General features: G+C 34.5%; 1 protein-coding gene across 1 annotated transcript; it reads right to left on the bottom strand.

Annotated features, from left to right (window-relative positions):
* Nucleotides 1-39,400: 39,400 nt before the first annotated feature.
* SFXN1 (sideroflexin 1) lies at nt 39,401-81,749 on the bottom strand. The gene is made up of 12 exons (XM_074292111.1): nt 81,608-81,749; nt 65,945-66,021; nt 65,086-65,253; nt 64,350-64,520; nt 63,508-63,606; nt 54,224-54,299; nt 52,744-52,829; nt 51,768-51,895; nt 47,674-47,723; nt 41,871-41,920; nt 41,475-41,522; nt 39,401-40,319 (listed from the first exon to the last, which is right to left on the bottom strand). The coding sequence occupies exons 3-12, from the start codon at nt 65,247-65,249 to the stop codon at nt 40,223-40,225; spliced, it is 969 nt and encodes a 322-aa protein (XP_074148212.1). The 5' UTR covers nt 65,250-65,253; nt 65,945-66,021; nt 81,608-81,749; the 3' UTR covers nt 39,401-40,222.
* Between the last annotated feature and the right edge of the window lie 62,430 nt (nt 81,750-144,179).

Raw genomic sequence — 144,179 nt, 5'->3', positions numbered from 1 at the left:
TTTGTATGTGATTTGGAGTTTTCTTGGCAAAGATCCTGAAATGGTTTGCCATTTCCTTCTCCAGCTTATTTTATAGATGAGGAAACTGAGGCAAACAGTGACTTGTCTAGGGTCACACAACTAGGGTGTGTCTGATTTGAATTGGATTTGATTTTAGGAAGAGGAGTCTTGTGGTTCCAGGCCATTCCAGGTTCCAGTATTCTATGGATTGCACCATCTAGCTGAGCATATTAGCTTTCATTCTATTGGGCTCCAGGGAAAACTAGGAGTAAAAGGAAGTTGCAAAGAGATTAATTTAGACTTGGTGTTATGGTATGCTGATAAATGATTTAACAATCAGCTCTCAAAAATTAATATTCCCACAATGTACTTTTAAATTTTACCTGATTTTTTACAACTTTAGATTCACCACTAATTCTAGAAAACTGATAATAATAAATCAAGACTTGATTTATACTATTTACCATTTTCCAAGCCATAAATGCTCATTCTGACAATTTTACAATCAACTCTTCTTACCCTGAACAGCTTGTTTGCTCCAGCATGTCCCTGGCTTGATGTCAGGATAAAATTATGTAGAACTGTCTAGAATTATAATCTAGAATATTATAAGATGTGTCTTAAGGGATGGTGGGTTCTTCCTCCTTGGTTGTCTTCAAAAGAGGTTAGACCATAAATTCTCCAGTATGTCATAGGAAGGATTCCTTTCATGTATGGTATAGACTACATGATTGGGCAAATATCTTTTTCAGCTCTCAAATTCTGTGATTTGGGGTGAAAGGGAAATCCCTTATATATCTGATCTCCCATTTTTTCCCCTGAGAAGTAATTCAGAAATGATCAGAAGTTTCAAAGAGCACCTTAAAGACCAAAAGGTTTCCTTGCCTTCCCAAAATATTTACCCTGGAGTTTTGTCTTTTAAGTTCTGATATAAATTCAATATACTACCCATGCAAAAGAACTACAGAGATCCCTGAGGCTGGAATCCCTTGGGAAGAGGATTGAAAATTTGATCTTATCTATTCTGGATTACTTGTCATTTTTATCCTACAGGGAATCTTCATGTGACTTTTAACTTTTTTGAGGGGAGGGAGCTGTTGAATGAATGAATAAAGAAGCTTTTATAAAGTAATTACTACTGTGCTAAGTGTTAAGGATGCGAATCCAAAAGAGAAATTTTCTACACTCATGGAGTTTATACTAATAGATATGCTCTCCTATGTTTTAGAAAGCAATGGCGCTATAAGACCTAAAGTGTAGGGGCAATTGGTAGGGGAGTAGGGACATGGACACAAGGCTAGTACTTGGGAAAGTGAGTATTTGCCCTACAAGGAATGAACTGCATGATATGAGGAAAGTTATAACCTCTCTGGCTTTGCTCTCATCATATGTAATATGAGGGAGGAGGAGAGAGAATTAGAATCATAATGTAGCAGGAGAAGCCTGATATGAACTCAAAGATTTTACTATCATCTCTGTTGATTCTGTGTGTATATATGTATGTATGTATGCATATAGCTATATATATCTCTTAGTCTTAGGCAAATCACCCCTACCCTATGAACTCTATTTCCTTAGTAGAAGGAGTCCTGGGTGGGAAATGAAGTTTGGACGTTATCTCTGATGATTCCTGCATTAGTTGGACAGATCTTATCAATGGACTCCATTTCCCTAGCACTGAAAAGGGAAATGGGGTTGGACTCTAAAGCCCTTTTCAGTAAACATTTTTTCTGAGTTCTCAGTCCATTTTACCTCTGATAAAAATGTACTTTCTATATTCTTTCTCTAAAATCCCAGTCATATGTGAAATTTAAGATCCAAATTTATTCTTTGATTCCTTGGAAAGTGAGTACTTCAAAAATGTATCGCCCTTCTACAATACCCTTCTAGCCCAGGATACACCCAACCTATTTTGATTATCATCACAGACTGGAGATTTAAAATCTATCCTTCCGTACCATCCCTAAACCTTCAACTTCTTGTTTGGGTTTTGAAATCAACATTATGATTGTTTCTGTGAATGGCTGATCATCTTTTTTACTCTGAGGCTCCTCTCAGAGTTTGTGCCTAGGTTTCTGCTCTTTCTGTTGGCCACCATTTTGGGCTCACTCATACTCATTCATAAGAGTCCCATATATGTCCCTATCCTCCTCTACCTCAATTATTCATTGAGCCCTTTGCAACCTTGTTCTATTGATAATAAATTTCCTGTCACATTGTAGATCTATAAAACTATATTCTACCAGAGAAAATATTTTGTTTCTACTTTGAATTCAATTTTTTGTATACATGTTATTCTCCCCCAATGGAACATCTTTAAGGCAAAAGACTAATTTTTTTTTTGCATTAGTATTTTTGTCTTTGTATACTTACTACCTAGCACAATGTTTGGCACATAATAGGTGTTTAATAAATGTTTACAAAATGAAAGTAAAATCAGATGAAATCTTTCCTAGGAAGCGTTCATTGATTAATGAGTTTCCATAGTGACTTTTCCCTATCTCTTAAGAATTCAGACTTCCATTCTATCAGGTTGTCTTAGAATTATTCGATTAAAACAACACCACCAACAGCAGTTGATACTTATAATTTAATATATAATGGCAAAGATACTGAATTAAGAATCCAAGACCTCTCCTTTAATATCCATTGTGAACTGAAAATAGTGGGGGAGGGAGGAGACTGGGAGATTCTTGAAGGTATAGGTAAAGTGGACAGGGGGAAGGTGGAGAGAAAAGATAAGGTAAAATGGATAGGATAAAAAGAAAGGCTGAGAAAGAAAATATTGATAAAAATAAATGGGAGGGAAATTAACAAATAGTAATTATAACTTTGAATATGAAATGGATGTTTATAGCAGCTCCCTTTGCAGTGGCAAAGAGTTAGAAATGGTAGGATCCTCATCAGTTGGGTAATGGCTGAAAAGGTTTGGCATATGGTTGTGATAAAGTACTACTGTGCTATAAAAATGATGAGCTCTATGATCTTAGAAACACATGGAAAGGCTTGCACAAAATGATGAAGAATGAAATGAGAAGAACCAAGAGAACATTGTATATACAATAATAGTAATATTGTTTTAAGCATGACTTTGGGTGATCAAGTCATTTTTATTAACTATAAAGAATATATGAAGAAGAATGCTATCTGTATCAAAAGAAAGAACTGATAAGTAGAAGTATATATAGAATAATTTTGCATATATATATATGTTTATATCTAATGGTAGCCATCTCAAGGGGGGGAGGGAAGAAAAAAGCTAAAAAAGAAATTTACATGACAACTTTGTTGTTTATTTGAAGTAAATATCAGGCTGTACATGGCAAATTTTCAATTTCATGTGCTATCATCTTTTTCTATTGTATTTTGCTATGGAAATGCTTGTTTTATTCCATGAATTGAAAATAAAATAATTTTTAAAAAGATCCAGCTTGAGGCAGCTAGGTAGCATAGTAGATAGAGTACCAGTCTTGAAGTCAGGAGGACCTGAGTTCAGATCTGAACTCAGACACTTAATCTAGCTGTGTGACCCTAACTTAAACCCAATAGTCTTAGCAAGCAAACAAACAAACAAAAAAGTCCAGCTTTCTATTTCTTAGTTATGTGGTCTTAGGTGAATTATATATTCTTAGTGAATATGTCACTATCCTCATTAGAATAATGATTCTGCTACTTATCTCATCAAATTTTTGTGAAGATCCAATGAGATTACATATATATATATATATATATATATATATATATATATATATATATATATATAAAATCTCCTTTTGTAGAATAGCATATGAGTGTGAATTGCTATCCTTTTAAAATATTTTTATTCTTTTTTAAATAGTATTTTATTTTTCCAAATACATATAAAGATAGTTTTTAGCATTCATCTTTGTAAAATTTCGTGTTCCAAATTTTTCTCTCTCCTCTTATCTCTTCCCTTTCCAAGACAGAAAGCAATCCGATAAAGATTAAGTATGTGCAATTCTTCTAAAAACATTTCCAAACTTATGCAAGAAAAAGCAAAGCAAAAGGGGGAAAAACATGAGAACGAAAAATAACAAGCAATCAAAAAAAAAAGTGAAAACATTATGCTTCAATCCAAATTAATTCTCTATAATTCTATCTCTGGACTCGGATGGTATTTTCTATCTCAAGACTATTTGAATTGCCTTGAATCACCTCATTGTTGAAAAGAGCCAAATCCAAAATCATCACATAATCTTGTTACTGTGTGTGCAATATTTTCTTTAATCTGCTCATTTCACTTAGCATCACTTCAAGTAAATCTTTGCAGACTTTTCTAAAATCAGCTCACTCATCATCTCTTATAAAACAATAACATTCCATTACACTCATATCTACTCAATTTCCAGTTCCTTGCCACACAAAAAGGGCTGCTACAAACATTTTTGCATATGTGGGTCTTTTCCCCTTTTTTTTTGATCTCTTTGGGATACAGGCCCAGAAAAGACACTTCTGAATCAAAAGATATACATAGTTTGATAGCCCTTTGGGCATAGTTCCAAATTGCTCACAACTTCACCAACAATGCAATGCAATTTCCCCTCATCCTCTGCAACACATTTTTTTCCCTATCATTTTAGCAATCTGAAAGGTATGAAATGCTACTTCAGAGCTGTCTCAATTTTCATTTTTCTAATCAATAGTGATTTAGATGATTTTTGACAATTTTATTTTTAAGGAATTGTTTTCTTTAGTCAATTTCTGTGTTTCTTCTTCCAAACTGTTGGCTTTTTCCCTCAAACTTTCATACTTTTGCATAATTCTTATTTCTTTCCCCCATTTTCCTTTTATTTCTCTTTTAAGATCTTTTTGAACTTTTCTAAGAGAACCTTTTGAGCTTGAGACCAGATTATAGCCTTTGAGGCTTCACGCATTTGCTGTTCTCTTTGGGTTTATATTCTTTCATAGTAACTTTCTATGGTCACTGTTCTTTTTGCTTTTTTGTTCATTTTTAAAAGTTGAGGTCTGTTTCTAGGGCATAGGAGAAATTGTCTCAAGCTTCTTTTGGAAGGGAACAGTTGCTTCTCATTGACTACACTAGGTCTCATGGTTCTATACACTTTCCCACTGCACTGGGTGGGCCTCGCCAACTCCTACCTGTTATGCTAGACTTTGAGGGCTCACAATTTTCCTTCCCTGGTTGTGTTGGAGGTCTCACAGATGGTTTGCTGATCCACTAACTTTCTGAACCAGGACAGAATAGTCATGGCTGCTGTACTTTGGCTAGGAGACTCTTACTAGTTTCCTTAAGCTGTGCCTCCCCATTCTGGGCCTCTCCATGCATATGTTGGGTCTTGTTCCCCCTGCCTAATTGAGAAATGTTTCCTGAAGTCCTTCCAAGATATCTTAAACTGGAAAATTTTACACTCTGAATGTTGATGAATTGTGTCACTCCAAAATCCATTCAGAGGCTTGATCTAATGTTGATTCTGAGGGAAGCTGGGGAGAGCTCACACAATATCCTATTTACTCATCACCATCTTGGCTCTGCCTATTGTGAATTACCATTCTTTTGAATGTGCTTTAAGATTCACAAAGTCCTTTACAAGTGTTAAGAAGAACATTTGTATTTTTTTAAAAGAACCTTTTTTTCCTAAAGTAAAGCAAGAGGTCATTAAAAAAGTGTACAATTTCCCTAAGGCAATTTAACCCACTCTGCTCGTGTTCAATTCTAGGCTTAATTAATGTGATGAAGCCAGAGTTACCCATAAGAGGAATTAGCTTTACCTAAAAGGTGACTAACCTAACTTCAACACCTGATTGGCTCTTATTTCTCTTAACACTGCTTTTTTGATCACTTAAAGGAATTATAATCCCATTCATGTGGAGTCAGGGACCCTCTGACCTGATGGATATTTGATTCACCATACCTGCTCTACATTCCCATATGAAGATGAGGGGGCTGTGTGTATAAATGCTAAACGCCACTTTATTCTTGTTGCATGTCCTTGTGCAAATCTTTCATTTTAACATATGCAAAGGGAAAAGATAATTGAAAATAATTATTTAATAAAACAGTTTGTTCTATGAAGGAAAACTATTTTTAACAATTAACTAATATAAGCACAGTAGCGTATAATTTCTATATTTTTCAGTTCGTTGTGTGATTGTAAAAATATCTATTTTAAAATATCCTTAGCAAAAAGCCTACCTGTCCCCTTCTCATACCACTAATAAGGGTACCCTTGATGTTTGTTTATATTCTCATAAAAATTTTGTACAAAAGAGAAGGGAGGCATATGACTTGATTATTATTGATAACTTTGATTGCCTTTTGGGGGGGACATAGTAATGTCCAAGATTTTTTCTATATTCACCCTGAATTCCTATATAGAAATGAAGGGGCTGTATCTATAGAAGCTGTGTTACTATGTCCTTATTATATATTCTTGCTGCATTTTGGCAAAAAACAGAAAGAAAGTTGAATGACTTATTCATTTCATCCCCAAATTGAATCTGAACTAATAAAGTACTGCTGTTAGATAGGATCTGTCTAAGATACATATATTGATAGACAAACTCCATAGAGTGTACATCACTCCTCTTTGAGATATCTTGAGAATAAATACCTCAGTACCTTAGAAATTGTATCCCCTCCACGATATAACCATTAGATTTACTTTTCTAGTCTACTTGCTGTATTCAACATTGTTTTCTTTACTGCCATTTTTTTTCTTTTACCTGGCACATTAGAGACTTGTTACATCACTGTCTAAGTGTAGTCATTTTAGTGTAAAAAATATTTCATTGTAAATTTTTGCTCATATCCCATATTTCATGTTTGTTTTTTTACTATGTTTTCAACCATATATGCCCTTGGAACAGTGCTGATTAGTTGGATCTCTTGACAAGCTTTTTTTAAACTTACTTTTCCTTCAATTGCTTCTGGCTATTTTATGACATAGTATTACACAAAATCTTATATCGCCTACTTTGAAAAATTATACAAATTAATTTATATTCTAAACTGATATTGTTCTCAGCTGCTATACCTCTTTGTCTGGCAAGGTGGTCAAGAATTTCCTGACTGTAGCACTTTTTAGATTCTTCTTCAATATTTATTATGACAACTGATTGACATGGGTTAAACTTCTTTAACAAAAGAGGCTGATAGCATAGAGGATGGAGAAATGATTTTAGATTCCTAAAGACTTTGGTTCAAGTGTCATTTCTGACGCAGACTAATTTGTGTAACCTGCAAATCATTTACTCTTGCATAACTTCCAGGCAATTCAATAATACTTCAAGTTAGAGAAGGTATCAATCTGCATTGATGGATAAAATTTATCATTGGTTGCTCACTCTTATGATATATTCATGGGACTGTTTCTTTTTTAACTTCTTGAGATTGTAATAATATGTGTTAATGAATGTTTCATTTCCATTTCCCATTTATTAGGCATCATAAAACTTTAACACTAGAAGACCAGGCAACTCTCTGTTTCTGTCTCTGTCTGTTTCTCTATCTCTGTCTCTGCTTCTTTCTCTCTCTTTCTCTTTCTCTTTCTCTTTCTCTTTATGTATATGTACATATATATATAGTGTATGTATATATATATATATATATATACACATACATAGTTTTACTTTGAAATAAAAATTTTTATCATATTAGCTCCATTTTCATTGCCTTATGATAAAAAAAGCACTATCAATCAACACTGCTTAATCCTTCGAGGTATTTGATCTAACCTTTAGAAGTATCTAAATTAAATTCTGGTCCTTCTAATCTTTTTTTTTAATTTTTATTTTATTTTATAATTATAACTTTTTTTTTTTGACAGTACATATGCATGGGTAATTTTTTACAACATTATCCCTTGTACTTCCTTCTGTTCAGATTTTTTCCCTTCCTCCCCCAACCCCCTCCCCCAGATGGCAGGCAGTCTTATACATGTTAAATATATTACAATATATTCTAGATACAATATATGTGTGTAGAACCGAATTTCTTGTTGCACAGGAAGAATTGGATTCAGAAGGTAAAAATAACAGTTTACACTCATTTCCCAGTGTTCCTTTTCTGGATGTAGCTGATTCTGTCCATCATTGATCAATTGGAATTGGATTAGCTCTTCTCTATGTTGAAGATATCCACTTCCATCAGAATACATCCTCGTACAGTATCATTGTTGAAGTGTATAATGATCTTCTGGTTCTGCTCGTTTCACTTAGCATCAGTTGATGTAAGTCTCTCCAAGCCTCTCTGTATTCCTCCTGTTGGTCATTTCTTACAGAACAATAATATTCCATAACATTCATATACCATAATTTACCCAACCATTCTCCAATTGATGGACATCCATTCATCTTCCAGCTTCTAGCCACTATGAAAAGGGCTGCCACAAACATTTTGGCACATACAGGTCCCTTTCCCTTCTTTAGTATTTCCTTGGGATATAAGCCCAGTAGTAGTATGGCTGGGTCAAAGGGTATGCACATTTTCATAACTTTTGGGGCATAATTCCAGAGTGCTCTCCAGAATGGTTGGATTCTTTCAGAAATCCACCAACAATGCATCAGTGTCCCAGTTTTCCCACAGCCATTCCAACATTCATCATTATTTGTTCCTGTCATCTTAGCCAATCTGACAGGTGTGTAGTGGTATCTAAGAGTTGTCTTAATTTGCATTTATCTGATCAATAGTGATTTGGAACACTCTTTCATATGAGTGGAAATAGTTTTAATTTCATCATCTGAAAATTGTCTGTTCATATCCTCTGACCATTTATCAATTGGAGAATGGCTTGATTTCTTATAAATTAAAGTCAATTCTCTGTATATTTTGGAGATGAGGCCTTTATCAGAACCTTTAACTGTAAAAATGTTTTCCCAATTTATTACTTCCCTTCTAATCTTGTTTGCATTAGTTTTGCTTGTGCAGAAACTTTTTAATTTGGTGTAATCAAAATTTTCTATTTTGTGATCAATAATGGTCTCTAGTTCTCCCTTGGACACAAACAACTTCCTCCTCCACAAGTCTGAGAGGTAAACCATCCTATGTTCCTCCAATTTATTTATGATTTCGTTCTTTATGCCTAAATCTTGGACCCATTTTGATCTTATCTTAGTATGTGGTGTTAAATGTGGGTCCATGCCTAGTTTCTGCCATACTAATTTCCAGTTTTCCCAGCAGTTTTTGTCAAATAATGAATTCTTATCCCAAAAGTTGGGATCTTTGGGTTTGTCAAACACTAGATTGCTATTTTTATTCACTATCTTGCCCTGTGAACCTAACCTATGCTACTGATCAACTAGTCTATTTCTTAGCCAATACCAAATGGTTTTGGTGACTGTTGCTTTATAATACAGTTCTAGATCAGTACAGCTAGACCACCTTCACTTAATTTTTTTTCATTACTTCCCTTGAAATTCTCGACCTTTTGTTGTTCCATATGAATTCTGTTGTTATTTTTTCTAGGTTATTAAAATAGTTTCTTGGGAGTCTGATTGGTATAGCACTAAATAAATAGATTAGTTTAGGGAGTATTGTCATCTTAATTATATTCGCTCAGCCTATCCAAGAGCACTGAATGTCTTTCCAATTATTTAAATCTGACTTTATTTTTGTGGCAAGTGTTTTTTAATTTTGCTCATATAATTCCTGACTCTCATTTGGTGGATATATTCCCAAATATTTTATACTATCAACAATTATTTTGAATGGAATTTCTCTTTGTATCTCTTGCTGTTGGATTGTATTGGTAATGTATAAAAATGCTGAGGATTTATGTGGATTTATTTTGTATCCTGCGACTTTGCTAAAATTCTGAATTATTTCTAATAGCTTTTTAGCAGAGTCTTTGGGGTTCTCTAAGTATACTATCATCTCATCTGCGAAAAGTGATAATTTGATTTCCTCATTTCCTACTCTAATTCCTTGAATCTCTTTCTCGGCTCTTATTGCCGAGGCTAGAATTTCTAGTCCTATATTGAAAAGTAATGGTGATAGTGGGCAACCTTGTTTCACTCCTGATCTTATAGGGAAAGGTTCTAGTTTATCACCATTACATATGATGTTTACTGAAGGTTTTAAATATATGCTCATTATTTTAAGGAATAGTCCATTTATTCCTATACTCTCAAGCGTTTTTAGTAGGAATGGATGTTGGATTTTATCAAATGGTTTTTCTGCATCTATTGAGATGATCATATGGTTTTTATTAATGGCCCTTCTAATCTTAATTAGGTCATGCCAGAATAGTTTTAATTATATGCCAAATTTTGTTCATTTGTATTCTTTTTTTTTTCTAGTTTTGTTTCAATTTTTATCTTGTTGTAACAACTTTGCTGTCTGATTGTACATAGATGGTTGATTTGGGAAAGAGTTCTACATTAGCAATAAGCTCTTTCCTCTACATAAAATACAATCTATCTCTTGTTCAGTTCTAAGACCTACCAATTCTTCTTGACAAAAAAATATTTATAAGTAGCTATGAGGCTACTCTGCAGCCTACAAGACTTTTTCCTTCTTTGTTTCTTACTTCTAAATTTTATTTTCCAATTTCATCTTCTCCTATAGAAAAGAAAAAGCTTTGCAATGTACTCATCAAATAGCAAAATAGATGTTGATTTAATTTCAAGGGTTTTACTGAGTTCTGCATAGAATTTCCTACCTCTTCATCCTCTATAACAGATGTTGGCACATAAGGTGCAATCATTTTCATGGTGCTATTTTTGTAAATGCTTATCATGAGTACTGCAATGTAAGATGACTGAATATCCCATAAAGAAATGTTTCCTGATGTCTCTGGATGCATGTTAAAAACCAACTCCTTTGTTTTACTCTCCAAGGACAACTGGTGATTATCCTTCCATTTAACTGAAGCTTGCTGTTGTCTTCTGATTTCTTTTATAGCAAGAATTTTAAGATCAGTTCAATCTTTTTCCTACAGCAGCATCCCATATGTTGGTCACTGGGCAAGTATCTCACATTTAGGGAAACAATAGCTAAATCAATATTTATGGATTCTCTTTTTTTAAAAACCTCTCTGTGATTAACTTCTACCTCCCTCCTACCCATTTTTGCTACTGTGGTAACATGACAGCAGAATTTCTGAGGGATATGCTATATATTTTTTTGTTTCATTGATTGCCATGGCCAAGGAATTAACTTCAAGTTTCCAGCCACTCTCTGGTAATAAAACCCTCCATACTGAGGAAACCTGGACCTCTCAGAGCAGGCACTCTGTTTCAGAGATCACATCTGAAGTGCTTCCAGTATGGTAGAACCTGATAGAGTTTTCATTTAGCTGGCATAGCCTTTAAGAATTCAAGGCTGCCTTTAGAGCACAATAAGCCATTGAGGGAGAGCGCCATAAAAATGTTTATAATCACAATAATATAAAAAATCTGATATTTAGATTCTGCTTTGAATTTATAAATTGCTTTGTGTATATTTTTTCTGAATCTCACATCAACCTAGTGTGTAGGTAATGTGAATATTATTATCTATATAAAAGCTCAGAGGTCAAAACACTAACACAGGGAGCAAACTATACAAGTAGCAAATGTTTAAGCTGGAATTGAATCTAGAACTTTGTTCTGAGATCAGTGTCTTTCTGTTATATTATATTTCTTTTCTAAGTATATTTTCTGCTCCTTTCTTCTTAACTCTCAGGTATCAGCACAGTGTTAGGCACAATGTAAGCACTTAACAGTTGCTTCTTGCTATAAAAATCACCTTCACAGATGGAATACTGACATTGGCAACTAAAGTCTTTCCTCAGGATTTTGGAGAATGTCATGATCTCTTTTGATTATTTTCTGTGACAGCCTATACTGTGTCAATTTCTAATGAATGCAATCATGCGGAATAAATAGTATTTGTCCTGAACAGATTACCTAAACATTAGAAAATAGAATTCTTTCATTCTTTCATAGATTACAAAATCTTTGAGGTAGAAGTGATCTCAGGTACCATATAATCCAACTAGCCTGGGAACCAGAATTCCATCAGTCACATCTCTGAGAATCGATCATCATTCCTGTCCTTGAAGGTTTCCAGTGAAGATCTAGAGGCAATACATATATTCTTTGGATACTTGCAATAACTAGAACAACCATTATTACAAACTTTTAAAATATACAAATCTACCCTCCAGATAAACTATATTGTACATCAAATAATCTTCCAAGGCACCTAAAAAAATCATGTACCATTAATGATATTGAGACCCCTGCCCTCCCAATTCCTAGTACCATAAAAAGGATTGTTCCCATTTGTTGCTTCTTATTCTTCATTTACTGATTCACTTACTGTCCCAAGGAGAAGCAAATACTGCTATTGAATCATATAATCATAATTCATGATTCATTTCAAATGCTATCTCTTCTATGAAGTTTTTTATGATTCCTCTATCCCTTATCCTCTTCTGTTATTTTGTTTATACTTATTCTATAAGTATAAATGCTTTGAATAGTATTGCTTTTTGTCCTTGTTTCTATTCTCTTTATAGATTGCAAGTTTCTTAATAGAAGAGATAAAAGATAGCACCATCCTCCTGAGCTTGAAAGAAGAAAACATGGAATTCAATTCTACTATGTGTCTGAAAGGCATGGGCAAGTCACAACCTTTCCAGGCCTGGTTGTTTGCTTATAAAAAGAGATTATTTCAAATGCTTGCCCTTTGAATCTATTTAGAGTTTATTTGAAGATAAAATGAGATAATTGAAGAAAAATCTTCTGTATCTGTAAATTTTTATATATTTATTCAACATGATAATAGGCATAATAACAAAAAATCTTTTTTCCTTTCTTGAAAAGGTAATTTAAGTAGCTTTTCACAAAATTTTTAGCAGTTTGCTTTTTTTTTTTTTTTTTTTTTTGATTTGCAAATAACTTTTGACCATTCTTTTGTTGGGCAATATGTATTATACTTGTACGTTTAATTCATATGTTTTATAGCTTAGCTATATGCAGTCTTTCTTGATTTTCCTAGCTACTATTTATTGTCTCCTTTATAAAACCCCTCCAAAAGCCAAAGAAAAACATTTTTTTAAATTTATTTTATATTTACTAATATATGCACACAATTCTTCTTCTAGAATGTAAGCTCCTTGAGGGAAGGAAGCATTTGATTTTTACCTTTGTGTTCCCAGGTCCAAGTGTTGTAAAATGATTTTGTGGTCCCCTGATCTTAGGGGCACGTCTGTTAAAGACAGTGATCCTAAATCTGCCTCAGGAAACTCCCATGCCCAAATATGTCTGATTCTGAATATATCAATCCTCAGTCAGATAGCTTCTGGCTTCAAGATAGTCTCACAGATCAAACTCCAGGAAAATAGCGAATAGAGCACTCTTCAGTTCATTGCTGACTGTCAGACAGATAATCTGTTAATCAATGAATCAAATTTTGGAGATCACTCTTCTGGGCTATATAATTATCTTGTCATGATAGAAAGCTGGATAAAGGGAACTCCTCTCTCAGAACTTTACAAATTTCTTTTGGAATTTAGTCTGCTTGTAATAGCATTACAATTACAATAAACTTTGCCCCTTGACATGAAATAGATTCCAGCCTGCAAATTCTTTTGAAATACCTTGCAACAGGATACCAGTCTGTGGCCCTAAACTTTTGAGGACCTCAGCATCTGATGGCTTAGCATGGGGAGAGTCTGGCCTCCCCTGCTTGATTCCCTCCTTGTCAAGATAAGCTCCCCATTTTTTGCAGTCTTATAGTAGGATACCCCAAGCCACTGGAAGAAGGTTTGTCTGGGTTGTCATGAGCCACTCTCAGCAAGTTTTCCTTGACTGGGGATGCCCAAACTCAGAAATTCTTGGAATTTCTGGCAAAATTCCTTTTCCCTTCTCTGGGATGCCAGAGAAGATAGAAGTGCTATAGGACAGCTTTTGGCAAAATTTTATGGCTTTTGGCACAGATGAGGCAGTCCTCTTTCATGTTATTTTGTTTATGTCTGCATCTCTGTGCAAAATGTCTGGGTCATGTTTGTTCTATGACCTGGAACAATTTAAAACACAACCAGAAAAAAGAAGCCAAACAAACAAATAAAAAAACCCTCTATGTTGCAGTTAGAATGCTGGGAATTTTCTTAAAAAGCCTATATTTTTCTGTACATTTCAGCTCTGGCCAAGTTGGGGACTACCAAAAAAAAAAGCTCATTAAAATTAAAATAACATCTTAGAAAATTCTCAAAGTTTTGAGAGCAATGATTAAGAAGTTTGGCAATTAGTCATTTTAAGATTACAAGAAAAATTCCTGAAACATTAGGCATAATTCCAGGAATTTACCCCATCCTAGAAGAAAAGAAAAAGAAGAAATAATCCAGGTAAAGAGCAACTTTTTGCTAACCTTTCCTTGATTCCTATCTTGTCCAGAGTCCCCTTCTACTTCTTTGGGAAAGCACCCCAGAAGGTATTAAGGGACCTTCTCTACTCCACTCCCTGGAGTGTATCTCAGTTGTGGGGATTGCTAACAGTAGCCCAAGTCCCTGTTTGCTAATATAAGATCATATTAAAACTCAAGTTCTGCCTCACCTGTAGAATAAGGGGAAACAGCCCATGCATACTCCACACAACCTTGCCCAAACATCAACCCAGCTTGGGAATGGGGATAGAGTGGGAGTAATGCTCAATGATCAACATCCCCTGAGCCCTGGCACCCGAAACTACCATCAAAGGGATATCCTGGCAATAGTCACTCCAGCTTTCAAAAGGTTCTGTCCAGGATATGCCTAAGAAGAATTCAGGTACCCCCTGAAACACCCAGCATGGCAGTGTGAGGTGAGAAAGCCCCTCAGCTTCTGCATTTGGTAAGACCACCATTCTCTGTTTCAATTATGGATATATATTAACTATGCAATTTATAACAAATTGTTTTATTTCTGCCCAATTTTCTAATTTGTAAAGAGAAATAATGTTGTTGTTAAGACCACATGATTGCTAAAGTACTTAACTATATGAATGTTAATTGCTTTATTGGATATAATTGCTTCATATTTGATAACTGTATGTTTTTTGAAGATGTGATCAACCAATAAATGAGTTCCAAAGTAATTTGGAAATTTGTCTGGGATAAGATAGTAAAAGCAATTTTAAAGGAGCTCTAATTAAAGCCTACTAAAGGGATATGTAAATTGAAATCTATTTGCACTGAACTTTAGGAAAATAGAAAAGAAGTTTGCCACTACTTTAAAAACTCTAGTTATCTAGAGTCATGCTTCTGAGGGCCCTGTCAGACACTGACGCCTTTTCCTGGCTCACAAAAGAGAAATGATTTGTGTAAATTGGAAAATAACCAAATTGAAATTCAGTCTAGAACATTTAATCAGAATTTAGGGAATCTCATTAACTAAAGTTAAATCAATTTTAAAATCTGTTCTATCTCAGTTTTAAGAATTGTCTTGTTTTCTCCCTGAAATAATAGTGAAACTTATTTAAGGGATTAGAAACTATAGCTAAGACTATTTGGCTATTACTCAAGAAAAATTCTAAAGTTGTTAACTAAGTTATTTGAAGTTATTGTCATCTTGCTGAATCTAAAATTGGTAATTACTCTGTTTGGAACAAGAGGGATGAGATGAAAGCCTTATCAGTTCACCTCCAAGTATGAGGTGTGAACTCTTTCCACCTTCACAGAATAGGAGAGGTATGAAACAACACAGCCCACAAAAACACTAATAATAGTTGTGGTGGGAATCATTGGATTCCCTAACATATAAAAAAACTGTTGCAGGACTTCAAAAACTTGTGGGGATCATTGGATTTCCTGACACGTGAAGCAATGGACAATAGATTGGTTTTGGACTATGTGTGACTGATGTTTATATACTGTCCTTCTAGGACTTCTGGAAATCTTTTACAAGACCATGTTGATTTATATTGTTTATTATATCACTATTTGCATGTACAATTCAGGTTTGTTACACCTCATTGAGCCAGCACTGACTGTGGGGAGAGTCATCACTAATAGCCTGTGCGTTATTGCTATGTGCTTGTGTAATACCTCCCATGCTGATGGGTTTGTGCATACTTGTCTCTAATAAGGCCCTTCAGCCAAGAAACCTGCTAGCAATCCCCACTTCCCTTTAGTGCTTTTCATCTCCCTTCCTGAGATGTCAGGGAGGGTGTGATTATCTCCATTTTAGTGCTTTCATCTCCCTTCCTGGGAATGGGGGGGGTGATCACCTCTTTTTCGGTGTTTTCACCTCTATTCCTGAGAAGTCAGGGAGAGTGTGATCACTTCCTTTAGGGGGTTCTCATCTCCCTGAGAAGTCAGGGATGGTGTGACCACCTGTGTTATAAAACAAAAGAAAGCAGGAGACTTAGAGTTTCTGTGGTAAAGGGCTAGAATTGAGCAGATGCACTTAACTGAGATAACTTAGCACTTAAGGCTAATTACCAATTGGACAATTCTCTATTAACATATGCTTGGAAAATGACCCTCCCCAACTATTCTGTGCTGGCTTGATCAGTAGGTGTGGGCAAAGAAGGAAAAGAGAGAGATGAGAGGTTGGAGTAGGAGAAGCAGGATCATTTTTGGGTGGTGGAGAGAAAGGAAGGAGGTGTGTAAATTCCTAAATCTAATAATCCCCTGAGAGGGACCCCAAAAGACCAAGAATAAAGACTTTTGCTTATCCTGACTCCTGCTGAGTCTAAGATATCCAGGATACTAATGTGGGCATAACATCTCTGTCAACTCCCCTTAATTTATAAGCTTGCCAGTTTTCTTGAAAACATCTTGGTAAACAAGATCATCAGCCTTGAGAACTGAGTCTATTTAGGATTTATAATTTTTTTATTTTTTATTTTTTTATTTTTTTTTTAATTTTTTTTGCTGAGGCAGTTGGGGTTAAGTGACTTGCCCAGGGTCACACAGCTAGGAAGCATTAAGTGTCTGAGGCCAGATTTGAACTTGGATCCTCCTGACTTCAGGGCTGGTGCTCAGATTTATAATTTCTAAACAAGGAATGTGTTTACTAAGAATATATAAACTTGAATAATGATTGATCCTTTGCATCAGAATAAGTTTAAACACATAAAACATGTTAAACAAAATTTCATGTATGTAAGTCTTGGTAAACTTTTAAAATAATATATCTAGCCCTAAGCAGTGATTGGTAGAATTTGCTGTTAATCTCTTGGGATCATAAATGACATTCTTTTGAGTTCTGAATTTAATTTCCTGATCATTGTCAGTAGCCTCCATTTTAAGAGAAATGCCACAAATTACTCAGAGAATGTTTTCCTGAAATGTATAGATGGATGACTTATCTGAGCAAAAACGGAGAGAATACAATCTTAGCCTCTGCTTAAGGTAGGATCCTTCTGGCTCAGTTTCCCAGTTCTGTTTCTTTGTTTTCCACCTGATTTTTTCTGAGTCTGGCTAATTATTACTGCATGACTGCATTATATGCTGTTAAAAAGATTTAGGGATGCTTTATCCTGTCATGTATGAGCTTTCAGGCTGACCCCTGAAGGACCTGTTTTGATGCTATTATAATCATGTCCCTGTTTTTTCCTCTTATAGCAAATTTTATAATCAGAGCAAATGGTCAGTAGAAGGCATGAGCCCTATACAAGTATACAGAAGACAAAATGATTCTCTGCTCTAGATCTTAAAGATACTTTCCATTCTGCATCATTGAGCTCTGGTACTTCTTTGTTTTAGTAAGTGAGTCTTTCAGGACCTACAATTATACGGAGGATTGAAGAAATGGGAGACAATCTTCATCAGCATTTGCAAAACTCCGTAAAAAAAAATTTCATATTTTTCCTTGGCACTCGATGAAAGCAATGATGTTTGTGATTCTGAACAACTTCTAATTTTTATTCGTGGGACGAATGATTATTTTGAAGTCATAGAAGAGCTTGCTGCACTGCAGAGCATCAAAGGAACAACTACAGGAGAGGATATCTATAAAAAGGTTTGCCAAACTATGAATGGTTTGGAGCTGGACTGGGCTAACCTAGCAGCATGACAACTGATGATGCCCCTAGCATTGTGAGGTCTAAGAAAGGAGTAATTGCTCACATTAATCAAGAGATGGACAAACATAACCATTATCATCCAATAGCCATATACTGCCTCATCCACCAACAAGTGCTGTGTAGTAAATCACTGAAGTGGGACTCTGTTATGAAAATTGTGGTATCTTGTGTTAACTTAATTAGAGCTGATGCAATAAATCACAGACAATTTCAGGAATTTCTGTCTGAGCTAAATGTTGAGTATGAAGATGTTCTATATCACACAGAAGTCCATTGGCTGAGTCGAGGGAGAGTTTCTATGACTACTTCCACAGATTACAACTTTTCTGCTTTGAAAAAACAAAGAAATACCAGAGCTCAATGATGCAGAATGGAAATGGCACCTTGACTTTCTGACAGATGTAACAGAGCTACTCAACAATTTCAATATGCAACTTCAAGGAAAGGGGAAAAACATCTGTGATATGCAATCACATGTCAAAGCATTTGAAGTAAAATTAGGCCTCCTCATCAAACAAGTGAAAGAGGAAAACTTCTGCCATCTTCCCACAACTCAAAATCTGTTAGCAGAAAAAACACTGATTGCATTCCCAAACAAAATGTGTTGATTAATTGGAAAAATTGCAAAAGGAGTTCCAATTTAGATTTAAAGAGCTTCATCTTCATGAATAGGACATACAGCTTTTCCGTAACCCATTTTCTACTGACATTGAAAATGTGGATACAATTTACCAAGTGGAACTGGCTGAACTGCAGAATTGTGACTCTCTGAAAGACTCATTCAAGTCAAGCAGCCTTCATAATTTCTATGCTTATCTCCCCTCTGAGACATATCCTCATCTCAGGAACCTGCACTCAAAATGGCAACCATCTTTGGCAACACTTAAGTCTGTGAACAGACTTTTTCTAGAATGAAACATTTGAAATCTCCAACCAGATCAAGACTAATGGATGCACACTTGCATTACTTGCCACTTGTGGAACCAGACATTGACCATCTCATTAGTCAAAAGCAGGCCCATAATTCCCATTGAAATACTGGTAAGTTTGTTGATTTAACTTTACTTTATTTTAAATATTGTATTTGTTCCTGTTTTGTTTCTTCACCTCAAAATAAAATATATGCAGCATGCATAGGAATCTGTTCATAGTTTTTGTTTTTACTATAGTCCGGCCCTCCAGCAGTCTAAGGGACAGTGAACTGGACCCCTATTTAAAAAGTTTGAGGATCACTGGGTTAGATGACATATTGATCTGCAGCCCCACCCAAGAGGCTTCTCTGACTGCAGCCATACAAACCCTTAACTTCCAGCCCTCCCCTCCTACCTCCCTCCAAAATAGGGATATGAAGTTTCTTTGTTTAAATTTTTATCAGTCTGATTAAGATCCTGAAAGCTAAACTAATTTCTTACCCAGGCCATATCTAAAACCTTACTCTGTATGGTGATGAAAGGTAGGGACAGGCCCTGGAGACCTTGACTCAGGCCCTGGAATTTTATTCCAGACTTCTTTCTTACTTCTCAAAGAAACTTGGTATCTCTGGGGTGACCCTCCTGACTTAGAGCTAGCTGACACAGCTCTTCTAATTGAGGAAGCCTCTAAGCTCACCCTAGTCCAACCATTGGAGTTTCTAACTCCTTCCCCACTGGTTCAAAGCATTTTTGCCCTCATAAGAGTGTTAGAATTTGGGAAAGGAATGAGAGTGAACATCTATACTGACTCCAATTACGCCTTTCATGTTTTGCATGCTCATGGGGTTATGTGAAAAGAAAGAGCACCTTTGATAGCAAAAAGTTCTCCTACTAAACATGCAAGGGGAACAAGCTTGCAGATTCAGTTGCCCATGCTGCTACCCATTCGACCCTGATTATGGCAACTTTAATTCCCCAGCTTCCTGACTCTTATAGCTTCATGTAGCTCCTCTTCATGTAGCTCCTTTTAGAAGAAAGGTGGCATATTCTTTCTCTTTATGAGTAGTTTCAAACACCATCAGGTTAGCTTCTAATCCCAGAACCAAGTCAGTGGGAACTTCTTTTTGTTGAGCGTGCCATCAGCATCCTTAAGGCAGCCCACATATGCAACCTGATGCATTATTTTCAAAGGCCTTATTCCCAAATGTCACCATCCCCACCCTGGATTTCATCCCATTTGTACTAGCTACCTCCCTAGGGGAATAATTTTAACTTGACTATCCCCTGTTTTCTTGCCAGAAAGAGTCTTTTACCCACATAATAATAGGATATCCATTTCAAAATTATTCTGGCAAACTCACTCATAATGCTTCTACACTACCTTCCTTGAAGCTTCTTCATAATCTCCTGAGAACTAACATTCTGATTAATATAATGTCATATAATGATAATCATCCTTGAGGATAACTAACTAAGAAGCTACTACAGCATTTAATCCCAAGTACCATCTTTGCATGTAAGAGATATGCTTTTTTTTTGTAAAATGGGTGTCCATTCTAATTTGATGTTTCTGAGGGACCTATTATGGTACATGCACCACAGGTCATCTGAGTGTCTTTTCATTGTGTATAATGCCACTGCTCCAGACATTACTCCCCCTCTTTCAAGGAGACAAAAGCAGGGATTTGGGGGAAAACATTCTTTGGTATTTATCCGGGGGAAAACTATTTGGATGAGAGGCATCCATGATAGCTTCATCTCCCCCCCTCCCACCCTAGACTTCCTCTAAGTGGGGTTCCTGGCTATTGTCACTATTAACTCCACTTTTAATTATTTTTTGGCTTATATTTGGCCCATTCACTTTTAACCTACTTGTGAGAGTTATTTCCTCCAGGTTCTAAGCTATGAATTTCAACTATTTGTTCACCCTGAATACAATTGGCTAACTTATTCTGACACCCAGCACTCCTTTGAATGCTGTTGCTGCCATCTTGCCTCCTCTTCCTGGTATGGATCCCACTAGGGATAGCTCTAAGCCCCTTATCAGCAAGCAGCTCCAGAAGATGAGACCTTTGTCCCTTAGTCCCAAATGAATTGGGGGCACAAACTGCTTGAGAGGGGGAAATGATATTATATGATCCTGTGATTCCCTGATCTTAGCGGGGACTTCTGTTAAGACAGTAATAATTAATAAATCTTCTGGCTTTGGAATTTCCCTCAGGAAACCCCCATGCCCAAGTCTGTCTGATTCTGTATAGACCACTCCTCAGTCAGATAGCTTCTGGCCTCAGGATAGTCCCACAGATCAAACTCTTGAGACAATAGTGAATAGACCTCTCCTCAGTTCATTGCTGACTCTTAGATAGATAATCTGTTGGTCAGTGATAACCAACTTGTGGAGACCACTCCTTTGGGCCATGGAATTAACATGTAGATGATAGAAATCTGGATAAAGGGGATTCCTCTCTCTTAAGACTTTGCTAATTTTTTTTTTTGGAATGCTCATAATGGCATTACAATTACAATGAATTTTGTCCCTTGACTAGGAAATGGATTCAAGCCTGCAAATTATTTTGAGACCCCTTGTAACACCAGTCTGTGACCCCAAACTTTTGGGGTCTCCTTCCCAATGTCAACACAAGCACAATACCTGGCACACTTTGTAAATGTTTATTTAGTATTTATAGATCATAGACCTTGAAGGCACATCAAAAAAAATCTACTCCAATCTGTACATATTATACATGAGGAAAATGAGGCTCAGAGTTATTTAATGATTTATGCAAGGTTACATATGCAGTAAGGATCAAATGTGAGATTTGAACCTAGGTCATCTCTGTCTCCTTATAGATGACAATTCTTTACAAGAAATATGTATTTGCTTCATTTCCTGAGTACTTTGTCTTTTTATGAGAGTTCCTTCATATAAAAACAGTAACAACAACAATAGACGATATTTATATAGTGTTCTAAGATTTGCAAAGTACCTTACACAGTTAACTGATGATTAAGTGGTAGTCTATTAACCTTTTATTTCCCATGAGCAATCTTTGGAAGCTCCCAAATGAAAAGAGGTAAAATAAAAACATCAAGATGGCTATGACCACTTATGGAGCCAAAGAAAGTAAGAAAAAAAATGAAGATTGAGGAATAAATGTATAATTATTCCACAGGAGGTGGGTGGTGATGGAGGTAAAAAACAAAAACAAAAACAAAAAAGCTATGAGAGATAGTTGTGATCCCAATCCTTTTGTATTTTTTCATGAAGAAAAATTAATGAACAATTTCCACACCAAATCATTTGAAACACAAATAAGGGCATAATTTTTCTTGTTTGTTTGTTTTGACTGGATCTATGACTTCATTATTATATGAAATGCCTGCTAAGAAACTTCCTCCAAAATGCTAATAGAAGCTGTCTTCCCCCCCCCACACACATACCTCCCTTTTTTTTCTCTCCAATTTATAATCAGAGAGATGGGGCATTGAGTACTTATGTAACTTGCCCAGATATCACAATAATTGTTATCAGGGATAGGTCTAGATAAAACTAATCTTCCTGATACAAAGACCAGCTTTATACTCTGCTATCTACCTCTTTAATGCCAAGAAGAAATAAATGTTTTAGATAATCTCAAACAGGGAAGAAGTTTGTTTGTTTCTTGTTTTGTTTTGATTAGTCCCTTTATGAAAGATTTCAGACATAGATTTTAGATTTCTCTAAAGTAAAGGAATTAAATATTTCTTTGGGCTCAGAATGAGAAGGGACTGCATGAAATCTTAAGATCTTTAGTTATAGAATTATATAAGCAAATGGCTCTTAGTACTGAGAGAACTTAGCACTCTGTCTCTATCTCTTTGTTTTTCTTTGACTCCCTCTCTTTTCCCTCTCTTTCCTCTTTTTCTCTCCCTCTCCTCTTTCCCTCTATCTCTTTCTCTTTCTATCTCTTTCTCTCTCTCTCCCACTCTCCCTCCCTCTCTTTTTCTCCCTTTTCCTCCCCCCCTCCCTCTCCCTCTGTCTCCCTACCCCCACCTCTCCTTTCTTTTTGTGGCCTTTGTGATATTTCATACTGCAATGACTTATCTTTATAAAGTCACTAAAAATTCCCTTTTATTTAGAATGGGAAGTAGCTTTTCTGTTATTCCAAACTGTCATGTACTTTCTCAATTCTCATTTCCCCTCAGAATAGAAATATATTTGACATATACAGCCTGGGAGTTTGAACACACCTTGATAGCAATGAAGATTGCAAAAAGAGGCTATTGCAAATTTCAGTTTCCATTCTTGTGTTGATTTAAAACTGAAACACCAAGAAGCGGAAAGAGACCTGTATGTGCCAAAATGTTTGTGGCAGATCTTTTTGTTGTAGCTAGAAACTGGAAGATGAATAGATGTCCATCAGTTGGAGAATGGTTGGGTAAATTATTTTTATACATTACCAACACAATCCAAGAGCAAGAGATACAAAGAGAAATTCCATTCAAAATAATTGTTGATAGTATAAAATATTTGGGAATATATCTACCAAAGGAAAGTCAGGAATTATATGAGCAAAATAATAAAACACTTGCCACAAAAATAAAGTCAGATTTAAATAATTGGAAAGACATTCAGTGCTCTTGGATAGGCCAAGTGAATATAATTGAGATGACAATACTCCCTAAACTAATCTATTTATTTAGTGCTATACCAATCAGACTCCCAAGAAACTATTTTAATGACCTAGAAAAAATAACAACAGAATTCATATGGAACAACAAAAGGTCGAGAATTTCAAGGGAAGTAATGAAAAAAAACATAAATGAAGATGATCTAGCTGTACCTGATCTAGAACTATATTATAAAGCAACAGTCACCAAAACCATTTGGTATTGGCTAAGAAACAGACTAGTTGATCAGTGGAATAGGTTAGGTTCACAGGGCAAGATAGTGAAGAAAAATAGCAAAACTATTGTTTGACAAACCCAAAGATCCCAACTTTTGGGATAAGAATTCATTATTTGACAAAAACTGCTGGGAAAACTGGAAATTAGTATGGCAGAAACTAGGCATGGATCCACATTTAATAACACATACTAAGATAAGATCAAAATGGGTCCAAGATTTAGGCATAAAGAACGAGATCATAAATAAATTAGAGGAACATAGGATAGTTACCTCTCAGACTTGTGGAGGAGGAAGGAATTTGTGTCCAAAGGAGAAGTAGAGACCATCATTGATCACAAAATAGAAAATTTTGATTACACCAAATTAAAAAGTTTTTGCACAAACAAAACTAATGCAAATAAGATTAGAAGGGAAGTAACAAATTGGGAAAACATTTTTACAGTTAAAGGTTCTGATAAAATATACAGAGAATTGACTTTAATTTATAAGAAATCAAGCCATTCTCCAATTGATAAATGGTCAGAGGATATGAACAGACAATTTTCAGATGATGAAATTAAAACTATATCCACTCATATGAAAGAGTGTTCCAAATCACTATTGATCAGAGAAATGCAAATTAAGACAACTCTGAGATACCACTACACACCTGTCAGATTGGCTAAAATGATAGGAAAAGATAATGGTGAATGTTGGAGGGAATGTGGGAAAACTGGGACATTGATACATTGTTGGTGGAGTTGTGAAAGAATCCAACCATTCTGGAGAGCAATCTGGAATTATGCCCAAAAATTTATCAAAATGTGCATACCCTTTGACCCAGCAGTGCTACTACTGGGCTTATATCCCAAGAAAATACTAAAAAAGGGAAAGGGACCTGTATGTGCCAAAATGTTTGTGGCAGCCATTTTTGTAGTTGCTAGAAACTGGAAAATGAATGGATGTCCATCAATTGGAGAATGGTTGGATAAATTATGGTATATGAATGTTATGGAATATTATTGTTCTGTAAGAAATGACCAACAGGAGGAATACAGAGAGGCTTGGAGAGACTTACATCAATTGATGCTGAGTGAAACGAGCAGAACTAGGAGATCTTTATATACTTCAACAATGATACTGTATGAGGATGTATTCTGATGGAAGTGGATATCTTCAACATAGAGAAGAGTTAATCCAATTCCAATTGATCAATGATGGACAGAATCAGCTACATCCAGAAAAGGAACACTGTGAAATGAGTGTAAACTGTGAGCATTTTGTTTGTTTGTTTTTCTTCCCAGATTACCTTCCGAATACAATTCTTCCTTTGCAATAACAACAACAAAATTTGGTTCTGCACATATATTTTGTACCTAGGATATACTATAAGATATTTAATATGTATGGGATTCCTGCCATCTAGGGGAGGGGATAGAAAGAAGGAGGGGAAAAACTCAGAACAGAAGGGAGTACAAGGGATAATGTTGTAAAAAAAAATTACTTATGCATATGTATTGTCAAAAATGTTATAATTATAAAATTAATAAAAAAAAATAAAATGGTTGTACCACTTCACAGTTCCACCAACAATGTGTTAGTGTGCCTATCTTTCTACAATCCCTTCAACAATGACTATTGGCATTTTTTTATTTCTCATATTTTTAGTTATTTGGAACGTTTCTTTCATTTGATTGTGAATATATTGCAGTTCTTTTGAGAACTGTTTCTTTGTATCCTTTAACCTTTTACTTTTTGGGGATGTCTAGCTATATCTATCTTGGATGCTGAACCTTTATCAGAGAAATTTTATGCAAAGAAATTTGATGCTTTGCACATTTGGTCACTTCCCTTCTTATCCTGTATACGTTAATATTGTCTGTGGAGAAACTTCAGTTTCAAATAAACAAAGTTATTTATTTTATCTTTTGCAATTGCTTCTATCTCGTTTGGTCAAGAATATATTTCCTATACATAACTGTGAGATGCAAATATTCTGTTTCTCTTCTAATTGTTTTATAGCATAAACTAAATTATTAAAATTGTGTATCTATAATTTATTGTGGAGTGTGACATAAGATATTGATCTAAACCTATTTTCAGCTAGACCACTTTTCAGTTTTCTCAACAGTTCTTAAAATAAGATTTTTTCCCCTAGCTTATTTATGCTTTACATTTCATCAAACATTGGATTCTTGAATTTTATTGTTTCTAATTAGTTTGTTCCACTAATAGATCTTTCTGTTCCTGAACCAATACCAGTGAGAGCTTTGATGACTGATGCTTTACAATATGAGTCTTGAAAGTGCTATTTCACCTTTATCCTTACTTCTTTTCACCATTTCTTTGATATTTTAGATATTTTGCTTTTCTTACATGATTTTTGTCATCATTTTGTCATCTAAAAATTTGATAATTATACTATGTCTTTATCCAAATAGTTTATTAAAATATGAGAAAACACAAGTAGAAGCACAGATCTGTGGGATACTCCACTAGAGACTGCCTTCCAAGTTGATATGTATTTAATTTAATTTTTTTTATTTTTCCAAAAACATGCAAAGATAGTTTTCAACCTTTGCAAAACTTCATGTTCCAAATTTTTCTCCCTCTCTTCTGCTCCTCCTCCCTTTCCAAGACAGCAAGCAATCCAATATAAGTTAAACATGTGCAATTCTTCTAAACATATTTCTGATATAGAACTTAATGACAATGTTTTGGTAGTTTTAAAGACTATAAAGCAAAGTCTATTTTGATCATCCAACTAGTTCAAATTAATTTAATTGTACTATAGTATTAACATTTATAATAATGATGCCAATAATTTTATAGCATATGAAGGTTTACAAATCACTTTATATATCTACTGTCTCACTTTGTCCTGAAATAACTCTGTGAGGAAAGTACTATCATTAGCGCCAGTTTAAGTAACTTGTCATATATTAAGTGTCTAAGGAAGTACTTGAACTCAGTTTTTCCTGATTTTAAGACTATTTTGAGGAAATGTTTTCAGGAACTGTTTTCAGACAATGCTATCTAAAATATCACTTTACTGATCAATTCAAGCTATTAGCATCTTTGAATTTTTTCCATGAGATTAACAGGACAGACCTTAAGTGTTTACCTAACATCTAGATAAACTATAACATTCTCCTTATCTATTAGTTTAGCAAGCTTGTCAAAAAAAGATGAAATAAAGGTTAGTCTGGCATAACCAGTCAGTCCTTAATGAAGCCTTAGCAGGTGTGATTACCATTGCCCTTTCTAGATGTTCATTAGCTATTTCATTAATAGATATTTGCAAGGAATCAAAGTCAGGCTTTGTAATCAAGACTTTTCAGAACCTTTGCTTTTTTTCTTTTTAAAAAAATAATATAACGTTTGCTCTCTTTCGTTACTATGGTAACGCTCCTATACACCATGATTTTTTCAAGGATTGCTCACAGGAGTTTAATGATCACATTTACTAACTCTTTTTTTATTATAACTTTTTATTGGCAGTATATATGCATGGGTAATTTTTTACAACATTATCCCTTGCACTCATTTCTGTTCAGACTTTTCCCTTGCCTCCCTCTACCTCTTCCCTGGATGGCAGGCAGTCTTATACATGTTAAATATGCTACAATATATCCTAGATACAATAAGTGTGTGCAGAACCATACAGTTCTCTTGTTGTACAAGAAGAATTGAATTCAGAAGGTAAAAATAACCTGGGAAGGAAAACAAAAATGCAAATAGTCTACATTCATTTCCCAGTGTTCTTTCTCTAGGTATAGCTGATTCTGTCCATCATTAATCAATTGGAATTGAATTAGGTCTTCTCTATGTCAAATATATCCACTTCCATCAGAATACATTTTCATACAGTATTGTTGTTGAAGTTTATAATGATCTCCTGGTTCTGCACATTTCACTCAGTATCAGTTCATGTAAGTCTCTTCAGGCCATTCTGTATTCATCCTGCTGGTCATTTTTACTGAACAATAATATATCATAACATTCATATGCCACAATTTATACAACAATTCTCTAATTGATGGGCACCCATTCAATTTCCATTGATTAGCCACTAGGACTGCCACAAATATTTTGGCACATATAGATCCCATTCCATTCTTTAATATCTCTTTGGAAAGGTTTATACTAGCTTTAATAAGCTATGTTCTAAGTTCATTTTCAGCTCTGAAAGATTAACAGACAAAACCAGACATTGTGTTCTAGAAACAAGATCTTTCTTTCTTTCTTTCTTTCTTTCTTTCTTTCTCTTTCTTTCTTTCTTTCTTTCTTTCTTTCTTTCTTTCTTTCTTTCTTTCTTTCTTTCTTTCTTTCTTTCTTTCTTTCTTCCTTCCTTCCTTCCTTCCTTCCTTCCTTCCTTCCTTCCTTCCTTCCTTCCTTCCTTCCTTCCTTCCTTCCTTCCTTCCTTCCTTCCTTCCTTCCTTCCTTCCTTCCTTCCTTCCTTCCTTCCTTCCTTCCTTCCTTCCTTCCTTCCTTCCTTCCTTCCTTTCTTTCTTTGTAAATCAAATAGGTATTATTTACCAGGTATACACATGAGTAATTTTACAACACTGACAATTGCCAAACATTTTGTTCTAATTTCCCCCCTTAACTTAACCCCAAGATGGCAGTTGAACAATGCATGTTAAACATGTTAAAGTATAAACTAAATACAATATATGTATACATGTTCAAACAGTTGTTTTGCTGTACAAAAAGAATCAGATTTTGAAATACTGTACAATTAGCTTATGAAGGAAATCCAAAATGCAGGTGGACAAAATTAGAGGGATTGGCAATTCTATGTAGTGGTTCATAGTCATCTCCCAGAGTTCTTTTGCTGGGTGTAGCTGGTTCAGTTCATTACTGCTCTGCTAGAACTGATTTGGTTCATCTCATTGTTGAAAATGGCCACATCCATCAGAATTGATCATCATATAGTATTGCTGTTGAAGTGTATAATGATCTTCTGGTCCTGCTCAATCAGTTTCAGTTCATGTAAGTCTCTCAGGCCTTTCTGAAATCATCCTGTTGGTCATTTCTTACAGAACAATGATATTCCATAATATTCAAGTGCCACAATTTATTCAGCCAATCTCCAATTGATGGGCATCCACGTAGTTTCCAGATTCTGGCCACCACAAAGAGGCCTGCCACAAACATTCTTGCACATGCAGGTCCCTTTCCCTTCTTTAAGATCTCTTTGGGATATAAGCCCAGTAGTAACACTGCTGGGTCAGAGGGTATGCACAGTTTGATAACTTTTTGAGCATAGTTCCAAATCGTTCTCCAGAATGGCTGGATGTATTCACATTCCCACCAACAATGTATCAGTGGCCCTGCTTTCCCACATCCCCCCCCCCGCCCCCAACATTCTGCTGTTATCTTTCCCTGTCATTCTAGCCACTCTGGCAGGTGTGTAGTGGTGTCTCAGAGTTGTCTTAATTTGCATTTCTCTGAATAAAAATGACTTGGAGCATCTTTTCATATGGCTAGAAATAGTTTCAATTTCATCAGCTGAAAATTGTCTGTTCATATCCTTTGACCCCCATTTATCAATTGGAGAATGGCTTGGTTTCTTATAAATTAGATTCAATTCTCTATATATTTTGGAAATGAGGCCTTTATCAGAGACTTTGACTGTTAAATGTTTTCCCAGTTTATTGTTTCCCATCTTATCTTGTCTGCATTAGTTTTTTTGTACAAAAAACTTTTCAGTTGGATATAATCAAAGTTTTGTACTTTGTGATCAATAATGATCTCCAGTTCTTCTTTGGTATTTTCTTTCTTTTAAAAGCTCAAGGAGCATTGAGTTTCCACTCAATTTTAAGGAGAGAGGGAATAGAGATTAAAGAATAGGAAGTGTCTAAGTGTGGGTGCTATAGTCAGTAATTGACAGAGGCAGTCACTATTGAGTCAGACGGCTTAAGGGTCAGCTGGGGATGAGCAGATCAAGGGTTATAGGTGAGTTTTCTTCTGGCTTTGCATGAGAGCCTGTTGAAACGCTGCTTTCGATGTCGTATTAAGGAGGCAAATCTTTGGTTCAGGTTCTGGAAGACCATCTCTTTGTAATCTGACTTCCTATTCTCAGAATCTTGCAGTGTCAGAGAATGATATGTCTTTATCCTGCCTGAGAAGTGCCTGCTGTAGTCTACTGGGGGAATCAGGGAATTACCCTGATGGATTAATTGAAAAGGAATTCCACTTGAGAGGTCCATCTGGCCCTGGATATCTGAGAGAGTTTTTTCATGATAGATGATTTCTGGCTGCTCTTCCATGATGATAATCTCAGGACTCTGATTCTGAGGGGTCTATCTGGTCCTGGACATCTGAGAGAATTTTTTCATGATAGATGATTTCTGGCTGCTCTTCCATGATGATAATCTTAGGACTCCCTGATTCCAAGATGTCTATCTGGCCCTGAACATCTGAGAGAGTTTCTTCACTATACATTTCTGGCTGCTCTTCTAAAATGATAATCTCAGGACTTCTTGATTCTGAGAGGTCTAGCTGGCCCTCGACATAGGAGAGAGTTTCTTCATGATAGATGATTTCTGGCTGCTCTTCCATGATGATAATCTTAGGACTCCCTGATTCCAAGATGTCTATCTGGCCCTGAACATCTGAGAGAGTTTCTTCACTATAGATTTCTGGCTGCTCTTCCAAGATGATAATCTCAGGACTTCTTGATTCTGAGAGGTCTAGCTGGCCCTCGACATAGGAGAGAGTTTCTTCATGTTGGATGATTTCTGGCTGTTCTTCCATGATGATAATCTTAGGACTCCTGGATTCCGAGATGTCTAGCTGGCCCTGGACATCTGAGAGAGTTTCTTCCTGATAGGTGATTTCTGGCTGCTCTTCCAAGATGATAATCTCAGGACTTCTTGATTCTGAGAGGTCTAGCTGTCCCTTGACATAGGAGAGAGTTTTTTCATGATAGATTATTTCTGGCTGCTCTTCCATGATGATAATCTCAGGACTCTCTGATTCTGAGATGTCTATCTGGTACTGGACATCTGAGAGAGTTTCTTCATGATAGATGATTTCTGGCTGCTCTTCCATGATGATAATCTTAGGACTCCCTGATTCTGAGATGTCTATCTGGTGCTGGACATCTGAGAGTGTTTCTTTCTGATAGATGATTCCTGGCTGCTCTTCCAAGATGATAATCTCAGAACTTCTTGATTCTGAGAGGTCTAGCTGGCCCTCGACATAGGAGAGAGTTTCTTCATGATAGATGATTTCTGGCTGCTCTTCCATGATGATATTCTCAGGATTCCTTATATTTGTGGGTTCAGCCACCTCCTTTTGCAATGGAATCAGAGTGAAGGACTTCTAGAGTCACAGGCAACTCCAAGGACCTTCTTAGTTTAGTTCTGATCCAGTTGCCTGTGTTGGTCCTTTTATACAGAGCTTTAGGGTGTGAAGCCTCAGCTGGGAGGTGTGAATCCTCAGTTTCTGAGTTCTCACCTTGCTGCTGCTGTGGTTATTGTTAAGTTCTTGTATACAAAGCTTTAGGGTGTGAAGCCTCAGCTGGGAGGTGTGAATCTTCAGTTTCTGAGTTCCCACCTTGCTGCTGCTGTGGTTATTGTTAAGTTCTTGTATACAAAGCTTTAGGGTGTGAAGTCTCAGCTGGGAGGTGTGAATCCTCAGTTTCTGAGTTCCCACCTTGCTGCTACTGTGGTTATTGTTAAGTCCTTTCATTAAAAGCTACATTTGGGATTTTCTTAGCAGAGAAACTGGAGGGTGCTGCCATTTCCTTTTTCAGTTCCTTTTACAGATTTATTATTTTCGTTTGATGAATAGTGTTGAATTCTACAGAATTTAAAGGTTTTAATTATTCTTTTTTAAAAAAAATAGTTTTTATTTACCAGGTATATGCATGGGTAATTTTACAACATTGACAATTACCAAACATTTTGTTCTAATTCCCCTCCTTATCCCCTCAGATAGCAGGTTGAACAATGCATGCTAAACATGTTAAAGTATAAATTAAATACAATATATGTATACATGTCCAAACAGTTGTTTTGCTGTACAAAAAGAATCAGATTTTGAAATACTGTACAATTAGCTTATGAAGGAAATCCAAAATGCAGGTGGACAAAATTAGAGGGATTGGCAATTCTATGTAGTGGTTCATAGTCATCTCCCAGAGTTCTTTTGCTGGGTGTAGCTGGTTCAGTTCATTACTGCTCTGCTAGAACTGATTTGGTTCATCTCATTGTTGAAAATGGCCACATCCATCAGAATTGATCATCATATAGTATTGCTGTTGAAGTGTATAATGATCTTCTGGTCCTGCTCAATCAGTTTCAGTTCATGTAAGTCTCTCAGGCCTTTCTGAAATCATCCTGTTGGTCATTTCTTACAGAACAATGATATTCCATAATATTCAAGTGCCACAATTTATTCAGCCAATCTCCAATTGATGGGCATCCACGTAGTTTCCAGATTCTGGCCACCACAAAGAGGCCTGCCACAAACATTCTTGCACATACAGGTCCCTTTCCCTTCTTTAAGATCTCTTTGGGATATAAGCCCAGTAATAACACTGCTGGGTCAGAGGATATGCAGTTTGATAACTTTTTGAGCATAGTTCTCCAGAATGGCTGGATGTATTCACAATCCCACCAACAATGTATCAGTGGCCCTGCCATCTGTGGGAAGGGGTGGAGGGAAGGAGGGAAAAGTTGGAACAAAAGCTTTTGAAATTATCAATGATGAAAAATTACCTATGCATATATCTTGTAAATAAAAAGGTATAATAAAAATTTTTTTTAAAAAAGTAAGGTTGATAAAAGTAAGGTTTAAAGAAGGCATCTAGATTAGGGGGGGAAGATTTATAGCCAAAATAGAGTAGGTATAGCCTAAGAACTGTGAGATAAAAGAATAGAAGTATCAAATCATTTGATTCTCATGACAATATCATTGACCTTTTGTCCCAGTGCCTTAAGATCTTTGTCTCTTCAATTTTGAATCTTAGTCTCTGAGTAGGAATGACCCTCTGAGGTCATCTAGCTTGACCTATACACTCTATGAAATGATCATCCAGCCTTTACTTGAAATTTCTAAAAAAAAAAAAAAAATTTATGTCCTTTAAGCAATACCACCAAGGGAAAGGTCCTCAAAGGAATGACTGTATTTACAACATTCTTTTTTTTTTTTTTTTTGCATTGTATAGAATTGATAGAATTGTGCAAAGAATTGATAACAAAACGGGTATTGATTGAAGAATAACTGTCAACTGTTTGATGGAATTGCTTTGGTCAAGTTACATATGATTGAAATGAATTCAAAGTACACTCAATTTGTCATCAGAACCCTGGGCTCAAATTCTACCTAGTTGCTTTCTGTGGAAACTCATTCTCTCCAGTCCTGTTTACTTCTCAGCAAATTGATGAGAATAGATTCAATGAAGCCCAATTCTGTTTCTAGAACTTGAGCAAATCACTTTCCTCAGAGCACAGAAGGATTTAACATTGAAAGGACTTTACAAATTATGTAATCTAATCTCATTTTAAAAATGAGTAAACTGAAGTTCAAGGAGTGGTAGGCCTTGGAATCATTCCCAAGACCTCTGACTCAGTATCTCAGAGTGCAAACTCAACTTTTTAAAAAATCATTTTTTAAAACATAAGAAACAGCAAAATCAAAACAAATGCTTTCTCTTCTAATTGGCTACAGTACAAATATTTTGCAATGACAATTTTACAAAATGTGAAATGTAGGAGAGTAAAAAAGTTTTCATTTTTAAGACTCCTCAGAGATACATGGGATTAAAAACATTCTCGTCCCTAAGGGACTTCTGCTTTTAACAAAACATAGGGTCAGAAAAATTGATATAGGCAATGTAGGTGACATATAAGTGATTGTGTAAATATAGTATATGGGGAGTTCTTCATAGATAAGGACAACTCTGTATATGTATGTATGTGTATATATATTTCCCATCCCCAATCCTTTCCCCCCTTTCCAGCCATACTGTTAAATGGTGTTATTTAGGGTTATAGTAAATTTCAGTATAAAATTCTCTTGGTAAACATGCCAAAGTTTTTCTCAAACCAGAAGTGGAAATACAGGCATTATCTACAGTAGGATACCAATGTGACAGGAGCCATGGCAACTGTTGGAAGGAGAGCTTTGCCACCAAAAGCTGTTTGCTCACACTTTCCTTCACTGTTCAAACCACTTAGATAGCAAGGTATAGTGCATAGGCTTCGGTTTCAGTTCTGGCACTTCCATTTATCAATTAAGTTATATTAAGTTCCATTTCCTCTCAAAATCATAGTCTCCTTTATCTATTAAATGCTAAGAAATGAAAATAATTTAAGTACATGCAAAACACTGTTAAACACTGGAGATATTAAGGAAATTAAGATAGTTTCTGCTCTGAAGGAACTCCCTTTCTAATGGGAGGGATATAACATACATAGATTTTGTTTGAATGTCAGATGGAAATGTTTCATGGGTCTTAGGGTGCTGCAGCAAATCAGATGGTAGTCTCTTTAATATTGTTTCTACAGATATAATCATTTCAGTTTCTAATATGAAATCATCTGATAGTTCCAAAGAGTGTGAGCTCTTTCCCAGGTATTTAGGATGACTTGTCTAGGGTTGACTCCAGAGGGTACTGCCATACTAGGATTCTTGGGCTTACCCAACTTGGTAGCAATAGGTTATGGTGGATACTTGAACTTCCTGTAGTTTTTGTGTGACTCAAATGAACTGATAGTTATTACAAGTATTCTGATAATAAAAATAAATCTATCTCAGTGAGCATACTTTGCTTTCTCTGGTTCCCATATTAATCATTACATCTACTGGTATTTTAAGATCACCGTTCACATTGACAACTTGGGGGCTTATAATTTTATTTCAGGCATCCCACATGGTTCTGATGGATCTGCTTATCTGACAGGATTAGAGAAATGCATCAATGAGTTTTCCCAGGTATTAACCTGGTATTATGGTACTACATGGTCAGAATTTAAATAATACTAATTTAGGAAGTAGATAAAAAATGATTGGTATGAGCAAATCGTTCCTTTATTCTAGCTAGATAAAAAGATGGAAAGAAAGCACAAGCTCCTTGTTCCATTAAAAAGGTATTTCAGTTGTATTACCTATAAAATGGGGTGTTTGGATTAGATGATCTCTAAAGTCTCTGATGTCTCAAAATCTAGGAACTACAGATTTAAGTAAACCAAATAAGCAACAGCAATTAAGGGTTGAAGAAAACCTTATAAGTCTCTCCAATCCAACTTTCTCAGAAGACCACAAATTTATAAATAGGAAGGACCTTAAAGATCATATTGTCAAAGCCTCTCATTTTAGATGTTTAGAAAATGAGGTACAAAGAAAGGAATGGTTCATTTTTGGTCACACAACAAGTTATCAAAGCGGGGACTCAAAATTTGTGTACTCAGGCTCCAAATCTAGCATTATTAATTTCTTTTATAATTGTAGTAAAAACAATATCCTATTATTCCCTCTTCCCTACACAAATTAGGCTAGTTCTAGTTTTTCCTTATATGGTATTGAGGTACTGCTCCAGTTCTAAATCTCAAATTGATGATATCACTTCTATTACCTTAGTACAAAGTAGCCACAAGGAATTTCAGGGGCATTTAGAAGCTTGGTAGATGGATTATGATGGGTTAACTAATAGATCATGTTCCAGGCAAGGGAATTTTACTTAGCTGAATTAATTTTGATGTGTCCTTAATGTTGACTTTTGTAGAAACTAAATGTCTCATTTCGACCTACTCATCTAGACTATCAGGGACTAACCTTGACCAGGTCCAGCTTAGAACAATCATGGTACTTCCAACAATACAATGAAGACTAAAGATTCTGAAATGATTTCTAAGAGGCTTACCCATTTGTGTGTATGTGATCTTAATCATTTTGGAGATTCCTTCCAATGATGTAGATTACAAAACATTCATGCCTTTTCAGACTGTAAATCTTTTCCATTTTTTCTTATAAATTTGCCACAGAGGGTCCATCCAATGTGCTGGAAGCCTCTCTTGCCTTTTTCTGACATTGCAAAGATATCAGTTGGAGAGCATGGTTGTCTACTTGTCATCCATCGCTCTTCACGAAATCAGTCCATCTGTCTATGTTTATAGGGACATCTATATATCATACATATATGCACATGTAAAAATTATATATATATATGTATATACATGCATTTGCTTCCCTTCCCCCTAGTCCTCACAACCTACCTTCTCTGGTAGGTAGGGCAGATATTATTACAATTTTACAGATGAGGAAACTGAGGCTCAGCAAGGCTGATTTGCTAAAATAAACAGCAGAGTTGAGATTTGAACTAAGAGCTTCTGGCTCTAGTTTTGATATTCTATAGCAGAAGTACTAAATATGCATCTATTAGCAACATACAATCCATAACACTATGGCCTAAATCAAACTAAAATGTAGTTCCTAGCTTATTTTAATCTGTGATAAATTAAAAAAAATATATGGTGAAGGTCAATATGCAGTCCACAGATATTATGTATTGTCCATTTCTATTTGACTGACACCCACTGTTTTATATTAGAATATCGGAAAATGCACTGAACTGTAAATTTTGCCTCTAAATTACATACTAGCTGTGGAACAAAGCATATTTCTAGAAGGCTGTTTTCTAATCTACAGAATGGGGATAATGATACCTATTGTTATTTCAGTGCTATTATGAAACTCAAGGTAGATAATGTATGAACAAAACTCTAAACCAGGAAATGCCAGATCTTTCATTACAATATTTATAACTGCAGTATAGCTACTTCAGTATCTTCTGGTACTATAGGTTAAATCTTTAGTACTTCATTTGAGTTCTGAGATCCACCTATGTTTTGACACACAATTATTATATAAATTGGCAGTTAGATATTATAATAGAGCAAGCACCAAGCCTGGAGTGAGGAAGACTTATTTGAGTTCAGATACTGTCTCAAGACATTTACTAAATGAGTGATCCTGGGAAAGCCTGTTTGCCTCAGTTCCTCATATGTAAAATGAACTGGAAAAGGAAATGGCAAAACCCTCCAGTATCTTCAAGAAAATCCCAAATGAGGTCATAGAGAATTGGCCATGACTGAAATAACTGAAAACATTGTATGAATTTCTTCTAGAAATATGGCTAAGTCACACTGGATCCATTTATTATTTACTATAACTGAAATTGCAAGGATAAACCTCATTTTCAGAGACTTTTCTTAAACAGAATACATACTTATATTAAGCATGGTATATTCTAATCCTTTTTTTCTGGCATTGTTTTTTTTTTTTTTTTAAAGAGCCCCTTATAACCATATTGTGACTTCTATCTACTAATGCAGATGGAGGATCAGAGAAACTATTCTCTAAGCTCTAGAGTTCCTTATTGCACTGAAAGGTTAAGTGACTTACTCCAAATCACACAGTTAGGATATATCAGAGGCAATGTTTGAACCTATACCATCCTACTTCTGAGGCCAGCACACTATATATTACTCTATACAGCATTTTACAAAGTTTTCTTATGAATCTGAAAAGGGTTTTATGTCAAATAATGGAATTGGCTTATAAGATCTCTAAGGTCCTTTGCTTCCAAGACATCATATTGCAATTTTCATAGAATGGGACAAAACCAGAGTTTTACACTTAAATGATATATACATATATATACATATATACATATATATATATATATATATATATATATATATATATATATATATTCCCCCTCAACTTTTACTGGAACTTTTTGAAAGTTAAAAGCAACAAAAATGTTACAGTGGCATGAGGCCCACGTATCCAGCACTCAAGTGAAATAGCAGATAGAGTATGAGGCCTGGAATGAAAATGATTCATCTTCCTGACTCTGAGTTCAAATTTGGCCCGAGATACTTAGTTTTTTGGATTTGTTTTGTTAAAACCTATCATAAAAAGGATACTAGTTTTGCTGAAGTTCAAACTTTAAAAAAACAAAACAGAACAAAAACTAGTTCTTTTCATTGATTATTTTGGTCTAAGAAAATTTTGTTAAGAAGGAAATGGGAAAAAATTATTACAAAAAGCAGAAAAATATCCTTTAAAGAATGTACAATACAAAGATTAGTTTCTCATCAGGAATTTTAAGCTATTGGTGGTAAATCAGAATATTGTGCTTGAAATGTATGCACCATTAACTAAAATTTGAAATTACATTTATCTGGACTATAGTTAAAAAAAAGACAATTTCATTTCAATCTGAGTTTATTTAATATTTCATCCAGTTGAATTTAAATAGTACATTGACTCCATCAACACTGGCAAGACATTGCTAATACTGAAATTAATAATATCAGTCACTGCCATCACTTAAAATTATATTCCTCTTATAGAACATTAATAGAAATATTAATAACTATTCATCTTTACCAGCCTTAGGATCTTATTGCACTTTAAATTTAAAAAAAAAACAACATTTTTTTTTCTGTAAGACCAGCATAAATTGCCTGAGCTTTGCTCATTTGTTCTTCTTATTAATACCCTGAAACTGTAAAATAAATGATCTGTAGAAAAGCATTAATAGTCTGAAGCTTCAATAAACAAAATTAAAAATATATATGTGTGTGTGTGTGTGTATATGTGTGTGTATATATATATATATATATATATATATATATATATATATATATATATATATATATATATATATCCATGATATTAGTCATCTTTATGTCTGTGCTTTGGTCACATTTTCTTAGTGTGAATAATTTAATTTATCAGTCTTCAAATGAGTGTATGTCCTTTATTAGTGAAAAACATACACTTAATATGAATCAATTATTAGGTTGCTGAAATGATGTTATAAATGAATTGCCAGGAGGCTTTCAAGGTCAATTGAGGCAAATGAAATATATAAAAATCAGTTCATTTAAAGAGAAATATGTCATCATGAATATGTTATGTATGATAACAAATCAGAGAGCCACCAAGTAAACTATAAAGGTCAGTGTGGAATGTTAGGTTTTTCTGTGGACATGTTTATTGCAATAAAATATATCTAATGTTCAGAATGTGTTGGGGAAGCCATTCTTCTCCATTTAGACAGTTTTAAGACAAAAAATATGAGGTAAAAGAATGATGGAAGAGATACAGATAAGAATCATTCCAAGGAGACTAAAGCTTCAGATCTGTTAATCCTTTCAGATGAAAAACACAGAAACAAGTAAAAAAAAATTTGTTTGTGAGAAATTTACTCTGATTAAACAGTAAAAATATCTTACTATTCTATTATTTTCTAAATGTCCACATATTATCTTTAGCCTCGGCATAACAAGAATCTACTTTCAGTGATATGATTAATCTTTTTTTACTTTTAACACTACAAGCTTGAAATTTAAGGTCTAATCTTATATCAAATATATTATACTGCCAATTGTTACAAATGACATAAGCAAAGTGGTGTGCATACTGAATATATTCATACAGAAGATGGAATGTAATTAATAGAGAATATTCAAGTACAGTTTGTAAGGTCATTGATTAATCAAATATGTTTTCTTGGTCTTTCTCAAAGCCAAGAAGAGCTTGAAATAGAAGCCAACACAAGGAACTGGACACATAAAACAAATGCTTGCTGAAACACTAATTTTAAAAAATCAGACAATCTTGATTAAATATCAATGTTTTTAATATACTTTTAAAATACAGTATTGATAAACTGTAGTAGTTTGATAGCTTTAGGCAATTTAAAAGTTATTTAAATACTAAGTAATAGTGTAATGTAATTCAAAATAATACCCATCTATTTCAAAGGAAGGTAGATGCCTTCTTAGGAATTTAAAAATAGAGGGATATACAAAAAGAAATTCATTGCCCACAAATTGTTAAATCAAAAAATTCCTGAAAGGAGAGTTCACAAGGATAGCCTTTATTTTATTCAACAAAAAGGCCTAAAAGTATCTTTTGATTTAAGCCTAAGGAAAGAAGTAGAAATCTGCGTCTATGCTCCATGTAACAGAGGCAGCAGTAGGCTGCATGTCAAGAGTAATGATTTCAGTCTTCTATCCTCTTAGTCTTTGGCCTGCTCTGAATCCCTCCTATATGTGAAAATCTTCTTGACCTTAGATGGGGATACAAGTTGGATTTAATTTTTTAATTACCTTCCATTGCTTGATATTTGATGTAAACATTTTTTCAATCAATTGATCAATAAATATTTCTTAAGTGCCTACTTTGTGCCCAGTCTTATGCTGGATTTGGGCTGTTAAAAACTCTTCTAAAACACCAACCCTGAAAAGGACAGGATGGATTTTCTCAAAGATAACAAGATCCTTTGGATTAAGGTATAATTTTAGCTAACATATTTAGTCAACAAGGTAAATTTGGATAGCAGGGAAATTAACTAGTTATAAAGACACAGGCATTTTTACCGATACTGTTATAATGTATTTGGGTTTGCATGATTATCTTTAAAGTGTTCAAGTCTTTCGATTTATAATCCCTTATTGAAATACACACGTTCTAATTCAGGACTGGTCTCTTGAATCTTGGCTTTCAATTCTGGCTCCAAGCGTGTAACAGACATCGAACTGAATGTGAAAGAAATGGTAAAGTGATTACTTGACCAGAATTCAAGAAGTGAAATGAAACATTCATGCAGATTGAGAATCAGGAATGAATTGATATAAGATAAATATTATTTGGTATTTGGTTAAAAAACAATCATCTTTCCCCTTCTGTTTTATTCCTATTCTTCTTTAAAGCCCAATTCAAATGTGATCTTCTCCATGAAGTTTTTTTTTCTTTTTTATTTCATCTTCTCCTTTCTGAGAATTCACAAAGCACTTTGTTTTCTGTCTGTTGCACTTATAAAATACTGTATAATATAATTCCACTCATCTTATCTCCTTTTTAGATTGAAAGTGCATGAAATTAGGGTCCATGTCTCATTTCAACATTTTTTTCAAGCACCTCACACAATACTCTGTATACAATCATAATTAGGTCAGAAACAAAAGTACCTTGTTCCTAAAATAAAAATAAAACATTGTTTCTTATTTCTTAAATTTTATTCTACATAACTAAGAAAAATCATCTTTGTAAATAATGAAGTACTCTAGAAACATGAATTAACTGATTTGCCCAGTCAGGCAGCTAGCAAATATTTGATTTGGAAGCTTAAACTTAAGTCTCCTGATTCAAAGTCCAGGATTCTTACATAAAATCATTTCATAGATCCACAATTTTAATAATGTCTAGATTCTGTAATTCTAGTGAATGATCTCCATTTGCTACTGTGGTTCAAACAAACAAACAAACAAACAAAAAACTTATTTAGTGATCAATTCTGGTAATAAGTCTTATTGCAATTAGGATAGGCCTCAGATGACAGACACACTGTCACCAGAACCAGCTGAAGGATTTCTTGATTAAGAAGACTATAAGGCCTTCCTTCAAGAATCCACTGTCTATTTTTTATCAAATAGAGACATCAAAAGAGTCTCTCAGTAAAGTTATGATGATTGCAACTCTTTTAAGATACATACTGAGTTTGATTAGTCTTAAATTTTCTACCTGAGTTAATACATGTCTTATTAAAGTTAGTCTTGTTCTTCCATGATTTCTTAAAATCCCAGTACTTCTTTCCTATCAGAAGTAATCTGGACTAAATCTAAATTAAGACTTCAATCTTCCTAAGTTGATATTTCTCCAAATAAAATAGCCAGTAGTGCTAAATACATTACCTTTTCTGAGGAAACAATGCACAACACAGAGGGGTAGCAAACACCAAACTATAAAAGAACAAAGAAATTTTTTGTCATCATAGAAGATATACAGTTTATATCATGCAGTCATGACATATAATTTTCATTACCAAAAAATGATACTATGATTAGATACCTATTTTCTGCACTACTATGTATTTTCTCCAAATACTTGTTTAAAATTAAATATGGTACAAAATCATCTAATGAAAACAGAGGCCAAGTTATGATAAGTTTCTTCTCCATGGTTCTATAAAATCTTTATTCCGTTAAGGGTCAACAAATGGTTTCACATTTTCTGTTCCTTCCCTATGCTCCCATACTCCCCTGATATACTTTATCCTTTAAAAACAATAGAATTAGAGTATTACTCACCAGAAGCCAACTAATCCAACTTGAATAGGAGCACTCATCCAGGGGAACCTCTGCAGTATAAATAAATTACAATCAAAATTCTTTTGCACCAGATATCTATGGACAATTTCCTAGGCTGATGAAATACCAGGTTTAGGGCAGTCCTAAAATTTTTATATTATGCTAACAGCTACCAACTCAGGCTTCTCAACCCTATCTAAAATGTACATATGAGTAAGTAATCAAAGGTCAATTGACCTTTAACAGCACATGTCAATTAATATTTGAATATATAAATTGTGTGCAACAATTCAAGCACAAATTAACTTTGGTTAATTGTGTTATCAGCACATAAGTAATGTTCATAATATCTTTTTTCTTGTTTTGTTAGTGAGAACAAAGTTAAATGAGTAAGTTTTGCTGGTCTTTGGTTAAGGGAAAAAAAGAAATTGGAATTTTAAGTTAATAAAGGAGGTAATAAAAATAGACTTAGTTAAAATACTTGAAAATTGTTATCATAACCACAAAAATAATAGAGTTGGAGAAATAATCAGATTGTGGTTAGCCACTGCCAATGATATATTTTCTTGCTTAATGATAACCTTAAAGAGCAGTCTATTTATATCAAAATAGGGTTCAAATTTTATCTCCCAAACTGACTGCTTACATAGTCAAGTCACTTAATCTCCCTGACTCTGAGATTTCTCATCTTTAAAATATGGGTTAATAATATTTGCAATTAGCTATCTCATTATGAGGAAAACACTTTACATTCATAGTTTTTTTTTTTTTTTAATTACATAAGGAATGTAAGTTCCTACTATTTGAAATTTCCCAGACATATTATTCCTGCCTTCAGGATTGCGGGCTGAAAATGTCTTAGGACTCAAATCTCAGTTCTAATCTTTATAAGGACATCATTTACTCAATAAACTTATTGCATTTTTGTGAGAATGCTCCTGGAAAAGTGGAAAATCTCTTGGTTTTAGAATTAGAGAACTTGGGTTTAAATTTTAGTTCTTTCATCACTGTATGATCCCAAGCAGCTTCTTTATCTCATCTATGCTTCAGTTCTTGATTTGTAAAATGATAACATTGAACAAGAAAGATGGCCTCTAAAAGTCCCTTTGACTCTAAATCTTTATAATGTAACTATAAAACAGTAAGACTAATTTCCAACAGGCTCAACATATTTCCTCCATTAATCTCTTAGAAGGCAGGGGGGGGGTTAAATCTAAATCCATGGAATATAAGTTTTTTTTGACATATTTTGTAGAGGACAAACTTGCAATCTTTTGTATATTATGCTAACTAACTGAGATAATCAATATTATGAGCAGATAGTTAATACACCTTTTATGTAGGAACAATTTTTAAAATAAAATTTGGAATGAAATATTATTTAATCAAGATGTCAGTTTAATTACTAATGATGGTTCATCAGAAAGATTACAAAAATAACCATTCTTAATGAAAAAACATTCATAAACACATCAAATTTTGTGCAGTAGCATTTTGCCATCTTCCCACTACTACTGATATTTTCCCCCAAATAATACTCTGGGAAAATATAAGAAAAGAGATATGTAGATCAGATTGAGGATCTGACTCCCTACTGGAAATATAAAAGTGTGGAGCACAAAAATGCTACCTATGTTCCTTGACATTTAAAAACATTATGACATCATGGTATCATGGCAAAATCAAAGGAGATTTGAATTACTACTGTTTGATTTTAAAAAGTAATTTCTTCCCTTCAAGACTAACTTTCCTCCATATCTGTCCAGTAAGGGCACTGCACTTAAGATCTAAGGATCAATCCAGCTTAGAAAAATCTGTGACTGAATTCTAGACAATGATTAGTCATACTGAACTGCATCATACAGAAAGAAGCAACATATCAGAAAATTATAGAATGAGGAAGTTTACTACCCATTCATTAATAATTTCTCCCTGGTTTAAAATGAATAGGAAAAAAAAGAGCAAACCTCAAATAAATTCCTTCCTTTTTTCATGAGATGGAGAGCCTTAGTTCTGAGAGATCATACCAACAAGTTATTAATTGTGGCAATATTTATCAAGCCAGAAAGCTTTTGACTAGGACTATCTACTCCTAATAATCTAGAACTAGAAATAGTCTGAGAAGACTTTAGAACTCAATTTGTCTTCTTGTTTTGTAAATAATAAACTGATAACCAAACAGTTAAAATTACATGTCCAAAGCCATATCACAAACCCAGGTCTTCTGACTCAAGATCTACACTCTGCTTTCCTAGTGAAAAAGAAGATAAGCATAGAAACACTCTCCAAAGAAAGCACAATATGATTACTTTTTTGGCTCCAGAAACTTATAAGAATATGTATCAGAATACATACAGAATATACATGCAGAAGAGTGCTGTGATCTGCAGTTATGGAGGGAGAAGAAAACCATGGATCCTCAAAAGATTTAAGTTAAGAAAACTCAGAAAAACACTGCTCCTACCATGAGGAATTCTCTTCATTAACTGCAATGATTAACAGCTACAATGGTATGATTATAAAAGTATAAGCCCAATGTGGCCATTGAGGTGATGTGAATTTTTCATTGACTAGGAGTTTAAGATCTTTCCTAGTAATCTATCACATTTGGAGGATTTCTCAATATTGACAAAATTCATTAGTTAACTAGACTGAACCTACCACTGAAACCTAGCAATGTAGAAAAGTATGGAGGGGCAGAGGAGAGCAAACGATCCAGAGTTAATCAACAGCTTCTACCCAGCAAAAAACCAAACCAAACCAAAAAAAGCTAATGTAAATACCACCATAATAAAGTAGTAATTGTTATGGCAACAACCATCTCTAATTTTGGCCCTGCTACTATTCCCATTTTTTCTTTCTCCCAATTGGGAGGAATAGGAAACTGAATTTCTCAGGAAAAAAACATTACTTGCCCAAGATCACACTATTAGCAAATAGCATAGCCAGGTTTGCCATCTAGATATTCTGACTGCTATATCCCAATATCTTTTCTCTTCCTCACACTGTGCTGAAGAATTCTTATTCCAATACCTTCTAAGCACATGAAGTAGTATAAAGGATTTTCAGACAAGCAAAGAAGATTGAGAAAAGAGAGTGGAAATGAAAAACTGAGGCTAAAATATTAATCCAAGCAAAGTGTGATGATAATTTGCATTCAAGTAATGGCTACCCGAGTACAGAGAGAAGAGGCTAGATGCAATACATGTTTGACAGCTTCCTCATCTAGCAAATGAAGGAGATAGAATAGGCATTTAAGGTCTCTAACCTTATGATTCTGATTCAGGTATGTACAATGTGCTTTTCAGATAACAGGCAAATTTCCTCATTTTATTCCATGCATCATCAGGAAGCATAATATAAATGAGTTGAACGGGATTCATTAGAGAAATCCAAAATTGGAAGACAACTCAACAGCTATCTATTTTAAACCCATTTTGCAGATTAAGAACCCAAGATGTTTTGGAATTTGTGACTTATTTAAGCCACAAGTGCTTGAAGTGGCATTTGAGGCTCCCTCCTTCCTTCTAGGGGCCAGCATTCTTTCCACTGTACCATGATCATATTTGCATCACTGGTCTATTTCTTCATACAGAGAAATAAAATAGCTTCCACTTGTCCAACAGACATAGTTATGTCCTATTTAAAAAAGAATTTTGGCATCAAGTCCTAGTTCTACTGCTGAGGATTTAATGTGACTTTGAGCAAGTGCCTCATTCTCTTTGGGTCTGTCTTTAGCCCTGCAGAATGAGATATCTGACCTAGATGAACTTCTAGATCCTTTGAAGTTTTAATACGGTGACAAAAGTACAATCATCCCATTATTATTGAAATTCAGAAACAACTCTAAATGTCATGAGAATAATGAAATAATACTTGCAATATATGACCCAGCTATCCTCTCATTCCCCATCTTTAACTAGTCAAAAAAAATTTCCTGTTTCAAAAAGGCTTGAAAAGAGAAATGTACATTTTTTAATAAAATCAATCATATACAATGTTGATGGGAGCATGTCTGTTAGTAAAGCAGACTGGAAGTATTGTCACTGCATTGGAGCCAAGATGCTATGAAATGATGAATTTTTGGAAGTCATGAATGGGCATGAAGAAGGTACTGGTTAAATCAAAGTTCACTGCTAATTCATTTTACCTTGAAGAAATCATTTTCAAATCCATCTGCAAAATTTGTAAACACCATACATTGGTTATACTAGGTAGTTGGCTGCTAAATTCAATTATTTCTTTCTTCTTCAAAAAAGTTGATCTGATATAATAATACTGTTTTTATGCATATTATAAACACTTATTTTACAAAATTTTTATTTTTATGAGGGAAAAGGAGTACATGACTATTATGTATGTTTGGGACCTCCCTGATGTCTAAAGTTGTGCATGGTTATTGTACCTTTAGAAATATAAGAAGTCTGGTAATTAATTACTTTAAATAAATGATAGCCTTGTTCAGTGTATATGTATATGTATATCACCCAAACACACACTCATATTCTCTTTCTCTCTTCCCAAAGGCTAAATTTTTCTGAGAAAAATATGATAACTTTCAGTTATTCTGTCATCATATTTATTGATTACATTGGATTAAACTCTTTCCTTACATGAGGTCATGAGTTGCTAGAGACAGGGATCATGTAATTCTTATTAATTTCTCTATCTCTTGCAGCATCTTGCATAGAATGCTTCCCACAAAAAAAAATTGTGCTAATGTTTGATGAAATGAAGTGCCAATATTCTAGAAATTCCCAACCATTATTATTATGCAATATTATAGAGACTTGAAGAGTTAATACATTCCTTAAGTTAATCAATATATTCACATAGTGATCAAAACACCATATTAATGCAGATAAAAGGTGAAACTTTTCCCAATTACTCAAATGCTATAGGCCTCCCTCCTAAACTATATTGTATTTAACTACTATGAATTTATTTGTTTTTAATGTCTTTCCTCTGTTTTCCCTATTAGAATGTAAGCTCAATGAGAAGGATTACTATCATCTTTTAAATTTGTTTCCTCTACACCTGGCAGATGTTTATTATTAAAGTTAAAGCAAGTTCTTAATAAACGCTTGATGATTAAATGAACTGAATTTATTTTTAAAAAAAACTTATAAATGCCCCTCCTGCCAAGGAGATGGGATTGTCATAATAAGTGAAAATATTTCCTTTTCTCTAAAAGTGTTGTTCTTATATTAAAATACTATGTTCAAAACTGAAGTAGAATTTATTCTGAGACATCATAAAATCCTTGCTTTTCTTGAGCTGAATTCTATTTTATCAAAGAATAAAACCTGGACATCAGTTTTCAAATACAAAATAAATCAAATGAGCTACATGCTAACTTATTGTTTTGAGATCACTATCATCAAAATAGTGTTCTAAATTCTCAAGAAGTCCTCAGATAAGCTATTCTGTATTTTAAGAGGAAAGGTATTGCCTATTCAGGATGTTCTGTGGAGTAATTTTTATGTTTATTAATCCAAATACAATATCTCTTCTTTTACTTTTAAATAAACATTCCATATTAAAGCTCAAGATGAATGAGGTCTAATGACTCAACAGAACATTTTCCTCATCAATATCTTTGGAAGTTTCAAATTTCTGAAAGAAATATGCTTTGGAAATAAGAAATATCTTTTTATTTGAACAGGAATACTTTATTCAAGTGCTTTTTATTCATTTATCAGCTTGTATTGGACAAGAAATCAACTGAAAGGGGAAATGCTGGTGGTAGCCTGGAAAATCTGGTATATATAAACAACTAAAAAGATGCTATAAATAGACTTACCTTTAAAAATGCTTTTTTCTCCAAAGTGTTCATTATAAATGGAGGGATGGCTGAATAGAAAGGAAAATATTCTTAAAACTTCAAATGCATTGATTGTATTTAACATTTTCTATTGCAACCTTATAGCAAATTCATGTCACTTTCTGGCTATTTAAACATGGACAGAGGATCCTCTTATGTATTAAAAAAAGATCCACTAATAGATATTAAAGTCCTAGAAATGCTTCTGTTTGTTGATGTCACTGTGTTGTTTTATATCCTGGAACCTTGCAGTTCAGAACCTCCTGGAAGAGTTCTATAACCACTCAAAGTTTTTGACCTAAACATCCACAAGAAAAATATTAAATGGACAAATAATGCCTATCTAAAGTGTGACATTCTGTCACACATACAAAAAAAGTTATACAATTATCTCTTCCATATCACAAGGAATCTAGAAAAATCTATGTCAAATGTTTTGGCCCTCCATTTGTACCAGAGACATGAATTTTTTTTTTTTCTTCTATAGAGTTTTTACAGTATCACATTATCTGGGTTTCTAAATTTTTCTGTGTTGTTTATTGGCCTTTGAACATTGTGCTTCTGCAAAACTTTCCCAAAATTCCCATTTTGATTTGTTATGTTGACCCATGATATAACAAAATTGCAATGGGAAAAGTTGTGATATGAAGAGGGATAACTATACACATATATGTGTATGAAACACAGTACAAATGGACAATGAGTTGGACTTCTAATTAAAGAGATCAGTGGGTTAAATTACTTTCAGGAAACAGGTTTCTTTAATACTCTCAGAAAAGTCAACTTTTAATTATCAATAAGCTACCTGTGTTATATGGGTATGAGACAAATACAATAAATACACCAAAGAATCAAAAATAAGTATCAAGCAGAGGGAAAAAGGTGTAAGAACATACACACACACACACACACACACACACACACACACACACACACAAACACCTTCAAAGAAGAACTAGAGTATAAGATATCAGAGAAATGTACAACTAAAAAGATAATGTAACTGGTCCTGGGATTGAAGAAAGTACGCATCCTAGTGCTCCATTGGTATCTCTGCCAAGTAAAGAAGGTCCCCAGGATTCTTGGTCACCCTATCTAAATTTAAATTTGAATATGTATAAACATTATAAAGGACCAATAGATTAGTATGAATGGGTTTCTGATTTGCACTCTCAGAGGGAATATTCAAATTGAGATTCCAGAGTCATTGGAGTATTATGGTGTACTTTGAGAGTATAGAATCAGCTTGACAAACTTGATTACATTTTTAAACTTCACAATTTTAAAAAATCCCACAATGTATAAACTACAAATGATCTCATGTGGAACACTGAATTAACAATTTAGTTTACAAAGACATCAGAGAGTCCATGTGAATGGTATGGTAACAAACTGTCCTCAGAGAATCTACATAGGTAAGAAATCCTACATAACATGAGCTGGAATTTTATTGAATCAGTTCTTTCATTTTAATAGACATCAGCCCATAAATGAGAAATCCAACAATCTGATGATTGGGATAGGGTTGAATCAAAAACTACCTCAATGGTCATCAGAGAATACATATGAGATAAATATTATAAATATGCAAAGAGCAGGCTTTTAATACATGGGAAAAACTTTCTAAATGTGGCATTCATGAGAAAGTTTAAGTTAGGACTCACATCTCAATCCAATGTAAATCTAAGAATGAAATTTTCTAAATACCCTTATGATATGAACAAGATCTATGGTATTTGTGATTATTCAATTAGAAATTTTCTCTAGGATAGGAGAAAAGTTTCCAGTATCACTGGACTAGCTATTTATCACTCTTTTTAAAAAAATGCTTTCGACATTTCTTTTCTGACTAGCACTGGGTCCTGTAAAAGGCAGAACTCTGGAGAAGTATACTTGAAAGAAGGTGTTAACTCAGTGGAATTGATAAGACAATGGTCATCTAGTTTAGCATGGTGATGAATAGTTCTTTAGTTCCGTATGATTGATTTAATCTTGCAAGATGTTAACTCAGTGGAATTAAGATAATGATTCTCTAGTTTATATATACTTAGTAAATATAGTTCTACAAGATTGACACCTCCCATGATGTATGTGTATATAAGAGCCACAAGCACTTGTTAAGGAATAAGGAAGGGTTTGTTCTGATTGTGCTGGGAGGTTCACCCACTCTATCACACTATGTCCTTGAGGAAGGACTGCTGTGAGTGCCTCTTTTGTAGCAAAAACTGATATTTTCAAGGGTTTTTAAGTAACTATTTCAACCACATTGCATAAAGCCAGTCCAACTTCTCTCAAAGCTACTTGAGCTTCTTTTGTAAACTGGCGTGGTGAGTTTAAAGCACTGTCTCCCCTTAAAATGTCATATAATAGTTGTAAATGATTGATAATTAAGCATAACACTGGACATCTATTAACTTTTGAAAGTCACTTAAGGTGTTCAATTTCTCTGTTCTTAAAAAAAAAGGTTTTATACTGTAAGCACCTTAGGATATACTTCATATCCTAAATATTGAAAAGGAATATGACTTTGATTTTTTTCTGGAGCTATATGCAATTTGTAGTTCCTTAGTGTTTCTTTTGTAGACATGCTTCTAACATTTACTCCTCAGGTGCACACCCCAAAATATCATCCATGTTATATAATAACATAACTTTTGCAAATGCTTTTCTTACTGGAATAAGAGCAGAAACAGCATACATTTACCACATAGTAGGGCTATTTTTCATTCCCTGTAGCAAAACTGTCCATTCATAGACTTTTTATAAGGCTCATTTAAGTTAATGCTGGGCTCTGAAAAGGCAGATCTTTTAATATCCTCCTTATCTAAAGGGATAGAATAGAAACAATCCTTAATGTCTATAACCCAAAGAGGCCATTCTCTAGGCAACTGAGTAGGAGATGGAAGTCCAGGCTGAAGAGTTCCCATATGTTCATTTACTTTTCTTAAATAAGTCAACATCCTCCATTTTCCAGATTTCTTTTTTACAACAAACACAGGGAAATTCCAAGGACTTAAAGAAGGTTGTAAGTGTCTTTGGTCAAGTTGCTCCTGTACTAACTATATCTATTAAAGCCTGAATTTTATCGCTACTTAAGGACCACTGTTCTACCCACACTGTTCTACCCCATTGAATGGGAACAGGTGAGAGTGCAGGCAGGCCTTAAACAGCAGCTCTGCCTAAAAAGCCAAAATATTCCTTTGTAATCCTAACTGCTTTAAATTGATGGGAATTTTTTCAACTATAAAAGGAGGAAAAACTCCTGTTTCACCTTCAAATGTCCATCTCAAAGAAGTAGCACTAACTTCAGTGCTATTGATCCTCCTATGCCAGACATATGGGTGTCTGCCTTAATCCTTGGCCAATGACTGGGCCAAATGCAGCTCTAATGCTTGGACAATCTGTACCTGTGTCTACCAACCTTTTCAATTTTCAATGGTATGTCATTTACATAGAGAGTGAGCATAGGACAGTCAGCAGCAGTGTAGAATATTCCTGGATTCTGCTGCTGGGAAGTCAAAATCTGGGAAACTATTATAAGATTTGCCTATTGGGAGTCTATATGAGTAAAACCTGATGCTACTACTTCTCCTGATTGATAAATCACACATTTACTACCTATTAGTGATTGGGATATTAGCTACACAGTAGTTGTGCAATGAATTTCACATTCTGATGCTATTTTGTTTGAGCTATTCTTTAGCTTTATGCTGGGGTGGCTCTAAATATGGACTGAAAAACCATCAAATGATTTATAATTAGAGCACAGGTTTAATTCTAGATTAAATAAATTCCTACTGTAAGACCTAAACTGACTAGTTTTAGAATCCTTTAATAAAATATTTTAAGAGACCCAGTTTGAACCATAGTCCTTGGAATTCCACTTGAATCATAGTTCATTTGTAGGACTTAATCCTTTCCCTAAAATTTAGACATTCCTATTAAAGGATATATTTCTTAATCCTATTATGGTTTTTTTTTTAAATCCTATCTCCTCCTCATCTCAAAAACAAAAACAAAAAAACAAACAAACAAACAAAAAAGAATTAAGTTATCTAATGAACCACACTAACCCATGCCAGGAGCTGCCATAAGGATTCTAGAGATAACCACTTGTGCAATAGCTTGTTGTGCAGCATTGACTGATTCACCTAATCGGTTTCCATTTTCATCTGTAACAGGAATACCAACTTTGAGTTCCCTATAGAAAAATAATAAAAAAATTATATATGCTTTTGTATTTTGTGGACAAAACCCATTCAGTAAATACACAATCTTTTAAAGACCTAAATGCACATATATGAATTATCTATTAGGAAAGTGTTATAATTATTTTTAGAATACTAAAATATGACAGGGTAGTAGATGGAGTAAAGATGACCTGTTAGTCACATGTTGACTGTGTCCTACTTAGGGAAGGCTTTCATCTCATTCCCAGGAAATTCTTGAAGGCTCCCCACTGTAAAGGAGTTTCTAATCTCCTTTAGTAAAGGGAATTCCTCACTAAAAAAAAAATACCTATTTCAATGAAATCACAAGTCCAATAAAGTAAAATAAAAAAAGATCTAATTCATAGTTTCTCAAAAGAGATAGTATATTAGATTATAATTTAATTGAATTGATCTTTTCCATACTGCTACAAAAGCTTATATTAGTGGATACAACATGCTCCATTAATAGTTACTAACACTAAAGTTCTATATTCCACTTTTACCCTGGTGCTTGTAATCTAATCCAAAATGCCTTTTCTCGTTCTTTCTTCTCCTTTTAACTTTTGCCAGTTCTAAAAAAATACTTCCAAAGATATAAATTAATATTACTTTAAGCCTAAAATAAGTGCTCTAGGAAATTCTTTTTTCAATTTGTTTTGGGCAGTAGACTTTTATTTTAACCTAGATCTAATGTCTCACATAATTAAATTTATGTCTCAAAAGCACCATTTTTTTTTCATGAGAATACCAAAAGTTAATATTAGAGAGTTAGTGCCTACTACCCAATACAAGCTTGTGCAAGGGACATTTCTATTCCAAAAGAGTATGATAATCTTACCTTTGTCTCATTAATGGAATATTAATGCAATTAGCAGCAGCTACAGCAGCAAAAGGAACCATACGTCCTATGAGGGGTGAGACATGCTACGAAAAGAAAAATTTAAAAATCATTTTAATAGCTCTACAATATGGAATGATCTATTTCTTCATTTAAAAACTTTAAAATTATAATACCATAAATTAAATTCAATTTAGATCACTAAGCATTTATTAATTCCCTAATATGTATAAGGATAAGGATCCATCCTAGGCATAAGGAAGTTACAGACAAAAGAACAAGATCATTCCTGTACTGTTTGTGCTGTTTTTGTTCCTGTCCTAGTGAAGCTTAAAAGCTAGTATGGATAAAATTAATATAATTTTTAAAAAACAAAGTATATGCTTTTAAAAAAAAGAAGGTCTGAGGAAGAATAGAGTACTATTCCACAGTCAAGGAAGCAATAGGATGAGGTATGGAATAGGGAAGCAGAACCTGTTGCCAGTAGACTTAAAATTATCTTCCCTCTTAATCTGAAACTGTATATAAAAATAAGCAAAACTAATGGATTAATGCTTGGATGTACAATACAGTGCTCTCAGAAGTGTCTGGGAAGGAAGGTAAAAAGAAGAATCAGATGAATACTTTATGATAGAGCAGTGCAATTCAATTAGTTTGGCATTCAAGTGTGATTTTCTATGTACGTATGTTTTTCTATGCTGCATCCTTGATGCAATCTTTTGTCTCAAACTGTACTATCTAAGAACTTGGGGCAGAAAGAAAACTGTTTAGTTAGCTGATGATGATCCTGCATCACAATTAATCTGTCCTTGGCCACACTCTGTGAACATTTCTTCTGTTGTCTGGGATATATTCATTTCTGTCTATGACAGTCATATAGCCAGAGATTGACATCACTTTTGATTTGGTTTTGCTTAAAGAAAATCTCCATGTAGAAAATGAGATTGAATGAATGCTAGGCAATAAAGAATGTGGTCTGTCAAAAAGCAATAGAGATCGTAGAAGTGTATATTCATATATTCTGACATAAGAATATGCAAGATAAATTTAAACAGGAATCTCCAGAATAGTGATATTATGTATTAGAAGGAATTATAATTAAACATAAATATATTTTAATACAAATATAATTAAATATATAACCATAAATAAATCTATTACATATACTTTCAGGAAAGCATCAAAAGATCAAGCTTCACTTTTCAGTGTTGTTTCATGTTATTTACATTTATAGACTTGGAATATATGTGTGTATATGTGTACATAAATATGTGTGTACACACACATTTAACTAGTATTTTTAAATGATTCTCAAATTTACTTATTGAGCATCATAATAAAAGAGATAGGTGATAGGCACTGATTATGATGAGAAGTTATAAAACTTTTTGAAGGAAAGAAAGAGCTGGGAAAAAGTTACAGAGATCAGTAGAAAGAAAAAGATGCCGAAAAAGTTTAACTGTGGAAAAATGAAAAATACCTTGGTTAGTGCATTAAGTCCCAACGCAGTTACTACAGCACCTGTGGTGGCAGATACATATGCTGTTCCCAATTGGCTGTAAAGAACAACATACATATCACATTTACATAACAAAGTATTGTGATACTTTTATCCAATAATTATAGACAAAAGAGTAAAAAGCATCTAATTCAACAACTCAGAACTTTCTTGTCATAGTATATGTTCTCAAATACCAATGAACCCACATTTATTACACACCTTTTATATGCCAGGCATGGCAGATGCATGAACAAAGAATGAAACAATCCTTAGTACAAGGACTTTATGTTCTAAAGGGGGGAATCAATACATATGTAAAAATGTACAGAAATGACAAATAAATCCAATTGAATAAAAAGTAACATTTAAGGTAGTTTTAGAGGACTAGCACTACACACAGGATAGTCATATGTGAAAAACAAAGAGAGAAAATCAGTATAGCTGAATCACATAATACAGGAGAAGGAGCAATATAGAATGATACAAGAAAGACGAGCAGGGGCCAGGAGTTTTAAAACTAAACAGTGGAGTTTATATTTTTTCTTAGAATCAATAGGAAACCACCAGAGTTTATTGAGTGGGGGAGTTACATATTCTTATGTACTTATTGGCAGGAGTTTATAAGTAAGACTGGAGCAGGATCATGACCTATATAATGAGTTTTCCCAGGAAATGTGTAAATAACTGCAAATTATTATTTCCAATAATCTGCTGAAGAGGCAGTGAGGGGCTAAATTAAGGTGGTAGCTATGAGTTCAGAAGAGACATTAAAGGGATAGAATGTCAAGATTTGGCATCCAATTTGATACTTAAGTGAGGGAAAGTAAGGAGTGAAAAAAATGCTGAAATTTACCATTCTGGGAGACTGAAAAGATGGGTAATATTTTTTAACAGAAAACAGGAAAGTTTAGAGAGTTTGAGGAGAAATAGAATTAGTTCAATAGCAGACATACTGAATGTGAGATGTCTTCAGAATCTCTGATTTTAAATATCTATTGGATATCTAGTGATAAGAGTTAAGTTCAGGAGAAAGGAGGGCTAGAGGCATTATACAGGTTATTTCAAAAGTCTTAGTGCATTTTTAAAGTATGTATTGATGTATATATTCACAAACATATAGATGTATGTATGTATATGTAAAGAGAAGAGAAAAAGGGGAAGTAAGTACAAGAGAAAATGGAGAGGGAGATTGAGATGATAAAGAACGAGGTGGAGGGTGAGCAAGTGAGAAAGACTGAGTGTGAGAAATGATAACAAAAATTAGCATAATTATTAAAAGTTAATAAGTTATAAATAAGCTCAAGGATAGAAGCCCTCTTTTACTCTCCACTCCTTATTATAAGGTTCTGAGTATAGTTAGCTCTTAAACTTTTTTTTTTAATTAATACAGAGACATTTGATATTTGGCTAAACAATTTATAGTATATATATTTTTAAATTACATTATTAAAGTGGTCAAGTTAAGTCCTGCTATGCTTACATTAATCAAAAGTGGTTGCCTAAAAAATTTCAAAATGGTCTAACTTGGCATCCTTCCTTCCACATTACTACAGGGAACTATAAAAAAATGTCTTTTAGTGGAGAAAATGGAGCCCTAAATTAAAAATTATTTATTAAATGAGAACTTTCTGTCCAAACAAGGGAGGTAATAATTTTATCGAACTCTGCCCTGGTCAGACTACATATAGTATATTATATTTATTTCTGAGATGTATTTTAGAAGGGACATTGACATGAAAAAAATCAACTAGTAGGAAAATGAAAATCTGAATATTAGTTGAAAAAAACTGTCAATGATATGTTTATAGAAAAGAAGGCTTAGAGAGCAAATAATTGCTTTCTTCACATATTTGATGGATTGTTATGTAAAAGAGCAATTAGTTTTATGCTGTTCTGATCAAGAGACCAGAGTTATAAGGAATGAACAGTGGAGAGGCAAATTTCAGCTTTATTTTAAGAAAAAACCCTTCTGAAAAAGTAGTATTCCAATGATTCTTTTTGACATAGAAATGACCCTCTCTCTCTAGGAGGAAATAAATCATATTATTATTAATTATATTATTAATTAGCATATGTAATTATATATATATATGAGATAATATATGTTATATATGATATAAATTAAACCCAAAAAAGGAATTTGTGGAGTTGATTTTAATGTGCCTAAAGCTATAAGAAACCTTTTAGCAGATTATTTGGCCATCTTGAATTGTGCTATTTATAAGTACTTTGCAAAAAAACCCCAACAAAACACCATAATAAAGATAGCTGAAACTTAATGTAACATTGACAGAAGAAGCAGCAGCAATTAATTTCTATGGAGAATTTGATAAGAATCTCTAAATAAGATCAATATACATTGTGATACTCAATGACTTTGATAAAAAAAAAAAACAGGCATAGGTGAGAATTCGAAACGTATGCAAACTATATAATAAAGTAGGATCTAAGATTCAGGAATGAGGGAAGTCAAAGACATATGAATGAAAACCAAAGCCTATATCTTCTCATTTTTGTGACTAAACTTATTTTTAATTTGTTTCTAAAATTTTTGAGTTCTAGGTTCTCCCTTATCTCCACCCACAATTAAGAAATCACTTGTGCAGTTATGCAAATGTGAAAAAAAAATCTCCTTCCTTAATGAAAATAAAAACCCTCAAGAAAAATTAAGTTAGAGAGAAAGAGAGATATATGATTTTTCATCTTAAGTCCTTCACAGTAGTCGTAGATGATTATACTACTGACAATAGCAAAATCATTCACAGAACATAGATATTACTTTGTATACAGTATATTTTACTTTGCTTGAATTCATGGAGGACTTGCTAGGTTTGTTTTTTCTTCCTATGAGCATCCTGCTCATCATTTCCCATAGAACAATGATATTCCATCATAAACACATACCATTTATTGAGCCATTCCCCAATTGATGGGCATTCCCTCAACTTTCAATTTTTTTTTGCCCTGAGAAGAAAGCTGCCATGAATATTTTTCTTTTTTCTTTTTGAATCTCTTTGGCATTCATGCCAAGTAAAAGTGTTGTTAAGTCTAAGCTTATGTATGAATTTTTAGCACTCTGGGCACAAATCATATTTTTTGATCATTTATCAATTTGTGGCATGGTTATAATTTTTTTTGGAGAAAAAATTTTTATTAAAGCTTTTTATTTTTCAAAACATATGCATGGATAATTCTTTGACATTAATCCCTGCAAAACCTTGTGTTCCAATTTGCCCCTCTTGCTCCACCCTCTCCCTTGGATGCCAAGTATTCCAGTATTTGTTAAACATGGTAGAACTATATGTTAAATCCAATATATGCATACATATTTATACAATTATCTTGCTGCACAAGAAAAATCAAATCAAACTGGGGGAAAAATGAGAAAGAAAATAAAATGCAAGCAAACAATAACAAAGAGTGAAAATATTATGTTGTGAACCACACTCAATTCCTACAGTCCTCTCTCTGGGTGTAGATGGCTCTCTTCATTACAAGGTCATTGGAATTGGTCTGAATCATCTCACTGTTAAAAAGAGCCACATCGATCAGAACTGATCATCATATAATCTTCTTGTTGCTGTATATGATGGTCTCGTGCTTCTGTTCATTTCACTTAGCATCAGTTCATGTAAATCTCTTCAGACCTCTCTGAAATCATTCTGCTGATCGTTTCTTACAGAACTATAATATTCTATAATGTAATATTCTCTCTAAAATGTGATCTTCTCTGGGAACAGGTTTCTTGGGGGGCTTCTGGGTACAGCCTTCATTTCAGTTCAGTAATCACCCCAAATGCAGCCAGGTGTTAAAGTCCAAATTCTTTACTGTCTCTTTCCAAGTCTTGTCTCCTTTCCTGCAGCCCAGTTAGCTTTCTTAAAGTCCAGATCCTTTATTATTTCCTTCTTGGGGCTGGGCAGCTTTCTGGAGAGCCTTTCAGACTGGCCTTGATTCTGAGAGCTTGAGCTTCCGCCTACCTTCTCTGGCTTCTGAATCTCCCCAATTGAATCCTGACTGAGGCTCCAAGAGCTTCCAGTGTGCTTGTCTTTCAGGCCCTGAGAGCTTCTTGCTTATATGTTCCACACTGAGTGTATACCAATCATAATATCACTAGGAAACCATTATTTGTTGTAGGATTAAATCAATGTTAGACTAGATTTAACCATTGTCTCCTCAATTCCACTTAGTACCTTGTTTCAAGTTCTGGCCCATAACATTTCCTTGAAGGATTAAATCAATCACACTGAACCATGCTAAATTATATAACTGTTGTCTCTATCAATTTCACTGACTTACCTTGTAAGAATACATTGTTTCAAATTCAGGGTTCTGGCCGATAACACCATAATTTATTCAACCATTCTCTAATTGATGGGCATGGTTCAGTTCATGGTTCTTACTTTTTATAAATTTGACTCAATTCCCTCTATGTTTGAGAAATGAGACCTTATCAGAGAAACTTGCTTCATAATTCTTTTTACAATTATTGCTAATTGTATTTCCCACCATTTATTCTCTCCTTTAACCCTATCCCTCCTCAAAAGTGTTTTGGTACTGACCATTCCCTCCTCTAATACGTCCTTTCTTTTATCACCCTTCTCTTCCCATTTTTCTACAGAGTAAGATTGATTTCTATACCTCTATTTAGTATGTATGTTATTTCCTCTTTGAGTCAGTTCTGATGAGAGTAAGGTTCACTTTCTCACCCTCTTCTCACTATCTTCCCCCCTTACCTTTTTTTTTTTTTAAATGGCAGATAATTTGCACTTCTCCCTTTCTCCCAGTGCATTCTTCTCTCATCCCATAATTTCATCATTTTAAAAAAGATATTATCGCTTCATATTCAACTCATATAAGTATCATCTTCCCAAGTAAAAAAGCAAATGGATACCTTATTGAGTTCCTTATTATATCACTTTCCTGACTACCTCCTTATGCTTTTCCAGAGTCCTCTATTTGAAAATCGAATTTTCCATTGAGTTTCTGGTCTTTGCATCACAAATGTTTGAAAATATTCTATTTTATTGAAGATAAAATTGAAGGATTTTACTCAGTTTTGCTGGATAGATAATTCTTAGTTGTAATCCTAGCTCTCTGGAAGCTGCTAAATCTTGTGTTATCCTGACAGTAGCTCCACTATACTTGAATTGTTTCTTTTTGGATGCTTGCAATGTTTTCTCTATGATCTGGGAATACTAGAACTTGGCTATGATATTCCTGGGAGTTTTCATTTTGAGATCTCTTTCAGATGGATTTTTTCAATTTCTATTTTATCCTCTGGTTCTAGAATATCATGACAATGTTCCTTGATAATTTCTTGAAAGATACAAACAAAACAAATGCAAACAAGATTAGAAGGGAAGTAACAAATTGGGAAAATATTTTTACAGGTAAAGGTTCTGATAAAGGCCTCATTTCCAAAATATGTAGAGAACTGACTCTAATTTATAAGAAATCAAACCATTTTCCAATTGGTAAATGGTCAAAGGATATGAACAGACAATTTTCAGATGATAAAATTGAAACTATTTCCACTCATATTAAAGAGTGTTCCAAATCACTATTGATCAGAGAAATGCAAATTAAGACAACTCTGAGATACCACTACACTCCTGTCAGATTGGCTAAGATGACAGGAACAAATAATGATCAATATCAGAGGGGATGTGGAAAAACTGGGACACTGATGCATTGTTGATGGAGTTGTGAAAGAATCCAGCCATTCTGGAGAGCAATTTGGAACTATGCCCAAAAAGTTATCAAACTGTGCATGCCCTTTGATCCAGCAGTGCTACTACTGGGCTTATATCCCAAAGAAATACTAAAGAAGGGAAAGGGACCTGTATGTGCCAAAATGTTTGTGGCAGCTCTTTTTTTAGTGGCTAGAAACTGGAAAATGAATGGATCATCATCAATTGGAGAATGGTTGGGTAAATTATGATATATGAACTGATGCTGAGTGAAATGAGCAGAACCAGGAGATGTTGTGAACTTTTCCTGAGCCCAATTCTTATTTTTCTTGTAGGCTTTGGATACAGGAGCTTAGATTCTGTTATCTTCTAAGTGTGTATTTTGATCTTCCTTGTCATCATTATAATTTTCAATGGTCAGAAACATTTTTGTTATCTGCTCAATTTTGCAGCCTATTACTTGACTTTTAACTATATGTTAAAATAGAGTCCTATTTCCAGGGTAAAGGGTGCACTGTCTCAAGCTTCATGGATTTTGTGCATTTATTTTGTGGGGGCACTCCCCATTCTACTTTAGCTGTGAGAGCTAGTGTACTAAATCAGAGTTATGCTTTGCTGACACTCAGGCCCTGGGATCGTGGCTTGGGCTGTGTTGATGCTGCTGGCACTGGTACTACACTGGGATTTCCCACCCTGTTGCCATAGACTCTCCTCCCCTGACTTTATGAGTCCACTCTGGTGTTCCCAAGGCTAAGATGTCAGAAGCCTCTAGCACTACTGTTAATTTAGATATCCTGCCTCACTGGCATTGGGATTCAGTCAAGGATGGGACTGGGCTAAGATCAAGACTGGAGCCAGGGCTATTTTGGTGTCTGAGCTGAGAGATTTAGAAGCCACCAGTACTGCTGTTGATTCAGAAGTCTGTATGGGGCCAGATCTGGGTTCCAGGCTGGAGCTAAGGCCAGGTATGCACTGGCACAGGTTGTGCTAGGATTATGCTCTATGCTTCCACCCTGATTCCATAGATCTTTTCTGCTGACCTTCCAGATCCTCTTTGGTGCCTGTGGGCTGAGAAGTCTGCTGCTGATTCAGAGGTTGAGCTAAGGCCAAGGTTAGGTCCAGGGCTACCTCAGTGTGACCTGCACTTGGACTGCACACTATACTCCCACCCTATAATCACAGACTTTTCCCTGCTAACCTTCTAAATTCTTTTCAGCTAGAAAATATTCTAGTCTGTCTTTTGGGGTGTTCCAACCTCTAAAATTTGTTTAGAGTCGTTAATTTGAGGGAGAAATTAGACAAGTTCCTGACTTTATTCTGCCATCTTGGTTCTGCCTCCCAAGTCTAAACTACTTGAGAAAATAATCTATAATCCATGGTTCTATTTCTTCTCCATTCCCTCTTCCAAACTTTCTGGAACCTTCATTATACAATTCAAAAATGCCCTCTTAGTTTTCCAATTTTTTTTTCTCTTTCTACCATTATAAAAGATTGTCATAAATGTTATTGTACATAGTGGTCCTTTTTCTCCTTGATTTCTTTGGGCTACAAAATCTAGTGAAGGGGTTGCTTGGTCAAAGGGTATGAATAGTTTAACTGATTTGGGAGCACAATTCCAAACTGATTTCCAGTGTAGTTGAACTTCTGTACAGGTCTATTAAAAGTATATTTTCCACAGCTCTTCCAATATTTATCATTTTCCTTTGTTGTCATTTTAGACAATCTGATTGTCTAAGCACTCCAATCTGATTGGTGAGATGGTTCATCTCAGAGTTGTTTTAATTGTATTGCCTAATTATTAGTGACTTTTAACATGGTTTTTTTTTCCATATGGCTTTTGATAACTTGGATTTCTTCCTCTGAAAACTACTTGTTCATATCCTTTGACCATTTATCAGGTTTCTCCATGCATTCTTGATCTGCTATACTAGTTACTTATAATTACTCAAACAAGTCCCTGCATCTCCCATATCCATGTTTTTATCCTAGCTATTCATCATGATCTGAATGTTTTGCTTTCTCACATCTACCTTTTAGTTTCCCTAACATCCTTCAACATTCTGGTCAATTCTCACCTTCTGTAGGCCTTTCCTGGTCCTCCAGTTGCTAATGCCATCTCCTTTTAAGTTATCTTCCATTTACTCTCTACATAGCTTTGATATATTTAGTTATTTATAAGTTGTCTCCTCTATAGAATGTATATTCCTTGAAGGTAGGGAGCTTTCTTCCTTTCTTTTTTTTTTAATCCCTTAGTGAACAGCACACTATATAGAGAGAAATATACAGGAAGTACTTCATAAATACTTGCTGATTAACTCTATGAGTATTTTCTTGAATATAATAACTAGAATACTTTAGAAATGGCAAATATAAAAAGAGATCATATAAGAAACAAAATGGATTATATTTTTTAACAGAAAATAAATGATTTGTTACTAGCACTCTATTTATATCCTCATGTTTCCAGGAAAAAATAAAGGAAGACTTCTAGCAGACTGGGTTGACCTTCTTGTGGCCACCTTACAACAGACCCTCGATAAGGGTCTCAGTGAAATATAGCAGGTATAGTTAAAGTGTGATCTGAACTACTGATGAGATGCTCATAAGTAGAGGTGTCCAAAAGTAGAACTGATTGCCATGAGAAATCAAAGAATCACAGATTTAGAGCTGACAGAACTTCAGTGAATTTCCTATTTCTGTAAATTTTCAAGAAGCTAGATGATGTGATGTTGTAAAGGGGATTACTGCTGAAGTACACAGTGGATTATATGTCTCTCTGAGATCCCTTGCAGACTTAAGACTATGTGATAAGCCTCAAAGAGAACAATGTTAGCTGATCTAGAAAAATAAGGCAGGTGATTTGGAATTGTTAACTTAGTTGACCTATTAAAAAAATAAATATGACAAAATTATATCATTATGGTTTCACTAAGCCTTCTAGAGATACCAAGCTGTAGACTGACCCGATTTTGTTTTTAGCATCACCATTCTGCATGGCTTATGGTGGGAGAGTGGATATGTTTCTCTAAAGCTTACTGACTACAACCCATATTATACCAGGCCAAGGAGAAATGAGCAAGAAGACATTAATACCATTACAAATTTAATAAAAGTTACATCTATGAAGGGACAGCTAGGGCATACCATAGTACATAGAGTGATGGACTAAGAGTTAGGAAAACTGAGTTCAAATATGATCTCAGACTCCTCTAGCTGTGTGATCCTTAAGCAAATAACTTAACCTCAGATTCCTCATCTATAAAATGAACTGAGAAGGAAATTACAAACCACACTAGTACTTTTGACAAAAAAGCCTCAAATGGGATCACAGAGTCAGACATAAATGAAATGAATTAATAACAACAAATATATGAAGCCATACTGACAAATTATTTTAACATAAAATAGGGATTTAGTTTTGTAGAATGCTTTCATTTAATATTATACTAGAACAATAACCTGAAAAATCTATTATAAAAGGGTTCTTTTAAAACAAGTCATATAACAAAATGATACACAAATTAAGTAATTAAATATTTTTTAAAACTCTTAATTATTGCTATAGATTCTTACCTAACAGAAATAGGGGCATCACCACTTCTGTTTGTATAATTCACAACAGCATTGAAAGACTGATTAATCCACTGCCAGAAAAGCACTGCAGGTGTCGTTCTGAGGATATAGGGGAAGAAGAGAAAGAGAATGGAGGAAGGGGCAAAAAGAGAGGAAGAAAGAGAGATTATTTAAAAAGTCAACAATACTTATTTAAAAAACAGGCCAAAAAGGTGAGTTAAATATTTATTGTAGATTTATAAATAAGTAGGGTTGGCCTAATGCATAATTATACAGCTTATCTTTGGATATTTCAATTTTCCTGTATTCCTTTGTCTCCTCAGGCATCAAGGTCCACTTAAGACCATTTTCTTTGCAATCAAAACCAGCTCTTAGTTAAATGCCTAGCAAAAATCACTCACACTAAGAGATAAGAAATATAACACAAAATTTTATTCCATCTAAAAGTATTCACATTTGATTAGGGAATCACTACAATTCATATTTTTAGAATTTCAGAGTTTAATTGATCCATTTTGAAGGTCCAGAAAGCCCAAGAAATCTTACAAGCTTATTTTGCCTTTATGTAAGTACAGGTCTACAAAAGAAAAAAAAATTGTGAAAATGATGATTCTGGTAGACTTTTCTTTTTCTTCTCCAATTTTTTCTTTATAAATAAGATTAGATAGAATTTTATCTCTTCATTAAATGCAATTTAGTAGAAAAAAAGTACAGCAGTTAAACAATAAGCAGCAAAACTAAATACATGTTTAAAAAGTAATACTTCAGTTTCCATTAAATTATACTTTATCAATATGGTTTGTTGCAAACTTACTTAAATGGCTGAGCACTATATAACTTACCTATAAAAAGTCATCATACAGCCTGTGATTGTCATGTTCATGGGAACCTGAGCTGACATTCTTCCTATCAAAATCATCTTTTCACCAGTGTCAGGATGAAATGCTGAATCATAAACATACTTTGCTCTCCATAATTCATTTTCTGTGAGCCCAGGAGCTACAATTCCTTTTCTAAAACAAATTTTAAAAAATCAAGGACAACATGTTATTAATTTTAAATGGGTCACTAGTAATCAATTTTTTATGATATGATTTGATAGTTACCCCAGTGCATTACAGTTTTTTCCTCTCTATAAAAAGTACTCATGTATTCTATTCCCACATTCACATTAAAATCATTAAGTGCCAAAGTTTAGGTTGATTTAATTTAATCTTAAAAAAAAGATCTTTGTGGAAGTTTTTTATGTTTATCCTTTGTAATTCATGTTGATATATAAGACATGATAATTTTTGTGATGCTTTTTATAAATTAATAATAATCATCTGCATAGATGTCTTACTCCTAAAAGATGACTAGCTCCTGACTCTTGTCAACTCCTATCCCGGTATTGTCTTTCAACAGATAATATTTAACAAATGTTTAAAGTGAGTGGCTGAACCATAATTCTGAGATGATTAACAAGAAACTATTTAGAAATAGCAAGCTTAGCAACAGATGAATTCTTAAGATAAGATTTAACTATAAATTTTTTTACATAAATATGATCAAATAAAAAAAACTTACTATAAATGTTACCTGTAATCATGAACAATTTGTCTTGCGTTTTCTAGTTGTTCATTAGTTAACAAAATATTTCGTGGGTCAGTTACAGTAAAAAAATGACTGGCTCTTCCAATAAAAGTGCTTTGATCCCATCGTGGTTCCTTGATATTAATGTTTAGCGGTATTTCAGCTGACATAGTTCTATATAAAATTAAAAGGGGTCATTTCAGTATTTAAACTTAACATTTTTTATAACTTTAAAAGACAGTAGATAAATTAAGGATTATGTATCCTTGCTAGTTATGAAAATCATTATGGCCAGAAATAGTAAACTTTATTAATGTTCCACTTAAAAGATATACAGAAAATTAAATAGCCTAAATCTTTAATAGGAATTGAGATGTCCAAATACATTTGATTTCAAGCCACCTTCCAATTCACTATTTATAGGAGCATAGTATTTTATATGGATATAATCATATAAATCTTGAAGTAAAAGGAATGAATTATATATTTAAAAAAAGTTTTAAGCTAAAAAAAAATTAAGCATAGCCATCATAAGTCAGTTAAAATTACAAAACACAATTTCAAATTAGCACTGTATTATATTTTATTCAAAAATATTTATTGGTCTAGTACTATAAGATTAACAGATTCTCCAATAATCTACAAATTAAGGTTAAATTAGCCTTGAGTGGGACACAAATCATCAATTTGATTCAAATATGTTAAAAATAAAACCTCCTTGATCACATACACACACATACACACACACATACACATACATACAAGCACACACATACATACATTTGTGCGTGCACGCGTTCTAAAGAAAAAAAGTGAGTTACTACACTGAAGAATTTTAAAAGGAGAAAGGATCTTGAAGACTTACAGGTCAGTGTACTAAGTCAAGGAATTCACAAAATTCTTGAATACACTGTGTAATGCTTTACTTTGTCTTCCAAAGGTCTATTATAAAAAACAACAAAAAAAAACAAAGAGAAAATATATAGTAGTGTTTCACTTCAGAATAAAAGATATGCACATGTTCCAAATCTGTCATAAATCATTATCAAATGTCCTTGTGTGTAAATAATAAGGCATAGTGGAGAGAGTACCATGCTTGTAGGAGTCATGGCAAGTCATTTAACCCACTATGTGGCACAGTCAACTCTTTAGGATTTTTCTAAGTCACTGATGTTTGACCTCCAAAAGCACTTTTCCTTCTAGTATTTCCATGAACTTGATATATGATATTATGTACCATGCTGGGCTCTCTAAAAATAAAAAAGACAAAAAGCCTCATAGAAGCTTACAATCTAAAAGAGGTAGCAGAAAAGTTTTAAATGGCATCTGGTAGTTAATTCAACTGAAAATTGTCCATTGACAAATCATTCAACTATAATCTTGGATTTAAGCTCAAAGTACAGATTTGGGTTTAATATAAGCTTTTGCTTATTATTCTGGTATATGCTGCAGTTTTCTTTAAGTGCCAGAGATAGAAAAAGGAAAAATAGAAAATCACAGCTAATCCAAAGAAGGTATAGTTTTTCATCTATTATAGCTGTTCTATACTAGTATCTTCACTTCTGCCAGTACTTATCAATTATATTTCATTTGGGGATTGTAAAGGTGATACTAATGATACTCTTGAGTAGCCATAGTAGGAATATACATAAAGGAAAAAAATCCCTTTGCCTATATCCTAATCTTTACCATTTTAAAATGTTTATTTCTACAGAAAAAATTGAGCTTTAAGTATTTTACTAATGAGGCACTAGGAAATATACATATACACACATATGATAAATTTGACTTTTATTTCATAGTATATAGCCATCCTGCACCAGCCTTTCCATTGTATTCCTTAGAATAGTACAACCAGAATGAATTCATACTTCAAAGTTTAAAAATCTCCTTTATTCTCATCCCATTTCATATCCTCCAATAACATCTCAGTGCAAGGCTACCCACCTTTTCCAAAATGTTCCTTTGAGTATCTGCTTCATAGGTAACACATCTGCTTTACCTTTAACTTTTTCCTTTCTTAATTCTTCCATCATCTTAATGAGGTTTAGATTTGGGGTACCCAAATGAAATTAGAGTTTCTGGTAGTCAAGGAGTTAAATGAGGTCTAATGGCAGGTTTGGGGTTCAGGGAGTCAAATGGAGCTCCCCTGGAATCCCTCAAAATTCAGCACAAGGGTTGGGAGTTAAATGAGGTCTAGTGGTGGCCCAAGCAGTTCTCTGTAAAGGAATTTACAGACCCAAAAACCTAGATTGATAAAAGAGGTTTATTAGGGGATTGGAAGTAAGGTTAAAGTCTAGCTAAGGAAAAGGGTGAGGGTAAAGAGAGGTTAGCACTGGAAACAGTATTCCAGTGGGCAGAAGCTCCTAGGGGTGCCAAGAGGGCTGGCATGTTTGAAACCTCTGCAAAGAGAGGGTTTTAGTTTGGTTCTTTTATAACAGGGGGCTTTGGCTACAAGTTGAAGGGGGCTTTGGCTAAAAGTTGAAGGGGTCTTGTGGGTGGAGTCTCAGATTGGCTCCTTACTGGGTTTCAGCTAGGGCTAAAATTTGAGTTGAATTCAATGGGTTTCTGGACTGAGATGATCCCATCCAGATAACAAAGATGAAACTGTTTGTGCTTGGGGTGGAGTCCCCTCACTGAGGCAGAGTCTAAGGAGGTTTTCTCCTTTAAGGATTTTCAGTTTTGGGGTTCCTCTTCAATCCTATATTCACTAAGACCTGCTTCCCTGGCTACTTTCTAGAGCACTGACTGCAATTTCACTCCCTGGTCAAGGTGGCAGATTTTCAATACTCCTTAGTGCCTACAGCTACAATGATGTTCTCCCTCTCCACCATCATTTACTAAACTCTCCTTCACTGAAATTTCATTCAGTCCTTATCTTCCACCCAATCAAAATGCTAGTAGCTTTTACTTACAGATCTCCAGGACACACTTCCGATTTCCTCAATGAATTCAGTGCTTGATTCAATCTCTCCTCCCCACTTAATGGGAAACCTCAATGCATGTGTATATATATATATGTGTGTGTGTGTGTGTGTGTGTGTGTGTGTGTGTGTGTGTGTGTGTGTATAGAGGGAGGAGGGAAGGATGATGATACACTTTCAAATGTTCCTTAACTTGCTCATTTCCAAAAACCTATTCCCCAGTCAAAACTAAGATATACAAAAATAGTCATATCCATGAGCCTATCATTTTGCCATTGATATCGCCATCACTATAAGTATTCCACTTCTATGTTCAAGATCTCTGAAATTTCTATCTATACTATAACTGCTAATCCTTTCATCTCTCAATTCATTCCCAGGCCATCATTCTTTGCATTACTCTCTTTCCTTCCTTCCTCATACTGATCCTTTGGTGAGCCAGTTTAGCAAACATTGTCCTTTCTGTCACTGGATAACTGATCTTGCCCTGTCAATCCCTGGTCTTAGATTACTCACTATCTGCAATCTTTGCTACAATTCATATGGTGCTAAATAAAACTGGAAGAAATGACAAAACTCATGCTGGCTAGGTCAGCTAAAATTTTTATTACATTGTTTCAAATGAACCCTTACTAGAGTGAGGCCTTTTACACCTCTTTTATTGATTCACCATCTGACTAAACATGGTGACTTTTCCAAGTCCTTCTATGGCTCCTCAAACCTCCCAGTTTCCCTTCTAGCTATCCTCTCAGCTGACAACTTTGTATATTTCACTCAAAAGTAGTGTGGCCATTCACTCAGAGACCCCCTTCACTCCCATCTTTGCTTATCTATTTGCTTATCCTATGTTCCTCATCTCTCAGCAAGCAGAAACTGTCCACTACTATTTCTCCTTTATCCTTGTTTCACATGAAAAGGTAGCCCTTTTAATTGCCCAGGCTAATATCTCTGTATGCACAAGTGACTCATCCATATTGACTTCTCTAGCAGATTGTCCCGCTTTATAATTTCTATTTCCTCACTATTCTTCAGACTCTCTATTGACAAAAATGAATGTCTTCTCTACCTTCAAAAACATCCCAATTTGATCCATCTATCCTCACTAGTTATACTGCTATGCTTTTTTTCTCTTATTTTCTTAACTAGTCTGTCTTCATTATTCAATTGAAATTGCTTTCTACAAAATTGCCAATGATATCTTAATTGCCAAATTTAGTTACCTTTTCTCAAATCTCATTCTTCTTGATCTCTGAAGCCTCTGACACTGTTGATCATCCTGTTCTTCTTGATACCCACCGCTCAATAAGTTTTCTCACACTTGATTCTCCTCTTATCTGTTTGACCATTCCTTCTCTATCTCTTTAGCTAGATATTTATCCAGGTCATGAAAGCTAACTATAGATGTCATTCAAAACTCTGTCCTAGGCTCTCTTCTTTTCTACTATTTGCAATAGTCACCTAGGCTCCTCTGGACTCAAATATCTCCATCGTGATGATTCTGAAAATTTCCTATTCAACTCTTTCCCAACTTGCAACCTCCCATTTTCAACTGCTTATTTAATGTCCTAAAGATATTTTCAGTTCAACATGTTTAAAACGGAACTCATTAGCTTCCCTTCTAAATCCTTTCCTCTTCCTATGTTTTCTATTTATGCCACAGTTCTCTTTTATTGTCCTGATTCAGTTTCCCTAATTATCCTGACTCAGTCCTGCCTCAGTTTCCCTGCTTCTCAGTTCTGCAAAACTTCCCCTCCCTCTTTACCACAATACTTGACAGAACATCAGAATGCCTTTCCCCATCCCAAGCTATTAGAATATCAGATACTGCCTTGGGATGCCTCAGCATCCTAACGCCACTCCTGCATCAGTCTTCCCTCTGCATCTGAGCCACGTGTATCTATGTCATTGAGAATTGATTGTATGCTGGATTTTTGGAGATGATAGTTTCCTTCAGCCTTGGGATCAAACCATGGATCCAATTGACCCCAGTATATCTCTCCCTTTAATAAACTATTAAGTACTCTTTAATCTCTAACTTGTTCAGATTCTCTGGCTATAAAGGATATACACTATAAAGGATAACACCATTCCCCTGGTCACCAGGCTCCTATCCTAAATATTACCCTTAACTCATCACTTTCTCTTTCACTCCCTCTTTCCATATTCAATCTGTTGCCAAGTTCTGTCAAATCTACCTTTGCAACACTACATGTTTTTCCTTCTCTCTTCTGACACTGCCACCCCGCCCAGTGCAGTCCTCACTAACTTACACCTGGGCTATTACAATACACTGTTGATTGATATCCCTGACAAAAGTGTCTCCTCACTCCAGTACATCTTTTTTCTACTCAGTAGTCAAATTAAGCTTCCTGAAGTACAGGTCTAACTGTTGGATATTGCTTTCTCCCTCCCTCTTCAGTAAACTCTAGTATCTATTATTATAGAAAAGCATTTGCTTTTAATTAAGATTAATTCATATGCTCTAGAAAAGATTCATTTTAACAATCACACACCTCCTATATGCTAGGGACTGTCAAAAGACAAGTCAGGAAGCATATTTTTGAAAATTTACTATTTTTATTTTTCAAGTTACAAGTATTTTTTAATCTCAACCCTTAACCCTTAACCTCAACCCCAAATGAAACAAATTAAAACAAGGTCCAGGAGAAAGCCAATGGATTTATTTTAAACAGCATTCCTCCAATTGAGTAAACACTATTATTGCTTCTAATACTTAAAAATCTCCCTATTAGTATGTTAAAAACAGTATTATTACTGTGAATTAAGATGCATTAGTTGAATGAAAAAAGTTAAGCTCTCCTTATTTTTATTTCTAAATAGTATTTAATTTGAGGGGAAAACTGGGCTCTAATTTCTAGAGAATGTGAATGAATCAAGATAAAAGCAAATGCTATTCTATAATTATGAAGAAGAGGAGAACAAATAAGTGAAATACAGTACACATATTGTTCAAAATAACGTTAGCCATTAATTTCAAACTTTAGTGATTATATTAATCAAATTATTTATATGTAGCAAAACTCTCATAGTATATTCCTGTCTCCTCATTTCTCTCACCCTACATTGTCTATTACATGTATTTAAACAATAAAATGACCAAAGTTAGAAAATAGAAAGTTGATAAAGCAAGCAAGGGTCTTGGATACTTCTGAACTGAATTAAAGCTTCTTAAATTATGGGTCATGCCCCATATGGGGGTCATGTAACAGAATGTGAGGATTGTCGATGTTATGATTTACTATCTGTAAATGTTTAATTTATATGCCTATTTTATATATCTACATACCTGGGGTCACATAAAATTTCTCAGGTGAAAGGAGTTGTGAATAGAAAAAGTTTAATAAGACTTGAACTAGATAAAAAAGAATTAAGATTCTATGAATTTGGAAAGAAGGAAGATTAAGAGACAATTTTATTACATGTCTTAAAGAATGTATAGATAAACTTTTTAGAAAATCAAATTAAAAGAATATTAAGTCTAAAATATTTTCAATGCTATTGATGTAATAGAGCTGTGTCCCCATATCTTTGTGGAAGGTGAGCCACCTGACCTGGGGAAATTCCTAAAAATGATCCCCACACTCCTACCAGGTTCCCAAGGGAATCTCCCACTTCCAAATAAACTGGGAATCACTTTAGTTTGAAAAACAATCACCATCCTTTATTGATTTGAAATTTAGCCTCTAATAACTTCCTAGCCCCAAACAATAGAAGGCTAGATAAAAGTTAAGATTCTATACCTAAACTTTTGCAAATTCCTAATCAGGAAGCAGCCCACTTAGGAAATAGTTCCTCAGTGAAAATAACATCCCCCCCACTTTTTTGTCAAAAAGTCTCTCCCATTGCTGAAATTTAATAATTTTTTCTCACAATCTCTCACCTCTCAACACTATCAAGGCATCAGGAGGAAAAAAAACTAAATTGTATTAGCAAATTTTTTTCCCTAAAGCTGAAAACATGTAAAATATAAGCACACATTCCATTCTTACTAAACTCAGATCATTCCAATCATATATGGTATGATTTCTGCTATTTACAACTTGTTTCCATAAATACTTTGGTATTAATATAACAATTATTTACAATTCTGTTGGTACTGATTAGCATCACAACTATGCCAGTTACAATTCTGTTTTGATAAGTACTTTGTTATTGATAGTTAAGGTGGAAATTGAAGTCAAAGAACAGTTTACACATTAAACCTGGGATGTACATGGCATCATCTGGAGCTAGCTGGTGTTCATTTAATGCTAGTTTAAAAAGGATATAAACCCTGGCTCTCAGATTAATAAATGAAAATTGCAAAGAATATCTTCAGCCTGGCCTCAGATATTCAATTCAGGTTCACATTCTTGGTATTCACTGGAGTTGGAGTTTGACATAAAGGTACAAGTATTTCCAACTGACAAATAGGAGAATGTTAGTTCTTAATAGACTTGTTAAGTGGATTTAAAAAAAAAGTCACAAAAATTTGGAAACAGGCAATATTTTTAATGTAGGTTCTCCCCAAAATAATTAAACAAATTTTGATAAAACAGAAATTTTGCACTAGATGATTTGTAAGTCTTCTTCTAGTACTGGCACTGCATATTTTAAGATCTCTTTCCAGCTCTAATATTAGCAACAAAAACAACAGCACATGTATGACCCCTGGTTCATTCAGTACTCATTTAGGCAAGACAATGTTCATGTCAAGGTCACAGATTTTTTTCTCCTCAACTTAGGTTTAACATCTGCCTCTTAAATAAACATAAAATGCAGAACTTTAGGCTGAAGATAAAAAATATAAGTAAACACAGGTATATAACTTTGACACTCATCTCTCTTAAAGAGTGGTCTTAAATGATCCTAAATGCTATTCTAGAAATCTTCATTATTGAGAAAGAGGGCTTGTTTTCCTTTTGGTTTTATATCCCCAGCATTTTTTAATAATTTTTTTACATTTTTTTTATTAATTCTATAATTATAACATTTTTGACAGTACATATGCATAGATAATTCTTTACAACATTATCCCTTGTACTCCCTTCTGTTCCTAATTTTCCCCTCCTTCCCTCTACCCCTCCCCTAGATGGCAGGCTTTCCCATATATATTAAATATGTTATAGTATAACTTAGATACAATATATATGTGCAGAACCTAATTTTGTTGTTGTTGTTGTTGTTGTTGTTGCAAAGGAAGAATTGGATTCAGAAGGTAAAAATAACCTAAGGAGAAAAACAAAAAATGCTAACAGTTTGCACTCATTTCCCAGTCTTCCTTCTCTGGGTGTAGCTGATTCTGTCCATCATTGATCAATTGGAATTGGATTAGCTCTTCTCTATGTTGAAGATATCCACTTCCATCAGAATACATGCTCATATAGAATTGTTGTTGAAGTGTATAATGATCTCTTAGTTCTGCTCATTTCACTCAGCATCAGTTGATTTCTTTTCAAGCCTCTCTGTATTCACCCTGCCCAGAATTTTTTTATACCCGATTTGGCATATACTGGACAATTAATAAATACTTATTCATTGACTGAAGTACAAAAGGCTTCTATTTTATGAACTTCAAGGATGGTGTTAAATTATAATATTTTTATTGGAGTCTTTAGAACATTCCAACTCAAAGAAAGAGAACTCCTTCAAAAACTATAAATCTAACTTTAACTGCTATGATGGAAGAACAATGCATTTAGTCAGAACCTTAGATTTCAATTCTTAGCAATGACAAAGACTAGAATTTGATCCAAAAAAAGTCTTTTCCCCTCTGAGAAAAATTTTTTCTATAAAATGAATGAGCTGGACTTAAAACTATTTCGGATGTATCTTCAAACTTTTAAATTCTAGATCTTTAAGTTTCTTCCAATTCTAACATTCTATGCTCTATAGTCGTTTACATCTAAAATGTTCTATATTATAAGTAGTAAGATATCTTCCAGTTTAAGATGTTGTGAATCAGGTTAATGTTTAGTACCTTTTATAAATGACTTGTGTATGAAAAGCCTGAGAAAATTTTTAACTTAATCCTTTTTCTGCCCACTGTTCCAAAGGTTTAGAGAGCCCAAAGAGGTAAAGGTACAAACTCATTTTGAAGTTCTCCTATGTGGAGAAGTATCACTGTCATTATCATTAAGGCATTTTTTGGTAGAGGAATGGCATAATGGGGAATAAAAGAAATAACTGACAGAATTCTGCCACTTACTAGCTCTGTGACCATGAGCAAGTCCCTACAACTCTCTGGGTCTCAGTTTCCTCATCTGTAAAGTATGGGAATTGAACTGGATGATCTTTAAGGTCCAATCCAGTTCTAACATTCTTTGATTCTGTGAATAGGTAAATAGACATTTCAAATCTTCATTAATGCCAACTGAAAGGTGTTTCCTCAATTAAAACAATGTGATTATGGCAAAAATTAAGCTGTTTTCCTGTTAAAAGTTTCATTGAAAATTATATCTTTGTAAAATCTTTTAAATGACATTTGTATTAAGTGCTAAGAAATTATATTTAAAATAAAAACTAACTTTAAAAAAACCTCTATGCTTTCATCAGTAAAGGAAGCTCAACATGAAGAAATTCCTCTCCCTTAGCAGACTAGAATTTTCTCTGCAATTTAATCTTAAAGAGGTTCCTGGAGGATTTAAGTGATTTATCCAGAGCCCCATGGTCAATAAATTTAAAGTCCCTTAAACTTAGGTTCTAAGGTCAGTTCCTTATTTGCTATGACATGCTGCCTCAATAATTTTATTACAAATTGGAAAACATTCTCTAAGTTTACCATATTCATAAATTTGCTCAATTTTAAACTTATCTTTGCTATCATAACTAAGATAACATATATAATCCATCATTAAAAAGTTGTGTGATCTTGGACAATTTGCTTTTTCTCCATAGTATTCAGCCTCCTTCTCTGAAAAATAAAGGAATTGGACTAAATGATCTCTTAAATCCCTTTCAACACCGAGATCCTAGATTCCTATGATTCAGTAAATCTACCATAGGTTAGATAGAATATATTAATAGAAAAAATAACTAAAGAGCATTTTGTAATCATACAGGGTTAAAAATATACATGTTAGTTAAAAAATTAAATGGGTCCTGCACTGAATAGTTGAAGAGTAAAATGTATTTTATCTGAGATATCTATAATTTTTCCATATTAAAATTGTATGCATTTTTTATCTTAAAAGAATAGTTCTAAATAGATTGCTAGTTCTCAACATACCTTCAAACCCACTTTCAAGCTTTCCTTAGAACTCCAGTCCCTTATTTTCAATTGCCTACAATCCCAGAATTTTGAGATCCTGATGGCATCTTAAAGTTGATGTGTTCTGAATTTAATCCCTCATTAAAACCCTTAATTTTTCTAGTGACTCTGACTCAAAACATTGAGTTAATAAACCAATTAACAATTATTTATTAAGTATCTGGGGACCCAAAGGCAAAAACAGAAGTTGAAATCTCAAAATATGATAAACTAGTGGATATGTGGGTTGAGTAAAAGTGAGGAGTTGAAAATGACAGCACAGTTATAACATGGGTCACTGAAAGCATGGAGATGCTGTTCTTGTAATAAAAAAAAAAAAAAAATAAGGAAATTCCAAAGAGTTTTTGGGGTAGTTCAAGGGGAAAATTTAAAACAAAAAGCTTTGGACACGTGGAATTTTAGATGCTCATGATATCCATTTCAAAATGTCCCCAAGGTAGTTAGTGATATGGAGCTAAATCTCAGGAGAGAATTAAGGGTTTTATAGATAGCTTTGATAACCATCAGGATAGGAGCCCAAGTGAATGAATGAGATTCCCAAGACAGAAAGTATAGAGAATATAATGAGGTTCAGTATAGAGTCTTGTGAATAACCATTATTAGAGGATATATTCAAGATGATAATCTTGACAGGACAAGACAAGGACAGGACAGGAATGACAATCTGACAGGAAAACAATGAGAACACAATGGCAAGAAAACCCAGAATAAAGAATGCCCAGAGAGGATGAAATTCTACAGATAAAGAAGAGATAAAACTTAAGAAAAGATAATTAGTTTTTGCAATTAAGAGATCTTTGGTAATGATAGGACAAGGAGGTCCAAAGTTCCCCTGTGAAGGTCTAAAAGAAAGTGAGAGGAGAAAAAATGAAGGCTATGATGAAAGAAGCTTTTTTCATGTAGTTTAAATGAAATGCTAAGTGTATTCAAAGATGATAGGATCTACTGAAGATTTGAGGGTTTTTAGGTGGCCTGGAAGAAACTAATGGATCAGGAAAGATTAAATATTAGAGAAAGTGTTATGGTGGTAGGAATATCTGTGGAGACGACAAGAGGGAAAGGGATCAAGTGTACAAGTACAAGGGCTGACAATATTCTCTCTTCAGAGAATGAATTAAAGAAAAAAAGAGTAGGGAAGCATGTCAATTATTTAGAAGATTAACAGAAGAAAGTTAAAATGAGTAGCTCTTATTTGGGGGGAATAGAAGTGATAGAAAGTCAATGGAAAGTAAAACAGCCACTGTGGATTATAGGATTCAGACCCACTTACACAGAAAAGGACCCCCATGTAACGAGGGCTTATATGAGATAAGTTCTATTCAGTAACACAGAATGGGAGAAGTGAATGCTAGGATTTACCCAAAGCTCAGTTTGGCAAATTCAGGGGAGAAATAGGACAGAGAATTATCTTGAAGTTCAAGAGCAAAAGATAACAAAATGTTAAAATAGTCAAGTAAAAGACAGAATGGGAGAGGAAAATTTAAGCTGGAGAATGAGAGATAGCTTGAGTAAGAACTAAGGAGTGGAAGGTTTTGAGGACAAAATGATAGAAAGGGTTTAATCAGACAAAGCAATTCCAGAGTTTTGTGTCTGTGGTTGCTGTTTGCTTGTTTTGTTCTGTTTTTCATGAAAATGAAACATTGGTAGCTAAGATAGTGGAGGCTGGGGACCCAGCTGAACTCTCCTAGCATTCCTCTCTAAATAACTGTAAAATAATTTCAAGTAAAATTCTGAAGTGGCAGAGTTAATAAAAGATAAGAGGAAGACATTTTTGCAACTTAAGACAACTTAGAGGAGGTCCAGAGGAAAGTTCTATTACCTACTTACAAGGGTAGACACAAGCATGGCAGGAACACCAGGACTGCTCTCAGCCCAGAACAGAAGAGTAGATTCAGCAACTAACTAATTGGAAAGAGATTACAGGGCACCTAAGGCTGGTGCTGACTAGCAACTCTATAGCATTTAAGCAGTTTTTAATCTTAGTTTCAGGATGGAGAGAAGAACTTCTGGTCAGTCACAAGCAAGCAGGGGCCCCAGTAATAGTTCTAGGGCCAAGAGGAATGCCAGCACTTATAGATACAGAAAAATAGGGGACTTGGTTAAAGTTCCAAAGCCAAAAAGAGTACTAATACTAGTATTTGCAGAGTAGTAGGAGTCCTTCCTTGGTAATGAGCAGATCAGAGAGCAATGACCATATGTCTCCCCACATCACATCATCTTGGAAGCACTGAAAACTTAACAGATTCTCAGAATAGTTCTGAAAACAGCAGCACAAAAAACCCCAGCACTTGCTTGGAACAGTGCATTTTCACCCAGAGGTAAACTGAGTCCAACTTTAACAAAAAGTTCACTCAAGAAATAGGCTTGAAAACTAAGCAAACAATGAAAGAAAGAAAAAAGATCATAAAAAACTATTATGATGACAGAGAAGAGAAAGGCATAAGCTTATTAGTAGAAGATAATGTGAAAACAGCGATAAGCAAAGCCTCAAAGAAAAATGCTAATTGGATTGAAAAACAGCAAGAATTCCTGGAAAAGTTAAAGAGTAAAGAGTAGAAGAAAAATTGGGAAAATAAATGAGAATGTTGCAAGAAAGTTATGAAAAGAGAGGCACAAAAATTCACTGAAGAAAAATCTTTAAAAAGCAGATATCCTTTTGACACTCTCCAGAGCCCTCCAGTCACTTGATACAAGATAAGCTCCTCAACCCTTCATGCTATTCCTTCTCATTGAAACCTTGGTACAAGGAATATTCTGGGCTTGGAAGTCAGATGAACAAGATTCAAATACTGGCTTGTTCACTTTCTGTGTCACATAGGGTAATAATCTCCCTGGGCCTCAGCTTTCTAATCTATAAAACAAGGGGTATGGCTTGCTGAACTTTAAAGTTCCTTTTATCTGAGACCTATGATCTTATGTACATCCAAGTTCAAGTCCTCTGGTCTTCTATACAATAGTAGTATTGGTCTTATAATTAATATTCCTCCATTTTGTATATTCATTCTCTATTTTATCTTTTGCATTACTTGAACAGAATAATCATCCAACTTTATATTACTGCAAACTCAACTGCCTACTAAATGCTAGGTACTAAGAATAAAAATACCAAGTGAAGAAGTCACTGCTCACAAAGATCTAATATGCTACATTAGGAGAGAAGAATGAGGGACCCAGCCCTATTATTCCATTGGTTTGGAGAGCTTCCTGGTGAGGAAAAAAAAAAGTCTCCGCCTACCAATGCAGACCACCAGATGCTCAGCATTCTGTAGTTTTAGAGTTGTTTATGGCAGGGTTTATTTTTTCTCTCCTAACCCCTTTTGCCTGAGAAAATTTTACATCACTTCAGGTACATAGGGATATAGAACAGGTACACAAAACAAATTTACTGATAAGTCAAAACTTCATGACCTCCACACTGAGTTACATGATCTCATACAGCACTTCAACCTACAGTTTAAGAAATTTGATCTATGGCATTAAAATATAGAGTGACTTACTAGAACTGTATAACCAGTATATAAAAAGGGGATATTTGAATCCAGTTCTTTCTGATACTGTGGGAATTCTCTATCCATTATCTCACATTTCCTTTCTGAAGCATTCTATTTAGCACTCTTAAGTATCTGACAAAAAGTGCTATTTGGTCTCCCTCCTTTGACTGGAACTCACGTCTTTACTCATTCATTCCACTTCCCCAGTATGGATCACCTCTCCCATTAAAAAAGTTTTTCTTTTCCTTTTTTTTTTTTCTTAGAATAATTTTAATTTTCAAAATATACACAAAGATTATTTTTAACAGTCACCCTTGCAAAATCTTGTGGAACATCTTTTTTTTTTTTTTTTTGTCCTTCCCCTTTTTTCTTTCACAAAAACTTATATCACTCTGTCCCCTCTGTAGGGGAATGTTCCTATCCTCTTCAAATTTCTCCTAGAAGTTTATCTGGTTCTTTCCTTTGATTTTTCCTTATTTTCATTTATATCATACTTATTTGTATACATGACCTTTATACCAATCTATAAGATTGCAAGTTCTCTGAATCTAGCATAGGGCCTTAAGTATTGAATAACTATTTGTGGTATTTAACTGAAACTACAATAAAAAGGTGTAAAATGGCATGGAGGGAGAAATCAACTCAATTTAAAATGTTGGAGAAAAGGATTTGTTTAATCTCAATGTATTTAAACTCTATACCAATGCATTTTGTTACTTTGTGTCAAGTCAGGAAGGGCATTTTATGGTAACCTAGTATCAATGGAGTTCTGAATATTTTTTTGAAGTTACTTTTGTTTCAATATGTTGCTACTATAATATCAACATTAATATTGCCTACAATAGTAGCTGTTTAACAATAATTCTACTGAAAAATTTATAAAAGGTATACAGCTGCAAAAAACTCGAAAATAATTCATTTGTCCCTTACACTATGATAGGAGCTGATCCAACATATTCCAACTACTTTAATATGTAAGGATCAAGCTAATTTTATTCAAAATTAGGTCATTATTTATTGATATTTCACTACAAGAACAAAGATATTATCTTATAACCTGAGGCACCAGACTTTACAGTATGAGGTTAAGTGTATTCTTCCAAATAGTAATTTAGTTTTTGGCCTTTCAGGAACAAAAATTCTCCTAACCAGTCTCCTAGCTTCCACAAGACTAATGTAGGATCAAGGGATTTTAGGGTTAGAAGGAACCATTAAGATCACCTAGTTCTTTGTAAAGATTAACGTAAGAGGTTCCAGTTGACACATTTCAAAACCTGCATTTCACAAAATTGTACTATAACATATATAGGTATTTCACAATTCCTACAAAGGATAACACAAATAAAGGATGTCCTAAAATTTCCTATCCTTTTATTGACCTACAGAGGCTTTATAAGGCCTTCTCCAGCTATACCAGCCCAGGAATCATTATGCCTTTGAATTTCTAGAAAATTCATAAATGCACAATATAATCATTGAATAGTAGAACCTAAAGGAATCCAGAGTCCTCATTTTATATCTGGAGAAACTGAGGTCCAGAGATGTTGAATAATTTATTCCTGTTCATCCAGCTAGCTACTTAGGAGCAAGGAGGTACAGTGGAAAGAGCTCTCAATCCTGTATCAGGATACCTGAGTTTCTATTCTAGGCTCTACAATAAATTTGCTGTAACTTTGACCAAGTTTCTCTGGGCTTCAGTTTCTTTAAAATGCAGTGGTTGCATCATCCAGCTCTAATATTTTAAGATTTCTGAGTCTTAAATTCCTCTAGGGCAGATTTTTCACCTTAAAAAAAATATCTCATGGTCTTTTTTTTTTTTTTTTAACGTTGTCCCCCTTGTTAGAATATTTGTAAATATATAAAATACATAGAATTACAAAGGAAGACAATTATATTGAAAAACACATCAAAATATTAAAACACAAAATTCCCATCTTTCGGGCAAAAGATGTTCCTTATTTATTCTTTTATTCTCCTTTTGCACTCTGCACCCAAACATAATAGGCAATACATAAATCTCTGTTAAAGGAAGTGTAAAAAAAAAAAAAAATCAGCTGACTTTTATGATAAATAAGGCTAAAAAAGTACTTTTCCACAACAACCGTGGCAGATCAGTACTACAAATAACAGTATCCCCACTTTACTAAAAAACCTATGTTCAGAGGAGGTCTTAGACAATAATGGGTCTCATCCCTCAAGCATTAGAACCTCAGCCTGGAGGACAGCGTGGAGTACCTGGATTCCAATGTGAATTCTGCCCTTTATAACAGGGTGACCTAGCAAAGTCACATTTGCATGTCATATAGTGGACAGTTAATAAAAGTTGGTCAAATTGAGATCACCTGACTTCTTCAGACTTCAATTTCAAAAGTAAATTGATGGGTGGGGACACAATTTCTAAGCTAAGGAGATCAAGATCTCAGAGGACTTTCCTCCCCAAGGTCCATCACCTAGCAACGACTCCCGCTGTCCCCTTCAGGCGGTCGCACGGGGTCCCCAGGGCGGCCGCCATCTTGGATGTCCATTAGGAGCCAGACTCCGTTCTGCTATTCCCTGAGCACCCAGAGTCCAGGAAAGGACTTGTCGGAGCCAGAAAGGGGGATGGGGTGGATGACCTAGGTATGCCGATAGAGAGAGGAGCTCCTATACTGCAGCTGTGCCCTCCAGTCCCACGCCAGGTCTAGGAGTCATTCGTGGGGTCTGTCCAAGGTATCTGGGAGTGGAATGGTGAGGGGGTGCCCGTCCCCGCTCCCGGGTCTTGGACTAGCCATAGAAAGCTCCAGGCCGCTGGTGCCTCCCTCCACCCTGCTCTCCCTGGCTCTGCCCGCCTCGGCCCAACTCACCGCTAGCTCCCGCAGCCTCTACAAGCGATTCCACTGCTCCCGGAAGAGAAGCTCCCGCCAGCCCCACGGCCTCAAGCCCGCCAGTCAGTGCCACCTCTCCCCACCCCCCTACCCTCCCTACCCCCCCAGTCTCCTCCCTCCCGCTTGCGCCTGCGCAGCCCAACTCCTGAGCCCACGCCCGAGTCCTAGCAAGGAGCCACCCCTGTTAGCTAGAGGATTTCCAGTCCTACTCCTCCCGTTTTACTTTGAGATGGAATTCAGGGCCAAAAAAAAAAGGTTAAGAAATTTTTCCCTGGGCTCTTAGATGATAAGTAAAGAACCGAGAATTAAGCTCAGGAGAACAATGCTTTAATAGTAGGGCTCAGGAGAACTTGAGTTCAAATTTACCTTCCCTCCGTTAGGAATGCAATAAAAGGAAAGAGTCCCCCTTCTTTTTGTGATTGTATGCAGCCTAGCAGAGCAAGGCTTAAACTCTTTTAATTTGTAACCCCTTTTCTCTGGAGAATCTTTACCTGACCCTGGTATATAGATATATAAAATAGATAAATAAACCAAACATTTAATGATAATCATAACCCCTTACGTGATAAGGATCCACCGTTTTAAGAAATTTTGGCTTAGAATATCGTATATGATGAGGATCTAGAAGACACGTTTAAGATCATCTCCTTGTTGACTTGGAAAAGCACTTCTCTACTCAGGGCATTCGATTCTGACCGGCTCTTAGAACAGTGTCTGAATAGTAAGGACTTAATAAATACTTCTTGAATGACACGTTTTCTGAAGCCCTAAAAAGCTCCTTTTCTGAGTAATTGGATACACACGTTTTCCATTTGATCCTCAAATCCAGTTTTTAAGGGAAAGTTTGAAGAGGAAGACTAAACTAATCAAGGCTTATCCATCTCTGCCCCCTTCCCCAAAAGTTCCTTTCCACCCTTCCATTCACTCGGGGCTAATTGTGAGTTTCCAATATTATAGCCCAGAAGCACAAATGCCATATGTTTGTATGAGACATGTTGCTAGAGATTCTGTTAAAAAAAAATAAAATGGATGGGTCTAGGTCTGTGCTAGTGTCAAATCTTTCTCCCCATTTTTCAGCTAGTCAGTCCCCTGAAGTATGACTTCTGCATTATTCCGGGTCCAAGAAATCTCGTGAGACAGATGAATATTTCTCCTTCCCACACCATCAGCCTCCTTTAGTCACAGCTCCAACCTTCCCCTACTACCAAATTCAACCATGATCTTCCTTAAAAGCTTGCAAGCTTCCTTATTAACAGGTTCAATTTCCCTTTGTTGTTAAAGTTTTCTCTAGTGTCTTGTGACCCCATTTGGGGTTTTCTTGGCAAAGTTACTGAAATAATTTGCTATTTACTTCTCCAGTTCATTTGACAGATGAGGAAACTGAAGTAAACAGGGTTAAGTGACTTGCCCAGGATCACACACAGGTAGTTTCTGAGGCCAGATTTGAATTCAGGAAAACTGGTTTTCCTGATCCAGGACCCAATATTCTATCCATTTTATAAACTATTTTCCTACTAAGGGACAAATTTTCTGTACTTGAGTATATCTCTCTTCTTTATAAGAGACCCTATCACTCTGCCCTTCTAAGAGCTCTAGGTTTGATAATATTTTTTATTACCAAATTCAAAGAGTTGTGAGGAAGCCTTTTGGTAAAACTTAAAACTATAGATGTGTGAAGTATCATTATATATTGCCCTAGATAACAGAATAATGCATATCTACTTCCTTGGGTGACTAGGCAGAGTTATAGTTCAACTGGAGCACATTTGAATAAAGTTGTTTTTGTTTTTGTTTTTGTTTTTGTTTTCTAAATTGAATCAGCCCTATTTACAAAACACAGCAGAAACTCAAAGAATTTGGGGGTGAAGGACTGGGTGAAGGGAAGGTTGCATATGGAAATGTCAGAGTTAGCCTTCTTTTTGAGGTATTGAATGTAATGTTGGACAGAGGGAAACTAAAGAACTGATCCCTGAGGAAGAGATAAGGCACTGATAGATATCAGTTTAGCTTCAAGGTTCCACCCTCTGAAAAGATCATGGAGACTGAAATTCAAGTTCTGTCAAACTACTGAGATCCATTCACAGTAGGGGACTTGAGCAGTCTTACTTTGCATGTCCTGTCAAAAATCCCAGGCATGTCCCTGAGATCAAATTTTCCCTATAAAATGGTACTCTGCTGCATGGTGTCTTTCTCTTTACCCCTCCACCATGTCAAATAGTATCTCCCCTAACTTCACTATGCTTCTTAACCTCACTTCTCCTATTTATAGCTAAGGAACTCTTCTAAGTTTCTTTCAGGATTTAGCCTTTCAACTAAGGGCATGTCACAACCTTATAGGGTAGTCCCTTTCTACTAGGTAATCGTGAATTCCTCCGAGAAACTTGTCTTTCATATGCTCTCCCAACTCTATTTTATATTTACTATTTCTGCTGTTTATGTATCCCTTCATTTTATCTGTAACCTATTTTTCTAAATAAATCATTTACCGAAGAGAATGGATGTTATTAAATTCTTCACATAACTGAACCCTAACATTTTGGTCTCTACCATCATCTGGTATTTTCATCCTCCACATCATTTTGGTGCAGAATACACGTTAATCTTAATACATTAAAGAATTTATAGTTAGAAGATCCTTTAGATGTCTTGTTGTTCAATTCAAGAAGAAACAGACTCATTGGGAGGAAATGATTCCACTAAAGTCTTTCATTTCATTGGAAACAAGCAGTTCTCTTTTATACATAACTTTTTATTAGGTGCCTACATATTGTGTGACACATATTCTTTTAGACCTAACGACAAATATGTAATCTGAAGAGAAAGAAAAAGCAAAAGGGAAGAGAGGTTGGGAAGAAAGAGGAAGGCCAATCTAGGTGAGGGGGTGAGGGGAAGAAGGGGAAAATTTAGAACAGAAGGTTTTGCAAGGCTCAATGTTGAAAAAAATTACCCATGTATAGTTTTGTAAATAAAAAGATTTAATAAAAAAGGAAAGAAAAGAGAAAGACCAGTTGACAAAGGAAAAGGAGAAGAAAAATGAAAAAAAAAGTTATTTTTTAAGTTTAAAAAAAAAGGCAGAGGGAAGAAGGAAAGACTTAAAAATATAGACATTATGCTCTTTTAACAATTTCAAAAGAAGGAAAAAACATGATCCTGAAATTCAGTTTCCAGTGTCATTTTTTTTGAGGGGGTAGAATTTCAGCAACTGTTTCCACAAACATTTTATCTGATTTTTTGCTTTTCTATTTAACAGGAGCAGGCAAGCCAGAGCACAAAATGCCCACTAATCTCATTCAAACAAATGTGACAAAGTATTTGTGTTGGAACATAGAATTTAAACAGTTTTTGATTGAAAAAAAAAAATCCAAAGCTTAGGTCAGCTAGAATCAAGGGCATTTCTGAATACAATAAAAAGTCAAAGATCTGATATAAGATCTTGCTGACTTATATAATGAGGTATTATCTGCTCTGAGTTTAACAGTCATAATTAAATTCAGCTAGCTTTTGTACATTTTAGAAAACTTCTTTTTACTTCATACTATAAATCATGCAAATTTTCAAAAGTCTCCACTATAAACATTGAAGTATAATTCAGGGTGGAATAAACACTATTTGAGGCCTGAAAATATTTTCCCAAGTGAATAAAAATTATATTGGGAGATGCCAGTGGGATCTCAGTATTAAACAAGGTCTTAAAAAATCATCTAATACAACCTTTTAATTTTATGGAAGAAGAACCTAAACTTTCAATAGCAGATCTGCTATTGTGTCTTTCTTATCCTAGTTATTGACCATGAATCTACTTTGATTTTGCACAGAAAAACAGTGATATAAGGGGTTCTGTAGTTCTTTGCTACAAGATAGTAGAAAGGGCACTGATCTTGTAGTCACATCTTTGCTAGCTGTGAAACTTATAGCTATGCAAATATGTGGAAGTTACCTTTGCACTTTGGACTAACTTCCTCATGCATAAAACCTACTTTGCAAGGTTATTTGAAGGGAAATACTTTAAACCCATGTTTTCCCTTTGAAGTGTGTAGTCATTCCTAAGGTTTTTCCGGATTCTTTATCTGCCTTTTATCCATGTGAATGACAAAGAGGGCTCAGTCCTGGGCCCTTCATTTTGTTGTTATTCAGTCATTTTTTTCATTTATGTCCAACTCTTCTGACCCCAATTGGGATTTTTGTGGGAAAGATACTGGGGTGATTTGCCATTTTCTTCTCTAGCTCATTTTATAGATGATGAAACTGGCAAACAGGCAAACAGAGATGATTTGTTCAGGCTCACAGCTAATATGTATTTGAGACCAGATTTGAACTCAGGAAGATATCTTCCTGATTCCAGGCTTGCTCTCTATCTACCTATCACCTATCTGCTCCAGTTTTTTTTCTATACTGTTCCATTTTATGCTCTCAACCTCTACCATGTGTACTCAGTTATTATCTATACATATTGATGATTCACAGATCTATTTATGCAGCCTTAGTCTGTCTCCTGAGAATAGGCCAAAATAACTTATCAGTATCAGTTTTTTCTCTGGAGGCACATAGTATGCTTCATCATGGGTATTTTGGGATTTTTATATTTGATGAACTCCCCTTTATACATCTTATGATACAGCTATACCTATTTACTTATGGTCTCTTGAACATGTCACTTCATTTTGATGGGGTTCTAGTGGCAGTCAAAGAGTTGTGAAAATTCCCTTTTGATCCTGATCTGTGCCTTTGTAAAAGAATTCATGAACCCGAAATATTAAGTAGCAAAATGGAACATTATTGTTAGGTTAGAAGTCAGCTTTGCTAGAAGACTGACTTCCTAGTGGCAAAGTCCTATTAGGGAAATGGAGGATGGCACTGAGAAGAGAATATCTTCACAGTGGGCAGTGTCCTGGCAGCTATGCCAAAGAGGCAAAGCATGCTACTTTGGACATTCTGCAAAGAAGTGAGTGAACAGAAACCTACTTCATGAGCAGATCTTGGGGGAAAGGGAGCTGGGGGCAGTTTGAACTGATTATCAGACCAAGATCTTTTTCAAGTATCTGGAATTTCCTGAAGAAGTGGTACCCTCAAAAGATCAATGGAGTGTTTTTGACCAAGATTTCCAATTGAATAACAATGTTTAACTTGTCGGGGGAGATATGCTCTCTCTTAGACTCTATGGTGTCTGGGAGGCCAGGAGTCAAGGGGGACAGAATTTCAGAGTTTTAATTTTACAGATCAAAAGAGAACACAGTTTCACACCCCCATCAATTTCCTATCTTCATATATTTACACTGACTGTCCCCCCATGACTGAAACTGTCTATCCTTTTACCTTCTTATCTTGGTTTCCTTAGATTTCTCTAAAATTCAGCTCAACTGACCATTCTACAACCTTTTCCAAACTTGTCAGCTGCTAATACTTTCCCTTCTCAGATTTTCATTGAGATTTCTATGTCCTCTAGATAGCTTGTATGTATCAAGTTATTTACAGGTTGTCTCCCATATTAGAATATATGCTCTTTGAGGGCAAGGACTATTTTTGCCTTTCTTTTTACTCCCAATGCTTTGCATAGTGTCTGGCATAAATCAAGTACTTGATAAACACTTATGGATCAAATAGACTTTACAGCCCCATAGAAATATAAGCTAATTAACATGGTTGCCTGTTCTAGCTCAGACACTAATAGTGATTATCCTTCATCTTCATACTAACCTAGGCTCCCTCCATATACTAACCATGTCGCTAGCCTCACCGACTCTAGTCCCCTCTATATCAACCACCTTACTCTGATATGCATGTATAACAGCAATTCATAGTAAAATACCACTATACGGCCTTCACCTGTGACTTCCAAAAATACATGTGGAGGCCCCTATTGAGGGCTTCATAGTCTTAGCGCCATCCTGCTCAAACTAGGAGGCTACGGTATTATACGAATCACAGCCTTTACTGAAGCAGTAACAACAAACCTATGTTACCCATTCATAATTCTTTCCCTATGAGGAATGATTATAACAAGCTCTATTTGCCTATGACAGACAGATCTAAAGTCTCTTATTGCTTACTCCTCTATAAGCCACATAGGTTTAGTGATTGTTGCAGCTCTATTACAATCCCCCCTTAGCTTTATAGGAGCAACAGTCTTAATAATCGCCCATGGGCTTACCTCTTCTATACTGTTCTGTTTAGCTAATACTAACTATGAACGTGTTCACAGCTGAACCTAAATACTAATTCAAGGCCTCCAAATTGTACTTCTACTGCTATGTGCCTGATGACTACTTGCCAGCTTAGTAAACCTAGCCCAACCCCCCTCTATCAATTTGCTAGGTGAACTTATAGTTATCATAACTACATTCTCCTGATCCAACCTCTCCCCCATCCTCCTAGGCATTAATACAGTTATTACTGCCCTATACTCTCTCCACATACTAATCACTTATTTCTTCTCTCTGGGCATTAGCTTTCTGATCTTTAAAATGGATATAAGATGCTTTGAAATCCTCTGTGATTTGTATTTGTGTTTTAGTGACTTTTTTCATAGTGGATATGCATATTTTACTGGAACCCTTTCTCTTATTCTTTAAATGTTTATTTATTTTGGGGGGTTGCCAAGACAATAGACAATAGTTTACCTGTGAACCCTAATGTTGACTGCCTCCTTTTCTGTTGATGTACATTCTTGCTATATTTTATCCTACTTGTCAGTACAAATCAAAGAGAGTTGAACATGATTATAATAAATAAAATCATTAATATCAATTATTATTTATCTGATACAGAACAAGAACCAGTGCAGTGGGATAGCTGAGAAGACATCTTTTGGAGGCTAACAAATTCCAGTTCCTATAAAGTTGTTGATTATATAAATTCTATTTTCCAATATTTCCTTTCTCTTTATAGAAATCCTTTCAATTTTCTCCAGATTCTCTCCTTTCATCTTGACCCATTGTTCTGATACCAATGCAATTTAAAATAGTTGTTCTTTGTGTAAGTTCCATTTAAGTTAGCTGCTATCTGATTCTAGGCTTAGTTTTGCCCTGTCATAAGAAGATACTAGCATAGTTTCCATACTGAAATGTTCTTTCTGAGATGTATACAAAAAAAGATGCCTCAGGCCTTCATGCCCTTCATGCTTTATGAAAGCAGAACCTTAAGTATTATAGCTCCCAAAATGAAATATGATTTGAGAGAAAGGATTTTCTTTTCTTCTTTTTTTTTTTTTTTTTTTTGGAGGAGAGATGTCACAGGAGAATGTTTTTATGTTGTGCCACATTTCCCTTTATTGTTCTGCCTCAGTTTCCTCAAATTGTTCTGCCTCAGTTCCTTGAATTTTTCTGCTTCAATCCCCCCAATCTCCCTAGTTGCAACTCCACTCCTTCCTGATCATTAGGACTGATATAACTTAGGGTTGGTTACACTACGGTTATAAATTGTAAATGTGTAAACTCAAGATAAGAGTTCCTTCTAAGTTATCAAGAATTTATGGTAAATATACAAAATATCAAAACCTGAAACTAAAAATCTATGTACGCTGTTTTTTCCCAATAGTTATATTCATTTTAATTAATATTTTATAGCAGAGACACATATGATAGAATAGAGAATAGGTACATACACACACACACACACACACACACACACACACACATACGGCTATTTCTCCAGTATTACATTAAGATGTTAAAAGGAATTTGAGGGTTTAATTTTGCCTATTTAGTATGTACTTATTTATTTAGCTCTTTGGGATGGGAATGAGAAATTTTTCATTCTGACTTTTATTTTAATAGATACATGGTTCTTCTGTTCTATCTGAAGGGGCAGGTATAATGAGAGAAAGTGTTAATCCATCCTGGAATTTTGTAGAAATACCATCCAGTAATTCTAAACAAGACATTGTAAAGGAAAGTGTAGAGATGTCAGAAGCTGGAAAATTTCATTATGCAGCTGGAACTAGATTAAAATATAGTTAGGAAATGTTTAACAAAAATAAGTAAAAATACAATACAACATTGATAAGGTTAATTTATAGTTTTCTAAAGTCCATACACTGCAAGGATCCATTTCTATATGAATTTGATATCAATTGTGTACAAGATTCTATTAAAGATTGTAAAAAGGAAAACAAGTTGGAAACAAGGCAAGAGTGAAGGAGAACTACAAGACAGACCATGGGTTCCCTTGATGTTATAATAAAATCAAGAGAACTTTAAGAATGGCCCAAGAGTTGATTGGACTTCTGTGATTAACTTGTTTAAGAACAAGGGCCAGAGCTATTCAGGAGGCACAGGGATGGATAAATTATGAAATGCATCATTGGAGGGAGTATACTCAAATAAAATCAGTCATTCATTTAAATGTGATTAAGAGAATTATCAAATGAAATATGTAATGTGGAAGACTGTATTTTCTCCCTTTGCTCATTCATATGAATTGGAAAGAAGTCAACACAATTCAATCATGAATTACTGAGCACCTTCCACATGCAAGACACTGTATACTAGTTGTTGGAAATACAAAGAGAAAAAAACATAGAATCTACTCTTCAGGAGCTTATTACTATCTACCTGCATGATCTTGGGCAAGTTACCTACATTCTATGAGATTCCATTTTCTCATCTGTAATGTTCTTGGTTCGGTTTTCTTGAGGTCTTGGGGCAGCCTTCATTTCAGTTGATTAATCACCACAAGAATAAGCAGGTTTTAAAGTCCAAATCCTTTATTATCTCCTTCAAAGTCCTATCTATTTCACTTGGGATTTGGCTAGTTTTCTGGGGGGGCTTCAGACAGGACTTGGTCTCAATGGAGGAAATGCAGGAGGAGAGCCTGCCATCAGGAGCCTGACCGAAGATGGAATGAATCTTGTCCAGTCCTTGCTGGCTGTTATATACTCCATTATCAAAGGTGTGAATCTTGTAGAACTATATTAAGTACTAAGTACATGTACTGAATTAGAGAACTATTAAACACTATGCTGAACTAGATAACCATTTCTTTATCAAACCCACTGTCTTGACATTTTTTCTCAAGTTCAGAGTTCTGGCCCATAACACTCATCCATAAAATTAAGAAGATGGATCACATGATTTTTCAGGTTGCTTCAGCTCTAAGACATATGATCCTATAGTAGAGAAAAAACAAGTATAAAATGAAGAAAACAAACAACTTATGATATAAGTGAAAGTGACATTGCTAGAGTTTGAGGCAAATTCCTATGACAAAAACAGGAATGAAGAATTCACCATTGCCAAGAGGAAAGGGAAATGGCATAGTGGATAAAGTCCTGGGCATAGAATCACGAAGACCTGGATTTGCATCTAGTTTTAGACACTAGCTATATGACCCTGAGGAAATCATTAATCTCTATCTGCCCTAGTTTTATCAACTGAAAATGTAGATAATATTAGCATTTATCTCCCTGACTGGTTATGAAGGTCAAAAGGAATAATTAAAAGGTAATTAGCAAAGTGCCTGGCATTATAAGGTGCTTAATAAATGCTTATTTTCTTTTTTTCCTTTCTTATAGAGGTAGTACTTAGCTTGGTCTTTAAAGAATTTGGACAGATTTCAATAGATGATCTGGTTAAGGCTGGGGACTTGTTTCAAGCATATAGGACTTTCTGAGCAAAGACAATGAGATGGAACATAACTTATAGAAAACAAGAGATAGCTATACTGCGGGACAGATTTTTATCAGAACATAAAGTTCCTTAAGGGAAGCAATATGAGAAAAACCAGGATAAGCAAGCTGATCCAAATTTGTGGGAATAAGAAATATATATGTTACTTCAATATAGTGAGAAAGCATCAAAAGTTTTTGAGTAGAAGAATGACAGAGTACTAGCAAAATATCAAAACCCAAAACTGAAAAATCTATGCACGCTGTTTTTCCCCAATAGTTATATTAGCTTTAATATTCTATAGCAGAGACAGGTATACATTCCCCCACATGCCTTGAACCAACACTCAGCTTGGCACATAGCAGACATTCATCAAATGTTTTTTGATTGATCATCTATTGAATATATCCCCAAGACTTTAGTTCTCATGAGCTTGAACATAGAGTAAATGCATCATATGATGAGTAATAGCTGTAGATGAAGCATGGTACCAGGGTTTTTGACCATAAGGGAAGAAAGGCAGATTGGGAAAGCATGGATTTTATTATGGCCATGGTACCGGGTAATGCCTAATACCAACCAAAACAAGAAATATTTGAAGATATAATCAATGATACTATATAGAGAAATTACCAAATATCAGGTTCTAGTCATGACAGCATGAAAAACAACTGAAGACCCAAGAAACCTGTAGCAGAACATGTGTTCTGGAGTTTATCTTCCAAGTGCCATTGGGGGACATGGGAGTTTTTACTCCTAAAAAAGTGAGATTTTTTTTCCTGTGTAGCAGAGAATGACTGGGCTGAGAGAAACCACCCAAGGAACATCAGACCAGAGCTTCTCTGAAAGCAAAAGGAAACACCAAAGACATGGTGATTTATTTATTGGTCCTTTGACTGATGCCAACTTTCTGGCTCCTTTTAATCTTCAGATGTGTCAACACTGAAACCACTTTGGACTTTGGAATGTTGTGGCAAGCCTTAATTGGTTCTCTGGTCAATCTTCTGGAAAGAGGTGATAAAAAAGGCATATTTCATCAGTTAAAAGAAGATGAGTTTCTGGTTGATAGGCATGCAGCTGCAGGTCTCGATGCAGTTTTAAGCATGGAATTTCTCAGTGAGAAGTAGAGTCCTTCTGTATCCTAATAACATGGCAACATCTCCCATGTGGAAGATCTTTGCAGGGCTGTAACTAAGTGAATTTAGTCTTCTCTGCTCTTAAGGAAGTGTATACTACAGTGAATATACTGAGGTAGAGGCATGACTTAAGGAGGTCAGGAGGTCCTATTGCAGGTCAGAGATAAATGGGATCAAGGAAGGTGACACCCAGCAACTACTCTAACATTATTGAAATAAATAAGCACTAATAAGAAAAACACTAAATGTTTTACATATAGACATGTTTGGGTAGTGTTCGATTGAGGTAAAATATAAAAATTCTTGATTAGCAATCCTGCAAACTGCTTTGTCTTTTAATGAACTTTAAGAATTAGCTTTATGGAAGATTGTAACAATTATTGTTTAGTCATTTCAGTCACATCCAGCTCTTTATGATCCCTTTATGGTTTTCCTGGCAAAGATACTGGCATGGTTTGTCATTTCCTTCTCCAGATCAAGCAGATGAGGAAACTGAGACAAATAAGATTAAGGGGCTTGCCTAGAGAGCTGAGGAGTGTCTGAGGCCATAGTTGAATTTAGAAAGGAGTTTTCCTGACTCCAGGTGCAACATTCTATATACTGTGCCACCTAGCTGCCATAACTTAAATTACTGAATCATATTTTGTTGACTTTTATTAAATGTATGCTTATAAATTCTAAATGAAGTGAACTGTGAAAGCTAAGACCTCACAAGATGAAAACAAGTTCTAAGAATTAAGTAAAGGTTAGTTGTGTCCCAGGCCTAAGTTTCTTTCTTTAGAAATCATATGGTTTACAAAGAATGGGATTATACAGCCTTTTCTTTTTTAAGACTAAGTTATGCCACCTTGGCATTAAAACTCCCATATAAGGTAATTTAATAATTAGTTTAATAATTAATGACTTAGGAGTTTTTCCTCATTTATGACTTAGAATGTGAGGTCATTTGTCCTGATTAATCAGGGAAAAGGTCCAGGCTATAGGGAGTGTTACACCAAACCAGTATATAATCATTGGTATATAATCATTGTCTGCTTACTGTACCTCACCTCTCCTTGTCTGACTGCTTGTTGGCAGGGAGATGCCCTTTCTCACAAAATCATAATAAGATTCCTTTCTACTTCTACCTTGAGAAAAATCTCCTTGATTTATTTGATTTGGTATTCTTTATCCCACACAATTCCAAGCATTTCCTTTATGTATAAAAATGAATTAGCCATTCTATATCTGGTCCATATTATTATTTACTGCATATTATTTTCTAACTACATTCTTTTCAGGGAGAAATTACAGGCATTATTCAAAATTGAAGCCATAAGCAGTTTCTTTAGACATTGGAGCTGGGTTTTAACAAGCTAAAGAAAGGAAGCTTAAGTTCCCTAAATAAGACAAGCTCCCTAGAGAACTAAGTGTTGTACAAACCATAAAACATGCAATGTTGCTGAATTCCATCCTACTGCAGAGATTCTGTAAAGACAGCTGGTGTTATTTGGTATTGGCTAAGAAATAGACCAGTCAATCAGTAGAACAGATTAGGTACAAAGGACAAAAAAGGGTACAAACTATAGCAATCTAGTGTTTGACAAACCCAAAGATACCAACATTTGGGATAAAAATTCATTATTTGAAAAAAACTGTTGGGAAAACTGGAAATTAGTATGGCAGAAATTAGATATGGATCCACACTTAACACCAAAATAAGATCAAAATGGGTCCATGACTTAGGCATAAAGAATGAGACCATAAATAGATTAGAGGAACAGAGGATTGTCTACCTCTCAGACCTGTGGAGGAGGAAGGAATTTATGACCAGAGGAGAACTAGAGATCATTATTGATAACAAAATAGAAGATTTTGATTACATCAAACTAAAAAGTTTCTGTACAAACAATACTAATGCAAACAAGATTAGAAGGGAAGTAACAAATTGGGAAAATATTTTTAAAGTTAAAGGTTTTGATAAAGGCCTCATTTCCAAAATATATAATTTATAACAAATCAAACCATTCTCCAATTGATAAATGGTCAAAGGATATGAACAGACAATTCTCAGATGATGAAATTGAAAATATATCCACTCATATGAAAGTGTTCCAAATCACTACTGATCAGAGAAATGCAAATTAAGACAACTCTGAGATATCATTACACACCTGTCAGTTTGGCTAAGATGAGAGGAACAAATAAGGATGAATGTTGGAGGGGATATGGGAAAATTGGGGCACTAATGCATTGTTGGCAGAGTTGTGAAAGAATCAGGCCATTCTGGAGAGCAATTTGGAACTATGCCCAAAAAGTTATCAAACTGTGCATACCCTTTGATCCAGCAGTGCTACTACTGGGCTTATATCCCAAAGAAATACTAAAGAGGGGAAAGGGACCTGTATGTGCCAAAATGTTTGTGCCAGCTCTTTTGTAGTGGCTAGGAACTGGAAAATGAATGGATGTCCATCAATTGTAGAATGGTTGGATAAATTATGGTATATGAATGTTATGGAATATTATTGTTCTGTAAGAAATGACCAGCAGGATGAATACAGAGAGGTTTGGAGAGACTTACATGAACTGATGCTGAGTGAAATGAGCAGAACCAGAATATCACTATACACTTCAACAATAATACTGTATGAAGATATATTCTGATGGAAGTGGATATCTTCAACATAAAGAAGATCCAACTCACTTCCAGTTGATCAATGATGGACAGAAACAACTACACCCAGAGAAGGAACACTGGGAAGTGAATGTAAACTGTTAGCACTACTGTCTTTCTACCCAGGTTACTTATACCTTCGGAATCTAATTCCTAATGTGCAACAAGAAAATTGGATTTACACACATATATTGTATCTAGGTTATACTGTTACACATGTAAAATGTATGGGATTGCCTGTCATCTAGGGGAGGAAGTAGAGAGAGGGAGGGGAAAATTTGTAAAAATGAATACAATGGATGATGTTATAAAAAATTACTCATGCATATGTACTGTCAAAAATTTTTATTATTATAAAATTAATAAAAAAGACAGCTGGTATTTTATTATTTTCATCTTAATTTCATATTTAACATTTCTAGTGTATTTTCTTTACATGGTCCATTTTCATGGTGAAAATGGAATTTACTTACCTTTAGAATTTCTAGGTGTTCTGGGTAGGAATCTGAAAGGATTGAAAAAAAATCTTAAAAACCAACCAACAAACAACTAGTCGAAGTAAATTATTTTATTGAAAATCATTCCATGGCTTGAAATATAAAGCCTTAATCCATATTGATTCAAGTAAGGAGGAAATGAGTTGCAACCTAATATTTTAGCCAAAAATCAATCAACAGCTATTATATCTCTATCCCCAATCTCTTGTACCAGGTACTTGGGTCAGATTATATATGCAGAGGGTGTATGATTGAGTATACACTAACATAGAAAGTAAATTAGCTGAACAAGCACTAATCATGTTTCAATTGATTTTCTATATGTTGTAACTATGCTATAATATTTTCTTATCCTATTTTAACTGTTTATACAACAGCTAAAAAGAAACACAATCAACAAGATGCTACTTTGGTGAAATAATATTAGGATGCTATAATAACTCATTTCTAAATCTTAAAGTTTAGAAAAATATTTTCTTAAAGTGTGCATAAATTTTTAATCTAGAGATCTCAATATTTTGCCCCAAGAAGGTGATGATGTATGAGATTTGAGGATAAGAGATCCCCAGATCTCTTGAGAAAGAATTCACAAACCCAAAGTCTCTGGCAAAAGGGGATTTATTTACACTAAGAAGATAGCTTACTAGAAAGACAGCTTTTAGTGGGCAAGGTCCTGTCAGGACTATTGCAACGATGGGTTTGTACTGAGAAGAAAATATCTTCATCAATGGGCAAAATCCTGTTAGGATTTCTGAAAAGATGTCTGGGCATATAGTTAGTACTAGATATATTTGGGGCTGCTTTAATCTTTGGCCCCAACCTGAGGGCCAAATGAATTTGAGAGACCGATTTTTAATTCAATTCAAAATTGAATGAGATTTCTTATCTTGGGAGTTTCCTTTATGGATATGAGGCTTTGCCCCTTCTAGAGGAGAGTTTGAGACCCTGAATCACATTTCCCCCACAGATTAAAGGGGACACAATTTACATCAAAGGTCAAAAATAGAAAAATCTCATCATTTCTGCCAGTAATAGAGCATTACAATTTTAAAATGTTTAGCCTTTTGCAATTAATAAAAATGATAAATGTGGAAAATATAGAGAAGCACTAGAATACAAAAATGAAGTGATAATAAAAAGGAAAATAGAAGCAGGAAGTAATTTATACACAAAGACTCCATATCTGGCATACAGGCAAGGTCCTGTCAGGACTATTGCAACAATGGGTTTGTACTGAGAAGAAAATATCTTCATCAATGGGCAAAATCCTGTTAGGATTTCTGAAAAGATGTCTGGGCATATAGTACTAGATATATTTGGGGCTGCTTTAATCTTTGGCCCCAACCTGAGGGCCAAATGAATTTGAGAAAATTATGGAAAAAAAGGTAGGGGGAATATGAACCTCACTTTCATATGAACTAGATAAGGAAAGGACTGAACATAATTACATATACTCTCTGTCTTATAATTCTTGACATATAAAGATCTAAATATAGAAATAGTAAGTTGAAGAAATTAAAAAGAGGATCAGGGACAAGGTAGAGAACTATAGTGGTTTAAGGGAATAAGTAAGGAAACAATATTAAACAAAACAAAACAAAACAAAAAAACTTTAAGAGGAAAGAGGACTAAGGAGGATTAAAAAGAAAGGAAAAAAGCATTAAAAACCCAAGATCAAGCCTCTAGCAAGGCCAAGAGAAAATCTGCAATAGAGTAGAATTAGGCTATTTTGATTATAGATCACAAATATTAGACAAACACCCCACACCTTTTTATATATAAAGAAATGAAAACAAAAAGGGAAAAAACAAACAGAGGATATAGTGGAAAGAAATATTATATTAATAGACTTAATTGTACATGTGCATGCACCCAAAATGAAGATAACAGAATTAATTAGAAAACAACATCCAACAATATGTTGTTTGTAAGCAACAGATTTGAAACATAAAACTTCATGATTAAAATGAAGGTCCCAAGCAGGATTTATTATGCTTCAATTAAGCTCAATCAAGAACATCACTCACTATTTCAGATATGTCCTCCCATGCTCTCCACTATTTAATTTGACTACCTTTTCCTTCTTCCAATTATTTGCATACCTTTTCCTTTAAGCATTTAAATAATAAGTTACTTAGGTGAACATGGGTTAAAATTGAAATTTATATAGCATCTTTAAGCATAATGTAGTTTCCCTGCTTTCTCTCTGCCTTGCCCATATTTACTTTATCTGAAAGGGACATGAACTCTTTTCAGAAATCTAACTAAAAATAAATAAATGATGTGAGGACATGAATAGAACTTTAGAAAATTAGCAAAGGTAGATTTCTGGCGGTTACTGAATGATAAATAAAAAGCAATTTACACATTTTTCTTATGTACATGGCATCTTTAGGAAAATATATTGGATCATAAGGACCTCAAAAATGTAGAAAAGTAGAAATATTCATCATGTCATTTGTTGGTTACAATGCAACAAAATTCTACTCATAGTGTTGTTGAATAAAGAATTAAAGTATTTGATACTAGCATAATTCTAAAGAACTGACATATCAAAGAACAACTTACAGACCCTAAAAACTGTCATGAATAAAATGCTAGTAATAATATATAGCAAATGTAAAGAATGCAGCTTAAAGGAGTTATGGGGGAAATATATATATATTTAAGCTTACATCATTAAACAAAAGAAAGGACAAAACAATGAATTAAGCATGAAACTAAAAAAAAAACTTTTTAAAAAATCCTCAAATTAGGCAACAAAGTTAAATTTATAAAACTAAAGAAGGGCTTAATTAAGTCAGAAAAAAAATTCCAGAAAACCCTAGAATAAACCACATTGAATTGATGAATGAAATTAGGAGGGTTGTTTTTTTTTTTTTTTTTTTTTTTTTTTTTAATAACAAAACTACTAGAACAAACTGTTGGGTTATCTGATTTTAAAAAGCGAGACAAAAACCAAAGTTTTTGTTATTCACAGTTATACACATATACATACACATATCACAACAACTGAAGGTGAAATACAATTATCAGAAAGTTTTGTATACAATTTCATTGCAATAAATCTGTTACCTTAGAAGAAATGATTCTAACTGACCAAAATATAAAATACCCAGATTTATAAAAGAAGAAATAAACTAAATCAATATCAGTTATTGTCCCCAAGGAGCTTATAATCTAATGAAAGAAATAATAAATCAACAAATATTTAGAAACAAGATATATAAAGATCAATGTGACATAATTAGCAGAGGAAAAACATCAAAATTAAGAATGATTATGAAAGTCTTCCTGTAGAAGATGGGATTGTAGCTGGGACTTGAAGGAAGCTCCGGAAGGCAATAGGTAGAGATTGTTATGCTACAATTGCCTTGGATTATTCTACCTCAGTTTTCCTAATTGTTCTACCTCAGTTTCCCTGAATTATTTTGCCTGGTTGAAACATCCCCACTCCTAACCATTAATACTGACATAACTTAGGGCTAGCTACTCTGTTTAATCCAGATAAGGAGAAAGACCCTCTATCTTAGACATCTTGACTCCAGAACTTCCCAATTTATTAGAATGTCTGATGCTCCTCTGCTTCCCCCATCCTGTCATTGTTCTTCCTAATCACCAAACCCTATAAAGAATCTCTGGGACCCCACATTCGATAACTGGATACTTGTTGATAAGAGTCCGATCCAGTCACTTAAACTCTCCAATAAATTATTATAACTCTCTAATCTCTATCCTGCCTCAGTTTCTCTGTCATTACAAAATGAGAGAAAATATTCCAGATATGGAGGATCAACCAGAGTAAATGGCTAGTCAAGAGATGAAGTGTCTTATTTATGAAATTGTAAGGAAATAAGACACACTAGGTTGAAGTATATGTCACAGGGAGTAAGGAATGAAAAGGTGGGAGAGGGCTAGGTTTTGAAGATCTTTGAAGACCAAGCAGAGGATTTTGTATTTGATCCTGGAGACAATTTAGAGCCACTGGAATTTACTAATTAGAACAAAAATTATGATGATTATTTTAATCTAATATAAAATTAAAAGAAATGCAAATTAAGACAACTCTGAGATATCATTACACACCTGTCAGATTGGCTAAGATGACAGGAACAAATAACGATGAATGTTGGAGGGGCTGTGGGAAAACTGGGACACTGATGCATTGTTGGTGGAGTTGTGAAAGAATCCAACCATTCTGGAGAGCAATCTGGAGTTATGCCCAAAAAGTTATCAAAATGTGCATACCCTTTGACCCAGCAGTGCTACTACTGGGCTTATATCCCAAGGAAATACTAAAGAAGGGAAAGGGATCTGTATGTGCCAAAATGTTTGTGGCAGCCCTTTTTTGTAGTGGCTAGAAACTGGAAAATGAACGGATGCCCATCAATTGGAGAATGGTTGGGTAAATGATGGTATATGAATGTTATGAAATATTATTCTGTAAGAAATGACCAACAGGAGGAATACAGAGAGGCTTGGAGAGACTTACATCAAGTGATGCTGAGTGAAACGAGCAGAACTAGGAGATCATTATACACTTCAACAATGATACTGTATGAGGATGTATTCTGATGGAAGTGGATATCTTCAACATAGGGAAGAGCTAATTCCATTTGATCAATGATGGACAGAATCAGCTACATCCAGAAAAGGAACACTGGGAAATGAGTGTAAACTATGAGCATTATTATTATTTTTTTTGTTTTTGTTTTTCTTCCCAGATTATTTTTACCTTCTGAATACAATTCTTCCTTTGCAACAATAACAACAACAAAATTCGGTTCTGCACATATATATTGTACCTAGGATATACTATAAGATATTTAATATGTATGGGAATGCCTGCCATCTAGGGGAGCGGGTGGAGGGAAGGAGGGGAAAAATTCGGAACAGAAGGGAGTACAAGGGATAATGTTGTAAAAAAAAATTACCTATGCATATGTACTGTCAAAAAATGTTATAATTATAAAAATTAATTTTAAAAATTGGAAAAATAATATAAAATTAAAGTGATAAAAATAAAAACATATTAATAATTTTTAAAAAAGAAAACACTTCTCACAACAATTGAATACAATGAATTTTGTTTGCTTTCCTACAATGTGCAATGACATCATGGAGAGAAGTCCAACTCTAGAGTTAGAAAGGCTTGTTTCTGAAATATAAAAGCTATATGACTTTAGGCAAGCTACTTAATCTCTAGCTCCTTAAAAAAAAAAAAAAAAAACTCTCAGGTTTTAAATTGCATATGATTTTCCATTCTGCTTTGGTGGCGGGAATGCTCCCTATTATTGATACAAGTGATACAATAGCTACTCTCTCATTAAAAATAACAATAGCAAAATTATTTTTAAAATGATGCATAAAGTTTATGATGGCAATCATCTGAGGTCATAAATTCAATGACTTTTTAATTCTACCAATGTAAAACTGGTCCTGGATTAAAAAATTTATTCTTTTTATTTGTGCTAATCCTCTTTTCCCACTAGGATTTGAAATTCTAGATGTTATTTCTTTTTTTTATTTTTAAAATATGTATTCATTTAAAATAATAACACATCTGTTACATGTTAATTTAAATATGTTTTTATGAAAAATATTTTTCTTATATGTACATATAGGAAATATATTTTTTGGAAAAATATATATAGTGTGAAGTCACAAAAAATAGTGAGAAGAGTAGCATTATTTTACATATTTTTGTAAATATCTTTAATGCCTAGCCTAATAGAAAATAGTTTATCATGTCTACTTTATGCATCCAATCTGGTGCAATATGTTGTTTTGGTTGAAGTATATATATATTAATGTTTTATTTATTTCCCAATTACATGTAAAAACAATTTTAACATTCTTTTTTTATTTTGAGTTCTAAATTCTCTTCCTCCCTTTTTTAATTCCCTTTATTAAGAAGGCAAGTAATTTGACATAGGTTACACATTTGTAGTCATGCAAAACACATTTCTATATAAGTCATGCTGTGAAAGAAAATACAGGCTAAAAGAATTGGTTGAAGTATATTAAGGACATCTGGCCTCCCACAATTATGTAGTTGGAAAGGAAGGCATATTTTAATAGGCAAATAACTTCTTAGTATTATGATGAAAACAATTTTGACCTCAAGGATCTTTCTTTTTTTATTATGGCTTTTTATTGACAGATTATATGCATGAGTAATTTTTACATCATTGTCCCTTGCACTCACTTCTGTTCCAGTTTTTCCCTTCCCTCCTTCCACCCCTTCCCCTAGATGGCAGGCAGTTTCATACATGTTAAACATGTTAAAGTATATCTTAAATACAATATATATGTGCAGATCCATACTGTTCTCTTGTTGTACAAGAAAAATTGTATTTAGAAGGTAAAAATTACCTGGGAAGAAAAACAAAAATGGGAGTAGTCCACATTCATTTCCCAAGGTTCCTTCTCTGGGTGAAGCTGATTCTGTCCATCATTGATCAATTGGAATGAATGGTATCTTCTCTTTATTGAAGATATCCACCTTCCATCAGAATATATCCTCATACAGTATTGTTGTTGAAGTGTATAATGATCTCTTGGTTCTGCTCATTTCACTTAGCATCAGTTCATTTAAGTCTCCTAGATTTCATTTCTATTAAAATATCCCATCTCCTTAAGATCACTCTACATACAACTTCAAAAGGAACCTTAATACTAATAGGAACTTTCAATTCCTCTAATGTCCCTTGGATCTGTTATCTCATTGAGATGGATATTCTCTCCAGTGATGTAAGCAATCTCTTAATCCTTATCCAACCTATGTAGCTCTTGTTCACATCTTCCCACAAATCCATTCTGGTCCCAGTAGGATTTAGCATTATAGGAGTGGAAAGAATTGGTACTTTTATCACTCTGGCTCTGCTACAGGGTGTTGTAGAAGAACTATTTTGATTCTACTTTCTCAGTTCTGGATTGAAGTTATGGATTTTGCATTAGGTTAATATGTTTCCAATTTAAATCATGTTTCATTCACCATGTTCTTTCCTCTCTCCTTCATGCTTTTTTGTCTTTATGGAGTAGGAAAGAAAAATTATTTTAGAGGAACCAAGGATTCTCCTTTTTTAATCACTCTCTTGGATACATTGTTCATTTCTAAATAAGCCTGTAAGTGGCACTGCAAGACTGTGTTTTTAGTAGGAGTCTGCTGAAAGTACCAAATAAAAAAAATGAGGGGAAAAAAACAGAATCATAGTTAAAATTCTGAGACATCTCATAGAGTCATTGAAGATTAGGAAGAATAGAGGTTTTACTACCTTGTAGTTCAGCCATGCTTATATGGAAATAATTTAAACTATTTAAATTAACCTTATAGAAGCAGATATTTTCAAAAATATTAATATTAAATGTATATTTATATTTGTACTAGGTTCTGAGCTAGGTGTTGTTTGATATAAAAAAAGACAAACATTATTTCTGACCTTATAGAACTTATTAGTTTAGTAAGGGAGATTCTCAGTATAAAATTAAAATCCAGAGTTTACCAAAAAAAATGCAAAGAAACTTCTATGAGATAACTCTGGAAGAATATATTATTTTTCATTATGGGAAGGAAGGACTCAAAGAAAAGCTCTATAGAGTAGTTTTACATCATGGAAATTCTGTATATTTTGTTCTTTTCTGTACATTGTTTTCTTCATTCTGAGGTCAGAGATCTATTTTATAAGTGAGAAAACTGTGGTAAACAGGGTAACATATCTAGGAAACATCTGAGGTTAGAATTCAACTCAGAAAGATGAGTCTTTTAGACTTCATGCCTATTGCTGTATCCAGTGTGCCAACCTATCTACCCTAGCACTAGTATTACTATTAGATATTAAATCATGATTTTCAGAGTACATTTGTAATAACATTATATCTTTTGATTTGTAATTCATGGCAAAATCTTTTGGCACTGAGAAATATTCCACAGAAACAAAGATAACAAATTCATAGAAAGTAGTGTGATATATTGAAAGAATATAGATCCTAGTGTTAAAAGGCCCAGATTCAAATTCTTGCCTTGACACTTCATTGCTATGTGATTATGTATGCAATGAGGATAATAATATTCTTGTTTATTTCTCAATTTTATTATGAAGGAAGCATTTTGCCTACCTTAAAACATGTAAGGAATGTAGTGGTTAATGAGGAAGCTGATTATTAAAAATGAATTGTCAATGTTCCAGTTATTTGAATGAGGATAGAAATTATAACCTTGAGGAAATCATCCATTCCAACATAAACTTGGAACCATGCTTGCACTAGGTTGATCAAAACCAAATTGGAGTGTGAAAGCTTACATCTACCCCTATGTTTTCAAGAGAGCAAGGATCTTCCCTTAGGTGGTGAGATAGTACACTAGGCCAGGAAGGTGAGTTCAAACTAGGCCTCAGACACTTTGTAGTAGAATCACCTTTTAAATAATCTTTTTTTTTTTTTTTTTTTTTTTTTTTTTGGCCTCCCTCAATTTCTTATAGCTCAGGGTTATTGTTAGGATATAATGTGATATTACACATTTGTAAAGGGCTTAAATCACTGCCTAGGACACAGTAGACATTTAAATGCTTGCTTCTTTCTATTTTGTTGATTTAGAAATAGACTCAGAGAGACTCTGTAAGATGAAATTTATTAGTCTTCGGCACTCACAAATTCTACATTCTAAAGCTTCTCACCTTTTTCAACTCCTTTCAAGTATAAAAGATCTAAATATATAAACATATTTATAAGAAAGTGAAATCATATAATTTTTTTTATGTAAACACAATAAAAACTTTACTCAGCATTTCAATCAGTTGTTGATTTAGCCTTCTGGAAGTTTTTTTTTTCTTTTAATTTTAACTCCTAGATTTTATTATACTTTATTATTTGATGGAGCAGTAGAGAAAGTTGGCCTTGAAGTCACAAAACCTAGCTTCTATCCTTTATCATCTATCTGCCTCAGGTTCCTCATTTGCAAAATGAGGATAATTAGAGTACCTACCTCCTATGATTGTTGCAAGAATTAAGTGAGATATTCTTTGTTAAGTGCTTAGCATGGGTGGGAGATGAAGAGGCAGGTCACAGAGATTCTGCTTCCATCCAATTCACTCCTATCCCTGAAGACCAAGAATAAAGACCAAGGACTTTTGCTTATCCGGCTGATTCTAAGGTATCCAGGGTGCTAACACAGTCATCACATTTGGTGCCCAGCATGGGGCCAAGCTTAGCATAGTGCTTGACACATAGTAGGTGCTCCATAGAAACTTGTTTCCTTGCTCCTCTTGTAAAGGAGTTTTCTTCTTTTCCTTTTTTTATATTTTAATAGTTTCTATTTACCAGATATATGCCTGGGTAATTTTATAACATTGACAATTGCCAAACCTTTTGTTCTAATTTTTCCCCTCCTTCCCCCCACCCAGATGGCAGGTTGACCAATACATGTTAAATATGTTAGAGTATAAATTAAATACAATATATGAATACATGATCAAACAGTTGTTTTGTTGTACAAAAAGAATCGGATTTTGAAATAGTGTACAATTAGCCTATGAAGGAAATACATAATGCAGGTGGACAAAATTAGAGGGATGGGGAATTCTATATAGAGGTTCATAATCATCTCCTAGAGTTCTTTTGCTGGGTGTAGCTGGTTCAGTTCATTACTGCTCTATTGGAACTGATTTGGTTCATCTCATTGTTGAAAATGGCCACATCCGAAAACTGGGACACTAATACATTGTTGGTGGAGTTGTGAAAGAATCCAACCATTCTGGAGAGCAATTTGGAACTATGCCCAAAAAGTTATCAAACTGTGCATACCCCTTGATCCAGCAGTGCTACTATTGGGCTTATATCCCAAAGAAATACTAAAGAAGGGAAAGGGACCTGTATGTGCCAAAATGTTTGTGGCAGCTCTTTTTGTAGTGGCTAAAAACTGGAAGATGAATGGATGTCCATCAACTGGAGAATGGTTGGGTAAATTATGGTATATGAAGGTTATGGAATATTTTTGCTCTATAAGAAATGACCAGCAGGAGGAATACAGAGAGGTTTGGAGAGACTTACATCAACTGATGCTGAGTGAAATGAATAGAACCAGAAGATCGCTGTACACTTCAATGTTGTATGAAGATGTATTCTGACAGAAGTGGATAGCTTCAACATAAAGAAGATCCAACTCACTTCCAACTGATCAATGATGGACAGAAACAACTACACCCAGAGAAGGAACACTGGGAAGTGAATGTAAATTGTTAGCACTACTGTCTATCTACCCAGGTTACTTACACCTTCGGAATCTAATACTTAATGTGCAATAAGAAAATGGGATTTACACACATATATTGTATTTAGGTTATATTGTAACACATGTAAAATGTATGGGATTGCCTGTCATCTAGGGGAGGGAGTGCAGGGAGGGAGGGGAAAATTTGGAAAAATGAATACAATGGATAATGTTATAAAAAATTACTCATGTATATATACTGTCAAAAATTTATAATTATAAAATAAAATAAAATAAAAAAGAAAATGGCCACATCCATCAGAATTGATCATCATATAGTATTATTGTTGAAGTATACAATGATTTCCTGGTCCTGCTCATTTCACTCAGCATCAGTTCATGTAAATCTCTCCAGGCCTTTCTGAAATCATCCTGCTGGCCATTTTTAATAGAACAATAATATTCCATAATATTCATATACCACAATTTATTCAGCCAATCTCCAATTGATGGACATCCATGTAGTTTCCAGTTTCTGGCCACCACAAAGAGGGCTGCCACAAACATTCTTGCACATACAGGTCCATTTCCCTTCTTTAAGATCTCTTTGGGATACAAACCCAGTAGCAACACTGCTGAAATGATGATTTCATTGTAACAAATTACAAGTCCAGCTCCTATCTCTATTTGATGGATGGTAACTTAGTCACACATTCACCTTTTGATAGGGATACTTCTTAACAGTTCTGTGAAGCAGGTAGTTTCAAATATCAATTATTATTATTATTTGCATTTCATAAATGAAGACATATTTTCAGAAAAACAAAGTAGCATTATAATAGAGTACTAGATTGACCTGCATTTTAAGGCCATTTCGACCACCCATTGGGTAATGACCATAGACAAATCATTTTGACTCAATTTCCTTATTCATAAAATGAGGATATTAAGATTCATATTATGTGAAATGAAGATAGATTTGTTAAAGTGCTTTGCAACCCTTCAAGTGTTATATAAAAATAAATATTTAAATAACTTGTAGGCAGTCTGCATCATTGGTGTAAGCATTCTCTACCATGCTGATCCCAACTCTTTCATGCTTTAGTAGATGGTTTCTATGAGCCACTGTAGCCACCAAAAAATAATCGCCTATGAGCCAATCTTCTGATTATGAACCTTTCCACTTGCAGTTTTGCTGGTTCTCAAGTAACACACAGAATTAATTTCTAAATTGTAAAGGGCTGAAACTCTTGAGTTAATACACTGAGGTCCGAACACTTAAGCCTAATTACTGATTGGACAATACTCTATTAGAAAATGCTTTGAAAATTACCCTTACCACTATGCTGTGCTGGCCCAGTTGTTTTGGTGTATACAGAGAATTGTAGGAGGGACTAGGGGGTGGAGTAAGACTAGCCAGAGTCACTTATGGGTGGGAGATGAAGAGGCAGGTCACAGAGATTCTGCTTCCATCCAATTCACTCCTACCCCTAAAGACCAAGAATAAAGACCAAGGACTTTTGCTTACCCTGACTCAGGCTGATATCCAGGGTGCTAATACAGTCATCACATTTGGTGCCCAGCATGGGGCCAAGGACTCTAATTTCACTGAAGAAGTCCTTGGGGACCAGGAAATAGGGCGAGTATTTTAATAGACAAACAGGGAACTTACTTTGTTAAGGGCTAAACTAGTAATCTTTTCTAGCTGAAATAGGACAGATATTAGGAAAATATTCTCCCCCACCCCCACCTCCACCCCCACCCCATCCCCATTCCGAGGGGGCACTATAGAAAGCATGCTTAAGTTAATCAAGGGACAAGGCTTAATTAATTATAACTTGGTTGCAGATCGCTAGAATCTTGAGTTCATTAGATGATTAGAAAGACTACATAATTGGTGATGGATTCTAGAAGAAAAGGTTTCTAAAGTTCCTTTTAAAGGACCAATTATCTTTACAGATGAATCAAAAAATAATATTTGTACAGTATACTCTCGTGACTTAACCAAAGAGTAGTCAGAACTCCTTTTCAGTCCACTCAGCAGAATGAATTGTATGAAATCACTCTAGCTCTTACTTATTATCCAAGACATATAAATATAATATCTGATTTGGCCTATTCAATAGGTGTGGTACAAAGAATTGCCATAGCCCAAATAAAATTTGTAGCCTCTTTTATATATAGCTTCAAGAGCAAGTGAGAAAGCATCCAGGTAAGATTTATATCTTGCATGTCCACTCTCATAGTGGACTTCCAGGTCCTATTTTTGATGGTAATTCAAAGGCGGATAGCTTTCTAACCATGTTGGCCAATACTCCTTTATTTCAAGAAGCCCAAGAATCTCATTTTAAATATCATCAGACTGTTTGAACTTTATGTTTACAATTTGGAATAAGAAGAGAGGAAGCTAGGAGCATAGTAAAAGCCTGTACAGCTTACATTCCTTTCCACGCTCCTATACTCCCTCCAGGGAAGAACACTCGTGATTTGAAACCCAATGAAATTTGGCAAATGGATGTGACCCATTATAAATCTTTTGGTCATCTGTCTTTTATCCATGTTGTGGTAGACACTTTTTCAGGATTCACTTTTGCAATACAGCAGCAAAAGAGACAGCCCAAGTGGTCACTGAATTCCTTATACAAGCATTTGCAATTATGGGTGTGCCACAAGCAATAAAAATAGATAATGGATCTGCATATACTTCTAAACATTTTGCACACTTTTGTGCACAGTATAAGATTTTTACACACCACTGGCATACCCTTTAATCCTCAAGGTCAGGCAATAGTAGAAAGAAGAAACAGAGACTTTTAAGACACTCCCCAAAAACAAAAGAAAGGGGGAGCCTCAAGTAACTCTAGAGAACTTCTAAATCTAAGTCTTTATTCTATTAATTCCTTGATTTTTGACAAAGATGCACTGACTCTGGCAGACAGGTTTTACAAACCACCAGAGGGCAGGGTCCAGTATGAATAGCTCCACGATCTTTAGATAATCACCAGGTGATGTGATGAGGCCCAGAAAGTGGTGAATGAAAGGGACCAGATAGGTTGACTGCTTGGGGGAGAGGGTTTGCTTGTATCTTTACAGATGGAGAAGAAATCAGATGGATGCCAACAAGCCGTATTTGCCATGTCCATCAGAGAGAGATGGAGCAGACCCTTGAAACAAAGGAGAAGTCCCAAGAAACACCAGGTGATTCCATTGCTGACTGTACCCACCACTAAAAGAATATGGCAGTTATGGCAATCGACTCATGGACATCAAAAATTGTTGGACTTCAAAACCCTCAGGAATCATTGGATTCTCTGAGACATGATAAGACTGTTGTAGGACTTGAAAATTCTCAGGAATCATTGGATTCTCTTAGAAATGATAAGACTGTTGCAGGACTTCAAAATCTGCAATAATCATTGGATTCCCTAACACATAAAAAGACTGTTGCAGTACTTCAAAAACTTGTGGGGATCATTGGATTCCCTGACACATGAAGCAATGGACAATAGATTGGTTCTAGACTATCTCTTGGCTGCTGAAGAAGGCGTACATGTGACTGTTGTTTACATACCCTCCTTCTAGGACTTCTGGAAATCCTTTACAACATCATGTTGATTTATATTATTTGTAGTTTATACCACTAATTGCATGTACAATTCATATTTGTTATACCACATTGAGCCTGCACAGGCTGTGGGTAGAGTCATCACTGCTAGCCTATTCTTTATTGCTATGTGCTTATGTAATACCTCCCATGCTAATGGATTTGTGCATACCTGTTTCTCATAAGACCCTTCAGCTCAGAAACCTGCTAGCAATCCCCACTTCCCTTTGGTGCTTTTCACCTTCTTTCCTGAGAAGTCAGGGAGGGTGTGATCACCTTCTTTTTGGGGTTCTCACCTCCCTGAGAAGTCAGGGAGGGCATGACCACCTGTGTTCTAAAACAAAAGAAAGCAGGAGATGTAAAAAGGCTGACACTCTTGAGTTAATGCACTGAGGTAGAAGCACTTAAGGCTAAAATTACTGATTGGACAATACTCTATTAGGATATGCTTGGAAAATGGCCCTTCCCCACTATCCTGTGCTGGCCCAATCGTTGTGAATACAAAGAATTGTAGAAGAGACTAGGGGGTGGAGTAAGACTAGCCAGAGTCACTTCTGGGAGGGAGAAGAAGAGGCAGGTCAAGGAGACTCTGCTTCCATCCAATTCACTCCTACCCCTAAAGACCAAGAATAAAGACCAAGGACTTTTGCTTATTTTGATTCTGGCTGATTTTAAGATATCCAGGGTGCTGACGTGGTCATCACACCAAACCAATATAGGTTTTCAAAGATTTTTTTTTTATTTTTTTTGCTCAATAGAACCTATCAGATATTGCTCTTCATTGTCATGATACAAGTTCAAGCTCTCAAAGGAAGATTTTAGTGGAAGAGTACTATTATGACAAAAATATCAACATCAATATTCATCAGCATACACATTGATTTCTATGTGTATATAAACAGCCATAAATAAGTCTATATCTATGTGTTTATCACTCAAAAATACATATATATATATATACATTAATTTGAGGTTCTATAGCCAAAATAATATATATTATCTGGAATGTCTCCATAGAAATTGCATTTTCTACCAATAGAAATTTCCAAGTAAAGGTCTCATTACAATTTGTTAGGGATATTTTATAAAGCATTTTTGTTCAGGTGAAGGTTGTTCCTTGAAGCACCTTAAAACATGGATATTCTATGAATTTGTAATAGCTTTCTCTCAGTTAAATTGTGATTTTAGTAGATGCTGGAGACATCTGTTCCTCATGTTGATAATTTCTCAAATATGCAGACAATAATACTAAAAGCATTCTTGTCCTGAAGCCATAGCCTAGTCCTTCCTTCATGCAAAAACAGTGACAGCTGTTTATGCTAAATCTCTTCACATCAGGAATTGGCTTTTTATTTTTAAAATTACCAATAATTCATAAATCTTATTTGGAAGTCAAGTAGATGTTGCATTTTTTAATCAGGACTAGAGGCTATACAGTAAATGCTGATTGTTCTGACTCTGCTGAGTTATTACTTTGAATGCCTGAAGAAATCTGTAATATTATCCAAATTAAGCATAGTATAATAGTGCTGATTATACTATTTAGGGAAAAACAATATTTAATTATTCTTTTCATTATTATTTTAATTATTCTTTATTCATTATTTTTTAATTATTCTTTTCATCCCAAATGTATTTTGTTTCCTGGAATCCTCTGTTTAAAAAAAAATTCAAAATCTTCTGTTGGCCTCTCAGTTTCAATCATTCTGAGTTTGTACATAATTATTATTATTGAATTAATATGCAAGTTGACTTTTAGAATGTTTTCCTGACTAAGACTAGCCTCCTGATTTAGGGACTTAGATTTTTAAAGTGAAACTTTTTCAGAGAGTAACTTGTAACCATCAATAGAAAGTGAGACAGTATGGAATAAAGGAGTAAGCAAACTTGAAGTCAAAATATATAATTTCAAGTCCAAATTCTGGATGGGAGTCAAACAAAGCTAATTTCAAGTCCAAGCGCTGATAGATGAGTTTTCACCTTTACTCTAGACCAGGTTTCCATTTCTTCCCTTCCCTTTTCACTTCCTTTGTGTGTTATCTTTCCTAGTTAGAATGTAAACTTCTTGAGTGAACAAACTATCTGGCATATTTTCCTTTGTATCCTTTGTATCCTCTGTGCTTATACTATATGATTAATATCTCTCTGTCCCTGATTCTCTCACTTACTCTTTTCCTTTAAAATTAAATTAACCAATAGTTTATCTATTTTTAAACCTATCTCCCAATTAAATTTATTAGTCCAAATTTTTTTAACTTTAAATTTTATTATTGTTTCCTTTGATTTTCAGGATTTCTATTTTGATGTTTAGTTGGGGTCTTTTTTTTTTTTAATTATCGTTTTTATTTACCAGTTATATGCATGGGTCATTTTACAGCATTGACAATTGCCAAACCCCTTGCTCCAATTTTTCCCCTCCTTTCTCCCCTTCCCCAGATAGCAGGCTGACCAATACATGTTAAATATATTAAAGTATAAATTAAATACAATATATGTATACATGTCCAAACAATTGTTTTGCTGTACAAAAAAAATCAGACTTTGAAATAGGGGATAATTAGCCTGTGAAGGAAATAAAAAATGCAGGCAGACAAAAAATAGAGGGATTGGGAATTCCATGTAGTGGTTCATAGTCATCTCCCAGAGTTCTTTCGCTGGGTGTAGCTGGTTCAGTCCATTACTGTTCCATTGGAATTGATTTGGTTCATCTCATTGTTGAAGATGGCCACATCCATCAGAATTGATCATCATATAGCACTTCAGATATACTCCTTCCTTTTCCCACTCAATATTATCTGGAGATCTATCATATCTAACTTTTCTAAAATTCTATTCATCTCCTTAATTTTCTTGTTTTTTTTTTGGTTAAATTTATCTAGGTCTGAAGGTATAAATTGAAATCTCTCACTTTATCATATAACTTACTTAAATTTTCCTTAAAAAATTTGGATATAATGTAATTTGCTGTGTATATTTTCAGTATTGATTTTAATTCATTGACTATGTCCTTTTAGAAAAATGCTATTGTCTTGCTTGTCTCTCTTAATTGGGTCTGAAAGAAACAAAATCTTATGCTTTGCCTGAAATTATGATTACCTCATTTGTTTACTTCAGGTGAAAAATATTAGATCCTATTCCAGATCCTTATTTTAATTCAGTGAATATTTGTGTGTTTCAAGTGTGTTTTTTGTAAACAGCAATGTTGAATCCTGGTGTCTGCTATTCTCATCCATTTTATCAGTGAATTAATCTCACACTCATATTTATGATTGTTAATTATGTTTTCCTTTTTTCTTTTACTTTTTCTTCTCTTTTTTTATTCTATTCCTAACAAGAATTTTGTAATTGTTGTTGTTTCTGATTACTACTTTTATTAATCTACCCCCCCTTATCCCACTCCCTACTTTTAACTCCCTTTTCTCACCAAATTATATTAGATAAGATGAATTTCTGTACCTAATTATGTATATGTGTATTCATTCCCCTTTGATCCAGTTCAGATGGGAATGAATTTCAAGTGTTGCCCATTCTCACTGCCCCATTCATGATAAAGTTCTGAGAATCATGTAAAAATTCAACAATTTTTAATTTATTATTTTATAATTTCTCCTTCATGTCTATGTTTTTATGCTTCTCTTGAATCATGTGTTTGCATGTCAAATTTTCTTTCAATTCTAGTTTTTTTTTTCCATCAGAAATGCTTGAAAGTCTACTATTTAATCAAATATCCATCCTTTGCCCAAAAATTTTCTCCCCCAAATTTGGTCTGGCATATTTTATAGGTTTTTGTGGAAGAGATGTGTTGAATGAGGTAGGCTAAAATTTGGAATTTCCTTCTATCATCTTGTCCCTGGCACCAGAAGATACCATACTCTTTTTACCAAACTAGGTTGATGTCCTTCAATGACAACATGTTTTATCAATGAAACTGCTAGTGAACTCCATTTTATGTTTTCTCATATTAGCAATGACTAATTTAGTTTTTCCAAAACATCAATGTACTTAGCATATTGATAAATTATCTGTGTTAAGCAAATATTGTCAAACTGTTTTAATTGCTTCAATATTTTAAGGATCTTATGCTTTATTCACATGTCCAAAGCTATCTGTGTAGCTCTCCTCTTAAGCAGAATAAATGTTATTATACTCTGGCTAATACAGTTTTTCATGGACAAAAACCATACATCACCACCTGGTCAATCATCTGATAAATAAGCTCCTATTAATTTAGCTACACTAGTTTTGAAATAGTGGACACACGGATACTGACTGAACCCATCCTCAAAGGCTTTCTAGAGAAGGGAATAAGGATTTCTTAAGACTTTATTTTAGCATTTGTGCTAAGCAATTTACAAATAGTATTTTATTTCTTCTTTACTTACTCCCCTTTGAGTCAGAAAATCATTTAATCTTTATGGGCTTTAATACTTTTTCTGTACAAGGGAGTTGTATTATAAGACCCCTTCCAATTTTAAATTTGTATTTCTCTGATATCATGAATCCAAAGTTATATTTTTTGACTCATGAAAGACTGAGATTTTCATGTTGTGAGTACATTCTTAATGGTGTGATTTTTCCTCTAAAACATCAAAAAGTCTATAGTCCCATTAGTGTGGATACTATCTTCATGTATTATATCATTTCCATATACTGTTAGATTGGTTTTTGTGCGATGGAATGGGAAAGAGGGAAAGAAAGAAAAAAAAAGAAGGAAAGAAAAGAAGGTAGGAAAGGAGGAGTGAAGGGTGAAGAAGGAAGGAAGGAAAGAAGGAACAAGAGTAAAATTTCAAAATGGTAAAGGAACACATGTTATAGTCAAAGTTTCCAGATGATTGTGCTTTGGCCCCTTATCCTATATGACCATATTCACATGTGTTGACATTTACTTTGTATGCAGATATTTAATCTGAAACCAAACATTTGATCATTTTAAGACAATTTGTATTTTATTAGAACATATCCAAAGCTTTTACCCAAAGTGTTGTCTGCCAAGTGCAGACCTAAATCCCTTTAGATATTTTCATTTGCTCAAATGAGAAAAACATGTTCAATTTGCTTGAGAGATAACATGCCATTTTATTTTAGTCTAGTTGCTAAAATGAATTTGAATCCAAATTTTGCTTCCTTTTTAATTAACAGATAAAGCATGGATCACAAAACTCACTGTCCTTTGATAAGTTCAGTAGATAGTTTTAAATTTGAATAAATATACTTGAATTTCAATCCTAGATCCAGGACTTAATAAATATTAGGCCTTGGATCAGTCCCTGCTCTTTGAATCTCAGTTCATTTGCAAAATGGTGATGATAATCTCACTATTTACCTATGCAATTGTTGAGGGATATGAGGTTTGAGTGTTATTTGAAAGTCTGAAACATTCTAAAGATGTGAGCCATTATTTAATCTAAAAATAACGAGCTATTGTTATGTTTATTGTAAAATTTAAATATACAAAAACTTTTACTGAAAAGTACATGCATCCAAGTATAAACAATAATGCAATGAAAAAAAAAGCCAAACAAGTTTGTAAATATAAGCACAAAATTTTAATACTGAAAATTCTTAAAGGCAAAAGAAACCATAAATAAGAACATGTTTAAATTAACTGTTGGGAGGATAACAACAAGCTTAGCCTGATTGTTTCTGTAGTTTCTTTCTGTGCATTTAACAAGGTTTTGTGGCTATTGTTGATTTTTGTGGCTGTTATTGTTACTAAGACAATACATACATATCCATAAAATAGATTTCATTTGTTCTATGTCATCTTCAGTGAATATGGAAATCATTACACCATATACCTTTTGCTAAATGACAACATGAGAAAAGCCTTGCTTTTATACTGACCCTGATTCAGGGTCAGCTTGATTTTATTTTAGTGTAATTTCATCCTAATGAATTATGTTGATCTCTTACTCTGCATTAGAATCTCATATTCTTTAATTAGCATGCTGGAGGTTTTTTTTTTTTTAATAGCATCTGTTCATACTACATATACACATATTTTCATTATATTACAACTTATAAGTCATATGTAGTCAGAGCTAGAAGAAGTATTCAAGATGAACTTATCATTTCATAGAAATCAAGGGCCCAAAAGATCATTTGACTTGGTTTGCCTCTCATTTTTTTGAGTAATGAACAAATATAATTTGATCAATCTAATTTAAAAGAAATCTAAAAGAATCTAATCTAAAAGAAAGGGGGAGAAATCCTATATGAATAATAACAATTCAGGCTTTTATTTGTTTAGGTGATTGTAATATGATACTAATATCACCTAAGTAACTGTATCTAGCTAACCCTTAGGACATTATTTTATATCTTATATAGCTACTGATCTTGGATGTCATGCTATCTGGTCTGCCACTCTACTTATCTTCTGCCTATTCTCCTATTTCCTGGCTTTTTACTACTAGCAATAGTCATCAGATCAATGCTAATGTTGTTTCTGATTAGGGTATGACAACTGCCTTGTAACTTCACTCTATCCTTGGGCTTCCCTGGCCTAAAACTTTCTTCATTGGCCATCCCATCTCTCTGTCTCTGTCTTTGTCTCTATCTCTGTCTCTCTCTTTCTGTCTGTGTATCTATCTAGCCATCTATCCTATTTGTCTGTTTATCTTTCTGTCTATCTGTTTGTCTGGTTTCTGTCTATATTTTTCTTTCTTTTCTTGTTAAAATATGAGCAGTGACTATTTTATTTTTGTATTTTAATACTTGGTATCTTTTTCAGGGAGTAGTAATAGTAAAGCTAAATGCTTATTCATTCAGCACAATTATTTGGTAAGCTTTTTTTTTTTCTATTAGAGATATTATATACAAATAACAGGATAGGGAAATACAAAGGTAGAAATATGACTTTAATTATTTAATTAGGGAAATAGATATAATACTACAACTCCAACACAATGCCTCAAACATATTAGTATCAATATGATTGGGTTTAGAATGGCTCATGTTGGGACCTGTCACAATTTTATGCTCAAATATGCCCTTGAATTGGATCAATAATATAAGCAAAATTGTATCTGAAAAATCATAGGTAATTAGGTGGCACAGTAGATAAAATGCTGAATCAGTCTTTTGGTTGTACTCTGGGATGAATCCAGGATCATTTAATAATTTTTCATTAAGGTTTTCACTACTTTAATCTTATATGTACCTTTATCATTCATAGATGAAAAGGACAAAAAAAAAACAAAACAAACAAAACAAACAAACAAACAAAAAAAACTAATATCCTCCCCTCACGCAGTTTTCCTTCTAATAGCCTTGGGAATAGAAGCTCAAATCTGTCTTCAATTCTCCAAAAGACTCAATGTCATTCTAGGTAAATTTCCAATGAAATATGTAATATTCTCTTGTTGTGGTTTTCTTGGGGTCTCTGGAGGAAGCCCTCATTTCAGTTCAGTAACCATCACAAGTACAGCCAGGGTTAAAAGTCCAAATCCTTTATTGCCTCCTTCAAAGTCTTGTCTCCTTCACTTGGGGCTTGGCTAGTTTTTCTGGAGGCCTTCTGGATCTTGGTTTCAGTGGAGAAGCTAAGGATAGCCTGCCACCACTTCTATAGTCTTCCCTTGTTCTGATTCTGGCTAAGCTTGTCTGAACTTATATGGTCTCTTATCAAAGTGTGAATCTTGTAGAACTATAGTTTAGTATTAAGTACATGTACTGAACTAGAGAACTGTTAAGCACCATGCTAAATAACCATTGTCTCTATCAATTCCACTGACTTAGCACCTTGTTATAAGTTCTGGCTCATAACAGAAATATATTCTGAGAACTTCCTGTTTATATTTTTTTAACAATTTGTCAATTGGGTCTGCCTTTTATTTTTATTAAAAAATGACTCACTTCTCTATATATTTGATAAATCTTTATAAAAATATGATTTATTTTTTTGATATTATTTCTCTGACAGCATCTTTTTTTTCCCCCCCTGATGCAATTGGGGTTAAGTGACTTGCCTTGGGTTACACAGCTAGGAAGTCTGAGGTCACATTTGAACTCAGGTCCTCTTGACTTTAGTGCTATATACACTGTGCCACCTTGCTACCCCTGATAGCAGCATCTTTTAGCAAAATATATTTCCCTCATCTCTTTTAATTAGGCCTAATTTTGCTTTTGCTTCATCTAAGTTTATGATTACCACCACTGCCTATGTCACTTCAGCTGAAACAATAGACTTTTCTCCAACCCTTCATTTCAACTCTGTCTTTTTGGTTAAATTATCTCTCTTATACACAGCATACTGTTGGATTCTGGTTTCTAATTTTTTTGCTATCTGCATTTTTTATGGATGATCTTTGCTATTCATATTCTCATTTATGTTTACTGTGTATTTCCCTCTAGTCTATTTTTCTCTTTATCTTTTGCTCTCTTTTTTATTTTCTTATTTATTTATATTATTTATTTCTCCTCAAAAATCTGTTTTGCTTCTGGTCACTGCAAACCTTTTATTATCCTTTATATCTCTTATCCTTTTCTGCTCCTATTTTCATATTAGGTAAGAGATTTCTGTATCCAACTAGGTATAAATATGTATATATATATATATATATATATATATATATATATATATATATATATATATTGGTTCAAAGAAATATATACCTATACAAATATATGTATATATATATACATATATATATACATATGTATATACATATATATTTCTCTCTTTGAACCAATTCTGATGAGAGTGAGGTTCAAGCATTGCCAACTATCCTCTTTCCTTTTTCCTTCTACTAAAACCTCTTCCTTGAATGACATTTTTATGTGATGAAACCTCCCCCTTTTTACCTCTTTCTTCCCCTTTCTCCCAGTAAATCCCTTTTTCTCAATTCTACATTTTTTGAGATAATCCCTACATATTTGATTTAAGCCAGTATCCTGTGTCTATGTAGATGCCTCTTAACTGCCCTAATAATGATAATGCTTTTAGGAATTATATGTAACATCTGCCCATATGGAAATAGAAAAAAGTTTGACATTATTGAGCTCCTTATTTCTTTTTTCTATTTTAGTTTATACTTCTATTGAGTGTTCTGTTTGAAAGTCAGATTTTTTCTTCATCTATGTTTTTTTCATCAGGAACACTTGAAAGTCTTCTATTTCATTAGATAGAAATTTCCCCCTTGATGATGATACTAAGTTCTTTTTTTTTTCACTTTTCAATTTATTTATTTTTTAGTACACATTACTTTATGAATCATGTTATAGTAAAATAAGAGCAAAAGGAAAAAAAAAACACAGGAGAGGGAAAAAACACAGGAAAAAAAGAAGTGAATATAATATGTGTTAACTTACATTTAATCTCTATATTTCTATTTTTCCAGATGCAGATGGCATTTTCTGTCCAAAGTCTTTTGGAACTGCTTTGGATCACTAAACCACTGAGAAGAAGCAAGTTTTTCATAGATGGGATTACTACACATTCTTGCTGTTATTGTGTAAAATGCATTCTGCTTGTTTTGCTCAGCATCAATTCTGTAAATCTTTCCAAGTCTTTCTAAAATCAGCTTGTTCATCATTTTTTATGGAACAATAATATTCCATTATCTTTTATGCCATAACTTATTCAGCTATTCCCCACATGGTAAGCATCTACTCAGTTTACAATTCTTGCTAACAAAAATTAAACAATGTAATATCATAATGATAAACTTAGCTCTTCTCAATAACACAGTGATCAAAGACAATTCCAGTTGGGATTGAAAATGGCATTCACAGGCAAAAACAGTACTATGAAGACTGACTTCAGCAAAAAAGCATATTATTTTCACCTTGTTTTGTTTTTTCCTTTCTCATTGTTTTTTCCCTTTTGTTCACATTTTTCTTTGGAAATTTTTTCTATGAAAATAAGTTAAAAATGATTGTGCATGTATAATCTATGTCAGACATATTGCTGTCTTGAGGAGACAAGCAGTAAGAAAGGGACAAAGGAAAAAAAGTTAGAATTAAGAATTACACTTCTGCCTAATCATGCTTCTATACTTTAAGAATATTCTACAAATAAATAAATGAAGTATTAAACAAACAATGTAGTAGCACAAAGACACATATTTTAAAAAATCAATACAGTTCACTATCCAATAAACACAAAAAAGCTTGAAGTAAATGAATTATTAGCAATACTGTCCTAAAATAATATCCTTTAAAATGATATAATCACTTGTAAAACATTTACCAGGATATGGAGTTTCAAACTTTGAATATTGTATATTCAAATATGTAATAGTATATTCTCTTCTTTTTACCAGAGTGCTTACTAAGTCTACTAGCATTTAAACTATCTTGTGTTTCCTATCTGATCAAAAAAGATAAAACAATGACTTGGCCTTAATTGCTCAATACATTATAGATGCATTCTATGAATGTCAGATGTCTCAAAAAAGCCATGGTTCAAAATAACCAACATATTTTTAAAACTTTGATAACAAAAGGAATTATACTACTATCATAAAGAATATATTACATGGCATATGGGATTTATTTAAAATTCACAGAATGTTGCAATGGACCCTAGAAAAATCTTCTTACAGAAAAGGAAACTAATACACAACTGAAATAACTTCTAATCACAGAGCAAAAAAATGTGAAATTTTTCTCCATGTTTGTTTCACAAAATACATAAACTCAAAACATATAAATATTTCAAATTTACTTTTAAGTTTGTTTTTGACAAACTAGGCATAAAATTAAACACTATGAAATCTATACAAAACACATTTTCATTATACTACTTCAAAAATTATTTATGTGCAAAATTAAGACAACTCTGAGATATCACTACACATCCCTCAGACTGGATGAGATGAAAGGAAAAAATAATGATGCAGATTTGACAGGATTTGGAAAAACTGAGACATTAATACATTGTTGGTGGAGTTGTGAACTGATTCAACCATTCTGTAGAGCAATTTGGAACTATAACCAAAGATCTATCAAATTGTGTATACCTTTTGATCCAGCAATGTTTCTACTGGGCTTGTATACCAAAGAGATCATAAAGGAGGGAAAGGGACCTGTATGTGCAAGAATGTTTATGGTAGCCCTTTTTGTAGTGGCTAGAAACTAGAAATTGAATGGATGCCCATCAATTGGAGAATGGCTGAATAAATTATGGTATATGAATGTTATGGAATATTATTGTTCTGTAAGAAACTTACATGAGCTGATGCTAAGTGAAGTGAACAGAACCAGGACATCATTGTACATGGCAACAAGATCATACAATGATCAATTTGACAGATGTATCTCTTTTCAACAATGAGATAATTCAGTCCAGGGCCAATGGTCTTGTGATTAAGAGAACCATCTACTCCCAGAGAGAAGACTGTGAGGGCTGAGGGTGGATCACAACATAGTATTTTCACTCATTTTGTTGTTCTTTGCTTACATTGTATTTTCTCATTTTTTTTCCTTTTTGATATGATTTTTCTTATGGAGTAAAATAATTGTGAAAATATGTATAGAAGAATTGCACACATTGAACATAAATTGGATTACTTGCTATTTGAAAAGAAATGGGGAGGGATGAAAAAATTTGGAAGACAAAGTTTTTCAAGGATAAATATTGAAAATTATCCTGCATGTCTTGAAAATAAAAAAAAGTTTTAATTAAAAATGTATTATTTCTGTATAACTTTGAAGGAAATGAAACCCAGAAAGGTAGACAAATACATATACTCTGAGGTCTCTTAACCAACAACTTTTACTGATCAAACTCAATCAAAAACTTAATACTGTCACCTGCTGAAGGTACAATGACAAAGAATAAAATAATTCCTTCTTTTGAAGGGTTAGGAGTTATTCTAACATGAGTAACAACAACAATATATACAAGTATATACAGAATAATTGTAGTTTATATACAGATATACAGAAAAAAGTAGTTTGAGAGGGAGGGGAATAGCAAATAAGCAAATGAAAGAAAGCTTCAAATAATATAGTTAGTGCTGGAACTGAGTATGAATGTTTATTACTTTGATGTTATTATTTGTCTATCAGTTGGGGAATAGCTGGATATGTTGTGCAATATGAATGAAACAGAATATTAATGTTCTGCAGAGAGGCCTGGAGAGACTACATGAAAAAAGTGAAATGATCTCAAAGAGGATCATGATATGAAGGAGGTGAAGCCATGACATGCAAGTGAATTGGTTTTAAGTGAAGGAGGGTTGTACAAGGTCACTTGCCTCACTTTCTCCTACAGATATTTTGCCAGTGGCAAGATTTAGTTCAGGCCAATTGGAGATGGTCCTGGATGAAATGGGTCTTTATGCTAAGGTCTTTACTCAGTTTGACTGAGGAAAATCCTAATTAGTAATTAAGACTAGGTAAGAAGGGAAACAAAGAACAGCCTCTTTTACCTAGTCAAAAAACAAAACAAAAAAACAAACAAACAAACCAAAAATCCCACAATCTGGTAGGGAAAGACTCCCAGCATTTCTGGTGAAATGACAGAATGAAGGAATGAACATATATTAAGCACTACTATATGCAAATCACAATGATCAATGCTGAAGATTCAAACAGAAAAGTAAGGCAGTTCCAACTTTCAGGAAGTTCACATTCCAAAGAAGAACACAAAACATATGGATGGTTTCAGGAGCTGCTCAGGTGAAAAAATCCCAAAGTTCTGGGGTACAAAAGCAAAATGATTCTTTGTAATGTAATTTTCTTTGGGGAATATTTTTAATGTCTCTTGCTGCTCCAATGTGGCTGAAGTGCTTTTGAAAGAGTACAGTTCTAGGGGAGACGTCACTAGGGCGGTTCCCCCTCCCAATCTTATAGTACTATTATTCAGGGAATCTGTCTATCAATGATTGTAAAAAGTCTCCTGGCCTAGGAATATGATATTTCTTCCCTTAGACTTTAGGGAAGATGTATTAATGATCCTGAGACTCTTTAATCTTAGAATACTATTGTTCTGAATATCTTGTCCTTCTCTGTCAATGATTCTAGGTCTGCTGGTCAGTGATAACCAAATTCCTGAGACTACTTCTCAGTTCTACCTCTAGGCCATAAAAGTAGCATATCAATAATATGAAGACCTAGATAGATGTGTCTCCTTGTTTCTGATTCTTTGCTAAATTCTTCAATTGGCATTACAATTATAATAAACTTTGCCTCTTGACTTGGGATATGGGTTTTCAAGCCTGCAAATTCTTTTTTTTTAAATTTTATTTATTATAATTTTTTCACACTATATATGCATGAGTAATTAATTTTTTATAATATTATCCCTTGTATTCATTTTTGCAAACTATCCCCTCCCTCCCTGTACTCCCTCCCCTAGATGACAAGCAATCCCATACATTTTACATGTGTTACAATATAACCTAGATACAATATATGTGTGTAAATACCATTTTCTTGTTGCATGTTAAGTATTAGATTCCGAAGGTATAAGTAACCTGGGTAGATAGACAGTAGTGCTAACAATTTACATTCACTTCCCAGTGTTCTTCCCTGGATGTAGTTGTTTCTGTCCATCATTGATCAACTGGAAGTGAGTTGGATCTTCTTTATGTTGAAGATATCCACTTCCATCAGAATACATCTTCATACAGCATTGAAGTGTACAGCGATCTTCTGGTTCTATTCATTTCACTCAGCATCAGTTGATGTAAGTCTCTCCAAGCCTCTCTGTATTCCTCCTGCTGGTCATTTTTTACAGAGCAATAATATTCCATAACCTCCATATACCATAATTTACCCAACCATTCTCCACTTGATGGACATCCATTCATCTTCCAGTTTCTAGCCATTATGAAAAGAGCTGCCACAAACATTTTGACACATACAGGTCCCTTTCCCCTTCTCAGTATTTCTTTGGGATATAAGCCCAATAGCAGCAATGCTGGATCAAAGGGTATGCACAGTTTGATAACTTTTTGGGCATAGTTCCAAATTGCTCTCCAGAATGGCTGGATTCTTTCACAACTCCACCAACAATGTATTAGTGTCCCAGTTTTCCCACGTCCCCTCCAACATTCATCATTATTTGTTCCTGTCATCTTAGCCAATCTGACAGGTGTGTAGTGGTATCTCAGAGTTGTCTTAATTTGCATTTATCTAATCAGTAGTGATTTGGAACACTCTTTCATATGAGTGGATATAATTTCAATTTCATCATCTGAGAATTGTCTGTTCATATCCTTTGACCATTTATCAATTGGAGAATGGTTTGATTTCTTATAAATTAGAGTTAGTACTCTATATATTTTGGAAATGAGACCTTTATCAAAACCTTTAACTTTAAAAAATATTTTCCCAATTTGTTACTTCCCTTCTAATCTTGTTTGCATTAGTATTGTTTGTACAGAAACTTTTTAGTTTGATGTAATCAAAATCTTCTATTTTGTGATCAATAATGATCTCTAGTTCTCCTCTGGTCATAAATTCCTTCCTCCTCCACAAGTCTGAGAGGTAGATAATCCTCTGTTCCTCTAATCTATTTATGATCTCATTCTTTATGCCTAAGTCATGGACCCATTTTGATCTTATCTTGGTATATGGTATTAAGTGTGGATCCATATCTAATTTCTGCCATATTAATTTCCAGTTTTCCCAACAGTTTTTTTTCAAATAATGAATTTTTATCCCAAATGTTGGTATCTTTGGGTTTGTCAAAGACTAGATTGCTATAGATGTACCCTTTTTTGTCCTTTGTATCTAATCTGTTCCACTGATCAACCAGTCTATTTCTTAGCCAATACCAAATGGTTTTGGTGACTACTGCTGTATAATATAGCTTTAGATCAGGTACACTTAGACCACCTTCATCTGACTGTTTTTTCATTAGTTCCCTTGCAATTCTCGACCTTTTATTCTTCCATATGAATTTTGTTGTTATTTTTTCTAAGTCATTAAAGTAGTTTCTTGGGAGTCTGATTGGTATAGCACTAAATAAATAGATTAGTTTGGGGAGTATTGTCATCTTTATTATATTCACTGGGCCTATCCAAGAGCACTGAATGTCTTTCCAATTGTTTAACTCTGACTTTATTTTTGTAAGCCTGCAAATTCTTTTGAGACACTTCATGACCCCCAACTTTTTGGAGTCCCTTCTCAACCTCAATATTTTCAGGCAGTTTGTTGGTCCTCAGTATCTTCTTTCCCCAAATAATATCTGTGAATGCTTAGATGAAAATAGGTAGAATCGTCCAGGAGCTAATGATACCCCTAGGGTTTTTGTATTCATTAACCTGTTAGTGGAAGTTGGTTAGCAGCTGTAACTGATGGTGATGAGTTGGGTTGGACTGTAAGCAAGTCTTGTACTTGGGTTGACACTATTATTCCCAAGGTTTTTAGGTTCAGGATTCTGAGCTGTGTCTTTTAGTGTGAGGGTAGATGGTCTGATAATATAATTTAATAATTTATTTGAAAGGGTGAGATCTGGGACCAAATGGATCCATGGTTTGGTCCCAGGGCTGAATGAGACTATCTTCTCCAAGAATCCAGCAGCCAATGTGAGTTCTTAATGACATATATGATATATATATATATATATATATCTACATATATATATGTATATACATACACACATGTGGCTCAGATACAGGGGGTAGACAAGAGGCAGGGGCAGAGTCAGAGTGCTAAGATTAGGAACAGGACTCTGACAGGGTGAGAGGCACTAGAATTCTGGGATTGGGAGAGGCATACTGATAAGTGGGAAAGTGTAATGTTCTGTTCTTAAATTGTAATCATTCTCTGGGAGGAGATTTCTTGGGGAACTTCTGGAGGCAGCCTTGACTTCAGTTCAGTTCAATAATCCCAAAATGCAGCCAGGAGTTAAAGTCATTTACTGTCTCTTTTCCAAATCTTATCTCCAGATCCTTTACTGTAGGGGACTGTGGAGCAGTCTCCTCTCAATAGAACAGGAGCTGCTACTAAGAAACAGATTTCTGAACAAATTATGCAGTTAGCAGGCAACCTCAAACTATTAGAGACCAGATACAAAAATGCTGAAATACTAATTAAGGGACTGGGTTTACAGAAATGGAGAAACAGATCAGAGAGACTGCCAGTCCCAAAACAGGTGTCTGATTTCTGGTTGTTTCTAAAACTAATCCCCAAAACTGAGTCTGCCAGGGCAATTCCAACAGAATAAGGGATTTCAAAGCTAAAGCATAAGCAGCAAATCATAATCCAGTAAATTTAAGCAGGAAATAAAAACGAAAAGGACTGTTTGAATAAGGCAAAGTGAATAGGAATTATTTCCATTCTTTCAGGTATTTTTGAGAAAAATGCACCAGTTTCCTATCTCTTCCTCTTTTTTTTCCCCCTCACGGAATCATCAAATAATCATTCCACTTATAAATCCCAAGAGTAAATCAAAATTCCTATACATAACAGATTAGTACAGTTTTAACAAATTTCATCCTACATCTTAAACACACAGTAATAGACCACCCATTTAGGGTTCCCAAATTCCCCATATCAAGTCCATCAGGAGTAATGGACGAAGCCTCATTCAAAATTGCTTCAGGCTGGGCACTGGCGGAGACTCTCAGTCCATATAGAGGATATGTGTGGCATGGTGTGCTGGCAATCAATCAGAACTGATCTAGGTCACAGAAGCAAGTCAATACTTGTAATTTGACCAAAATCAGCAACTTAGCAAATTCTTTGTTCTCTGAAAGAAACCCATACCCAGGATGTACAGCTTGGGCCCTGGTTTTCTTAATGGCTAACATGATGGCATCCATGTTGAGGTAGCTTTTGCTGGTAGGAGCTGAGCCAACACAGACAGCCTCATCCACCATTTTCACATGAACAGAACTGTCATCAACATCACTATGTATAGCAATTGTCTTGATGCCCATCTTCTTGCAAGTTTTAAGAACCTTACAAGCAATCTCTCCTCTATTAGCAATAAGAAGTTTGTCAAAAGTCTTTTCATGAAGATTATTTCCTACTGATGACAGGCTATGAAAAGCCCTCAATCGCTGCCTTGATTGGTGTAAAACAGACTTCGGGGTCCACAACGCCGCACTCCACAGGAACAGCTGTGGGAATTGCCAGCTCCCCCCACCCTGCAGCTTATAAGGCCACAGCCCTAGCACACAGTCCCACCATGGCCGATACTTTGGGACAGCTAGATACTAAGTTCTGCTGGGTAGTTTAGTTGCAGTTCTTGCATATTTGAATTTATTCCTCTCTGCTTCTTTAAGATGGAAGTTTCTAAATCTTGTCTGATCCTGACTGTGGCTTCATGATATTTGAAATAATTTTTCCCCTGGCTGCTTTTAATATTTTTTCCCTTGATCTGGGAGTTCTGGAATTTGACTATAATATTCCTTGGAGTTTTCATGTTTGGATCTCTTTTTGAGGTTGATTGGTGTAGGTTCTTTCAATTTCTATTTTACCCTCTGGATCTAAGATAATAAGTATTAAAGAAATACTTTCTTGAAATAAGATATCTGGGTTCTTTTAAAAATCATAGCTTATGGGTAATTCAGTAACTCTTAAATTATCTTTCCTCAATTTGTTTTCCAGGCAAGTTGTTTTTCCAAAGAGATATTTTACCCCTCTCCCCAAATTTTTATTCTTTTTACTTTGTCTTATTATTTTTTGAAGCCTCAGTCATTAAATTCCATCTGCCCAATTTTAAATTTTAAGGAATTATTTTCTTTAATGAGCTTTTGTGCCTCTTTCTACATTTTTCTATTCCAGTTCTGCGTTTAAAAAGTTATTCTCTTCAGTGAATTTTTGTGCCTCTTTCACTATTAGGTCAATTATGCTTTTAAGATGCTATCTTCTTTTGTATTTTTTGTGCCTCTTTTAAGAAGTTAGTAATTCTATTTTTATAATTTTCTTTTAAGATTATCATTTCTTTTTCAAGTTTTTCCTCTACCACACTTATCTTTTTCTTTTACTATTTTAGGAATTCTTGCCAGCCTTGAGTTCAACTATCTTTTTTTTTTCAGACATTTCTTGTGGCTGTTTTCACATTGTTGTCTTCTTCTAAGTTTATGTTTTGGTCTTCTTTGCCATCATAGTAGCTTTTTTATGATTAAGTTGTTTTGTATTATTTATTTTCTCAGCCTATTTTTTAAACTTCAAATTTTACACTAAAATTGAGCACTGCTTACCTTGAGAATGGGGATGCATTGTACTAAGTTTCAAGCTTTTTTTTCTTTTTTTTTTAATTAATTTTTATAATTATAACACTTTTTTTTTGACAGTACATAAGCATAGGTAATTTTCTTTTTTTTACAACATTATCCCTTGTACTCCCTTCTGTCCCAAATTTTTCCCCTCCTTCCCTCCATCCCCTCACCTAGATGGCAGGCATTCCCATACATATTAAATATCTTATAGTATATCCCAGGTACAATATATATGTGCAGAACCGAAATTTGTTGTTGTTGTTGTTGTTGTTGCAAAGGAAGAATTGTATTCAGAAGGTAAAAATAATCTGGGAAGAAAAATGAAAACAAAAAAATAATAATAATGCTCACAGTTTACACTCATTTCCCAGTGATCCTTTTCTGGATGTAGCTGATTCTGTCCATCATTGATCAATTGGAATTGGATTAACTCTTCCCTATGTTGAAGATATCCACTTCCATCAGAATACATCCTCATACAGTATCATTGTTGAAGTGTATAATGATCTCCTAGTTCTGCTCGTTTCACTCAGCTTCACTTGATGTATGTCTCTCCAAGCCTCTCTGTAATCCTCCTGTTGGTTATTTCTTACAGAACAATAATATTCCATAAAATTCATATACCATCATTTACCCAACTATTCTCCAATTGATGGGCATCCATTCATTTTCCAGTTTCTATCCACTACAAAAAGGGCTGCCACAAACATTTTGGCACATACAGGTCCCTTTCCCTTCTTTAGTATGTCCTTGGGATATAAGCCCAGTAGTAGCACTGCTGGGTCAAAGGGTATGCACATTTTGATAACTTTTTGGGCATAATTCCAGATTTCTCTCCAGAATGGTTGGATTCTTTCAGAAATCCACCAACAATGCATCAGTGTCCCAGTTTTCCCACAGCCATTCCAACATTCATCATTATTTGTTCCTGTCATCTTAGCCAATCTGACAGGTGTGTAGTGGTATCTAAGAGTTGTCTTAATTTGCATTTATCTGATCAATAGTGATTTGGAACACTCTTTCATATGAGTGGAAATAGTTTTAATTTCATCATCTGAAAATTGTCTGTTCATATCCTTTGACCATTTATCAATTGGAGAATGGCTTGATTTCTTATAAATTAAAGTCAATTCTCTGTATATTTTGAAAATGAGGCCATTATCAGAACCTTTACCTGTAAAAATGTTTTCCCAATTTGTTACTTCCCTTCTAATCTTGTTTGCATTAGTTTTGTTTGTGCAGAAACTTTTTAATTTGGTGTTATCAAAATTTTCTATTTTGTGATCAATAATGGTCTCTAGTTCTCCTTTGGACACAAATTCCTTCCTCCTCCACAAGTCTGAGAGGTAAACTATAATATGTTCCTCTAATTTATTTATGATTTCATTCTTTATGCTTAAATCTTGGACCCATTTTGATCTTATCTTGGCATATGGTGTTAAGTGTGGATCCATATCTAGTTTCTGCCATACTAATTTCCAGTTTTCCCAGCAGTTTTTGTCAAATAATGAATTCTTATCCCAAAAGTTGGGATCTTTGAGTTTGTCAAACACTAGATTGCTATTTTTATTCACTGTCTTGCCCTGAGAACCTAACCTATTCCACTGATCCACTAGTCTGTTTCTTAGCCAATACCAAATGGTTTTGGTGACTGTTGCTTTATAATATATTTCTAGATCAGGTACAGCTAGACCAGCTTCATTTAATTTTTTTTTCATTACTTCCCTTGAAATTCTCGACCTTTTGTTGTTCCATATGAATTCTGTTGTTATTTTTTCTAGGTCATTAAAATAGTTTCTTGGGAGTCTTATTGGTATAGCACTAAATAAATAGATTAGTTTAGGGAATATTGTCATCTTGATTATATTCGCTTGACCTACCCAAGAGCACTTACTGTCTTTCCAATTATTTAAATCTGACTTTATTTTTGTGGCAAGTGTTTCATAATTTTGCTCATATAATTCCTGACTTTCCTTTGGTAGATATATTCCCAAATATTTTATACTATCAGCAGTAATTTTGAATGGAATTTCTCTTTGTATCTCTTGCTCTTAGATTGTGTTGGTAATGTATAAAAATGCTGAGGATTTATGTGGATTTATTTTGTATCCTGCAACTTTGCTAAAGTTCTGAATTATTTCTTATAGCTTTTTAGCAGAGTCTTTGGGGTTCTCTAAATATACCATCTTGTCATCTGCAAAGAGCGATCGTTTGATTTCTTCATTTCCTACTCTAATTCCTTGGAATCTCTTTCTCGGCTCTTATTGGCGAGGCTAGCATTTCTAGTACTATATTGAATAGTAATGGTGATAGTGGGCAACCTTGTTTCACTCCTGATCTTACTGGGAAAGGTTCCAGTTTATCGCCATTACATATGATGTTTACTGACAGTTTTAAATATATGCTCCTTATTATTTTAAGGAATAATCCATTTATTCCTATACTCTCAAGCGTTTTTAGTAGGAATGGATGTTGGATTTTATCAAATGCTTTTTCTGCATCTATTTTGATGATCATATGGTTTTTATTAATTTGATTATTAATATGGTCAGTTTTCCTAATATTAAACCAGCCCTGCATTCCTGCTATAAATCCTACTTGATCATAGTGTATTATCCTGGGGATGATTTTCTGAAGTCTTTTTGCTAATATCTTATTTAAGATTTTAGCATCAATATTCATTAAGGAGATTGGTCTATAGTTTTCTTTCTCAGTTTTCAATCTACCTGGTTTAGGTATCAGTACCATGTCTGTGTCATAAAAGGAATTTGGTAGGACTCCTTCATTCCCTATTTTTTCAAATAGTTTATAGAGCAATGGAGTTAGTTGTTCTTTAAATGTTTGGTAGAATTCACATGTAAATCCATCTGGTCCTGGGGATTTTTTCTTAGGGAGTTGGTTAATAGCTTGTTCTATTTCTTTTTCTGAGATGGGATTATTTAGACTACTTACTTCTTCCTCTGTTAATCTGGGCAAGCTATATTTTTGAAGGTATTCTTCCATTTCATTTAAGTTATCGAATTTATTGGCATAAAGTTGGGCAAAGTAGCTCCTAACTATTGTTCTAATTTCCTCTTCATTAGTGGTGAGTTCTCCCTTTTCATTTTCAAGACTAACAATTTGCTTTTTCTCTTTCCTTTTTTAAATCAGATTTACTAAGGGTTGTCTATTTTGTTTTTTTTTCATAGAACCAACTCTTAGTTTTATTAATTAATTCAATAGTATTTTTAATTTCATTTTTATTAATCTCACCTTTTATTTTTAGAATTTCAAGTTTTGAGTTTGTCTGGGGGTTTTTAATTTGTTCCTTTTCTAGCAATTTTAGTTGTAAGCCCAATTCGTTGACCCTCTCTTTCTCTATTTTATGCAAGTAGGCCTCTAGAGCTATAAAACTTCCCCTTATTACTGCTTTGGCTGTATCCCACACATTTTGGTATGATGTCTCATTATTGTCATTTTCTTGGGTGAAGTTATTAATTATGTCTATGATTTGCTGTTTTACCCAATTTATTCTGTGGTTTGATTTATCTAATTCTGAGAGTGCAAGGTTGAGATCTCCCACTATTATAGTTTTGCTAACTATTTCCTGTTGCAGCTCTCTTAATTTCTCTTTTAAGAATTTAGATGCTGCACCACTTGGTGCATATATGTTTAATATTGATACTGCTTCATTATTGATGCTACCCTTTAGCAGGATATAATGCCCTTCCTTATCTCTTTTAATTAGATCAATTTTTGTTTTTGCTTGATCTGAGATGAGGATGGCTACTCCTGCTTTTTCGGTTTTACCTGAAGCATAGTAGATTCTGCTCTACCTTTTTACTTTTAGTTTGAATGTATCACCCTGTTTCAGGTGTGTTTCCTGTAAACAATATATAGTAGGATTCTGGCTTTTAATCCAGTCTGCTAACTGCTTCCTCTTTATGACGGAGTTTACCCCATTCACATTTATGGTTAGAATGATTAATTCTATATTGCTTGCCATCCTGTTAACCTCTGCTTATGCTTTTCTCCTTTCCTTCCCTCTTACCCACCTACCCAGTATTAAACTTGTGAACACCACTTGCTTTTCACAGCCCTCCCCTTTTAGTATCCCTCCCCCACATTAAAGTTCCTTCCTTTATTTTACCCCTTTTTCTCACAATTTCTGTATTCCTTTCCCCTTAGCTTAGTCCTTCCCTCTCACTTTTCAATGAAGTGGAAGAAGTTTCACCATAAATCGAATATGTCTATTGATACACACTATGTTCATCTTTTTCCTTTCTTTCTCTCAGACATAATAGGTTACATTTGCCTCTTCATGAGATATAGTACCACCACTTTACCTTTTTTTATGATATAATTTCCTTTCCAACTCTAGTTTCTAGGACAAATTATACATGTGTTCTTTACATATCTTTATGGCAGAAATCTCAAGATTTCTTTTTACCTTTTTAGAAATCTCTTGAGTTCTGTATTTGAAGATCAAACTTTTTATGTAGGTCTGGTTTTTTCATCAAGAATAGATGGAATTCATTTATTTCACTAAATGTCCATCTTCTTCCCTGGAAAACGATTCTCATTTTTGCTGGGTAAGTTATTCTTGGCTGCATACCAAGTTCCTTAGCCTTTTGGAATATCATGTTCCAGGCCCTTCATTCTTTTAATGTGGATGCTGTTAGTTCCTGGGTTATCCTTATTGTGGCTCCTCCATATCTGAATTGCTTTTTTCTAGCAGCTTCCAGTATTTTTTCCTTCATCTGATGGTTCTTGAACTTGGCCAATATATTTCTTGGCATTTTGATTTTACGGTCCCTTTCAGTAGGTGATTGATGAATTTTTTCAATGTCTATTTTACTCTCTGTTTCCAAAACATCTGGGCAGTTCTCTTTGATAATTTCCTGGAAAATAGTGTCCAGACTCTTTTTTTCCTCACATTTTTCAGGGAGTCCGATTATTCTCAAATTTTCTCTCCTGGATCTGTTTTCCAGGTATATTGTCTTTCTAATAAGGTACTTGACATTCTTTTCAATTGTTTTGTTTTTCTGATTTTGCTTGACTACTTCTTGGTTTCTCCTTGAGTCATTCATTTCTACATGTTCGAGTCTAATTTTTAATGATGTATTTTCTTCACTCACTTTTTTATATCTTTTTGTAATTGTCCAATTGAGTTTTAATTGAGTTTTTTTCTTCTATGGAATTTTTTTTCCATTTCATACATTTTCTTTTTTAGAGAGCTGTTTTCTTTTTCCAGCTCACTAATCCTGTTTTCCTTGGAGTTGTTTATCTTTTCTAATTCACTAATTTTATTTCTCAATGATTTGATCTCTTTATCCACTCTGGATAACTTCTCCAGACTTTCTTGCCAAGCTTCCCTTTCCTTTTCCCATTTCTCCTCTAGCTCTCTTATGAGAGCCTTTTTGATTTCCTCTATGTATTATGTATTGAGGAGCAGCTCATATCCCCCTTAAGGGATTCCTCTGGGAACAATCTGCTTTTAGTGTCCTCAGTATTTGAAGTCTGCTCTCTCTCCATACAGAAGCGGTTAATGGTTAGAGCCCTTTTAAATTTTTTGTTCATTTTGTCAGAGTGGGAATCAAAGAAAACAAATTGTCTGTTTCTGGGGGGGGGGGGATGGGGCTGGATGGTGTTATTGGGCTTCCTCTACAGATTGAGGGAGACAGAGGCAAGGTATTAACAGGACAGTGATGGCTGCACTGTGTCTGCCCTCTGAGCCTCTGAGACCGTGCTGAGTCACTCTGGGTGGGGGTGGGGGTGGCCGGGTCCCAAGAGACACTGGCTTTCTGGGGTTTTATTGTTCACCTCTGGTGTTTACCCCCTCTTTGCTGCTCCTGGCTTGCTGCCAAGATGGAGTATCCACACTGGGTAAAAGTCTTTTTGCAGAAACAGAAGCGATTGTACCCCTCCCCACTCTGGTCTTGGTTGTGTGCCTGTCTCCTTCTGGCTGCCTGCCCTCAGTCTGTGCCCAGTCTGTTCGATCCTCCCCCCAGCAAAGACAGACCTTCTCTGGTGAATTTCAAGAATGGCTTCTGTTGGTGATTATTTGTAGGTTTCTTTTCCAGTCAAGCATTAATTGTGAGGCTTGTCATGAAGTAAGTCCTAAGAGAAAACAAGGAGCTCAAGCATCTGTCTGCCTCCATGCCGCCATCTTGGCTGGAAGTCCAGCTTCAAGCTTTTTAGATTACTATTTTTAGAGATCATTCTGAGGGTCTGCAAGTTTTTAGGCTTAAAGATGGTATTATTCTGAAAGAGATGTGATATCTGCTTTCCTGGCATGTGCCTATGTTTCTTTGCAGCCAAATGTAATCTGTAGTCACAAATGCTACTGTCCTCTTTTATCTGGAACTGTGATCTGGGTCCCTATTCCCTTGTGACTGATGATAAGTGCTTTATACTGATTATTTATTACAAGAAGGAAAACCAGGACCTTGGAAGCTATTATTCTTTTTTTTATTTAATTGTTTTTATTTACCAGATATATGCATAGGTAATTTTGCAACATTGACAATTACCAAACCTTTTGTTCTATTTTTTCCTCTCCTCTCCCCCCATCCCAGATGGCAGGTTGACCAATACATGTTAAATATGTTAAAGTATAAATTAAATACAATATATGTATACATGTCTAAACAGTTGTTTTGTTGTACAAAAAGAATTGGGCTTTGAAATAGTATATTAGCCTGTGAAGGAAATAAAAAATGCAGGTGGACAAAAACAGAGGGACTGGGGATTCCATGTAGTGGTTCATAGTCATCTCCAAGAGTTCTTTCACTGGGTGTAGCTGGTTCAGTTCATTACTGCTCAATTGGTACTGATTTGGTTCATCTCATTGTTGAAGATGACCTCATCCATCAGAATTGATCATCATATAGTATTGTTGTTAAAGTATACAACGATTTCCTGGTCTTGCTCATTTCACTCAGTATCAGATCATGTAAGTCTCTTGGAAGCTATTATTCTATATATTTCTCTCTTTTTTCTGCATTGATATTGAGAAAATATTACAAAATACATTACCTAGTTTGGAACAGTATACCTTTCCATAACTGAATTTAGCACGGATTCAATTTGTGCTAAGTATTTTTCCTATGGATAAGGATAAGTATTCAACTTCTGACATTATTGAACTAACCATGGGGACCATGGTCAAATGAATAGACCTGGATCATGGCTAATTCTTCTATAGTTTTGACTTATAAGACATTAGAAGAGTATCAGAGAATATCTAGTATGGTTTTACATGGGAGGGAAAAAGTCTCCACTAATTTGTATAATAGACCAATTGGTTGATATTACCTATCAAGTCAATAGTAGATGTATGTTTCACTTTATACTCAAAAAATGGTGACTTGAAGTGGTCAACTTTGAATATTCATATAAAAAATTTAATTTATGCTCCAAAACATTGTCTTATGAAGTAAAAAGAGCTCTAGACTTATAGCTCATAGAGATGGATTCAAAACATGCTTTTATATTTACTAGTTTTATGACCTTAGCAATGGTACTTCTTTTCTATAAGCTTCTTTACTCACTTATAAAGTGAGAGGTATATGAGTAGATGCTTTTAAAGTTCTCTTTCAGTTCTGAATTCTATAGGTACATCTACCAATACCCTTACTAGGTTGTTATGATAAAATACTTCGTATATCTTTAAGCATTATAGAAATATATAATTAATATAATTTCACCCTTTCTTGGATCCTTTAGGAAGTGGAGAATGTTGTTGCCTTAGATAAGCTGATAGGATCAAAAATTTTGATGTGATACAAGTATTATGTAAAAAAACAGTGAAGGAAAGGGGGCAGTGGGAAGGGAAGCCTTTAAAAAATTCCCCAGGTTTCTTATTTTCAGAAGGCATTGGCCATCATGTAAAATTCCTACTGGAAACTGTCTGGAGGGAATTCTACTGGATTCTATAGGGACTTCCTTGGAACACTAAAGTGATGGTTGCAATCATTACTGTTTTTCAAAATACTGCATATTGACTGTGGTTGAGCTCTCAATAACTTACTGACAGAGGAAAATTCTACTTTTTCCTGCAAAATATCCTTCACCTGTTTTCTGAAGCCTAACTTTCATTATGGGAGCTTCATTTAAACTTTGTGTCTTGTTAAACAGCAAATTCTTTTGGTGGGTTAATATTTTAAATTGTTGTTGGTCCATTTTTGTTCTGAGAATAGATTTTTTAAAGTTTTACAGTATTGTCTCAGAAGCGAGAGGAAAGTGATATAATTACTTACTTCATCAGTAAGAATTCTTAAGTTTTAATTTCATCCTTATAAGTAGTCATTGTCCTAGGCACTGTAGAGTAAATAATCTATAATACAGACATGAGAAATTGGAATTTGCTGTCAAAAATATAGAATTATGCTTAGGTTCAATAGAAACAGTTTGATATTATAAGGAAACAGTTTAATATTATGATGTTATGACATAATATTATGTTTAATATTATAAATATTATATATTTAATATTATAATAATATTATATTAATTTTATTTATTAAAAACTGCAAAGAAACAGTTTCATCAGCACCAAAAGAAACACACAACCACCTTAATGAAATCTTCATAGAGCTAGAAGGCACAACAGCATATCACCCAAGTTATATATATAGTTATCTCTTCCCCAGTGCAGGTATTAGAGGTATAGACCCTAATATCTGGAAAATCTGCATAAAATTTTTTTTGGTTCTCCCTTTATATCAGAGAAGACATCTGAATTATTATGACATTAAAAGACAGAGTATGTTGATTGTACAGGACTTCAGACAATGGGGAACTCTGGGAGAGATATACTTGAAGCAAGGATACTTATAGCAGGATGTTTACTCAGTGTGACTGATGAGATAATGGTTCTCTAGTTCACATATACTTTGTGTGATGGGATGATGTAATACTTTAGTTGGCATATACTTAGTATGATGTGGTGATGTAATGGTTCTACCTTTGGCACATGCTCAGTGTGCTGTAAGTGATGTAATCATACTAAGGTATTTAAGGGCTGAGAGGATTTGAAATAAACAGATTCCAGACTCCATCCTTGACCATCTTTGTGGTGGCTCTCATGCCTTCATCACTTCTATATCTAACTAACAAGGCCTATCCAGAGATCCTTCAGAAAACTATTCTGGCCACTACATTTTGGCACCCAATGTGGGGCACTAAACATGGGGCCCTAGATGTGTGGCCCTAGATGTGAGGCTCTGGCTATAAGGACCTACACTCAGCAGTTTGACTGACATAATCATAAGCTCAGTAGAGAAGTCCCTTTGACTTGGAAATAGGGTGAGTACGAAAATAGACAAGTGGGACACTTTGATAAAGGCTAAACCAGTCACTTTTGTTTTTCAGCTGAAATGGGGCAAATACTAAGAAAAGAGCCTCCCCCACCCCGAGGGGAGTGTGTAGCATGTATAGTTAGGTTAATAAAAAAAAGTAAGGTTTGTTGGTAACTTGGAAACAGATCACTGGATTCTTAAATATATTAGAGTGCACGTCTCCTTGGCTCTCTAAGGAAGAAAAATTAGAGCCAGATATGTGGAAAACAGGGGGAGAATAAGTAATTGAATAATACAAAGCTATGGGTCCTGATTAAATTCCTGAGGAAACATTCCTTATGTACAATATAATACGATTGGCTTTAAAGGAGCCCACAAGTTCTAAAAAAAGGGAAAAAAAAATAAGTGTGGACAGCCAAACAAAGAACTGTGAGGAGAAAGAGCAGGAGGGGGATGGTACTTACAAAGCAGCTGAAGAAGTTGGAGAGTTGGACAAGAAAGGAATTAAGGACAATGTGATGAGCTTAAAGAGTATGGTGCTTTTCACTTTCATAGCTCAGTTTTACTTCCACCTATACCTGAGCAGGTGCCCTTAGGGCATTCTCCATCTCCTGACTTTTTCCCCTCAATTTTGCTTTCCTAGGTAGAGAGAGGAGGGGGAGTGGAAAGGGCAGTGACACCATCAGCACCACCCATATAGCAGTTTTGTCTACCCCCTATGACACAATTACAAAAGGCATTAGTTAAAGCTAAAGAGAAAAGACAGAATATATCTGATTTGAGAATAGAAGCACACCCTGTGATTGAAGAGTTTGACTCTTCAGGTCAAGCCAGGAGAATATACACTCCTTTTAGTCTGGAAATTATCAAAGACCTGAAAAAGGCTTGCACTCTTTATAGGTCTACATCATCTTATGTTAAGATGGTATTAGAGAATTTGGTTTATGAAATGTTAACCCCTAGTAATTGTAAATCTATAGAAAAGACATGTTTAGAACCTGGACAAAACTTGTTGTGGCTTTCTGAGTATAGTGAACTATGTAGAATACAAGCCCAATGAAGTAGGCAACCTGGAGTTAATATACCAGCCACCTTTGATCAACTATCAGATAGAGGTCCTTATGCAGACACTTTAGCACAGATTAATTATCCTATATCAACATATGAGCAAATTGCTTCTGTTGCTGTCAAAGCATGGGTCACCCTCTCAGGAAGACAAGATAGAGGGAAAGCCTTCATGAAAATAGCGAAAGGACCAAATGAACCCTTTGCTGATTTTGTAGGAGGTCTGCAGACAGCTGTCATATGAACTGTTGGTGAAAATGTAGCCACAGAAATTATGATAAGACAACTTGCTAGAGAAAATGCTAATGAGAATTATAGAAGGATTATACTAGGACTACACAAAGATGCTCCTTTAGAGGAGATCATAAGATGCTGTGCCACAGTGGGCACAAATGCCTTTTAAACCCAGACTATGATGCAGATTTTTTAAGATCTGAACATGGGAAGACAGGATTCCTTTTGGCAAGGGACTTCCAAAGAGCTCGTCAATGATTTCAGTGTGGTATAATAGGAGATTTGAAAGCTCAATGTTTGCATAAAGATAAAGTGAAAAAACAGGGTGGGAAAACAAGACTCAAAACCCCATGTCCAAAATGAAACAAAGGCTTCCATTGGGCATCAGAATGTAGATCGACTCAGGGAAATGGGAAGCAGGGCTTGGCTTCAGAGCCCAGGCAAAAAAAAAAAACAAAACACCTGTGATATGATGGCAGGTGCAGCTGATGTTACGTCCAGAGAGTCTTTAAGAGCTCAGTATTGCAACATGATCAATCAGCCAAGAAGCAATTAGATGGAGGAAAGGGATTGCAATTGGGGAGAATAGAGCTGTATGCAGCTATAACTACTGAGATAACCCCTGGAGAGGTGAAATCTGTTCCTGTCCCTGTCTATATAGATCTCGTCTCCACAGTAGGCTTGACCATTTCACCCCCTAAGAGTGCTGACAAAACAGTATTTATCCATACACTGACTTAGGAAACTGGGGAATATGAAGCTAATATTCCAGTCACTAATATAGGTAGATAATGTGTGATTTATCACCCAGGAGAAGTAATAGCATCTGGTTTACTAATACACAGTTCTGATAGGCAATTTGGTGATATTTATCCAGATTTTTGACTCCCAGCAGCAATAGAATCCAGGTGTAATGTTCTTCTCTAAAATATAAAGTTCGCTTGGAGCAGGTTTCTTGGGGAGCTTCTGGAGGCAGTGCTAGTTTCAGTTCAGTTCAATAATCACCTCAAATTCAGCCAGGAGTTAAAGTCCAAATCTTTTGTTTTCTCCTTTTAAGTCTTGTCTCCCTTCTGGGGCCCAATTAGCTTTGTTAGAGGCCCATCTCTCTCCTTGGTTCCCGAGAGTTCTTGCTACTCATCCTTTGCCTCTGCCAGCTTCAGCCTCCAGCCAACACAAAGGTGGAAGTTGGAATGAATCTGACTCCACCTCTGAGAGTGGTCTGGTGGGTTTCTATGGGCTTGTGGGTCTGGCCCTGAGAGCTTCTTGCTTATATTTCTGCTTGACTTGTGAATCTCCTCAACTTGTGAATTTTCTTGATTTAATCTTGGGTCTGATTTTCCTGAAGTGCATCCTGATTGAGGCGCCTAACATATATGCTCTCTTAAAGGTGTGAACTCTAATAAGTACTAAGTATATCTAGAGAACTGTTAGGCACCCTGCTAAACAACCCTTGTCTCTATCAGTTCCACTGACTTAGCACTTTGTAAGAATTCTAACATCCAGGAATATTTTGGACTGCAGCTATTACAGCTGACTGTCCTATGCTCACTATCTATGTAAATGGCATACCATTGAAAGGATTGGTAAACATGGGTACAGATCGTACAGTCATTAGAGATGCCAGTTGGCCCAGGCATTGGCCAAAGATTATGTCTGATATAGGAGAATCCATATTCCCTTTTCAAGCTGTTGATTCTCTCATGTATACTTCTCATTTCTTTTCTCATTTTTTTCCTTCAATGTCTCTTATTTGCATTTTAAAGTATTTTATGATCATTTCTAAGAAGCTTCTTTGTGCTTGAGACCAATTCATATCACTCTTTAAGATTGCTTCTGTAGACATTTTCCCTTACCTGAGTTGATGTTTTGATCTGCCTTGTCACCATAGCAGCTTTCTATAGTCAATATTCTTTTCTGTTTCCTGCTCATTTTCTTTCCTTTTTTTTTTTTTTTTTTAATTTTTATGGTTGAGCTCTGCTCCTGGGATAAAGGAAGTGCTGTCCTAAGCTTCCTGTGAAGTCTTGGCTTTAAGCACAGGGGCCTCTTGTGTTTTCAGGTGGTACCTTTGCCTGCTCTCATCAAGAAATATCCTGTTTGCCTTCTTAGCTGGGACTGGAAGCTGTCCCACTGACTTGCTTTTCTACTGATCCAGGACTGTGGGTTTTTGTTGCTGATTTGCTGTGATTAAGACTTTATCATCATGTTTCCTAGAGTCTATCTGAGCTGGGCTAAACACCCTTTTCATTCCAGTGAGAGTACCTTTTTTGAAGTTTTTCCAGTCTATCTTGAAATGGAGATTTTACAGTCTATCTTGAGATGGAGAATGGTTTTATTCTGTCAGACTCTGTTTAGAGGCTTGGTTTCATGTTGTTTTGGAGGAAAATTCAAAGAACTAGTTTTATGTGAACAGACAGATAATTCTGAAGCCTATAGTCTAGAGTTATAAGTTATCCTATGCTCACACATATTCCTTCTTTATGTGCTTTTATGCCAGATTTCCTTAAATATATGCCCATTCTTCATAATGGCTATTGGGTGTATTAATCTGATCTGGAGTCACATGATTTATTATTTTTGCCTTTATTTGAATATTTTAATATTTATAATGATTTTTTTACTTTATTGTAAATATTTAAGATCTAAAAGTTTCACTACTGGAAATACATAAATATATTAATAAATATGTATGCATATATATAAATAAATATCACATACATTTTTGAAGTGAATACTTTGTGAATACCTATTTATATAGGTAGAAGATTCATTATATAGGAGATTAAGAGCTAGAGTATGAAATAGGGAATATGTGTGTATATATGTCTGTGTGTCTCTCTGTGTATGTGTGTATCTATATATCTATCTCTATAGTCTAAATCAAATTGCCCCTTGGGCCCTAAGAGATATGAATATAACCTTTTTTGGCTGCTTAGACTTACACACAAGATAATAGGCTGGAGTAAGCAAGTCAAATTCAGAATGATGTGGACATATTTCATATACCTAGGTCTGAAGTGTGAGGCTCCAAATCCTAGACTTCAAGGATGTTCACTATACACCATTGTAATCTCTAGACTACTCTTTTTACTGTAATACTCCATATACAGTGTTATAGTCAATTTTAGTAAGATGATGAAAGGCATTAAATACTGAACAGAGGAATTTGTATTTGATTCTAGGGGCACTAAGGGACAATGAAAACTTATTGAGCAAGGGAGTGAAATAAGACTATTGATGTAAGTATTTCACTTATGCATCTGATTGGCATATGTATTGGTAAGCAGAAAAACTGAGAACAAGGAGGTTAATTTAAAAAGTTTTTTTCAATAGTCCAGTTGAGAAGTGGTGAGGGTCCAAAATAGGATGATACTTATATAAGTATAGAAAAAGAAATAGATGAGAGATGATGTGAAAGTAAAATATAACATGTTTGACAATTAACTAAAAATGAAAAGTGATGGAAAGTAAAAAGATAAAAGTAACTCTGAGATTGTAAATCTGAATAACTAGAAGGATGGTAATAACTTCAGGAAAAATAGGGTGGGGAAAAAGCAATACATTTTAGAGTATAAGTTGAGAATGAAATATCCATGAAGCACACAGTTAGAAATATCTAATGGAAAATTTATGACTAAAAGGGCTAGAATCCAGGAAAAAAAACTGGAATAGTATATGTAGATGTAGGAGTCATTTGCATAAAGAGGATAGTTGAATACATTGGAGCTAGAGTGATCACCTAGAGACAAATTATAGGAACATAAATGAAAAGGTCTTACATTTTTAGTATTTTAATTGCAGATTTGAAACAAAGTTCTATTACTCATCAATTTTGTTTATGGCTGTGAATGACCCTTTGATTTGGAAAAATGTAGCTTAGGGATGGTTTTAAAGTATATTTGATGACCAATTATTGATGATCCCCAAACTGAAATTGTAGTTGTTTTAATTTCTTCATGTAAGAGTTTGATGCCTTAGGTTTTGACATTATCTTTGATACAGGGTCCCCATGAGTTTGGATAATTCATGCACTCCATAATCTCTACAGTGGGAAAAATTCTCTATTTACACAATACATTTTCTTCAAATTAATTTGTCTTTTTCTGATTAGTAAGCATTTATTATTTTGCTGATGAATATATCTTATTGAATAAAACAATCCCATGCAAGCCAAACATGTCATTGGGAAGGATTGAATAAATTTTCTATTGCATCAAGTCTAAGTTCCATAGTGGGCAAAGATAAGACAACAGAGTAGAAGGAATTAGCAGGAAGAAGTACAGTGAAATTTCTCTCCCCACTTCCACCCCTCACAACAACTTTCTTCTAAACATATAGAAAATGCACTTGACTGGGTCCTGACTCAGAAAATCTAAGAAAAAGTCATAATGTATAATGTTCCCAGGATAGGTTGGTATATGGAGACACAGATGGGTCTGTTTAGGAGCTCTTATGATGGAGCATTTTAGATCAGACAGAAACTGTGCATTTGAGAAAGAAGAGGTTCCAAGTCCATCATGGAAGGACCTAAATTTATATAAAGTGTCAACTGGCACTCACTAACCAGTTTTAGTTTACAAGTGCAGGGTAAATAGAGAAGTTTCCTATATCTAGGAGTGGAAGTACAATGTAAGGAGCCAATGTAAGTCGCAGCCTATGTTCAGAAGCAAGCAACAATGAAGTGGTTTAGATATTGAGGTATAGAGCAGGATTTAGGTTTCATCTTTAATCTCAGTCTGAAGCTTGAAGAGAAATAACCAAAAAAAGAATCTAAGACCAAAGAGAAAATTCATCACTCTGAATGATCAGCACTTGCCAGCTGGCTAAAAGGGGATTAGTCTAAAAGAAATCTACAGTTGTCTCAACTCAAATGTAAGGAACTTGCAGCACTTAGGAAGGCATAGTGTCTGACAATGAGTATAATAATAGCAACATTTATGTAGGGGATTCTATGAGCAAAACAATGTGCCAAGTGCTTTGCAATTGTTATTTCATTTAATCTTCACAGCAGTCTTGGAAGATAGATGCTGTTATTCTCTCCCTTTCACAGATGAGGACACTGAGGCAAACAGAAGTTAGATGACTTGTCCAGTCATAGTGCTAGTAAGTATATGAGGCTGGATTTTAATGCATTTATTTCTGACTTTAGGTTCAGTACTCTATTTATTATGCCACCCAGTTGCCTGTAGAAGGAATGGAGCTGGATATACCTATAATAGGCTTTCTCATTATCAGCCTTTACTGAAATACTTAGCTTAGTCCTCCAGGGAAACTGTTAAGAATTGTCACAGTTCTTCAATAGTAGGAGGAAAGAAATATGTCCATACATACAATTTACCTCCCCAAGTTCCTACCTGTTAGCATCCACTTGGAAGAGACAATATGCACTGATATGCATGTAAGAAAAATATTCCTTTAGAAAATAGACAATGCAAAAATGTTATTCCCAAGATTCGGGAATCATTTAAGTCTTATTTTCATTATGTAAACTATCCCAAATGTCTAAAACAAGAATTCTTGGCAACTTATGTTATGAATTTCAGGGAAATTTGGCAAAGTCTATGAATCCTTCCTTGAATTAACATTTTAAATACATAAAATAAAATGGGCATAATTAAAAAGAAAATGAATTATCTTAAATTATTTATTTATTTTTTTAATTAATAAAAATATGTTTTCCTCCCTTTCTCTTTCCCAAATGAAAGTGAAAGAAAACAGAAGTATTTAAAATACTAATGGACAGTAAAAACAAAACAAAGTCCAATATTGACCTTGTAAAATGTATATATTTCATTTTCCTCCAAGTGTCCCTAGTCTCCCCATCAAGAGATAGGCTACTTATTTTCTTATGAGTCTTTTGGAATCATAGTTGATAATTGCACTGACAATCAATATTTTTAGCCTTTCAACTCATTTGTCTTTACAATGGAAAATTGTAATTAGCTATGTATACAATATAAATGCATGTACATGTAAATAGTTATGTACATAATATGAACAGATATAACAGTATTATATATCTGCATATATACATATGTACATACATATGTGTATATGTAAATATATATATAAAGATACCTACATTCATGGATACTTACTCAGAAGTTCATAGTTCTTTAGATTAAGAACCTTTGTGCTAAAAGTGCCAAATTT

The sequence above is a fragment of the Sminthopsis crassicaudata genome, chromosome 2 (genome assembly GCF_048593235.1).
Source record: "Sminthopsis crassicaudata isolate SCR6 chromosome 2, ASM4859323v1, whole genome shotgun sequence".
In the NCBI taxonomy this organism is placed as follows: Eukaryota; Metazoa; Chordata; class Mammalia; order Dasyuromorphia; family Dasyuridae; genus Sminthopsis; species Sminthopsis crassicaudata.
The sequence above is the reverse complement of the archived record's forward strand: the minus strand, read 5'-3'. Positions and strand labels throughout refer to the sequence as shown.

Coding starts and splice junctions, on each gene's coding strand:
- SFXN1 (XM_074292111.1), bottom strand. CDS start 65,249: ATGTCAGCTGAAATACCGCTAAACATTAATATCAAGGAACCACGATGG. Junction 63,607..64,349: donor TGTATGATGACTTTTTATAG/GTAAGTTATATA, acceptor CTATATCCTCAG/AACGACACCTGCAGTGCTTT. Junction 47,724..51,767: donor TATGGCAGCTCCTGGCATGG/GTTAGTGTGGTT, acceptor CTTTCTATTCAG/CCATCCCTCCATTTATAATG.